We start from the raw sequence: 144,179 nt of genomic DNA, 5'->3' as shown, positions 1-144,179 counted from the left end.
ACTGAATATTTAATGCTTGTCACAGTTGTTCAAAGTACCTGTGCCAGCCATTTATGGTATATTTTTTCATTTATCCTTAATGAAAATACTAGGAATTATAGTACTTATCTCTGCAGATGAATAAAGAAAGACACAAGAAACTTGCATTGTTTCAAGTTCACACATCCAGCTAAAGATAGTGTGGATATGAATATCTACACATATATATATGATATATAATTAAATTTGTACTTTTTCCTAAATGTAATACTATTTAGATTAATCTTTGGGAAATTAAAGAAAGAGTTTAGTAAAATAAGAATTTGAAAGAACTTTGCAATAAATGTTTTAGTTCATTTTATCAGCACTGTTGAGAAATCTGGTTGTAATCATATTCATGATTATCCATCAGTGCTTACTTTGTATCAAGTATTGATTCTAGCCCTTATAATTTATATTTTTATTTACTTTAATTATTTGATGTATACCTTAAATATACACAATAAAATTTACTTTAATCAACAATATATGAGCAGATTGAATGCAGAAGGAGGTGTGATAATCCAACAGTTTTCTACTTACAAATAACTGCACAAACCTAAAATATATCACTGTTCTCTAAATAATGATTTTTTAAATAGTTACTTTCATACTATGTTACTTGTAATAATAATGAAACAATTTAAAGAGTTTCCTCTTATTTCTCATTTTATAGAACAAATTGTTATAAATATTTACATTAATTTTCCCAGAATTGTGAAACATGTCAGTACTTGCATCAATATTTAAGTCAAATCATCTGACTGCAGAGCCTACCATGTTAATCTCCATAGTGTATTACATCAGCCAAATCAGGAGTCAAGTATTGGGCAGAGACTTCAGACTGTACAAATGAGGCAAAATTGGAGTTCAGTCTGATAGATGAGATGGCAAAGAATCCAGATTATTGGTGAAAGAGTGCATCAGATTATTATTTCTACCCATCCAGCTAGTGCATCACTGAGAATTTACTCCATACTAGGTGCACACTGACTACCTTATAGTTATTGTTGTATTTAGCACTCACATGAAGTACATTTTGCAGGTGGTGGTAGCCTGACCCTAGATAGCTTCACGCTCTTAACCATGGTGCTATGCTGCCAATGACAGTTTGATGCTAAATGTGCAGTTTAGAATGAAGACCTTAGTATAAATGCAAAACATAGCTAGCCTGCCCTGTGCAACTTAGACAATATAATAACTATGACCACTCACACTGGAGCAGGCTGCGGAATTGCCCAGGTAAAAAGCACAAGCTGCTTCACAACTTTTCTAAGAGATGGCGTTTTGTTTGTTTGAGCTACTCCTGAGTACTAATGCAAAAGAGTAGATGATAGACCACTGAGCTAAATGTTGAGATATCATCCCAAACAAGCACCAGACATGATAGAAATATTTGTATAAGGCTATATAAAATCATAAACAAAGTCAGGCATGGTGGCTCTTGCCTGAAAATTCCAGCTATTTGAGATGCTTAGGTGGAAGTGTAACTTGAATTGTCTGGGCAACACAGTGAGAACTTATCTCAAAAAAGAAAAAAAAAAACATAAACATATATATTTACGTATATACACACGCACACTCAGAGGTACCAAAAGTAATTTGTTCCGAATTCTGTATGAATATATGCTATTTATGCCTTATTTTTGGATTTTATTTTATTTATTTTTTGTGGTGCTGGGGATTGAACCCAGGGTCTTGCGTTTGGGAGGCAAGTACTCTACCAACTGAGCTACAATCCCAACCCCTATTTTTTAATTTCTGTTACCAGGGATTGAACCCAGGGGTGCTTAATGACTGAGCCACAACCCCAGTCCTTTATATACATCTCTCTCTCTCTCTCTCTCTCTCTCTATATATATATATATATATGTATATAATATTTTTGTAAAGCAGGGTCTTGCTAGTTCGCTGGCTTTGAACTTTCTATCCTCCTGCCTCAGTCTCCGCAGCTGCTGGGATTATAGGCACACACCACTACGCCCAGTTTTTGTGCCTTCTTTGGAAGTACAATATTTTAAGGCAACATATAAAAAAGCATATCACATAGCTGTAAAATAAACACGTAGGGATACTGCATCAAGTTTTAGGTGAACACAGAGTATTCTAGGTTGTAATGGCACTGAAAATACGGGCTGAAATCAGCAAATTTATATGCTATTTAAGGGTTTTTAAGAATCTGATGAAAGGAAATAACTAGCAGACACATTTACCCTGTACACGAAGCTTGAGAAAGCTTCAAAACGCAGTGGCTTTTTAGTAACAAATGTCTGCAGGGATGTAGGCCTTCTGCCTTTGTTGTTCTGATGTGTCACAAACAGGCCGAAGTGTAGTGGCTTAATAGGACTCCAGTTTAAGCATCTGGTGATTCTGTGGGGCAGTTGGCAGTTCTTCTGGTCTGGGCTATCTTGGAAGATCCCTTCTGGACTTTGCTCATCCATCTCAGTTTGCTGGGGGTTAAATGATCGAAAATGACTCCAATCCAGGCTGACATCCAGTCCTTTGGCCAGGATGAAAGGCTCCTGGCACACGTGGTGCTTTGTTTCCCCAGCCCATCCAGTCTTTCACCCTGTGGGGATCCTGAGAGCAGCAAGTCCTTATGAATGTACGATCTGTACAGCCTCCTTCCCTCTAGTCTCAGTAGCCCAGTGTCATGTGGTGGGACATTTCCAAAGGCCATGGAGGCTTAGGGAGTAATTTATAGCCACCTTTTCAGTTGTATCACATCCTTACCCAAAGTTTTGATCGGAGCTGAAATCATCAGTTATCAGTATTAGCTCAACTTAGGAAGAAATATCAATTCCAAGGATGAAAGATTTCACTCTAACACAGCCAATTGCTTATGAAATTCTTAGAGTAATAATGGTGAATAAGTTCATTGATTACTTTGAGGGAGGCAGAATAATTAGCAAAAAGGACATGGAATAGAGACAGACAAAACCAAGTAGGTGTCTCATTCCTGACACTGGCTGAGTGATTCCAATCATTTAAACTCTCTAGGCCTCATTCTCTCTTTATTCTTGGTGGGGAGTGGGTGATAACTGGGGAACTTAGGGCACTTGACCACCGAGCCACATCCCCAGCCCTATTTTGTATTTTCTTTAGACAGGGTCTTGCAGAGTTGTTTAGCACCTCTTTTGCTGAGGCTGGCTTTGAAAATGAAATGCTCCTGCCTCAGCTCCTCCTGAGCTGCTGCAATTACATGTGTGTTCCACCAAGCCCAGCTGCATTCTCAATTTCAAAACCAAGTACAAAAATCGATATTATGAAGCATTTACCTCTTTTCTTGCTTCAATTTCAGCTGTAAGACAAAGAACTAAATAAGTTCTCTTGTAGCATTTTTTTTTTTTTTTTTTTTTTGGTGAGGATAAATGAAGTCATCTACAAGGGTAGCCTTGATCATACACAAAGTAGGAATTTTCATTTTGAGTCATGCTATAGTATAGTGCTCTCTGCTTATCCCTGTACTGAGCTTTATTTGATATCATTTGATGTTTTTAAGCAACCATAAATCTAAAGTTAGGCAGAATGAAGGTAGATGAGAACAATTAAATAGAGATGGTTGAGTCTTTTTTTTTTCACAATTTTTTTTTTATTGTAAACAAATGGGGTACAACTTAGTTCACTGGTTGTACATGAAGTAGAGGCATACCATTTCTGTAATCATACATTTACATAGGGCAATGATGTTTGACTCATTCTGTTATTTTTTCCTTCCCCCACCCCTCCCACCCTTCTTTTCCCTCTATACACTCCCTCCTTCCTCCATTATTGCCCCCCTCCCATTCCCCATTATGTGTCATCATCTGCTTATCAGCAAGATCATTCGTCCTTTAGTTTTTTGAGATTGGCTTATCTCACTTAGCACGATATTCTCCAATTTCATCCATTTGCCTGCAAATGCCATAATTTTATTATTCTTTATGGCTGAGTAATATTCCATTGCATATATATACACCACAGTTTCTTTATCCATTCATCAATTGAAGGGCATCCAGGTTGGTTCCACAGTCTGGCTATTGTGAACTGAGCAGCTATAAACATTGATTGGCTGCATTACTGTAGTATGCTGATTTTAAGTCCTTTGGGTATAGGCCAAGGAGTGGGATAGCTGCGTCAAATGGAGGGTCCATTCCAAGTTTTCTAAGGAATCTCCAAACTGCTTTCCAGAGTGGCTGCACTAATTTGCAACCCCACCAGCAATGTATGAGTGTACCTTTTTCCCCATATCCTCGCCAACACCTGTTGTTGCTTGTATTTTTGCTAATCACCATTCTAATTGGGGTGAGATGGAATCTTAGTGTAGTTTTGATTTGCATTTTTCTTATTACTTGAGTCTTATGTTGGTAAAACCAGTCAAATTGGTAAACTGTTAAATGTATGACAGTGATCGTGTCCACAGAGATAAAATTTGAATAGAAGAGTTGCTTGATGCCTCCATTTGTCCTTCATGGTACTTAACTATTCTCTATTTTTCAAACATGCATACTAATATATATATATCTCTATCTATCTATCTATATATACAATAAATATGTGTTTATATGTCATTCATGATATAAAGTCAACTAATTCCATTCTTACCAGATCCTGTGCCTTTGGATAACCTGCTGCAGTTTTCTAAGCTTTTGTTTCCTCATCTCTCAAAGATATGCTTGATAGTTAATGAGTCATAATCATAGAGTCTATAGGTCTCAGTTGAGGAAAGACATTGACTTTATCTCTTCCCTTCCAGCTTCTCCCCTCACATTTTCCTGGTCAGACCTTGATGCCTTGCCTTTCCAGACTTGAGGCAGTGGTGATGAGAGATCCATGAAGAGTAAGTTAGAAGGGGAAGAGGGTGTGCTTCCTTTGGACTATGCAGAGCTAAAAATGCTGTGTGGATAATTAGTGGAGACCCCAGTGGGCTAGGCCAATCCTACCTCAAAGAATTGAGACCAGGCCTGACTGCCTGCACATCTACCCCTGATTCCTCTGGGAAGCAAAATCACTGTTCTCTTTTTTTGAGTGCTGATTTTATAACATTGTGACATATTTCAACTCTGTTCTGACAATTTATTCAGCCCAATCAGAGATCTGTTCAATGTATGGTGAAATGATGTTGTTAAAAACGCAAAGCTTGACTGGGCTGCTTGGAAAGGATGGCTCTCAGCTTGATTTCTATTGACAGAAGGCAGTTCAGGAAAAGGCATAAATAAAAAGTTACAGTGACTGAGAAAAAACTCAGAGCCTCCAGTTAGACCTCATTACTCTGAGCAATCAGACTGGAAAGGAGCTGTGGAGGAGACAGGATTGACTTCTCATCAGAGGCCACAGTAATGAAGCAAGCCTGGAAGTGATCCCCAGCTCCCTGAAAGATCAGAAACAACAGGTGGACATGTCAGAGGCCTAAGGAGGTCTGCACTCCTACTCTCTACTGGGCTTTACACAATTCATGGCACAAAAAGAGAGGTTTGTGAGCCACACAAACTCCTAGGAAGGTTTGAATTATGCAATTTCCTTTGTGGATATTTTATTTTTAATTAGAGCTTTATAGTTATACATAAAAGTAAAATTCATTGTGAGATATTCACACATGCACATGACAGAGTTTGGTCAGTTTCATTCTGTTCTTCCTCCCCATCTTTCCTCCCTCCCACTCATTCCCCTTCCTCTACTTCTCCCTTTGTGGGTTTTTGACTTCAACATTCTGCCTTCATAGAACAAGGGCTTTGAAAGTAAACTCTCCCTAAGACGTCTTTCAAATCTAACATTATAGAAGAACAATTGTACCTTCTGCACAAAGGATAAGTGGAAAGACCTTTCCTTAAATAGAGGAAGAGACATTATTATGCTCAGTATTAAGAGCTAGAAGTTAGCATGCATTGTCTAAATTTAATCTATGTTAACCTTAAGAGAATACCTACAGTTTTTCCTGTTCTTTTTTTTTTTTTTTTTTTTTTTTTTGGTACATTTTAGGAAATTGAAGCTCTAAGAGATAAGGAGTCTTGTTTCAAATTATATATTATTTAAATTTAATCTATATATTAACTTTACAAAAAAGTTATAATTATGCTTATTTTACAGATGAGGAAATGGAGGTTCAAAGATGATAAGTGACTTACATCAGATCACCCAGGTGGAAAGACACAAAGCAGGGACTTGACTCTATTTTTATCTAGCATCAAATACTGAGCTCATTACAGGGAGACACACTAGCTCTGGGGATGACTACCCTGCAATGACCACCGCAGGCAATCAAAGGGAAAGTTGAATTGACTTCAGCTTTTCAGAATGTAGCTTATGGAATTAAGAAGAGAAGTTTCAGGGAAGAAGGAAGAAATATGTGATAGGTGAAGGATTGAAGGAATAAAAGGCAGGATGGAGACATGGAAGGGGAAGTAAGGAAAACAAATCTAACATCTGTTAGCTTCCTTCTACACAGAGAGACCTGCACTTTTATGAGTTTTATGGAAGCATCATGGATACAATTTGATGAATTTGAAACTAAGAAGTTCCTCACACTTGATGTAATGACCATGTTATCATTAATAAGAATTTCCTTGAAAATGACTTATCCTGGTAGGTGAGAATCTGTTTTCTGTACTCTTCATTTTTGTCCATGTCTTTACACAAAAATCAGGGTATCATGAGTCCCATACTTTAAGATTAGCATTGAAATTGGGTGTTGTTAGTACCTTTTAAAAGTTGTATTGACTATTCAAGGTCTTCTGCATCTCTACGTACATTTTAGAATCACCTATACATTTCTAAGGAATTATTGGAATTTTTATTGAGGCTGCAGAGAGCCCTCAGATCAATTTAAGGGGAACTGATGTCTTAATACTGAATCTTTACACTCACAAACATGCTGTACATCTCCATTAGCTTAAATATTATTTAACTTAGCAAAGTTTTATAGATTTCAATGTAAAGGTATATTATTTTTTGTCATATTTACCCATAAATGCTTATTTATATTTTGTTATTGTAAATAATATTTTAACTTTTTTGAGTTTCTGCAATGAGTTTTATTATTGATCATGTGTTCTGTACTATTTTAAAATTCACTTTTTTAGTATATCAGGTTTCAATAGATGATACTGGATTTTCTAAGTAGATAAATTTGTCCTATGTATCAAAATAATTTTCAATACCCCCTGTTTCACTCTTCCTGCTAAGGATTGCTTTAGCTATTCTGGGTTTCTTATTCTTCCAGATGAATTTCATAATTGCTTGCTCTACTTCTGTAAGGTACGTCATTGGGATTTTAATTGGAATTGCATTGAATTTGTGTAGCACTTAGGTAGTATGGCCATTTTGACAATATTAATTCTTCCTATCCAAGAACATGGAAGATCTTTCCATCTTCTAAGGTGTTCTTTAATTTCTTTCTTTAGTGTTCTGTAGTTCTCATTGTAGAGGTCTTTCACCTCTTTTGTGAGATTGATTCCCAAGTATTTTATTTTTTTTGGTGCTATTGTGAATGGGGTAGTTTTCCTAATTTCTCTTTCTGAAGATTCATCACATACATATAAAAATGCATTGGATTTATGAGCATTGATATTGTAACCTGCTACTTTACTGAATTCACTTATGAGTTCTAAAAGTTTTCTGGTGGAATTTCCAGGTTCCTCTAAATATATAATCATGTCATCAGTGAACAGGGATAGTTTGAGTTCTTCTTTTCCAATTCATATCCCTTTAATTTCTTTGGTTTGTCTAATTGCTCTGCTAGAGTCTCAAGAACGATGTTAAATAGAAGTGGTGAAAGAGGGCATCCCTGCCTTGTTCCAGTTTTTAGGGGGAATGCTTTCAGTTTTTCACCATTTAGAATGATATTAGCCATGGGCTTAGCATAAATGGCCTTTACAATGTTAAGGAATGTTCCCACTATCCCTATTTTTTCTAGTGTTTTGAGCATGAAGGGGTGCTGTATTTTATCAAATGCTTTTTCTGCATCTATTGAAATAATCATGTGATTCTTGACTTTAAGTCTATTGATATGATCTTCAACTCTACTACAAAGCAATAGTAACAAAAACGGCATGGTATTGGTACCAAAATAGAAAGGTAGATCAATGGTACAGAATAGAGGACACAGACACAAACCCAAATAAATAAAATTTTCTCATACTAGACAAAGGTGCCAAAAATATGCAATGGAGAAAAAATAGCCTCTTCAACAAATGGTGCTGGGAGAATTGGAAATCCATATGCAACAGAATGAAACCAAACCCATATCTCTCACCATGCACGAAACTAAACTCAAAATGGATTAAGGACCTCAGAATCAGACCAGAGGCCCTGCAGATTATAGAAGAAAAAGTAGGTCCAAATCTTCACCTTGTTGGTCTAGGATCAGACTTCCTTAACAGGACTTCCATAGCACAAGAAATAAAAGCAAGAATCAACCACTGGGATAGATTCAAACTAAAAAGCTTTCTCTCAGCAAAGGAAACTATCAGCAATGCGAAGAAAGAGCCTACAGAGTGGGAGAATATCTTTGCCAATCATACTTCAGATAGAGCGCGAATCTCCAGAATCTATAAAGAACTCAAAAAACTCTACTCCAAGAATTCAAATAATCCAGTTGACAAATGGGCTAAGGAAATGAATAGACACTTCACAGAAGAAGATCTACAAGCAATCAACAAACATATGGAAAAATGTTCAACATCTCTAGTAATAAGAGAAATGAAAATCAAAACCACCCTAAGATTCCATCTCACCCCAATTAGAATGGCGATTATTAAGAATACGAGCAACAACAGGTGTTGGCAAGGATGTGGGGAGAAAGGTACACTCATACATTGCTGGTGGGGCTGCAAATTAGTGCAGCCACTCTGGAAAGCAGTGTGGAGATTCCTTAGAAAACTTGGAATGGACCCTCCATTTGACCCAGCTGTCCCACTCCTTGGCCTATACCCAAAGGACTTAAAATCAGCATACTACAGAGATACAGCCACATCAATGTTCATAGCTGCTCAATTCACAATAGCCAGACTGTGGAACCAACCTAGATGCCCTTCAATTGATGAGTGGATAAAGAAACTGTGGTATATATATACAATGGAATATTACTCAGCCATAAAGAATGATAAAATTATGGCATTTGCAGGCAAATGGATGAAATTGGAGAATATTATGCTAAGTGAGAGAAGCCAATCTCAGAAAGCCAAAGGACAAATGATATTGCTAATAAGTGGATGATGACACATAATGGGGGGAGGGAAGGGTTAGTGTTAGGGTTAGAGTTAGGGTTAGGGAGGGGGGCAAGTATGGAGGAAGGAAGCACTGTATAGAGGGAAAAGAGGGGTGGGAGGGGTGGGGGGAAGGGAAAAAATAACAGAATGAATCAAACAACATTACTCTATGTAAATTTATGATTACACAAATGGTATGCCTTTAGGCCATGTACAAACAGAGAAGCAACATGTATCCCATTTGTTTACAATAAAATCAAAAAAAGAAAGCAGAAAAAAATAATTTTCATTCTCATATTCAATTTAGATGCCTTTTAATATTACATTATTGTAATGATGACAACTTCCAGTCAATTGTTGAATAGAAGTGGTGAGATCATACATCCTAGTCTTGCTTCTGATCAGGGAAAAATTTCATTTTTTTCCCCATTGTGCTGTCAGCTCTACGTTTTTGAAGTTGACTTTTATCATATTGTTCTACATATTACTATTTAATTTCTAATTAGATAGGAGTTTCAACAGGAATGAAAATCAAATTTTGTCAAATGATGTTCTCTGCATCGATTGTGTTGAGTACATGTTTTTCTATTTCATATTAACATAGTAAATTACATTGTTTTATTTTAAAAGGTTAAACCATCCCTGAGCTCCTGGAATAAACCCACTTTGTCGTTCATTTTTTAACATTCTTATGCATATATTGCTGAAATCAAATTGCCTAGATTTATATTGAACCTATAAATTTATTTTATATCATATCTCCAGTATGGATAGTAGAGTAATTAATATAAGAGTTAGGGAATATTGACACTTTTGAGAAGATTTTACTCCTTTTCAATTTTCAATAGAAGTTTATATAGACTTGTTATCATCTGTTTCTTAAAGCTGTAGTAGAATTCACCAATAGAGCTGACTGGGCCTGGAGTTCCCATTGTAGGAATGATTTTAACTATAAATTTGAGTTAACTTGGATGTATTATATCTTAAGGAACTTGTCTGTATCATTATATATCATTGAAAATATTGGCATAATGTTGACAATTTCCCCTTATTGTGCTATCATGTAGTTCTTTTTCCTTTTTCATCCTGGCTTTAGTAGTTCATGTTTTCTCTTTTTTCCAATCTGGTTACAGGTTAAACACTTTATTTGTCTCTTAAAAATAGAATTATTTGATTTAGCTAACTTTTACTATTATCCACTGTTTTATTGATTATTCTCTGATATTTATTATTCTATTTCTTTTCTTTTTTTTGGGGGGGGGGGTGAGGGTGTACCAGAGATTGAATTCAGGGGCACTTGACCACTGAGCCACATCCTCATACCTACTTTTTGTATTTTATTTAGAGACCGGGTCTCACTGAGTTGCTTAGTGCCTTGCTGTTGCTGAGGTTGGCTTTGAACTCCTCATCCTCCTGCCTCATCCTCCTGCCTCATCCTCCTGCCTCATCCTCCTGAGCCCCTGGGATTACAGGCATGTGCCACACACTGTGCCCAGCTTTATTATCATTTTCTGTTACTTACTTTGTACCGGTTTTCTTAAAAGATTCTTAAACTTGAGGAAATTTGTTGGAGACCATTTTTTTCCTGACATAGTGTGCAGTGTCTCAGCACCTACAGCAAATTGTTAATATTACTTTTAATTTCTATTTCATTCAAAACAAGTCCTCATTTCCCTTTTGATTTCTTCTTTGACCCATGGTTTATGCCAGCATGTTATTCATTTTCCAAATACTGAAGGATTTTTTCTGGAATTTTTTCCCCAATACTAGAGTGGTCCATAATTGAATTTTAGTTTAATTCTGTTGTGGTCAGATAACATACTTTTATGGACATGGAACTTTTAAAATTTATTGAGACTCATTTTATTGCTTAGGATATGACTAATACTGCTAATTGTTCTACATGCCTATGTGCAATTAGAAAGAATGTGTATTCTGTTGCTGTTGAATGTTATCTTCTACTGGTCTCAATCAGAAGAAGTTGGTTGATAATATTCCAATGCTTAATATTCTTACAAACTTCCACTCTGCTTGATAAAAGATTTCTGTCTATAATTGTGGATTTTTCTGTATTGCTTTACAATAGCATTGGTTATTCTTCAGGCATTTTTTCTTTTTTTATTTGTTCTGATTTGTTATACATGACGGTAGAATACATTTTGACACCATATATAAATGAAGTGTAACTTCTCATTTTTCTGGTCATACATGATGTAGATTCACACTGGTTGTGTAATCATATATGCACATAGGGTAATAATGTACAAATCATTCTACTCTTCTTCCTACCTCCATATCCCCTTTCCTCCTTTCACTCTCCTCTGTCTAATCCAACATACCTTTATTCCCTGCACCCTGCTTATTGTGAATCAGCAGTCACATATCAGAAAAAAACATTTGGTCTTTTGTTCTTTGGGATTAACTTATTTCACTTAGCATGATATTCCCCAGCTCTATCCATTTACAGGCAAATGTCATAATTTCATTTTTCTTTAACATTGAATAATGTTCCATTGTGTGTATATACCACATTTTCTTTATCCATTCATCTATTGGGCTATTGTGAATTGAGCTGCTATAAACACTGATTTGGCTGTGTCACTCTAGTATGCTGATTTTAAGTCCTTTGGGTATAAACCCAGGAGTGGGATAACTGGGTCAAATTGTGGTTCCATTCCAAGTTTCCTGAGCAATCTCCCTACTGTCTTCCATAATGGTTGTACCAATTTGCAGTCCCACCAGCAATGTGTGAGTGTACCTTTTCCACCACCTCTCGCCAACATTTATTTTTGCTTCTATTCTTGATAATTGCCATTGCAACTGGAGTGAGATGAAATCTTAGAGTAGTTTTGATCTACATTTCTCTAATCACTAGATATGGTGAACATTTTTTTATGTTTGTCGATCAATTGTGTTTCTTCTTCTGTGAAGTGTATGTTCAGTTCCTCAGTCCATTTATTGATTGGGTTATTTGGTTTTTTGGTGTTGAGTTTGTTGAGTTCTTTGTATATCTTAGAGATTATTACTCTATTTGAGGTGCATTTGGTGAAGATTTTTTCCTATTCTGTAGGCTCTCTCTTCACATTATTGATTGTTACCTTTGCTGAGAAGAAGCTTTGTAGTATGAATCCATCCCATTTATTGATTATTGATTTTACTTCTTGTGCTTTAGGAGTCTTGTTAAGAAAGTCAGTTTCTAAGCCAACATGGTGAAAATTTGGGCCTACTTCTTCAGTTAGGTACAGGGTCTCTGCTTTCACACTTTATCATTTGAGTCTTTACATCTACAAACATTTTTGTTTTTGTACCTTCCTCAGACACTCCAATTACTCTACTCAATGTTGTCCCAGAAATAACTGGTACTTTATTTGTTTTCATTATTATATTTTCTTTATTGCTATATTTTCCAAGTTCACCAAGTTTCATCTGCCATGAGTTCTATCAAAATATTGTCTATTTCAGCCATTATGGTTTTTATTGCATCAACTTAATTTTGTTCATTTGTAACTGTCATGTCTCCTAACTTATTAAACATATAGAAATTAATTTGGTAAATGGGTAGATCTGGAGAGTATCATGCTAAGTGAAATAAGCCAATCCCAAAAAACCAAACATGGAACGTTTTCTCTGATATTTGAAAGCTAATCCACAGTGAGGGAGAGGGGAAGAATGAAGTTCAAAGCTTTAGACAAAGAGGAATGCAGGGAAGGGAGGGAGGAGGGAATAGAAAAAGGAAAGACAGTGGAACGAATCTGACATAACTTTCCTATGTACATGTATGATGAATACACCACAGTGAATCTCAACATTTTGTACTTCCACAAGACTGGGGTCTTAATTAGAATAAGATGTATTCTATGCTGGAAAAATGGATTTTTCTGTAATATATAACTAAAAAGAACTAAAAAAATAAGAAAATCAGACCTCATTGAATGACCTTGGGTCTAATCTCTAATAGCTGTGTTGGTTTTAATTGATTTAGTTACTTGTGAAGGGTTTTATTTTCCTCATTATTTGCATCACTCATTATTTTTAGTTGGATGCCAGACATTATACCTTTGATGTTTGTTATTTTTTATATTCACATAAGTATTCTTGAGCTTTGTCAACAACAGAGTTGGACAACTTGTTCTGGTTTTGTCCCTTCATATCTTGCTATTACTATTTTTAGTTAGGACTGGATTAATAAAAATCCTATGGAGAAGTATTCCCTACTAATCAGTCAAGTTCCTTTTATATTCCACCTGTACCCAGTGAATCATGAGTTCTTCATTCCAGCTGATGGTAACTGGCACCATCCTTTCCTTTCTGTCACTGCCAGGAACTGCCCCTGCTAATCCTTCGGGTGATTTTAGCCCAGTTTGTGTATGTTGCTCACATTCACACATGAATCAGTACTCAAATGAATTATAGAGGGTTCTTAGAAGGTTACCCTCCAAAACATCTGGTTTTCTCTCTGTTCAGCACTCCTTTTCCGTTCTCTACTCTGTGAACCTTGACTTTCATTCCCACTTCCTCAACTCAGACAGTCTTCTGAGCTCTGCCTGAGTGCCCTCTTCTACCACTGAAGTCTGAGAACTACCTTAGGCTATTAAACTGGAGCAATCAGAAGGTGCATCTCGGTTGTTTTCTACTTCTTAGATATCACTTTCCTTTTTGCTTCATATTTAAAGTTATGAAAATATTTTGTTTTTTTTCAAGCCAAAGTGTAAGCCCAGTCTTTTTATCCTATCTAACTAGAAGTAGAAATCTTCCCACGATAGATATTTATATAAGGGGAAATGACCATTGCTACCAAGAACATTTTGTGTGGGAGTATCTACTATATTGTGAAAAGGAAAAACGTCTTAAGTCATACCTCCTCTTTCTGTCAGTAGTCCAAATGCTACTTACAAACATATCTATGCTTTCACACATTAATTCAATTTTTATAGCCAGTTTTTAAAGATGGGTTAAGTTATTCTTTTTTGCTTATGGCTACTTAAAGTACTGAAGAAACTACTGGTAATGCTTTGAAGACTGGAATCTGTGTACAACATTACCACTTCCTCACTGCATGGCCTTGGATGTTACTTGTTATCGGTTTACAAGCCTCATTGCCATCACAGTGAAATGTTGAAAATAGCATCTTCCCTGCCCACCTTACAGGACTAGTATAAAACTACATTAAGAATATGAGTAAGATCTTTTTAATTTTACAGTAATATTAATACTTATATATTGATATATGTCACACTGTTGTTACATTATAATATGTATAATTATAATCATGAAATACTCTAACATTATATATAATACATATTATATATTATATGCTTGCACAATTATAATTCTATATTATATGAATTATATTTTTTGTATTTAATTATAAATATCATATTATATAAATTCATACATAAATATATATGGTTGTGTCTTGTCAGTCCAGATACAAACTCCTGGGTCCAAGGAATCCTCCTGCTCCAGCCTTCAAGGAATAGGGCTTTATAGAGGCATCACTGCGTCCAGTTATGATTATTTTTCATCTTTAAAATTTTTCTTTTGGTGCCCAAAATTGGAACTAAAGGCACTTTACCACTCAGCCACATCCCCAGTCCTTTTATTATTTTTTGTTTTTGAAACAGCCCTTGCTAAGTAACTGAGGCTTGCTTTAAGTTATGATCCTTCTGCCTCAGCCTCCTGAGCTTCTGGGATTACAGGCATGCGCCACCACACCCGGCTCCTTAAAAATATTTTAATGAAATGAGTATTACTATTAATCAAATTTTATAGGTGAATACACAAGGGTTAGAAAAAATAACTTGTTCAGGAGGTATGGACTTGTAAATGTTAGGCTGGGACTTGGACCCATGTCAGCTTGGCATAATTATTAACTGGGAACCTTTAGAAATTGTAGCTCCTTATTTTTTCTAGTGTTTTGAGCATGAAGAGGTGTTGTATTTTGTCGAATGCTTTCTATGCATCTATTGAAATAATCATATGATTCTTAACCTTAAGTCTATTGATGTGAAGAATTACATTTATTGATTTCTGGATGTTGAACCAACTTTGCAATTGTGGGATGAGCCCCACTTGATCGTGGTGCACTATCTTCTTAATATATTTTTGTATGTGATTTGCCAGAATTTTCTTAAGGATTTTTGCATCTATATTCATCAGGTATATTGGTCTGAAATTTTCTTTCCTTGATGTGTCTTTGTCTTGTTTGGTATCAGAGTGATACTAGCTTCATAGAATGAGTTTGGAAGGGTTCCCTCCTTTTCTATTTCATGAAACACTTTGAGGAGTATTGGAAGGCGTTCTTCTTTGAAGGTCTTGTAGAACTGGGCTGAGAATTCATCTGGTCCTGGGCTTTTCTTGGTTGGTAGACTTTTGATGGCTTCTTCTATTTCATTGTTTGATATTGATCTGTTTAATTTGTATATATCCTCCTGGTTCAGTTCGGGAGGATCATATGTCGCTAGACATTTGTCAGTGTCTTTGATATTTTACATTTTGTTAGAGTATAGATTTTCAAAGTAGCTTTTCATTATGGTATGTATTTCAGTGATGTCCATTGTGATATGTCCTTTTTCATCACAAATTTTAGTAATTTGATTTTCTCTCTCCTTCTCTGTTAATGTGGCTAAGGGTTTATCTATTTTGTTTTCTTTTTCAAAGAACCAACTTTTCATTTGTCAATTTTTTGAATTGTTTCTTTTGTTTCAATTTCATCAATTTCAGCTCTGATTTTAATTATTTTCTATCTTCTATTACTTTTGGTGTTGCTCTGTTCTTCTTTTTCTAGGGCTTTGAGATGTAATGTTAGGTCATTTAGTTGTTGACTTTTTATTCTGTTCTTGAATGTGCTCCATGCAATGAATTTTCCTCTTAGTACTGCTTTTGTAGTGTCCTTGAGATTTTGATATGTTGTATCGTCATTCTCATTTACCTCTAAGAATTTTTTTTTTATCTCCTCCCTGATGCTTTCTGTTATTCATTCTTTAATCAATGGCATATTATTTAATCTCCAGGTGTTGGAGTAATTTCTGTTTTTTTTCTTTTTTCATTGATTTCTAATTTCATTCCATTATGATCTGATAGAACACAAGGCAGTATCTCTATTTTTTTTTTTTTTTTTTGCATTTACTAGAGGCTGCTTTATGGGATAACATATGGTCTGTTTTAGAGAAGGATCCATGTGCTACTGAGAAGAAAGTGCATTTGCTAGTTGATAGATGGAATGTTCTATATATTTCCGTTAAGTCTAAGTTGTCTATTGTGTTATTGAGTTTCATGGTTACTTTGTTTAGTTTTTGTTTGGAAGATCTATCAAGTGGTAACAGCAGTGTGTTGCAGTCACCCAGAATTACTGTGCTGTGGTCTATTTGATTCCTGGAATTGAGAAGGATTTGTTTGATGTACATGGATGCACTGTTGTTTGGGGCATAAATATTTACGATTGTTATGTCTTCCTGATTTATGTTTCCCTTAAGCAGTATGAAATGTCCTTCTTTATCCCCTCTAACTAACTTTGGCTTGAAGTCTGCTTTATCTGATATAAGGATGGAAACCCCCACTTTTTTACTGCGTCCATGTGCATGGTAGGTTTTTTCCAATCCTTTCACCTTTAGTCTTTGGATGTCTTTTTCTATGAGATTAGTCTCTTGCAGGCAGCATATTGTTGGGTCTTTCTTTTTAATCCGTTCTGCCAGTCTATGTTTTTTGATTGAGGAGTTTAGGCCATTAACGTTCAGGGGTCTTACTGAGAAATGATTTGTATTCCCAGTCATTCTGGCTTATTTTTAATTTTTAACTTGACTTGGTTTCTCCTTTGATTTGTTTTTCCTTTAAGGTAGTTCCTCCCTTTGATGACCTACATTGTTGTTTTTCATTTCTTCCTCATGGAATATTTCGTTGAGAACATTCTGTAGTGCCAGCTTTCTATTTGTAAAGTCTTTTAACTTTTATTTTTCATGGAAGGATTTTATTTCGTCTTCAAATCTGAAGGTTAGTTTTGCTGGGTATAGGATTCTTGGTTGGAAACCATGTTCTTTCAGAGCTTGAAATATGTTGTTCCAGGCCCTTCTAGCTTTTAAGGTCAGGGTTGAGAAATCTGCTGATATTTGTATTGGTTTCCCCCTGAATGTAATTTGATTTTTTTCTCTCACAGCCTTAAAATTTTGTCTTTATTTTGTATGTTAGGTATTTTCATTCTAATGTGCCTTTGTGCCATTGCGCCATTGTCCCAGCTATCCCACTTCTTGGTTTATATTCAAAGAACTTCAAATTAGCATACTACAGTGACACAGTCACATCAATGTTTACAGCAGATCAATTCACAATAGCTAGATTGTGGAACCAGCCTAGATGCCCTTCAGAGAAACTGTTGTATGTTTACACAATGGAATATTACTTAGCCATAAAGAAGAATAAAATTATGGCATTTGCTGGTAAATGGGTGAAGTTGGAAAATGTCATGCTAAGTGAAATAGGCCAAACCCCAAAAACTAAAGGTCAAATGTTTTCTCTGATAAGTGGATGATGATACATAATGAAGGGGAATCTTGGGGGGAAGAGAAGAATGTAGGAACTTTGGAGGGTGTGGAAGAAAATGGGGTGGGGGAAGGAAAGATAGTAGAATGAGACAGACAGTATTACCCTATATGTGTGATTACATAAATGTTGTGAATCTACATTGTGTACAACCATAGAAATGAAAAGTTGTACCCCGTTTTTGTACAATGAATCAAAATGCAGTCTGTACAAATAAAAAATATTTAAACTTAAAAAAATTGTAGCTCACATTTTGTCTTTAGCTATATCTTTTTAATGCATTCATTCAGACCTATGGAGAATCACTTACCTCTTAAATGTGGCATTCTTCTTCTTTTTTTTTTTTTATTGTTTTGTTTTTGCGGTGCTGGGGATTGAACCCAGGGCCTTGTGCTTGGAAGGCAAGCACTCTACCAACTGAGCTATATCCCCAGCCCACTTTCTTCTTTGAGATGCATAATGAAGCATAGAAAGACTAAGAACAAAAGTCAAGTAATTCTAGATTACGTCCAGTCTTCACTTTTGTGTCTTCTCTAAAAAATAATACTGAACTGTTCAGTTTTTCAATTTCTAAAATGAGAAGAGTAATATGAATTTTGTGTGGTTATTGTAAGGAATAGTTATGATAAACTGGGTAAATACTATAACTAATAACATGTTATGTATTCAATGGAAATTATTCCATAGTGTTATTGTATTAGAAAGGCCATATGACCACAGTTTCATTGTAAAGGAATCTTTTCTTCTGTAAGTAAAACTAAACCTCAATCATCTTTGACTCCTACCTAACTCCAGTTTTTCATATTATATTGGTTCAACAAATATTCCAGTAGGTCTTCCAAGGTTCCTGCTCCCACAGTGATGCCTTTGTTGGTGACTCAGTTTCCTTTATCCTGTGTGTCACTGGAGCAGTGTCCTGATTAATTTCTGTCTGAGTTTTCTCTGTACAAATCTGGCCATTACATTTGACCCCACATTTTGATATTATAGCTCTATTCAGGACACACTACCAGCTAGGAAAATGGAATTATTCACTTCTAAATATAGCATGGAATCCAAATTCTCTTTCTTAACATAAAGATTCTTTCTGAGGTGGTTACTGACTTTTGGTCCACATAATTCCTTGACATATCCCAGTGCCCTCTAGGCTGCAATCACTTTGGGTCATCAAATATGTCGCTTGAATTTATTGTTCAAGCCATACCCTCCTGGAATTGCCTCACTGTCATATGTATCAAATTTCCTCTACCTTTTATTAAGCCTTATTGAATCATAGCTACCTTTTACACAAGACTCATTATGAATCAGCCATTGTTTTTCTATTAATTTTTTTTTAATTTTTACAGACTGCATTTTGATTCATTGTACACAAATGGGGTACAACTTTTCATTTCTGAGGTTGTATATGATGTAGATTCACACCATTCATATAATCATACACATCCATAGGGTAATACTGTCTGTCTCATTCCACCATCTTTCCTTCCCCCACCCCTCCCACCCTATTTTCCTCCACACCATCCAAAGTTCCTTCATTCTTCTCTTCCCCCCTTGCACTCCCCCCATTATGTATCATCATCCACTTATCAGAGAAAACATTCGGCCTTTGGCTTTTTGGGCTTGGCCTATTTCACTTAACGTGATATTTTCCAACTTCATCCATTTACCAGCAAATGCCATAATTTTATTCTTCTTTATGGCTGAGTAATATTCTATTGTGTACCAGCCATTATTTAAAAAACCTTATTTCATCTGCTCTTATACTTAGCATAGAGTACATAAGATATCATGTTACCCATACGCTTTTTAAATAAAATAATCAAAGCACATTTAAATATTGTTTCTAAAGTAAGAAACAAGTGAGGGCTAAAGAGGGCTGTGACTTCAGTTTTGAATTCAAAGCGTGTGCTATGACCACTATACCAATGTCTGATCCTAGGTTTTCCCAGATTCTCTCTTATTTTAATTGTCCATTGCTTACTTTTAATATATTGTGAATTTTACAGTCTCCCACTTTACTATATGTGTCCATCACCTCCTATATAAAGCACTAATATTTTCAGTGGCAAAGCCATATCTTATTTGTGGTGAACACAGATTTTCGTTTTCAAACTGACATGAATTCAAGTTCCAGTCCTTTCATTTACAAGAGGACATGTCCTGAGCAAGTTATCTTTCTAACCTTCAATGCCCTCATCTGTAAAATGTGATTAATAGTAGTACTCATTTCATTAAGTTATTTCAAAGGTGAAGAAGAATTTGGTAGAATGCAGTTGTGCCACGGTGTTCCCTGTTCCTTGGGAGATGGAAGCAGGAGGATCATTTGAACCCAGGAGTTTGTGACAATCCTGGACAACATAGCATAAGATCCTTACACACAACACACACACACACACACACACACACACACACACACATGCATGATCATGTATGTAAAACACTCAGGATATTTTGAGGCATGTAGTAAGAGCCAATGCATTTTAGCAGTTGTTATTACTACTATTGTTGATCACACTGATGCCCGTCTATTTCTCCAGTAGTAGAATACTTTATGTCTTCTTCAATCCACTTTCCTTACAATTGTGCTGTATGGGAACAGTGATTGATCTGAATATAAGGGGGCTGCAATTAGCCCTGACATTTTGACCTTACAAATGTTCTTCCAGATGTTGGATTTCATTCCCATAAGTGGTGATTTACAATAAATGACACATTTATGAATAACCCTCAAGGAAGAAATTCTGATAAGAGGTAAATGATGCTCCTATTGAAATACAAAATGACTCTGCTAAGATTAATGTTCTTCATAGAAATGCCAAAGTAATTAATAACAATTAGCAATTTAATATAAAATGATACCCACCACTTGGAAACAATAGATAAATGTGTGTAAGTGTGTGACTTGCTGTCCTTTAGAAAAGTAATTTCATTACAAACCAACTCTATTTATAAAAACATCTATATTATAAGAAAAACAAGACAACTGAAGACCAAAGAATAAAAAAGTATTAACAAGAACCCTACAAGCCAGAAGCTCAGAGGCTTACCTTGCCAATCCACCTCCCAGTTTTGTTGTTAGTAGTCCCTTTGAGCATGAGCAGCAACAAATACATGGAACAATGGATGTGAAGTGGTGATTGCTAGGTGATTTCCAAGTAACACACACACACACACACACACACACAGTAAAAAAAAAAAAAAAGTGAATGCTCTGAGAACAGAGCCTGGCTCAAAATTTACCCAAATAGATGTCCTTTTAAGGTGACCTATGTTTTTCGACAAAAACTTTTCTAACTTTCCTTACTGTAGCCTGATTCTACATAAGGTTTTAAGCAAAAAGTTATCTACTGCAAATCTAATAGACTTATCTATGTTAAAAATATAAAAATACACAAGACAATAAAAATGTAAACTTGCACTAAAATAAACATTTTGAAGGAAAAAAAAAAGTAACAAGCAACTGGATGATGTCATTGGTAGGGTAGAGGGGAAAGCAACATTTGCTATGCACGCAGAGAAGAATCAACTAATCCATAGAGACGGACTAGCCAGGGAAGTCTATGGAAAGCAATGTGGCTTGAGTTATCTGTGAACTTATAGCCTGTGCTAATTCATCTTACAGAAAACACCAGGTCAAGTGTGAGTTTTAGGGCTGAATTACTCAGATGGGTTTAAGCTGACCAAGTAGTTTTTGGAACTGCTGTAAATGCATTTCTTCTGCAGGTAGCTAGAGAAAGACCTGAAGCCTGGCTCCACCCCTTTCTCCTTGGGTTGCCTTAGGTGAAGCACATTCCATTGCTTGTTGTGTTCCATATGATGCTATTGATAAGCCTTTGCTAGCAGAGTTGTTGCAAATACCAAATAAGATAATATACCCACAGAACAAGGAACTTGATGTGCTAATCGGTGGTTTACCAAATCTTTAACTTGAGATGGATCTGAAACTTGATAAGCAGCAGATCACCAAAAAGAGTACAGCTGGTTGTAGTGAAAATGCTCAGCATCACCCATCTGAAACATTTTAATAGTATATTCTTTTTTCTTATCACTAAAATACCTGTCAATTATTTAAAATTCAGATCTGTATTAAAACTTATGTCTCTTATCTGTATGTTGAGATCATGATCAAAACACTTTTCAAACTTCACACAGTGTAGATGCATTTATATGCACCCTTTACTTCACTCAATCACTAATATGATGGATGAAAAAAATTTTCTTTTTTAAATAGTGCATTATAAATACACAAAACAGAAACATTTTCCATATTGTTTTAAATTGTATTCATTTATTATTAGTGAATTAGATTTTTATATACTTATTGACCTTTTATGATTTTTTTTCTTTCTTTGCCCACTTTATTATTGGGTTTACATTCCTTTGTTGTGTGTGTGGGAGGCATACTTTTATTTGTCTTTGTTTTTAACAGATGCTGAATTTTGCCATGTATTTGGGAACACATTTATGTTTGTTTATATTATTCTTTCACATTTTATTTATAGTAATTTTTGGTTCATGGAAGCTTTTTTTTTGGTAATTTATAGTTCAAATTTTCATTAGGAATATTTTTCTTCTTGAAAGTTTTGAAAGATTTCCCTCTAGAATACATAGTCAAAACACCTAGTATCCTATGAAACCATTAACGTTAATAGTTGTGACCTTGAAGAATCTTTTTGTGCTTTGGTTCCCTCATGCAGAGAACACCATTTAATGAATACTCTATAATTTCTCAAGTGAATTTAAAATTTCCATGTGCTTAGAATCTGTCAGTGTCCCCATATTACAAAGAAGAGAGGAAACTAAGGCAGATAGAATCAGGTACTATGACTAAGTGACATTAACAATGCATTCATTCATTCAAACCTATAACTACAAACATTTCATTGAACCACTCAACTATACTGACAGACTGAGAATGCACTTCACAAAATGTATTTAATTGCAAGGAAATGTCATGTACCAAGATTTGCAAATGGCATCCCAATGAAGACATGGTGGTCATATTTTACTTCAAAAACAACAAATGTTTCTGTGTTTGATAGTTATCTTTTTTTTCCCTAATATATTTGTGGTGCTGGGGATCAAACCCAGTGCCACATGTGTACTAGGCAAACTCTCTACCACTGAGCCACAACCCCAACCAGAGTGATCACCAATTTAAAAACATTTTTACAACTTCCATTATGGATAATAATCTTTTCAGATCACTGGGAAATAAGTGCACTAGGGCTCTTCTAGGGGTAGTGATCAATTCATTGCTCATGACAATTCTTCATATTTATGCTTGGATGTGGATAAGAAAGGGATTTGATATCCTAAGTCTAGGATGGAGTTGTTTGCCAGAGTCACACCCACCTGCCTTCAGGTTAAGCCCTAAATTTATAAGGAAATAGGTCAGTCACTCAAGTGATAGATCAATTGTTGATACTGTAAAAGAAATGAGAAAAGTCTCATGGTAAGGAATATAGATTTGAGGTGATGTTAGAAATCAGGGGAACTTTGAATCCAGCATTCATCAGATACACGGATCCAGGAAAATTTTTTAACTTACATTTATGTCACTGTTGTTTATACATAAAATGAAGCCAATGACCACTATTCCATAGGTTTGCTGTATGTGATATTGAAAATACTAAAGAGAAAATACTTAGATTATATAAGTATTTTATAATAGCTTAAATTAGAAGAGCCCAGGTCAATTTCAAAAAAATTGACCAAGTTATCCTGTGTGCATGTGTATATATATATATATATATATATATACACACATATATGTGTGTGTGTGTTTGTGTGTTGTGTATGGTTATAACAAAGATAAGAGGGATCTTCAAAATTATAATCTGGTTTACAGATTATATCTATCTATCTATCTATATATAAAGCAGCAATTTAAAAAAAAATCAATCAATAAATAAAAGAATGACCAGTAGAATAAAGGAATGGGAAAGGGGAGAAAGAGGAAAATACTGTGGATTGAAATGGAGCAAATTATATTCCCTGGATGTGTGATTATGTCAACATTGACCCACTATTATGTGTAACTACAATGCATTAGTAAAAGCATTAAAAAAGGCATACCCATTTCTCATTTGATTTTTTTAAATGTGACTAAATAGAACATTTGCAATTGCATTTTAGATGTTTTAATAGACATAAAAACAGTAAGTCATCAATCCTTTCTGACTCCTGATATATAAGCAAGAAATTCACTTTCATTCCAAAATATGTTGTGGTTGAACACTAGGTTTATCTGCATTAAAATTATTAACTGAATACCTAAGGATTGGTTAACTAAGCAAATGCTGATAAAAAGCAGCACTAATACAGAAGAATTATTTGAAGATTAACTAATATAGCACATGTAAAATATTTAGTATAGTTCTGTGCACAAAATGAATACCCTGTGGATGTTATCTGATATTATAACTGTTACTATTCTATGCTTCCTCATCTTTTCTCCTGAAAGACTTAATAAATCTAGATGTCTTTGATTATTTAATTATATGGACATAATCATAGAAGGAAAATATTAAAGATAGTAGGGATTTTCAAAATTATAATCTGGTTTACAGATGGAAAACTGAGGTCCAGAAATTCATTTTAACTTGTCATTGTGACCCAACTACTCAGGAGACACATTACAATATTACTTAGAACAACTGAGCCCCAGAGACCTTTCAACAAAGAACTTACTAGCATTTTTAAATACTCGGCTTAAGAAGTCTTTCCATCTTTACTATCATGGACTTGGTGACTAGTAATCTTAGTTCTCAAGAGAGGAATGAAAATTGGTTCTACACAGGATGGAGTAATGAAAGCTATGCCTGGAATCTATAGGATCACTCATACATATTTCATAACTTTCATATTCACAAATAATAAACATGAAGAACTGCAATCCAATAATGAGTATCACATAGGACTACAAGCCTGCGACAAAGTAGTTGCTCCATCAGGTTTAATATTTCTACTACTGAATTCTGTCAGAAGGTAGGAGTTACAGAGAAAAGTGAGTAGAATAATGATCTATGATTATCAACCTAATTCTTGTGACCAGCTGCAAAAGCAGGGACCGCAGCAGGGATCTATTTAATCATTGTCCCCATTCTCAGCACACCCGACATAAATCTTCTCCAGCATTCTTATGTGTATAGCACAGATGGTGGCTAGTTTTACAATTAGATTCCAATATAGTATGAATGAACTGTCTCTATACCGGGGAACACAGATGTGGTATGTGAATGTATGTGTTTCCTACATAAAAGAACAAGAATGAGTGTGGTGTTGTGAAGGATCTGCTGCTCCAGATCATTTTTCAGCATTCTAACTTTGGGTTGCTTCAGGAGCAGCAAAAGGAGAAACGATGGAAGTTGGGAGAAGGGAAGATGCTAGGCTATTTATTTCCTTGCCTGGCCAGGGGAGAGTAGTGACTTTGTAGGAACAGTGGCTATATTCCTTGACTTATGACCATAGATCCTATCAGATGAAAATTCTCCCCAGATCATAGCTTACAGAAAGGCTGCTCTCTTACACTGTGCTTTTGATCATGCAATTGGGTGACAAGAACTCCTGAAGTCAGTTAACTGCTTAACCATTCCTTGCTGATTTCCTTACCTCTCTGCACATCTTTATAAATAGTTCCTTCTTTAAACCTTTTCAATTAATATTTTGATTGTATCATTTGATTTTAATTAGGATACTAATGACTTAACAGGGGTCAATATTTTAGAGAAATGCAAGAAAATTTCCATTGGTATAATCTAATCAGAGCAGACAGCAGAGAAGTCATGCACAGTGTAGTGGAAGAAAAGGTCTTGGTTAGATTTTTGGTTCCCAATATGTATCCCACCTTAACCATTTAAACTGCACTTCTAAACAATTTGTAGTAGAAATTGTTCTATACATATCCTCTGGTTTGATAGACATACATGAGACACTTTCTTTGCCTTGCTGAAATCCAGTATATTGTCCACATTTTAATTTCTTTCAGACTCTTGATAAACTTTACACATAGTAGGGAGTCTTACAATCAAGCAGTGAGGTTCCTGAGTATAATTTGCTAAACATGATTTAACCTCTTCAAATTCTTAAAAGAAAATATACAAAAGGAAATAATGACAAGCCAGGCTCAGAAGGACAAGGGTAATGTTTTCTCTCATATGTGGAAACTACAGATATAGAGGGAAAAAAGGATTAAAAAAAGCAGGATCTCAGGAAAATAGAAGGTAGACCAACAGAGTAGAGGAAGGAGGTAAAGGAGGAAGGGGGCAATTGGGAAATCCTGGGGAATGAAGTTTATCAAGTTATGCTCTGTCCATGTACAAATATACCAAAAGGAATCTAGCCTATATATATATATATTATATATATACATAATTGCATGTACTAATTAAAATAATAAAAATAGAGTAATAATAATAAAAAGGAGATCAGTAGAGTAGACCAAGTAGAGATCATGGAGAGGGAGGAGGTAAGGAAAGATACAGTACTAGGTAATGAGAATGATCAAATTAAGTTATGTGCATGTGTGGATTTGGCAGAATGAATCCCACTTTTATGTTTAATTATAATGTACCAATGAAAAAAGAAAGGGAAGTAATGTTTTGGGAAGAGGCAGAACTTCCCCACATAATATAATATTTCCCAAGTACTCTACAAAGAACTTAGTTATTGTAAAATAATAATTTTTTGAATATTGATAGGTGATCTTTAGAAGCTTATGACTTACCAACTAAGACATCTTTAATTCAATTTTGATAGTGATGTTATTTCACATGAGAATTAAAGAATCTTTGAAATGAATTCTCTTTTCTGATTGAATTGTTTGCTCTTTCAATTTCTCTAGAAAATGTAAATTTTTTCAGAGATATTTAATGCATACCATCAAACAGGAATGAAATGAGTACTTCACATTTTTTTAACATTATTGAAATATTGAAAAGGGCATCTTTACTATTTTTATGCCAACAACTAATTAAAATTTTTGTTTTTCCTTCATAGTAAAATATGATGGAATTATGGACAAATACTCAACTAGTAATAGAAAACTACAGTTGTGTCCCGTAAATTAAAAACAAATGTTTATGTAAATATGCATTTATATAATCCATTTGAACTTGAAATAGACTTTAAGAGTTTTCTTCTTCCCCCCAAAACAAAAAAAGATAGGAATGGTGTAGAAAGACATATTTGAACATTATATTACTTAAAACCTGGGAACTACAGGAAGATTTGGCTTTTTAATTTAATAGGAATCATTTACTACAGAAAAAAGAATTGCATGGTTTTAAGATATGACTCTTCATTATATCATAGAAGCCATTAGTATATTCTAACATTACATGTGTTCATGATATTCATGGTCCTTTTGTTCCCCTTCAAAGTGCAGGGACTTTAAATTACTGCTCAAGAGCCAGGAAGCAAGATGGGGCTATTAGATTTAGCATCATATATTTTCCCAAGCAGTATACACAGCACTTTTTAAATATGTATGCAGCTCGTTTTATACTGTAATCTCTTTTCAGTTATTTATACCACTGACGGGCTTTAGATCCTTATTTCTGACACTATAATTTAATGCCATGACACAAGCCCTAGATTTACAGCTTTCACTGTTGGCCTGAGAGTTCCATTCCACTTCTCTCTGATACACTGAATTCAGGGGATTCACAGAAAGGAATTTCATTAAGGTTTTTTTTTTTTTTTTCTTTAAAATAGATTTTTACAGATTCAATGTTGACTTTTTTTTTTTTTTTTTTCCTTTGGAGAGGTGCTCTGACCCTATCTTTTGAAGCACATTTAATAGTTCTTGATCATTCAAAATTAATATTCAACTGTTTATATACATGTACATATATTGGTCACCAAAGGTTTAACATAACCATGTACGAATCATTTAACCTCTACAAGTATTCATTTTCTCATCTGTAAAATGGATATAAAATAACATACTTCACAATTGTTGTTAGGAATAAATGATTTTTTTGAAAAAATTGGTGCATAATAATTTTATAGAACAGTGGGTTTCATTATTGAATATTCATACACATACATTGCATTAATTGATCAATCCCAATCCCCTGGAATAAATGAGATTTTGCATGAAAATCACCTAAAACAATACCTGCACATATCAAGAGACACTATAACACAGGGTTAAGTGTTGTGGAGGCTATGCACTACACAACATCAGGGGACATACCTATATATGATGACCAGAGTGATTTCTTCTGGAATCACTTAGTGTATTAGCCCTTATTTTGACCTAGAATTTCTAATATTTTATTCCAAAGAAAAAAGTGCAAACAGAACAAATACATGTAGGGAGTTGTGTGCTTCAGTATCATTTGAATACATAAGCACAAACAATTTAAGCATTTACCAAGAAAGCTGCTTAAACAAATCACGTTGGATGCAAATAATGAAATATGTACTACGAAGCTGCTACAAAATGAGAAAAGTCTGTCCAAATATACCATGTTTTATATTGATTAACAAAAGTAAACTGAAAAAGTACACATGCACCAAGATTCCATTTTTTTATATATTAAGTACACAGGGAACTGTTGAATATTGATATAAAATTATTAGTCAGTGGTAATATCTGAAGAGTAAAATCACAAAATTAATCATATGCAAAGTATTGTTTTCTTATTTTTTAAACCAAAGTACAGGTGTAGACAACATTTTGATAAATGTATATATATGATAATATTTTTATTCAAGTATTTATTAATACTTTAATTAATGCTTAGTGCCTATAGAATTAGACTCAGAACTCTCATAATTATATCCTTGCCTGACTGTCCAGTTCTTCTGTCATTATCTATCCTGACACATATTCCCAAGTGATAGGGAATTGCCATAGTTCCTGTTAATCCTATCCTTGGATAACTTGTGTTTTTTCATGCTTGTTTTGTCTGCTTATGACGCATGCCTTTGTGAAAGAGTATATTGCATTTGCCTATTTGTATCTCCATCTCTCTTTATGTACTTTGACCTACCTGATTGGAAAAAAAAAAAAAGACAGGGTAGCTAGCAAATAATACTCACTCAATAATTGCTTATTAAACTAAGCTTATTTACTATATTTATGTTTGGCAGGTTTACAGATCAAAATAAGCTCACAGAAAATTTCAAGCAGTATTATTTTATAAGCTGAATCTTGATCAGAGCAATAGCAGATTGAGAGATTGTTAGTTGCAAACTGTGATCAAAGTATACAATTATGATTATTGTTAAATACATGACATTATAATAATTCATCACTTCTGAGTAACTATTATTACAATAATACATTAAGCAAATACAGTGATACAAAAAGCATGAGTTGCTCTATTAATACAGGAATGAGTAGATAAGATTCTTGAATAAAATTATAGACATTTTTCTGCTGAGGCTGGGGATGAAGGAAGCACCGGAAGATAGAAGACTGGACAGACATAATGCAGCAAAATAACTGGAAATATATAATACAGCTTTAAAAGAAAAAAAAAATGTAGCTAGATTGTGGAACCAACCTAGATGCCCTTCAACAGAGGAGTGGATAAAGAAACTGTGGTGTACTTACACAATGGAATATTACTTAGCCATAAGGAAGAATAAAATAATGGCATTTGCTGGTAAATGGGTGAAGTTGGAAAATGTCATGCTAAGTGAAATAAGCCAAGCCCAAAAAACCAAAGGCCAAATGTTTTATCTGATAAGTGGATGAGATACATAATGAGGGGGTATGTGGGGGGGCAGAGAAGAAAGAAGGAACTTTGGATAGTGTAGAGGAAACTGGGGCAGGAGGGGGTGGAGGAAGGAAAGATAGTAGAATGAGATAGACAGTATTACCCTATGTATATGTGTGATTACGTGAATGGTGTGAATCTACATTGTGAAAAACCATAGAAATGAAAAGTTGTACCCTGTCTGTGTACAATGAATCAAAATGCAGTCAGTGAAAATAAAAACTTAAAAAAAAAGTCAGCAGAATCTTTTAAGAGTATAGCTGCATTTCTTTAAATGGATTCATTTAAATGAATGCCTTAATATTTGGAACTATTTTGATTAGTCCTAACACTGGTTTTATTTATTTGGTGATATCCCTAACTTATTTTTCTGAAAAGAACATCCAGACCAAGAATGAGATCTTTAAATTTAAGATATAAGATTCTGGGGAAGAGATGATTTGACTACTTTGACCAGATTTTCAGTTGTCGTTCATTGTCTTGACCGGAAAGATTCAATTATGTGTTCTGAATGCTCTTTCAGGGAAGTCAGGGTGCTACAATGAAGTTTGAGGTAGGTGCTATTGGATGTGGGAGGGCTGGCACTATACTGAAAGTCACTGATGATCATTAAGACATGCTATTACTGTTTTTCAGTTACTGTTTAGAAACAGACAGAGGGTAAGGGGAAGAGACATTTTGATGCAAGTTAGAAAGAGCTATAATGGTTTCTTCCTACAGGTGTTAAAGCTCTGGGAGCCCAGTGGACAGTTTAACTTTGCCCTAGAAAGTCCACAGGGTGAATTTATTTAAGGTGAGCCTTAAAAGATACATAGAAATTTTTAAAAGGAGAAAAGAGAAAAAACAATTGTATGTGTAAAGTCTTAAAAGGATAAAAGGACTTTATCAGTTTACGACATGGAGACAAACCAAGGATGGTGAGTTTGGAGGCGTAGCAGGAGTCCAGGGTGGGGGATTAGTTGATTGGTTGATGAAAGATTATGCAGGTCTCAGAGTTGCAGGTGAAAGAGTTGGAATTTATCAAGGATTGAAATTCTTTGTTAGAAGGGGAGGTACTTGATTAGATTAGTGCTTTATTAAAAATTAATCTGCTAATTGTGGGGGTGAACTTTAGAAGGATGGAATGACAGCAGAACAACCAAATAGGTGGCCTTATAAAAGCTTAAGTGACAGATGTAAGAGGTTGTCAGAAGGAAAATGCACTAATAAATTTCTCTCAGCATTTAGGCTTTCCAACCAAAACCAAACCAAATAAAAGAGAAAAAAAAAGTCCTGGAAAGGAAGAGAGGTTTGTGACTTATGAGGTGTTTCCTTATAGCTGTGGCCTAATTAATTAATTGTCCTCTGATATTTAATTAAAGAGTTCTGTGTATCTTTGTAAAGGATGTGGAACGACCAATTAAAATTTTCAATATGTCCTTTAAAAATTAATTAACCATTAAATGCCACAGACTAACCTATATCACAGATATTTAAGGATAAGGGGAAAATATTTGGATTTCAGTGAATCATGGTATCCAGCCTACATTCATATCTCTCAGGCAAAAGAAAAGTTCATCTGAGATATATCCTTAGCCACTGTAATTCAATAAAAATTTCAGCGATAAAGAAAATGTTCTATATAGTTGCAGTTCAATTGGGTTCACTTCTAGTCATTTGTGGCTACTGAGGGCTAGAAATGTAACTGGCACAACTGAGGATTTGAAATTTTCATATTTTAAAGTTACACTTCCTATGAATTAATTTAAATTAAAATTTAAGTAATCATGTGTAGCTAGTCACTGTGTTGGAGAGCACTACGGACCAGGACCATAAGAAATACGCAGGTATAGTTGGACAATATTGCAATGGGTAGCTATGAAAAAAGCAGGACTGGGCAGCAGAAGAACAGGGTGGCATTTTACACTCAGGATGCTAATCAGTGAGCTGTGACATCTTAGAGAAAGCTCACACGTGACCTTTAGCTTCCTCACATATTCAGTGAAGCAACTGACTAAATAATCATGGCAACCCATTTAAGCTTCATGCTTCTGTAGAATTATGAGTGATTTGTTATAGTTCACCTGAATAAGATAGCATTAAAGAAAATGGCTTACTTACTTACTTACTTACTTACTTTCCTTGAGTTTCACTATGAAACTGCTCTTTTCTTATGAAATTGCTCTAGGTGTGAATTTTAGGTACAAATGTTAAGGGTTTAAGATTTAGGTCAGCTGACAATGCAAAAGCAGAAGCATCCATTAGGTGAAAACTGTTTATTTTCAACCTGGTAATTTATTTATTCCTTACTTTTAATATTTATTACCTTCATGATAAGCAGCCTTAAGATAATTTCCAAAGGTCCTCACCTCCTTGAGTCCCTACCCTTTTTATCTTCTTCCACAGAAGAAGATATATTTTAGAATATTTGTGAATATTTTAGAAGCCATGTAAAGTCACTTATGAGGTTAGGGTGTAAAAGACTGAGTCATCCTTGTCTTTATCTTGGCCTCTCTCTTATGCATGGCCTTTTGGAAAAGACCCTGTGATGAGGAACTGAGATTTTCCCCCAATAGCTAGTGAAGAAGTAAGAATTCCAGATAAGTCACGTAAAAGATGAGAGAAGTCTATGTTTGTAAATCACTAAACCATTACGATTTGTTAGTCAGCAGTAAACAGATCATGGACCCTTCTTACTATTTTCATGATTAATCATTCATAAGCAGTAGGCATCATATAATTATCCATAGCCCCCAAAATGTTTCCCAATGTTTTAAGCCTCCGTAAGTTTGCAAATAATTTTCTTTTGATGTGGATCAAACTTCTTCTAAGAAATATCTAACACATATTGTCTCTTTAAAACTGACCTGGTGCCTAATACAGGGGACAATTTTATATCATTTATCAGTAATGGCAGGGACTAATACTTCAAGTAGAATTGCTAAACTTAGCTTTTCTGGGTTCTATGAGGTATTGATACTGCCGTTTACCAGTGATGAGTTCTGCTTCTTCTAATGTTGAAGATTGAACACTAGAGAAGCACGCCAAGGCAAGCATATTAAGCAGGTTTTATTTAAAGGTAATAATACAGACTACTCCCGGCAGGAAGAAGGGGGCCACGGCTGATGTTCTAGAAGTCCCAAGAAGTGAGTGTACCCTACATCTTTTATAGGTTAAATTCTTTTTTGTTCTCCAGTTCTCTCCCCCACCCCTTATCTCTCCTTCCTGCCTATGTGACTAGGACTGGTTTTGCATTAAGTGAAAAGCCATGGGCAGGGGGAGGGCCAAGGTGATTCAGGCAGGTAAGGGCCCAGGGGGCATTAATTAGCAGCTCCTTGTTTGCAGTCCTTGATAAAGGCAGGTAAATTTGGTAATCAATGGGCTCCGGAGATCCTTGACATTCCATTCTTCCAGGGGCAGTCTCCAACCTCCAGAGGCAGATGACTTCATGGCTTCATTTCCTCGAATTGACCCGATTCCCTATTTCTACACTAACTACCTGTCCTTAATTCTGGCTTCAGTATGACCAATATAAGGTGTGACTTCACCCATCTGGGTTACCCATGCTCAGCGATATTTTCCTAATTCGAGGCACCAGCATCTCAGCAGGTCACACTGTTGTGTTCATGTTGTTCCTTCACTCTCCATTTCCTAGACTCTGAGTTAATAAGTTTGAAAACTTAGTCTTGTTAATTAATTTGACATTTCAGTGCCTCATATATTGTCTAGCAAAAAGAATTAGTTTAATTGTTATTTTTTAAAAATTAACTATTAAGAGAATGAGTAAAATCCCATTAAATACAGAAGGTCAGATCATATATTTAGGACATGTGAACAGTAGTTTCCTACAATGATTTATATTCTTCAATCTACATGTATAACACTCCCTTCAACCATCCTTGCATACTATCCTAAAAATCAAACAAAAAATAAAACCTTTAAAAACTCTGTTTTCCTTAGGCTCTTATTCTCAATTATAGACATGAGGCTGGTCAAGATCTCTATAAACTTAGTTCAGAAAATCCTTATGAGGTGTTTTCATTTGTTGTGATAAAAAACATATCTATCAGTTATTGATATCTGTTATTCTTTCTGCAAGCAATGGTGATCTGCGTCTTTCATCTCCAGTGTCTGGGATAGTATATATACATATTTATTGATTATTACTAAATGCTTTCAAAAACATGTCTGCCCTATCCAAATATCATTTCCTTGTGACATTGATTTCTTAGAGACTTAGGAAATGTAAATCACCTCCCTGAGAGGGAGGGGGCTGTGAAAAATGGTGGAATGAGACAGACATCTTTACCCGATGTACATGTGTGATAACACAAATGGTCTGAATCTACATCATGCACAACCATAGAAACGAAATGATGTATCCCATTTGTGTACAATAAATCCAAATGTAGTCTGTAAAAAGTAAATCAAATAAATAAAATTGAAGATCATGGAGAATATGGGCAGGAGTTCAAAATAAAGATGAGCAAACCCAACTTGTACTCCAGGGCTTCTCAAAGTGCTCCAGCCAGATAATGCCATGAGAAGAGTGAAAGCATGTCCTTAGGTAGACGTTTATAAGTCTACATTCCCTTCGACATAGTCATCTGGTTTTAATGTGAATATTATTTAAATTAAATACCATTCTAAGAATGGGTCACTAAGAACAAACACTATTTTTATCATATAATTTTTCAGTATTTACACACTTACCAAAAATCTTCCTTTATAAAACAGCTCATTCCATTTCATTAGTACAACTTGCTTTTATTTTAAGCCTTTCTTCTTCATTTTGTATTCTTCAAGATTAATTCCTTTTGATGAAATTTGAGTTATCTTTTATGTTTACGTCTTACATTCTTCAATTGGAGCTTTAGTATAGCAAAACTACTTTGTGTACACACTTAAGCTTCCAGAAATACCACTCGGATTAGATGTTTTTCCTAGCAATTCTGACTGAATTGAGTATTTAGTCACTATCATTCCTAGTAAATGAAATAAAAAAAGGTGCTTTATATTAGTGGGTAATGAAAGAAAAAGGAAAGTGAGAGGAAAACAAAATTCTATTTGATGAAAACTAGCCCACCCTTGACAGAGTTTTACTTAGTTATCAGCATTGGCCATAATACGCAAGGATGTTTAGTGGGTGTTCAAATAGCACACAATGGAACCAAATATCTTTAGTCTAAATTTCTCCTATCAGGAATGAAAATAATAAAAGTCAAAATATACACAGAGTACCCTGTAAATAAAATCACAAGATTATCAATCAGCTTTCAGTGAGCATTGACACACTGCCAGTTATTTGAAAAGGCCCTGCTTGACTGACTTCTCTCACAGAATATCAGTATATATTTCTTGTTTGTAGAAGCTGGTTGGCTTTCTGTCATTTTTTTTGGCACATCTCATTGTTGCTGTAATAATGTGATAATAACTTAAAAGCAGAGTAAGTGTATATTAGAGAGAGGCAGTGACTATTCTATGGTGACAGTTTTACCTTCTGTTCTGAAGAAGGTTTGTAATAGTATTAAGAAAAATTACCCAAGCTTCAGTAGAAGAATGAGGATGGCTTTTCCAACAAGGTTTCAGAGACTACTGTCATTTCTTTCTTAACATTGTTTGTAGAAGGCAACTGGTGTATGGAGAAAGAGGACTGGTTTTAGTGTCAGAAGATGTGGAATTAAATCTTGTAATCTTTGTGACCTGGGGCATAATTGTTGGTTAATTTTAGTCCATTTTTGACCTAATTTTCCTATCTATAAGGCGAAATATACATTAATAAACAGAAAATACATTGCTCTTCCTCATAATGCAGACTATAGTATAGTAGGCGAGATAGGAAGAACTAGTAATTTGCAATATGATATTTTGGGGGAAAGAAGAAGGATAGGATGAAATGGGGTGTTTAGCAGGGAGAATTAATCAGAGGGTCAGGAAGGCCATGGTTGAAGAAGTGATAGGAAAGCTGGATCCTTAAAGATAAATAGGACCAAAATAAACAAGTGCAAGCAGAGAGCAGGTGAGGATAAAATAAGTCTTCACATTCCTGGGGGAAAAAAAAAAGAACAACTCCATGGCCTTTCCTGTAGCCATGATAACAAGCACCCACCAGAAACATGTAAAATCTTTTAATCCAGCAATGGGGATCACTCACCCCAGTACTCCTGTGGGATGAGCTAATGAATCAGTGATAGTTCCTCACATTTAAAAATCTGCCAATCAAGGCTGGATATATATGATAAAATTCTTATAAATGTCAACTAATCAAAAATAGCTCAAACTATTTAAATATTTATAAACAATATCAACAAATGTAATTCCTTGAAAATTAACCAGTCCCTAAACTGTACACGTTCCTAAAGCATAATATCAGCAATCTATTCTTCTCACAGAAACTATGTCTGAGCAGCACAACTCTCCCTGACTGAAAGAAGCAAATGATCAGCGTTTTACTTTCCCAGATCTCAGATCTGGGTCTCATCATCCTTTGCTGGGGTGATGGTGGTGTATTTGAGCAAGTGCATAAAAATCCCACAATGAGAGGTGGTTGGAAATGGAGAGAAAATTTCTAAGGGCTTAGAGAGCACTGTGACTGTGAAGGAGTTTATAAACTATGCAAATAATTTTGGATTTATCTTAGAGCAATGGAAAGTCAATGAAAAAATTTGAACTGTAGGTAATATAATTGTTTTCTTTTTCTGGCAGGATTGTGGAGAATGATATAAAGAAAATGGTCTAAATGTTCTTTTGCAGAAAATCCAAGTAAGAGGAGGTGGTAGTATTTGGGGTGAAAGCCAATGAAAGCTTATACTGGTGGCCAGAAGTGAAACAGAATAAAAGGGGGAAATTAAAGAAACAAAGAAGAACAGAGCAAACTCAACATTTACTGGATGCTTTAGAGTGTCCAGGAAGAGAAAGCAGTCCAGATTTCTGACCTGTGTACCTTTAGGGAGAATGGACAGACTTGTCAGAAAAATATTACTGTGAAGAGTTGATGATTTAAGTTTGGAGCAAGTTGAGCTTGAAATATATGAAAAGAAACTAATTTGAGACACCTAGAAGGGAGTTGGAGCTCTCAGATAGAAGATTTGATTGGAGATACAAACTCAGGTGTAAATAGAATATTTATATATTCTTATATTCAATTCTAAATTTCTGTAACCATTGAAAACTTTGTTGTTCTGGGTAAGCAGTATCTGGAGATCTTTCCTAATAATTTCAAGTAGTTTCTTCCACTGAGTAAATAAGTTCTCCTCCTCCTGTTTGTTCTTTTACAATCACATAGTCTACTGTGGAAGTTGGAGCCCATTTGAACTTGTCTGACTAAAGGTGAGCCTCAAGAAACCTGCAGATGTGTTGGAATGCAGGTTCTCTCCTTGCTGTGGTTGAAGGCCTCAAGACATTCAGAGTGGCTCCCAGCATCTTGTTGGTTGATCCCATAGTACTGAGTAAATACTGTAATTGTCTACACATTCCAACATGGGAAGATATTTGGGGAGAATTGCCAAAGCCCAATGAAAGCTCTTTATTCTTTAGTGTTCATTCCTGATTGGAACACTAATTTGGCAAGGACTTGAACTCCCGGACTAAGTAGAACAGGAAAAGGGTTCCTTTCACTAACTTAGTGGTTAGTGAAGACAAGCTGAAGTAAGAGATAGGAACGGTGATAAGAGAAGAGAGGTCAACATGCCAATAGGACCACAGAAACTGTACAGACTGGATTTGGTCCTTCTTATGACGCTCTCAAATTTGTACGAAATGTAATAAATTTATAATGTGCACGGTATGAATGGATTCCTGGTATAAATTGGTCAATAGGCTTAGTTCTTGCCATGGATGTAATAAAGGAACATGAGCCACACTGCAGATATCCTTCTACAGAGAAGACATGGGGAAGGTCAACATGAGAAATCTGAGGACATTACAGAGTTTTGGGCTTTCATAGATGGGGAAACCAAAAGTTGAATATTAGTTAACCTGTCCTAGACTGCTCTTCTCTTTCTATTTTGTTTGTTTTTGACTTAGTGTTTAGAGTTGAACCCAAAGAAAAAAGCAGAGCTTCATTGTAACAGTTGATTTATCCCCAAATGGTTTAGATTTTTTGGTAATAAGATCTTGATGCCAATATTGTTCCCAGCCACAAGGAGCTGTCTAAGATTAAGAGGCTTGTCTTTTGACATTATAGGATTTTCTTATGAAAGCAAAACCTTTGGGAGGGATTTAAAAGTTCCTCTGTCCAGCTCATTTCAAGCTCATTTGGTGCACCCCAACATTCCCTTTAGAGTGCGTGTCTAGGACATCTTTTCCCTTGGGTGTCAACTATAGAGTGTGAAAAGCCTAATGTCCTTTATCTGCCCAAGGAAAGCCCAAAACACAGCTTTCAAACAACTTTCCAAACAGAATAGAGTATTTTCTCTTGAATTGCAAATAAGAAGGAAAGAAATTAACAATCTGTTTTCTAAATAAAAATCAAAAGAACCCCAAACTCCAAATTAAGTAACAAATATTTTCTCTACTGAAACACAAAGATAAAAGATATCTGAATTTCAAGAGAATTATAGAACAAAACTGATCAAATAAGGACTTCATAAAAACTAGCATAACTTATATTTAGTGTTAAGTATTATTTCTAGGATTATATTTTCCCATTACGGTTTTTGAAGGACTTTTTGCATCATATTAAAATTTTAACATAAAATCAATTTATTGACATGTATAAATCTTTTTTACAATTGCAATTGTAAAATCAAGATGTCTCTTTCTAAAAAGAATTAAAATCATATTAGCTGTTTTATTCATATGACTAAAGAAAATATTTCATCTTTCTTTTCATATAAATTATAGTATTTTAAAAAATGATGGCATTCAAAGACCTTGAAGGAAATAGCAGTACCTTTATTGAAACTTTGCACTATGAAATTCTTACTGAGGTGCTCCTTATTCTCCCTTTATTGACTTTTTCCTTTTAATCTAACCCTGTCCCCAGTTCCTACGATTTGATCAACAGCCTCTTGTGGAAAGGAAGCCACGGCGCTGGTGTTTCTCAGCTCAGACCGTCTGGAGCCTTGTCCCATCAGGCAGTGACTGTGACTTAACACCTTAATGGTCCCCACACAGGGACAGAGAAATGAAGATCTTCTGAGGTGGGAATGATTAAAGACAGACACGCAAATGCATTTGGTGCCAGATTTTATTACCTCAAACAAGTAAAAGTAAAGCAAACATTTTATCATCTCCAATTACACAGCTTCTCCTGAGGATAATTAAGACAAATGAGTAGAACACACTAATGCAAGACCGAATTCTCAAAGCAAACGAACAATGCACAGTCAGAATCACATTAGATCAGTTGAAGTTACCGTTCAGTTAATAGAGGAGGCTAGAACAATCCTTTGTCCTCTTCCCCTTTCTTTCCTGATTATAGACACCACTTAAACCTCCTTTTCTACTTGAAGCCTCCTTTAAATATAAATGCAACTTACATAGAGGTAGCCTGCATTAGCAAGATAAAATTGGATTTTGCACTTCAGATAAGCTGAAATTTATATCTTATTGGCTAGGTGATGTTAAAGCATTAAATTTTCTGATTGTATATCTCTTTGTCTAAACTATAGAAAACAAAAATACACAATAATCTCACAAGATGGTTGTGAGTAGCCAATGTAATAATGTAAGTGACAATGTTCAAAAGTAGTAGAGCATCTTATAGAATTTAATGATCACTGCCAGGCACCATGGCACATGCCTATAATCCCAGCAGCTCAGGAGGCTGAGGCAGGAGGATTACAGCTCAAGCCAGCCTCAGCAAAATGAAGGCACTAAGCAGCTCAATGAGACCCTATTTCTAAATAAATTACAAAATAGGGTTGAGGATGTGGCTCAGTGGTCGAGTGCCTCTGAGTTTAATCAATCCCTGGGATCAAAAAAAAAAAAAAAAAAAAGAATTTAATGATCATAGATATTAACCTCTCATTTTCTGATCTCTAATATTTTATCATATAAGAATCATATAGAAAGTAACTCATCCTTATGATTGTAAAATCATAAGAATGTAAAATCATAACTCATCTAAAAGCATTGACTTACAAGTTATTACATGAACCACATGACTAAAATGTGTGAGCTCTAAATAGGTGTGGTGCCCTGTGCCAGGGCCATTTATTCAGGTAACATAAACATTATTCATTTTCATGTTTCAAATATTTTTCCAGCACATGGCATTTATTTAGTTGTTGTATAAATAGTTAGAAAATGGAAATATTATACAACAATAAATGTTTTCATTGATTTTAGTAATAATCCTAGATATGTAAAATATATTACTAAGAAGAAAGCAAAAGGTATGTAAACAACATACTTGGGGATATAGATAGAACTGTCAGTGATAAAATGTTTATCATGTTAAATAAGTGCAATATATTGCTAAAATATCATTTAAATTGTTTTGACTGGTTATACTTTCTACTTGGAGTAGGATTCTACTTATCAATGTATAACTCAAAGTGAACAAAATGAAATATATATGGAAATATTCTAGTCCTCAGCATGCAAATGAATATCTTGAGTTTACATACAATGCTACACATGATCTATAATATCTAAAATATGGAGACATCTGGCTTTGGACCAGGAGAATTTTCACATTAAAGCAAATCCACAAAATTCATTACCGTTTGCAGAGTTGCTGTACACATTTGTTGAAAACACCGATGTCCTGTGGTCATTTTAACAGAACATTACAGCGTGTAAATGAAGACATCAGTCTGCCTTCATGCTGGCATACTGAATTCTAAATACAAACACCACTTGGTCCGGATGGCTTGGTGAAGATTAGCTAGTATGTAAAGATGCTAAAAGTAGAACATGGTACCTCTGATTATTCTCTTTCTTTTTATAAACTAATTCCCAAGTACCAAGTGCCTTCCCTTTAAAACACAGGCTCTGTCTCTCCAGGATGCCTCACTGTTCACTGTGACACCAACATACCAACAAAACATCGCTGTGATCCTCAGCCCCATTTTTGTATTTTATTTAGAGACAGGGTCTCAGCTGAGTTGCTTAGCGCCTTGCTAAGTTGCTGAGGCTGGCTTTGAACTTGCCATCCTCCTGCCTCAGCCTCCGAAGCTGCTGGGAGGAGCTCTACATTATTCAACCCTGGGTCCTTAGTGCCTGGCACACAGCATATTCTTAATATATGTTGAATAAAAGAATGTGATTAAAGATGTCACTTCTGATACTAGATGTCATATAGCCACCTCAGAGCAGCATCCAAAGATACTTTCCAGTCCCTGGACTTTGTACTTCTCTTCATGCAACATTGAACTCCTAATCATTTCAGATCACTAGGGCTCTTTTACATGAACTGCTGTGTGGGTTAAGGGAAAAAAATGAGAGCCATTGTTTCACAGTGTCTTGCCATTTGGGGTGCAATATTTGGTGATGTATGGCATATGTCTTTTGTTGAAGTGACAGGATAATCACAGGCTGACTTCTCAGCAGCCTCATAAACTCGCTGCAAGGCTGAAGTGTGGCACGAACCTTCCCAGACTGGCATACGTCCCTTCTTCATTCTGCTGAGCTCCTGCACACACATCTCTCTCTCTCTCTCTCTCTCTCTCTCTCTCTCTCTCTCTCTGTCTCTCTTTCTCTCCCTCCCTCTCTTTCTCTCTTTCTCTATCTCTGACACACACACACACACATACACACACACACACACACACACAATTTTCATGTGCTGCCTCAGAAAACAGGGCAAACAATACCAGTGACATCATGTAGCATTTCTAAAACCATTTTGCAGTGCTATTTGTATTCTCCTGAGTCCTGATCTGGGGATTATCTTTATGTACATATAACCATGTTATTATGATATTTTATAACCACTAAATTTTAGCTGGCTTGTTGAAGGAAAATAAGAATTAATCACATTAGTTGTCTAGAAAACGAAAATAAATAGTTGTTTTGGATTAGGATGTAATTAATATTTACTGAATAATAACATACACAGCAGGCAATTTTACATATTGCAATAGTCTCCTGCCTTCTGTCTCAACCCTTTCAATCTATCAACCTTTTTCTAAGGAATACTTCCAAAATGCAAATTCAAATATGTTCTTGGTTTCTGAAAATGTGTTTCATCCTTGCTTAGGTTCTTAGCATAAAGTACTAGTAAGTTAAGATTAAATAAAAGTCCATTACCACCTACATCTAGTCCTTCTCTTCATCTTCCGAACCCCAGAACTTCACACACACACACACACACACACACACACACACACACACACACAGCCCTGAATCTTATTCATTTTCTTCTCACCCAAATAATGTTCACTGATTCTTCACAACTCATTTCAAGTGTCACCTCCTTGGTGATTATTTAGTCACTGGTTTGTGTATCACAGTGTGCTACTTTGTTGGTTCCCCTCCCTTTCTTCAAGATAGAGCATGAGCTGCTTGCTAAGAATGTGAGTTGCATCATTTTTATCTTTTCATTAAACGAATATAGGCCTTAAATCAGGCATTCTGAATTTAAATCCAGATTTTTCCATTATCAGCTATATGATATAAGAATTTCTTTTTAATTTTTAGTGTAAGTCCCTTTATTCATGTACATACCTATACATATATTAGAAATGAAGCTTATTACACTATGCCTTTATTAATTTATTATGAACATTAAATGAGGTACAGTTTAGTGAAGACTAAGTGGTGGTTTTCAGCTGTTTACACATTAGTACATATAAAGTGAATAACACCACATCAGACAGTAGATAAACAGAAAGATGATACAGAGTTCCAAGAATATGTAACTTGCAAAGATCTTTAAGATTCACATGAATTTCTAAAACCACATAACATGTAGTAGACACTATCATATCTTAAAAGTGTCAAGTCATCTATGTTCTGGTAAGTCCATTCCTTACCTGACCTTTCACCAGGAGACTTGAAGAGGTGTGTATGGAATTGTATTTACTACTGTTGAGATTGCCACATCTCCCACATACATGATCTTTGCTCATCAAAGCAAGCTACACTTCGTAGGAGTTCAATCTCCCTCCACGTCTATAATTAGAGCTGATTGCCATCTTCCTGTGAATGATCATTAGTACTGGCTTCATAATGAACTACAATCCTTTTCCTCTGTTACCACACTGAGTCTAAGCCATTCAGGTCAACCCTGACCCTCATTCTTTATCTCTGACTACCTCTTCAGTATTCTGACCTGATAGATCAGCCAGGTGCTACTTGAGGACTGATGCCTTCCATGCAGTCAACTTTCTCAAATGCTGTGATCCTGGAGGGGTGAGTAGGTGTTTCCTTTGATTCTCATTGCCACTTCCTGCCACTTTTCTTTCCTCTTTGTGAAAAGTCTTTCCTAGACTTTTCTACAGAGTCTAGGAAGCAAACGCCATCAAACCATAGCAAATGCTTTTCTTCCTTATTACACCATGCCTCTGGGAGCACAATATATAATATCTTCTGGCTATTGTTGCTTATATTCATCATGGAGAAAAATTCTTCCAACCAGTACCTTAGTGGTGTTAAGGTTAGGGTATTGATGCAGCTACTTTTCCTGGCAGAGAACTCTTCTAATAGAGATGTTGGCTGAGGACCTCCCTATTGGACTTGCCCATACATTTAATAACTTTTCACTTTAAGCTAGCTTTAGCTGATCCTTCTTGTTTGCTTTTATCTTTTCACAGGAGCTATATCTGCATCACAGTCTGAAATTTCTCTTATATGGTTTTGATTCCTTCCTCTTTATTTTAAAAATTCACTTCCTTCGGCATATTTCTTGTGCATATAATTTTGTTTTAGCAAATGCTTATTGGAGGCCAAAGTTGATACAAACCTCCAGTCGTGTAGCATAAAAACCAACATCCTTATCATTGCTTACACAATAAATTATGATATAATCTTATAATGTAATCTGGCTATTGTTTACCCCCCATAAGTCATCTTATCTCAGCTAAATTACTTGGCATCAGCTTTCCTAGAATCCTAATGATTCCTTAAATATGCCAAGTATGTTCCTGCCTCAGGGCCTTTGAGTCTGCAGCTCTGAAAACAGGAAAGTCCTTTTCTCTGTTACAAACTTATTAGGTAATGTCTTCCATTCAAGAGCCACATAAAATTTGTCTCTTGAGAATCTTTTTCTCTGCCAGTTTAAAATATTCATCACTCGGTCTTCTTAACCTTTTATTTTTCTTTTAAGTATCCACTGTCCTAAGATTATGTATCTGTTTTTCTAGAACGTTACCTTCATTAATTGATCTATTTTTAATAGACTAAATTTTTCTATTCTATTGTTCATTGGATACCAAGCACCTAGAACATAAGCTTGCTAGTAAGGATTCCAAAACCCTGGGCTTCTGAAATTATCTCCCTATTGCACATCTTATTAAATAATAGATCTTAAAGTGATAAATTTCTCTAGCAGATTGTAAATTTTTGCTTATGACAGTATGAGGTATAAGTACAAATATGTATTTTGAGTGCTTTTTATTTACCAACTACAAGACATTATGCTTTCATTTTAAGTTGTAAAGACAGTGGAAAATAGTGTATTATTCATTTTACACATAATAAAACTAGCTTACAGAGATTTAATTAAATAGCCCAAGTATGCTCACTTATTAAGAAGGGGACTTAAAGTCAGATTTGACTGATTTTAAACTCTTCACATAATATAGTGCTTAAATACAATGTCTGTAATTAGACTGCAAGAATCTACATGTTTTACTAGTACTGTGACTTTGAACCAGCTCTTAATATCTCTTTGACTCATTCTTTTCTATTGTAAAATGGAAATCATAACATCTATATCAGATGACTATTGTGCCAATTAATAATATTTGTGAACAGCATAGAAGACCACATGGCAAATGTATATATTCAGCAAATGTTAGCTATCAACTCTGTGTTCCTTCCATTAGCCCTCAGTACCTCTCGGAACAGAGAGAAAAGGGAAAAGAGGTTCTCATTGTTCTTTGAGACAGATCTAGTTTTCTCGTATCTGACTACGTATCTTTGGGAACTCAGGATCTTTAGGAATATCACAGAGTAGATATTTTCTGAATTGCTTATTTGGTATATTGATATATATAAGGCATGTGGGGCTGCCTCCAGAAGTGCAGATGACTCCGTGAAGACAGAAGGGAGTTCATGAGTGAGCTCTCCTTTATATCCCACTCTCTACCCTGTCTCCATTGAATCCTCAAATTCCCTACTGGTTTTACAAGAAGAGTGAGGTTAAGTATAGCATAGGGAACTAAAGTTTGACAAGATGGTCTCTCTGAAAGAAAAATACAACAAGCATCTAGCTGGCGATTAATTACTAACTCTACACTCTAATTAAAGGAGTCAGGAATTACCAATGTCAATGACTCTAATAATGTCCCCACATTTTGGAAACTGTCACTATCCTATGTCTGTGACATGTCACTGTCTCTCTCATTGCTTCTAGTGGTAAAAATGGTAAAAGAGGCTGAGGGTGACTGGTAAATAAGCAACACTTTCAAGGTTCCAACATTAGAAAAGATTGTGGGTCTTTATAGGCTTCATTTCTCTTTTCACTCAATAATTATTTTTTGAAATATTATTTTCTTGCCACTATTCTAATTGCAATGGAAAAAATCTGTAAAGCATCATGAATTTTGCATTTTAATTGATGACAGTGATAATAAAATATTCACAGATAAAATGTAATAGTAGTATATAAAATAACTTCATTGAAAGGTGTAGGAGAAAGGTAAAATGGAATGTTGGAAATGACTGAAAATTGTAAGATTAAAGGTAAAAGAAAATTGAAAAAACAAAAAGTTGGACTCCAGTTGGTAAATTGTTTTCTCCCAGGGGTATAGGTTAAAAATGCTGAAACCACTGGAGATAAATATTGTGAGTGAGCAAATATGTAAATGGACAATAAATGGCTGAAGTCAGACTTATTACTGTTGGAATGATAATTTCTAGATAAGAAAGTATGAAGACTAGAAGAATCAAGGTGACCATGGATTAGAATTAAATACAACACTATGAAAGCATATTTAACAGTAGTTATAAACGATGTCTACATAATTCTAAATATATGTATATTTATGGGTTTACATATAAACATGAGCACACATATTTCTTATCTCTACTCACTGAAGGACTAACATGATAATAAGCAAACCTAGTGACCAAATCTTCAATTCTAATACCAATTTAAAAAAAAAAAGAAAGAAAATCAGAGATACTTAATAAATGCCTAATTTTTAATCTTAAAAAGGTAATAAACTAAATTATATTTTAGCATTGTATAGTTACAGAAAGTAGGAAAGATATTTTTTAAACATCCCATAATGGTGGGGACAAAGGTATGGGGAGACAAATGAAAGAGTTCTCAATGGCCGAAATTGCAGCAATTTGTGCAGAAAGGTGAACAGCACAGTTTTGCATTATAAGAAAAAAAAAAAAGAATGAATTCAAACTAATATAAATAAAGTAATAAACAAACCCAATTTGGCCAAAAAGACAAGTCTCCCAAGCAAGTGAATTCCAAATAATTTATGTAGATACTCCATCCTCAAGAAGTGGAGCTTAACTTCCCAGTGGTTACCCATGGGATATGCATAATGACTTTTTTCAAGGAGTATACTATAGGAAGGAAGGAAAAGTTGCTTTTCAAATGGCTAAGTCAGTTTTCTATAGGCAGGGAATCAAGATTAATATCAACTCAGAAAGTTAGTTTGATATTATGTTTATCAGTTAAATCGTAAAAAAAACCAAACCAAACAAAACACCAGAAAACCCTAAAGGTGTTCTGAAAACAGGTCATTCTCTAAAAGACTTAACCTGTGCTCTTTGAAATTTTAAAGTATACTTTCAAAAGCAAAGAAAGACTAAAAACCCAAAGTACTCAACTTGGTTTGCTAAATGGGCCATGGAACAGAAAAAAGAATATTAGAGAAAAAATAATGAGATCCAAATAAATTACGAGTTTAGCAAAGAACAGTGACCCAATATTGGGTCACTAATTGTGAAAAATGCACCATAATAACATAATGTATTAACAAACCGGATGTGGGGGTGTGCAGGAACATTGAACTGTCTTCAACTTTTCTTATAAATCTAATAATATTCTAATGTGTGTGCATTTTATTATATATATTTACATAAAATATTACACAGATTTTAAAAGTGAGGACTTTCTATTTTTAGTTTTTATTTTTTTTACTTGTTCTTTTTTGACACTAGAGTGCATTTTGACATATTATACATACATGGGATGCACCATTCTAATTAGGATACCTTTCTTCTTGTTGTACATGATGTGGAGTTTCATCGGTTGTATATTCATATGTGAACATAGGACAGTTATGTCCAATTCATTCTACTGTCTTTCTTACACCCACCCACTCCCTTTCCTTCATTCCCTTTGTCTAATCCAATGAACTTCCAGTCTTTCCTCTCCTCCCCCGACTTATTGTGTGTTAGCATCCACATATCAGAGAGAACATTCAGCCTTTGGTTTTTTGGCATTGGCTTATTTCACTTAGCATGATAGTCTCCAGTTCCAGCAAATGCCATAATTTCATTCTTCTTTATGGCTAAGTAATATTCTTTTGTGTATATATATTGTATTTTCTTTATCCATTCATCTATTAAAAGGAACCTAGATTGGTTCCATATTTTAGCTATTGTGAATTGAGCTGCTATAAACATTGATGTGGCTGCATCACTGTAGTATACGGCTTTTAGATACTTTGGGTATAAACCTATGAGTGGAATAATTGGATCAAATCATGGTTCCATTCCAGATTTTCTGAGGAATCTTCATATTGCTTTCTAGAGTGGTTGTACCAATTTTCTGTTCCACCAGCAATGTAAGAGTATACATTTTTCAAAAAAATGGGGATTTTCATAGGTGGTTTGTAGAGAGTTAATGGGTCAAGACCAGTGAGTATTGAACAAAGCCTCTACTCAGGATCGGACTTGTCAGTAGCCTCTCCAATCCTACATTCCAAACTTGTAAAATGCCTTTGTGCAGAGGCAAGTGAAAGTAAAATGTCTTGATAAGGAAAATGTTTGCTGTGATTAAAGAACTGAGAGGAGATGAAGCTGTCTTGACCAGTGAGAAGAAGAGATTGGGAAAGAAAAATGATGGAGATTTGTCAAAGGTCACATGATAAAATGTTGAAGGCCATGATGTTTACATTTCGTTATAAGGGGAATAAGAAGGCATTGTGGAATTTTAATCACAAGAGTGAAAAATTGCTTGTTTTCATTCTGCAATTGTGTGGTTAATGAAATAAAGGAAGCCCATGGTAGAGATTTGAATTGCAGTTACTTGAAAATTGTTATAATCTAGACAAAAACTTATGATAGTCTGAGTTAGGGCAGACATGGGAGGCAAAATTTTTAAAGTAAATTTTGTAGATGCAAAGAGAAAGACATAGTAATATAATGATAGGTAAATTTATTATTATTATTATGGTTTCTCATTTTCTATACAAATACAAATGAAACTTCTAAATTTGAAATGTATTTCTGAGTCTTGGCTATTTCCTCATTGTTATTACTGTTTTTAAGAAATTGTGTTTAATTATGTTGCCAAGGCTAGCCTCAGGAATACAAGAGGGGACAGAGATGGGTGCCTCTTCATCTACTGTTATTTAAGTGGTAGAGTCAAAGTTCTTCTTGCCTATTACTCTGTCTAGTCCCCTGAACTGCATACTAAGACTGGGGGAGCAGAACCCTGAAAGTATCTCATGGACCCACCACTATAGTAGTGCTGTACCAGTTCTAAATCCAGCTTATATCTGCACATACCTTCTGAAAGTAATACTTCCCTTTTGGATAAGCCACCATTAAGCATTTATATAGAGTCAAATACAAATTCCTTTTAAAAATATCCTTAAAATTTTTTATTAATTCTTTTTAGTTGTACATGATAGTAGAATTTATTTTGATGAAATTGTACAAGCATGGAATATATCTTATTCTATGTAGGACCACTTTCTTATGGATGTCCATGTGGTGACATTCACAATGCTGCATTCATATATGTACATAGGAAAGTTATTTCAGCTTCATTCCACTGTCTTTCCTTTTCCTATCCCCCCTTCCCTTCATTTCCCTTTATTTAATCTGCTGAATTACTATTCTTCCCTTCTCCCTCCTTATTGTGGGTTAGCTTCCACCCATCAGAGAAAACATTGATCTCTGGAAATTATACCTCACTGGGTGCTGTGGCACATGCCTCTAATCCCAGTGACTCAGGAGGCTGAGACAGAAGGAGCACAAGTTTACACACACCACCCCCCCACACACACACTCACACACATACACACACACACACACACACAAACACACACATACACACACATACACACACGTGGGTGGGTGTGTGTTTGTGCATTATTGGGACCAAGATTACAAGTAAATAAAAATTTTATTTATATGAATTAGAAAGAATGTGGCCAGGTACTCATTAAACAGTCATCAAACCCCTTTTATACAGGAGACACTATTCTTGGAAATAAAAGTACAGCAATAAAACACTTTTATCAGTCAGTGGAAACAGTGTTGCCCATCAATCTTATTTTCTTTTTGACTTCATGAAAAAAGCCGTTTTAAAATTAATTGTTTCCTCATTGGCCATAGCAATATTATACTTTCCATGGCACTTCCATATTTATCTTCATTATTTCCAAGTAAGTCTGTATTTAAGTACTTGGAAGTAAAACTTATTAGCTCTGTGGGCTTGAATTCTTAAAGACTATTTCCTATCAAAGAGTTCCATAAAATTCTCCAACCCCCATACATGTGTGCTTTGTCTGCCTGTAGAATTCTTTCATTTTAAGAGTGTGACACTGGTATCAGCCTGGATTTGGAGTCCTGTTTTTGCACCTGCAAACTTTTAAGGAACAGGTGCTTTGTTAAGCACTTCAAATATGCTGTGTCATTGATTCTTTATTCCTAGCTTATGAGGGAGGTATTATTATTAATTTGATTTTACAGATTAGATAACTAAGAGATGTTCCACTATTTGACCAAGTCACATTTCCTATACATAGCATGCCTTCAAACCTGGGTATTGTGCTCTTTCTGCTTTACATTATATCTTAACTTCCTACCTCAGAGTGAACATCATTCCTTCCAGTTTAACTAAAAGCCATAAAGTAGCTGCAGAATTAGAGTAATGTGGATGAGATGAAGGAGTACAGATTTCTGTTTCATCTTACATAGTTTCATGTTTTTTTTTTTTTTTTTTTTTTTTTTTTTTTTCCCTTGATTTGTCAATCTCTTTTAGAAGAATAGAAGGAGGACCAATGTTGGTCACATAACATGTAGGGTCACCTTCCATTTCCTTGTCTTTGTTAGCTGTGTGATCCAGCAGAGTTATAGGTGGCTTGCTACTGACTTAGTGCTTGAGAGAAATTCTTATTGGAAAGGAATCTGTGATGATTAAGGGAGAGGTATGTAAAGAATCTAATGCCATATCTGGTACACAGAAGGAACTTGGCATGTTGTGACTGTTAGCATATAATCAGATATATATTTCTCTCAAAATAGGTTCCTGAGGTTTAAAATTGTGAAATATTTTTTGGACAGAGATGGATGCCACTTTAGAAATGTAATCTAAATGCTGTGTTCACAAAATAATCTTTATGCTATATATGGATTCTCACTGAGATGCAAATTTCATAATTTATAATGAGATTCTCTAGCTTTCAGCATAATTTCATATGAGAGAATCTATGAGTTTTCTTTTAAACTGGCTATACCTGTTGCAACATGGAGATCTTGATCTAACTGGCTTGCAAAATTGATCAAGTTGTTTACACCTATAAGCCCTCAGTTTCCATGTCTGGAAAATAGTGCAAATGATAATACCTGCATTAAGGTAGCCTTGTGAGGATTAATGATATAAGTGTTGGCATATGCTATTTTTTTTTAATTCCAGAAGCATTTAACTCCCTGAATGAATATTAAAAATCACAAGAAACCATAATTTCCCCTAACAGACTAAACAAGCTGGGTAGTCTATAAAATTATTATTTATTATTTTATTTGTCTCTCCCCCACACATTAGGAGAGAAATGAATCTGCACAAACTAATGAATTAAACTTTGAGAAGAGACAAAACCTTCATAACATATATTGGGTCCATGGCAGCTCTTATCTCTGAATAAAGTGGAAGGAGGAAGAAGAATCTGTTTGGGAGGGTAAAGGGAATCCAGCCTTGCATTTTCACAGCTGAGTGTGGATGGTTATGACAGGAAAGCATCCAAACAATCACAGATAAAAACTAAGTTACCCTTCAAGATTTTTTTCACCAATACTGACCAATTATTGGGGACAAGGATAAAGTCCCGAAAACATCAGTGAGGAGAAAAAGAGAAAATTCACTTGGTATTGGAGCTACAAAATTTGGGGAAGGAGTAGAAAATTGGAGAATAAATCTCTAGGAACTTAAGTTATTCACCTCAGAGTAATTGTGTGAGAAGAAAGAGGACTGAGTTAGCCAAACCCTAATCCCACTGGATATTCAGGCTTTGATTTCCCGTGACTTAGGGCTAGGGGGAAGAGCAGAGAGAAATTCCTCCAAATTAATTACATTCTACTCAGAAAGTGGGGAAGAGGCAGCAAAAGAAAGAAGATAAAAATTGGGGTTAAGAGTGGAGAAGGGGGATGTGGGAGAGAGAGAAAGGACTAGAAGATGTCATCTGCCTTGTAAAGCAAAGAGAGCTCTTCCTTGGATCAGATACAAGGCATTTAGGATCTGAAATCAATGCAGACCCTCTCCAGAAAGGAAATTTCTAACCCTACTTTTGCAATGGAATCTAACTAATTCTGCAACAAGCCCCAAACAGCTCAGCCTTAATTAAAAAAAAAAAAAAAAAAAAAAAATAGCCTATACACTAGAAGACTAACAATCAGATAGACTAACAATCAACCTTTCCTGAACATAGGTAATTTTTTTTTTACCTCAATCTCTACCAAATTATTTTGAAAATACTCAGGATACAATTAAGGTTAATAATAAATAAAAATAATCAGTAACATATGACCCACAATCATGAATAGAAACAGGAACATCCAACTGCAGTGATTAAATGAGTTTAAACCAAACATCTGCATAAAAATCTACTGCAAAAATCCTAGGGGATCTAGCAGTAAAGAAGATAGTAACACACAGGAAGGTATGTGAGAACTTTAGCAGAAACATGGACACTGAATAACAAAAGAGAAAAAAAAGGAAATTCTTAAATAAAATAAGATTTTGAATGATTAAGAACTAAATAGATGGATTAAAAACAGACTGAAAATATAGATGAAATGTCAGTGAAATTGAAGATGGAACTATAGATTGTATGCCACATTAAATACAAAATGAAAGGAGTTTTGAAAGAAAAAGGACACGTCCAAATTCTGCACAATGTGATATATACAATTACAGCTCCAAACATGAAGATAATTAGAATATGAGAAAAAATTGAAAATATTTCAAATCAAGGTAAGTCAAATCAAAGAAAATATAATAATTTGAAGTTCCAAGAAATTTCATCTCTAAAGCAGGATAATTACAAAAATGAGACATAGTAAGAGCACATCATATTGATGAAAATAAAGACAGAAAACAGATGTGAAAGGCATTCAGAAAAAAGACCCATGTATACAGGTGACGATGATTGTGGCCTTCTCCTTAGGAACAATGGAAGACAGAAACTGATAAAATTCAATTATTAAAGCTCTGAAGAAAACAAAAAGCCAACTTAGAGATCAATATCTTTGGAAAACATTCTTTAAAAAGAAAAGTGAACACCCCACAACCAGATTTTGATTTAAAAAAATACTGTTCCCCATTAAAAGAATCCAAAACTCCTCAGAGAAAGAGTTGATTCCAAGAATGACAGAGGTTAAGAAAATTAGGACTGCCTAATTTTTTTAAAAAAGGAACCTTATTATTCCACAATTTCAACACAGTAGTTTTAACTTTTTTAAAATCTTTATTTGTTCTAATTAGTTATGCATGACAGAAGAATGTATTTTGACACATCTACACAAGTGGAATATAACTTCTCATTCTTCTGGTTGTACATGGTGCAGAGTCACACCAGTCGTACAGTCGTACATGCAAATAGGGTGATAATGTCCGATTCATTCCACGGTCCTTTCCTCTTTCATACCTGCCCCACTCCCTTCACTCCCCGTGTATGATCCGAAGTACCTCTGTTCTTTCTTAGTGCCCCACTACTTACTGTGGATTAGCGTCCGCTTATCAGGGAAAACATTTGGCCTTTGGTTCTCCAGGATTGGCTTATTTCACTTAGCATGATCTTCTCAAGCTCCATCCATTTAACTGCAAATGCCATAATTTCATTCTTCTTAAGGCTGAGTAACAGTCCATTGTTTATATACACCACATTTTCTTTATCCAGTTTCTGTTGAAGGACACCTATGTTGGTTCCATAGCTTAGCTATTGTGAATTGAGCTGCTATCAACATTGATGTGGCTGTGTCACTGTAGTATGCTGATTTTAAGTCCTTTGGGTATAAACGGAGGAGTGGCATAAACAGATCAAATGGTAGTTCTATTCCAGGTTTTCTGAGGAATCACCATACTGCTTTCCAGAGTGGTTGCACCAATTTGCAGTCCTACCAGCAATTTATGAGTGTGCCTTTTCCCCCACGTTCTCGCCAACATTATTGTAGCTTGTATTCTTGATAGTGGCCATTCTGACTGGAGTGAGAGGAAATCTCAGTGTAGATTTGATTTGTATTTATCTAATTGCTAGAGGTGTTCAATATTTTTTAAAATTATTTATCATTTTTATTTTTTTACAGACTGCATTTTGATTCATTGTACACAAATGGGGTATATCATTTCATTTTTATGGTTGTGCATGCTGTAGATTCATACCATTCATGTAATCATACATGTGCATAGGGTAATGATGTCTGTCTCATTCCACCCCTTTTCCTGCTCTCCTCCCTCTTATTTACTTCTACATAATCTAAAGTTCTTACATTCTTCTCTCATCCCCCACCCCATTATATATCATCATTCGCTTATCAGGGAAAACATTAGGCCTTCATTTTTTTGGAATTGGCTTATTTCACTTAGCATGATATTCTATAATTGATTCATTGATCTGTAAATGCCACAATATTATTCTTTTCTATGGCTGAATAATATTCCATTGTACATATATACCACAGTTTCTTTATTGAAGAACAGTATCCTGTTGAAGGACATCTAGGTTGGTTCCATAATCTAGCTATTATAAATTGAGCTGTTATAAAAATTGATGGGATTACAACATAAAATATTTTCCACACACACTTCAAAATTTATAAAGAACTTACAAAACTTTACACCAAAAATACAAAGAACCCAATAATAAATGGGCCAAGGAACTGGACAGACACTTTACAGAAGACAAACAGGTGATTAATAAATATATGAAAATGTGTTTTACATTTCTAGTAATTAAAGAAATGCAAATTAAAATAACTCTAAGATTTCATCTTACTCCAATTAGAATGGCTATTATCAAGAACACAAACAATAATAGATGTTGGTGTGGATGTGGGGGAAAAGGTACACTTTTACATTGCTGGTGGAGTTGCAGCCACTCTGGAAAGCAGTGTGGAGAATTCTCAGAAAACTTGGAATGGATCCATCATTTGATCCAGTTATACCACTCTTCAGTTTATACCCAAAGGACTTAAAATTAGCATACTACAATATCGAAGCCACATCAATGTTTATAGCAAATCAATTCACAATAGCTAGTGGTTTTCAATATTTTTTCATGTATTTGTTGATCAATTTTATTTTTTTCTTCTGTTAAATATCTGTTCAGTTCCTTACCCCATTTTTTGATTGGGTTATTTGGTTTATTTGTTTTTTTTTTTTTTTTTTTTTTTTTTGGTGTTAAGTTTTTGGAGTTCTTTTTTTTTTTTTGTTGTTGTTGTTTGATTCATTCTGTTATTTTTTCCCTTCCCCCCACCCCTCCCACCCCTCTTTACCCTCTATACAGTAGTTCCTTCCTCCATACTTGCCCCCCTCCCTAACCCTAACTCTAACCCTTCCCTCCCCCCCATTATGTGTCATCCTCCACTTATTAGTGATATCATTCGTCCTTTGGCTTTTTGAGATTGGCTTATCTCACTTAGCATGATATTCTCCAATTTCATCCATTTGCCTGCAAATGTCATAATTTTATCATTCTTTATGGCTGAGTAATATTCCATAGTATATATATACCACAGTTTCTTTATCCACTCATCAATTGAAGGGCATCTAGGTTGGTTCCACAGTCTGGCTATTGTGAATTGAGCAGCTATGAACATTGATGTGGCTGTATTTCTGTAGTATGCAGATTTTAAGTCCTTTGGGTATAGGCCAAGGAGTGGGATAGCTGGGTCAAATGGTGGTTCCATTCCAAGTTTTCTAAGGAATCTCCACACTGCTTTCCATAGTGGCTGTACTAATTTGCAGCCCCACCAGCAGTGTATGAGTGTACCTTTCTCCCCACATCCTCGCCAACACCTGTTGTTGCTCGTATTCTTGATAATCGCCATTCTAATTGGGGTGAGATGGAATCTTAGGGTGGTTTTGATTTGCATTTCTCTTATTACTAGAGATGTTGAACATTTTTCCATATGTTTGTTGATTGCTTGTAGATCTTCTTCTGTGAAGTGTCTATTCATTTCCTTGGCCCATTTGTTAACTGGATTATTTGAATTCTTGGAGTAGAGTTTTTGAGTTCTTTATAGATTCTGGAGATTAATGCTCTATCTGAAGTATGATTGGCAAAGATATTCTCCCATTCTGTAGGCTCTTTCTTCGCATTGCTGATAGTTTCCTTTGCCGAGAGAAAGCTTTTTAGTTTGAATCTATCCCAGTGGTTGATTCTAGCCTTTATTTCTTGTGCTATGGGAGTCCTGTTAAGGAAGTCTGATCCTAGACCAACAAGGTGAAGATTTGGACCTCCTTTTTCTTCTATAATCTGCAGGATCTCTGGTCTGATTCCGAGGTCCTTAATCCATTTTGAGTTTAGTTTCGTGCATGGTGAGAGATATGGGTTTAGTTTCATTCTGTTGCATATGGATTTCCAATTCTCCCAGCACCATTTGTTGAAGAGGCTATCTTTTCTCCATTGCATATTTTTGGCCCCTTTGTCTAGTATGAGAAAATTGTATTTATTTGGGTTTGTGTCCGTGTCCTCTATTCTGTACCATTGATCTACCTTTCTATTTTGGTACCAATACCATGCCGTTTTTGGTACTATTGCTTTGTAGTAGAGTTGAAGATCTGGTATTGCAATACCCCCTGTTTCACTCTTCCTGCTAAGGATTGCTTTAGCTATTCTGGGTTTCTTATTCTTCCAGATGAATTTCATAATTGCTTGCTCTATTTCTGTAAGGTACACAATTGGGATTTTAATTGGAATTGCATTGAATTTGTATAGCACTTTAGGGAGTATGGCCATTTTGACAATATTAATTCTTCCTATCCAAGAACATGGAAGATCTTTCCATCTTCTAAGGTGTTCTTTAATTTCTTTCTTTAGTGTTGTATAGTTCTCATTGTAGAGGTCTTTCACCTCTTTTGTGAGATTGATTCCCAAGTATTTTATTTTTTTCGAGGCTATTGTGAATGGGGTAGTTTTCCTAATTTCTCTTTCTGAAGATTCATCACTTATGTATAAAAATGCGTTGGATTTATGGGCATTGATCTTGTAACCTGCTACTTTACTGAGTTCTAAGAGTTTTCTGGTGGAATTTCCTGGTTCCTCTAAATATATAATCATGTCATCAGCGAACAGGGATAGTTTGAGTTCTTCTTTTCCAATTCGTATCCCTTTAATTTCTTTGGTTTGTCTAATTGCTCTGGCCAGAGTCTCAAGAACGATGTTGAATAGAAGTGGTGAAAGAGGGCATCCCTGCCTTGTTCCAGTTTTTAGGGGGAATGCTTTCAGTTTTTCACCATTTAGAATGATATTAGCCATGGGCTTAGCATAAATGGCCTTTACAATATTAAGGAATGTTCCCACTATCCCTATTTTTTCTAGTGTTTTGAGCATGAAGGGGTGCTGTATTTTATCAAATGCTTTTTCTGCATCTATTGAAATAATCATGTGATTCTTGACTTTAAGTCTATTAATATGATGAATTACGTTTATTGATTTCCTGATGTTGAACCAACCTTGCATCCCTGGGATGAAACCCACTTGATCATGGTGCACTATCTTTTTAATATGTTTTTGTATGCGATTTGCTAAAATTTTGTTGAGAATTTTTGCGTCGATGTTCATTAAGGATATTGGTCTGAAATTTTCTTTCCTTGATGAGTCTCTGTCTGGTTTAGGTATCAGTGTGATATTGGCTTCATAGAATGAGTTTGGGAGGGTTCCCTCCTCTTCTATTTTATGGAATACTTTGAGAAGTATTGGAATGAGCTCTTCCTTAAAGGTTTTGTAGAACTCGGCTGAGAACCCATCTGGTCCCGGACTTTTCTTTGTTGGTAGGCTTTTGATGACTTCTTCTATTTCAGTACTTGAAATTGGTCTATTTAAATTGTTTATGTCCTCCTCATTCAGTTTAGGCAATTCATATGTCTCTAGAAACCTGTTGATGTCTTCGAAATTTTCTATTTTGTTGGAGTATAGATTTTCAAAATAGCTTCTAATTATGTTTTGTATTTCCATCCTGTCTGTTGTGATATTTCCTTGTTCATTCCGAATTTTAGTGATTTGGGTTTTCTCTCGTCTTCTCTTTGTTAGTGTGGCTAAAGGTTTATCAATTTTGTTTATTTTTTCGAAGAACCAACAATTTATTTTGTCAATTTTTTGTATTGTTTCTTTTGTTTCAATTTCATTGATTTCAGCTCTGAGTTTAACTATTTCCTGTCTTCTACTACTTTTGGTGCTGGTCTGTTCTTCTTTTTCTAAGGCTTTGAGCTGTAGTGTTAGGTTGTTTATTTGTTGAGTTTTACTTCTTTTATTAAATGCGCTCCATGAAATAAATTTCCCTCTAAGTACTGCTTTCATAGTGTCCCAGAGATTTTGATATGATGTTTCTTTGTTCTCATTTACCTCTAAGAAATTTTTAATTTCCTTCCTAATATCTTCTGTTATCCATTCATCATATAATAGCATATTGTTTAATCTCCAGATGTTGGAATAGTTTCTGTGTTTTACTCTTTCATTTATTTCTAACTTCAATCCATTATGATCTGATAGAATACATGCTAGTGTCTCTATCTTCTTGTATTTGCTAACATTAGCTTTGTGGCATAATACATGGTCTATTTTAGAGAAGGATCCATGTGCTGCTGAGAAGAAAGTGTATTCACTCTTGGTTGGATGGAATATTCTATAAATGTCCGTTAAGTCTAAATTATTGATTGTGTTGTTGAGATCTATGGTTTCTTTGTTCAATTTTTGTCTGGAAGATCTGTCCAGTGGTGAGAGCGGCGTGTTAAAATCACCTAGTATTATTGTGTTGTGGTCTATTTGGTTTCTGAAATTGAGAAGGATTTGTTTGACATACATAGATGAGCCACTGTTTGGGGCATAGATGTTTATGATTGTTATATCTTGCTGATTTATGCTTCCCTTAAGCAGTATGAAATGACCTTCTTTATCCCTTCTGACTAACTTTGGCTTGAAGTCCACATTATCGGAAATGAGGATGGATACTCCAGCTTTTTTGCTGAGTCCATGTGCATGGTATGTTTTTCCCCATCCTTTCACCTTTAATCTATGGGTATCTTTTTCTATGAGGTGAGTCTCTTGCAGGCAACATATTGTTGGATCTTTCTTTTTAATCCAGTCTGCCAGTCTATGTCTTTTGATTGATGAATTCAGGCCATTAACATTCAGGGTTATTATAGAGAAATGATTTGGTTTCCCGGTCATTTGGTTCATTTTTAAAATTTTGTTTATTTATTTGTTTGACACAACTTGTTTCCTCCTTTATTTGACAATTCCTTTAGGATAATTCCTCCCTTTGCTGATTTGCTTCTTTGTTTTTCATCTCTTCCTCATGGAATATTTTGTTGAGAATGTTCTGTAATGCTGGCTTTCTTTTTGTAAATTCTTTTAGCTTTTGTTTATCATGGAAGGATTTTATTTCATCGTCAAATTTGAAGGTAAGTTTTGCTGGGTATAAGATTCTTGGTTGGCATCCATTTTCTTTCAGGGCTTGAAAAATGTTGTTCCAGGACCTTCTAGCTTTTAGGATCTGGATTGAAAAATCTGCTGATATGCGTATTGGTTTCCCCCTGAATGTAATTTGGTTCTTTTCTCTCACAGCCTTTAAAATTCTGTCTTTATTTTGTATGTTAGGTATTTTCATTATAATGTGCCTTGGTGTGGGTCTGTTGTAATTTTGTGTATTTGGAGTCCTGTAAGCCTCTTGAACTTGATTTTCCATTTCATTCTTCAGATTTGGGAAATTTTCTGATATTATTTCATTGAATAGGTTGTTCATTCCTTTGGCTTGTTTCTCTAGGCCTTCCTCAATCCCAATAATTCTTAAATTTGGCCTTTTCATGATATCCCATAGTTCTTGTAGATTCTGTTCATGATTTCTTACCATCTTCTCTGTTTGTTCAACTTTGTTTTCAAGGTTAAATATTTTGTCTTCAATGTCTGAGGTTCTGTCTTCCAGGTGTTCTATCCTATTGGATATGCTTTCTATGGAGTTCTTAATTTGGTTTATTGTTTCCTTCATGTCAAGGATTTCTGTTTGGTTTTTTTTCAATATCTCTAACTCTTTATTGAAATGATCTTTTGCTTCCTGTATTTGCTCTTTTAACTGTCGATTGGTGCGATCATTCAATGCTTGCATTTGCTCTTTCATCTCATCGTTTGCTTCTCTGATCATTTTAATTATGTACATTCTGAACTCCTTTTCTGTCATTTCTTCTGCCATGCTGTCATTGGGTTTTATTGATGTAACATCTAGATTTGTTTGCAGCATTTTCTTTCCTTGTTTTCTCATATTGTTCAGATATCAGTGGACCGCTGAGATATTGCAGATTTCCTCTGTTGATTTACAATGTCCCTGAAGATTTCTATATATATCCCCTCTTAGCCTTCAGTAGGCTGAAGTCTTGGAGGAAGTTGATAATGCGGTGCTCCACAAGGAAGCTGCCTCTCTAGGAGTGGTGGCCTTCAGGTGGGGTATATTCCCTGCTAGTGGGCAGAGGTGCCTCCACTTGTTGACCAGGTCATCCAAAGGGGACCTAGGCTGTGGGCTGAGGCAAGGCCTGTTTGGGCCTGTGTCTCTGGTTTTACCGTCCTTGTGGGGAAACCTCACCAGGCAGGGAAGACTCACCCAGTGGGGAGGTCTCGCTGGTCAGTTTCCTCCTAGAGGTTCCCCTCAATTTACAGCTACTGCCTGGGCTGGGCTGCCTTCCTCTGCAAAGTTTCCAGGGGCCCGGCCCTACCTCCTGGGCCTGGGAGCCTCATCTGCGAAGGGTGAGGACATATGGATACAACACAACTCAGGTGGGTGTTTTGCTTAGTCTGACAAGATCCAAAGAAAGCTTTGATACAGTAGTGTTTTGCTTGTTTATGGAAGTTCTGGAGATGAATCTGCTTTCAGGTTTGTTAGGATTCTCATGAACTTGTTTAATGTGGTTGCTGCCTTGGACCCATTTCTGACCTGTGTAAGCTATAGACACGTATTCATACCGGCCATCTTTGGCTTAGCTAAACTGATCATCTACTGTAGTATAGCTCTCCTATGCATCATCGCACTGACCCCAATTCCAACACGTCTCGCAGTTGCTGACCATGAAAAACCTGATGCTTAACACCAAAACTATGTTACATGCTTCCCTTCTTTGTGCTTTTAAACTCAACATCCCACATCCATGATTCTGAGGGTGACCGTTGGGGTAACGCTCAGGGACATTAATAAGAGTGTGTCCCCACTGTCACTCTCTCCTCTTCTGATATTAGGGCACTCTACTGTCTCATGGGCTCTTGTGGACACCACTGTTCTCTGTGAGGAATAAAATACTTCTGTTATTTTACATGTGTTTTCTGTGTCACCTGCTCTGTGTTTCACCTGACATAGCAGCCTGGTCAGGCTGTTCCTGGAGAGTGGCTCTCTTGATAGAAATGAATGGGGAACAGATCATACAACAACCATGAGAAGTTTATCAGTATCAATGGGCTTCCTCACATGAACAAGTTTCCTGTGATAACACCTGGTCACAGTCAGACAGGGCAGACACTGCGGCTGCAGACTGTTTGCCAGGATTAAAAAGGATCCTGTAAGAGGCAACACCCATGATCCCCTTCCCTGGTGCCCAGTCAGGGCAGGGCTAGAACTTAAAACCACTCTCCAGAGACCTCCAGATCCAAGTAGAAAGAAGAAAGTACTGGAGAGAGAGTGCTGCCCATGATCAGTTCCAGAACAAGACAGAACTGTTACTTGCTGTTTATCTGCTAGGGGCAGACTGTGCTCCCAGAGGTGACCCACATTCCTTCTCATGCTTTCCATGTGCCCCGCCTCCAACAGTAGCATTTCTAGTCCACTCAGACCTCAAATGTCTCACTTCTGCTGTACCCTCTCACTCCTGCCACAGAGAGTTCTGTTTTCGAGGGATTGCAAAGGATTAGATTGGACCTGCTTTAGTAAACCAGGATAACATTGCTAAGGAAAGGTCTTTACTCTTATTTTTTTTCTTTTTTTTATTTACTTTAATTAAAAATCATAAATTTACATAGGGCAATGCTCTTTGATTCATTCTGTTATTTTTTCCCTTCCCCCCCACCCCTCCCACCCCTCTTTTCCCTCTATAAAGTCCTTCCTTCCTCAATTCTTACCACCCTCCTTATCCCTGACCCTAAACCTAACCCTAACCCTAACGCTAATCCCTCCTACACCCCCTTATATGTCCTCATCCACTTATGAGCGAGATCATTTGTCCTTTAGTTTTTTGAGATTGGCTTATCTCACTTAGCATGATATCCTCCAATTTCATCCATTTGCCTGCAAATGCCATAATTTTATCATTCTTCATGGCGGGGTAATATTCCATTGTATGTATATGCCACAGTTTCTTTATCCATTCATCAACTGAAGGGCATCTAGGTTGGTTCCACAATCTGGCTATAGTGAATTGAGCAGCTATGAACATTGATGTGGCTGTATCTCTGTAGTATGCTGATTTTAAGTCCTTTGGGTATAGGCCAAGGAATGGGATAGCTGGGTCAAATGATGGTTCCATTCCAAGCTTTCTGAGGAATCACCATAATGCTTTCCAGAGTGACTGCACTAAATTGCAACCCCACAAGCAATGTATGAGTGTACCTTTTTCCCCACATCCTCACCAACACCTATTGTTGCTTGTGTTCTTGATAATCGCCATTCTAATTGGGGTGAGATGAAATCTTAGGGTAGTTCTGATTTGCATTTCTCTTATTACTAGAGATGTTGAACATTTTTTCATATATCTGTTGATTGCTTGTACATCTTCTTCTGTGAAGTGTCTGTTCATTTCCTTAGCCCATTTGTTGATTTGATTATTTGTATTCTTGGTGTAGAGTTTTTTGAGTTCTTTATAGATTCTGGAAATTAGTGCTCTATCTGAAGTATGAGTGGCAAAGATATTCTCCCACTCTGTAGGTTCTCTGTTCACATTACTCATAGTTTCCTTTGCTGAGAGAAAGCTTTTTAGTTTGAATCTATCCCAGTGGTTGATTCTAGCTTTTATTTCTTGTACTATGGGAGTCCTGTTAAGGAAGTCTGATCCTAAGCCAACAAGTTCAAGGTTTGGACCTACATTTTCTTCTATAAGATGCAAGGTCTCTGGTCTGATTCCGAGGTCCTTGATCCATTGTGAGTTGATTTTTGTGCAGGGTGAGAAATAGGGATTTAGTTTCATTCTGTTGCATATGGATTTCCAGTTTTCCCAGCACCATTTGTTGAAGAGGCTATCTGTTCTCCATTGCATATTTTTGGCACCTTTGTCTAGTATGAGAAAATTATATTTATTTGGTTTTGTGTCCATGTCCTCTATTCTGTACCATTGATCTACCTGTCTATTTTGGTACCAATATCATGCCGTTTTTGTTACTATTGCTTTGTAATAGAGTTGAAGATCTGGTATTGCGATACCCCCGGCTTTGCTCTTTCTACTGAGCATTGCTGTAGCTATTCTGGGTTTCTTATTCTTCCAGATGAATTTCATAATTGCTTGCTCTATTTCTGTAAGGTACACCATTGGGATTTTAATTGGAATTGCATTGAATCTGTATAGCACTTTTGGTAGTATGGCCATTTTGACAATATTAATTCTTCCTATCCAAGAACATGGGAGATCTTTCCATCTTCTAAGGTTTTCTTTAATTTCTTTCTTTAGTGTTCTGTAGTTCTCATTGTAGAGGTCTTTCACCTCTTTTGTGAGATTGATTCCCAAGTATTTTTTTTTTTTTTTTTTGATGCTATTGTGAATGGGGTAGTTTTCCTAATTTCTCTTTCTGAAGATTCATCACTTATGTATAAAAATGCATTGGATTTATGATCATTGATCTTGTAACCTGCTACTTTACTGAATTCACTTATGAGTTCTAAGAGTTTTCTGGTGGAATTTCCAGGTTCCTCTAAATATTTAATCATGTCATCAGCGAACAGGGATAGTTTGAGTTCTTCTTTTCCAATTCGTATCCCTTTAATTTCTTTGGTTTGTCTAATTGCTCTGGCTAGAGTCTCAAGAACGATATTGAATAGAAGTGGTGAAAGAGGGCATCCCTGCCTTGTTCCAGTTTTTAGGGGGAATGCTTTCAGTTTTTCACCATTTAGAATGATATTGGCCATGGGCTTAGCGTAGGTGGCCTTTACAATGTTAAGGAATGTTCCCACTACCCCAATTTTTTCTAGTGTTTTGAGCATGAAGGCATGCTATATTTTATCAAATGCTTTTTCTTCATTTCTTGAAATAATCATGTGATTCTTCACTTTAAGTCTGTTGATATGGTGAATTACATTTATTGATTTATGGATGTTGAACCAACCTTACATCCCTGGGATAAAACCCACTTGATCGTGGTGCACTATCTTTTTAATATATTTTTGTATGCGATTTGCTAAAATTTTGTTGAGAATTTTTGCATCAATGTTCATTAAGGATATTGGTCTGAAATTTTCTTTCCTTGGTGTGTCTCTGTCTGGCTTAGGTATCAGGGTGATATTGGCTTCATAGAATGAGTTTGGGAGGGTTCCCTCCTCTTCTATTTTATGGAATACTTTGAGAAGTATTGGAATGAGCTCTTCTTTAAAGGTTTTGTAGAACTCGGCTGAGAACCCATCTGGTTCCAGACTTTTCTTTGTTGGTAGGCTTTTGATGACCTCTTCCATTTCATTGCTTGAAATTGATTTATTTATGTTGTGTATGTCCTCCTCGTTCAGTTTAGGTAATTCATATGTCTCTAGAAACTTGTTGATGTCTTTGAGGTTTTCTGTTTTGTTGGAGTATAGATTTTCAAAATAGCTTCTAATTATGTTTTGTATTTCACTCGTGTGTGTTGTGATATTTCCTTGTTCATTCCGAATTTTAGTAATTTTTGAGTTTTCTCCCTCTTTCTCTTTGTTAGTGTGGCTACGGGTTTATCAATTTTGTTTATTTTTTCAAAGAACCAATTCTTTATTTTGTTAATTTTTCCGATTGTTTCTTTTGTTTCAGTTTCGTTGATTTCAGCTCTGATTTTAACTATTTCCTGTCTTCTACTACTTTTGGTGTTGGTCTGCTCTTCTTTTTCTAGGGCTTTGAGCTGTAATGTTAAGTCGTTTATTTGTTGATTTCTACTTCTTTTGTTGAATGCACCCCATGAAATAAATCTTCCTCTAAGTACTTCTTTCATAGTGTCCCAGAGATTTTGATATGATGGGTCTTTGTTCTTGTTTACTTCTAAGAATTTTTAAATTTCCCTCCTGATGTCTTCTGTTATCCATTCATCATATAATAGTGTATTATTTAATCTCCAGGTATTGGAGAAGTTTCTGTTTTTTATTCTGTCATTTATTTCCAATTTCAATCCATTATGATCTAATAGAATACAAGGTAGTATCTCTATCTTCTTGTATTTGCTAAAAGTAGCTTTGTGGCATAAAATGTGGTCTTTTGGAGAAGGATCCATGTGCTGCTGAGAAGAAAGTGTATTCGTTCTTTGTTGGATGGTATATTCTATATAAGTCAGTTAAGTCTAAATTGTTGATTGTGTTATTGAGATCTATGGTTTCTTTATTCAATTTTTGTTTGGAAGATCTATCCAGTGGTGAGAGAGGTGTGTTAAAATCGCCTAGTATTATTGTGTTGTGGTCTATTTAATTTCTGGAATTGAGAAGGATTTGTTTGACATACATGGATGAGCCAATGTTCGGGGCATAGATGTTTATGATTGTTATGTCTTGCTGATTTATGCTTCCCTTAAGCAGTATGTAATGTCCTTCTTTATCCCTTCTGACTAGTTTTGGCTTGAAGTCCACATTATCTGAAATGAGGATGGATACTCCAGCTTTTTTGCTGTGTCCGTGTGCATGGTATGTTTTTTCCCATCCTTTCACCTTTAGTCTATGGGTATCTCTTTCTATGAGATGAGTCTCTTGCAGGCAGCAAATTTTTGGATTTTTCTTTTTAATCCATTCTGCCAGTCTATGTCTTTTGATTGATGAGTTCAAGCCATTAACATTCAGGGTTATTATTGTGATATGATTTGTATTCCCAGTCATTTGACTCATTTTTGTTTTTTGACATGATTTGGTTTCCACTTTATTTGGCTATTCCTTTAGGCTAGTTCCTCCCATTGCTGATTTGCATCGTTGTTTTTCATCTCTTCCTCATGGAATATTTTGCTGAGAACGTTCTGCAATGCTGTCTTTCTTTTTGTAAATTCCTTTAGCTTTTGTTTATCATGGAAGGATCTTATTTTGTCATCAAATCTGAAAGTAAGTTCTGGGTATAAGATTCTTGGTTGGCATCCATTTTCTTTCAGGGCTTGGGCCCTGGGTTCAATCCCCAGCACCGCAAAAAAAAAAAAAGGTCTTTACTCTTAATCATATTTGTAGAATTCCTGTTTGCCATATAACATATTTACATAGTCCAGAGATTAAAGCATGGAATTCTGTGGGGAGGGGCTGTCTACCTATTACAGTCAATATTACAAGAGAAAAACTGGGCAACTATTCCAGATTAAAGGAAATTAAAGACACATGTCCATTAAATTTAATGACCCACCTGTACTGTAGCCTGTACTAGAGTGAGAAAATATTATTAAGAACATTACTGGTTCAATTAAAATAATCATCATACATGACATAATAGTATTGAATCAAAGTTAAATTTGCTACAACTGACAACTGCAATATGGTTATATTACAACATTCCTTTATTTGGAAATGCAAAGGGAAGTATATAGGGATAAAGGACTATGATGTATGCAACTCAGTTTGTGGTTCATAAAAAATAAACATAGGTAGGTAAGTAGATTGATGACAAATAGCAAGTGATAGAATAATTGGAGCAAAATGTTAACAAGGGTAAATGTGAGTAAAGACTGAAAACATTATTTTGCTCTATTATTTTTGTGATACTTATGAACCCTTAAAACCAGTTTGGAAAATTTATAAATATTCATTTTTTAAATTATGATGAAACAAGGGCATTGCTATTTTTTTATATTTTCAGTTATAGATGGATATGATACTTTTATTTATTATTTGTTTGTTTACTTATTTATGTTTTATGTGGTGCTGAGGATCAAATCCTGCGCCTTACTCATGCTAGGCAAGCACTCTACCACTGAACTACATTGTAATATTTTTTAAAAAGCCCAAATTGTTATATTTTTTAAAAAGTTGAAGTAGGTTATCTCCAGAAAAAAAAAAATCCTATGACATCTTCAAAGTAATTGAATAGGAAAGACCTGGGGATGTAGCTCAGGAGTAAAGTACTTGCCTAACATGCGTTAAGGCACTAAATTCAATCTCCCATACCATAAAACAAAACAAACACCAATAAGTTATGGGAATTGCATAGGCAAAAAAAAAACTAATGCCAGATTGAACCTCAGTTAGCAGAAGGGAAGAGAACTAGAAATGGTAAATATGTGGGTTTAAATAAGGAAGCATTTTTTTAATGTCATAACTAATTTTATATAATTTTCTTGTAAGATTTAATTGTAAAATACTGTCTGCTTAAGACAAATTAACAATGATATTTTTAAAGAATATGTAGAAAGAAAATTGAAAACAAAAGGAACAAAGTGTGGTAGGTGTTCAATGAATTAATTTGTATTAAAATTCTGTTTTTTTGCTAAATCTCTATTATTTGAAGGTATACAGTAATATCAAAAATTCTATAAAGGAAGCATTCACACACAAAGAGAGTTAAAAGAATCTAAAAATCTCTTTTAATTTGTTATTGTGTCCTCGAATTTGCAAATATTTATCCTGTGATGTCTAACTTGCCATTTATTCAAGTAATGTATTTTCCCGGTCATTGTAGTTTTTATATATTTCATATCTCTACATGTAAAATATGTTATACCATTTTAAGCATATTGAAAATAACAATACATTACTCTTTTACATTCAATTTCTTTTTTAATTTTTAAGAATTTTTATTGGTTCCTTTTAGTTATACATGTCAGCAGAATCCATCATGATATGATTATAAAAGCATGGAATAAATCCTATTCTAGTTAGGACTCCACTCTTGTGTGTGCACATGATGGTGGGATATATTTAGGTGTTTTCTCATATGTACATAGGAAAACATGTTAGATTCCTTCTACTATCTTTCTGATTCCTATCCCCCCCCTTCCTTCCCTTCTTTCCCCTTTGTCTAATCTACTAAACTTCGCTTTTCCTCTGTCCCCCTTATTGTGGTTTAGCTTCCACATATCAGCAAAAACATTTGACCTTTGTTTTTTGGGGGTTGTCTTATTACATTACATTTCTAACATCTCTGTTAGTTCTTGTGGATTTTGATTTTTTTTCTCATAATTTGGAATCATAGTTCTCTGTTCTTTTGAATGCCTGATGATTTTTTATGCCAGGCATTACAGATTTTACAATATTTAATGCATGCTACATTTTTGTTCATATAATTTTTAAATATTTTTTCATGGGATACAGTGAAGTTACTTGGAAAACATTTAGTCCTTCTAATCTTGTTTTTACAATTTATTATATGGGACAAGAGCAATAATTAGTCTAGGCATGACTATTTCCTGTTACTGAAAAACTTCTGGAGTTCTCTACTCAATGTCTTATAAATTGCATGTTTTTTTTCCTGTCTGGCTGATGGATGATAATATTCTTGGCTCTGTGTGACTTCTGGGTGCTCTTCCTTATGATTATTTATAATGTTTCCTAGACATTCATTTTGACACATATATTCTGATCACTACTTGGATGAATACTTAGGGGGATGCCTGTGTAGATTTCCAAAATCCTATTTTTTGGGGGGGCACGGGGGTACTGGTGATTGAATTCAGGAGTGCTCTACAACTGAGCTACATCCTCAAGCTTTTTATTTTTTACTTTGTGATGGGCTCTCACTAATTTGCCTAGGCTGACCTTGAACTTGCCACCCTCTTGCCTCAGTCTCCTGAGTCCCTGGGATTATGGGTGTATGTCACTGTGATCTTCCCAAATCCTATTTCTGTTGCAGCACTTTCCTATCTGGTACTCTGTTCTGCAAACTCTGACCACCATCTCTCTGGACTCAGCCCTGTGTCCTTTCCTCAACTAATATGGATTCTCCATTTCAATGCTGCCATTTGGAAATCAAGCAGAAGCAAGTATAGGTTCACCTTGTTTCTATTTCTTAAGTATCATAAACTGGTTTAATATGGTTGCTTCTTCAACTCCAACAAGTTTAGCATGTTTTGTGAAACCCACCACTATCTTCAGCTTAGTCAAATCCTCCTCTCCTTGTGTGGTTGTTTGTTGTATAACTGCCTGTGCCCCATCTCACCCCAAACTCAGCACATCCCGTGGCTGTTGTTCAAGGTAAGGCTTCATGTTAAATATGCAAATCAGTAAATACATTCTCTTTATATGTCTTTAAACTCACTAATGCACAGCTCATGAGACAAACCCCAAGAGTAACACAAGGGATCTTACCAGAGACACACAGACCCTCTGTTCCCTTCTCTCAGCCCCATCTGCTCAGGGAGCTCCCTACTGCACCTCTGAACATTACAGTGGCCACTTGCTGGCACACCTGCCCTCTCTGGCAGTGATAAATTTCTTTTTTAGTATGAATTTTAGTTTCACTCTCTGTGTCCCACCTTTAAACACCTAAATATAACACCCTCCTCCACCAATCAGGGCTCTCCTGAAGAGAGGCTAGGTTGGTATATGACCATTCTTGAGAGAAAGACTCCAAACTCACATTACATTAGAAATTACGGCATAGAGAATCTCTCATCTTCTTGACTCAAGTCCAATATCCTAAATTTTTCCCCATGTATTTTACCTGGTTTTTTTAAATTGTTTTTTTAGTGGTTTCAAGTGAGAAGGTAGGCCTAATCTTATTTACTCTGTGTTGCCTGCAAGCAGAAGTCTGAGCCATTCTATTGTTATGAGACTTATGGATGACAAAACTAATCTATCTGATTTAAATTAGAACAAGTCAGCCTGTGGAGAGAATTGACTTAAGGGACACAAGCAATTACTTCACGGTGATGTGAAAGTCCTGTATCTTCCGTGGATGGTAGTTGTGTGGATATATTACAATTGCCGGAACTCATGGAAATTGACACCAAAGACATGTTTTTTTTTTTTTTTTTTTTATAAAGTGTATAACAAAATGCATATAATTTCAATGCCTGTATTTGATCTTGCCTCATTTATCTCCAGTCTTCATATTGAGTTCATGATGAGCCCAATGTACACGCCTGTAATCCCAGTGGCTCAGGAGGCTGGCGCAGGAGGATCATGAGTTCAAAACCAGCCTCAGGGAACATGAGACACTAAGCAACTCAGTGAGACTCTATGAATAAAATACAAAATAGGTCTGGGGATGTGGTTTAATGGTTGAGTGCCCCTGAGTTCAATTCCTGGTACCCTCCCCTGACACCAAAAAAAAAAAAAAAAAAAAAGTTCATGAAAGAGTTCATGATGGCATTCTAGTCCATGGAGACAAACTTTGTTCTCCATTTATCTAACACCCTCCTGAACACCCTATTCCCCAAACCCAGAAATACTGTTGTTTGGGTTCATTCTTATCACAAAAGATATCCTTATTCTTGAATACCTAGCAGAGATGTAAGCTTTTCCTGTAGAGCCTATGCCAGTGTTACAATGTATGGAATGAAACATTCATTTATGTTGTTTGATAACAGCTAACTCAGTTTGTCTTCTATCTTTAGCGGGACAGGGAAATATATTACTTTCCTTCCCAGTGTTTATTTTAAATATCCTTAGCATTCACTTTCACAAAGTTGTCCTTTTTGAATGCAGTGTTACCTATTTCCTGGTTTTTATGGGACAGATTTATTACTGCATCAGTGTTAATGGTTTCTAAGAGTTGTGATTTTTGTTCCAGGGATACTTGCTCCTCAATTGGGTTTCATAGCTGGCAGTTAGGGCTTCTTAATTTATTTCCATACAAGTTATGGTTTGCAGACTTGTTTTCAATTCATTATTACTCCCCTTAAAATATCTTACAACCTGTCATTTTGATAAACAGGGCATACGTATGACAGAAACTTTGGTTTTTCAGACGAATCCTTGCTTCCTTTATGCATTTTAAAAGATGATATAAAATAATGATAATCATGCACATTGGTTGTGCCTTTTATTTCTATATTAATGGGTGGTTGAAAAATGAAAATAATTGAATTTGAAAACTAATATTATAAGTTCTGTCATTTGAGGCAATAATACTGATGTTATGACCAAAATTTAGAGGTCTAAAGCTGTGTCTCCAACAAGGTAGAAAAGCACAGAAACATCAGGCAGGGAATCTGGGTCTTGGTTCTCTTGCTTCTCATTTTAATCTCCAGTTGGAGCAAAATATAGCCTAGAGTGGCAGTAAAGAGAATGAGGTAGTAAATTCATCCATTACCTGTTACTGCAACAAAATACCCAAGGCTGGGAAATTTGTAAGTGGAAGAAGTTTATTTAACTCTTCAGTTTTGGGGGTTCAAAGGCAGGGTGCCAGCATCATTTCAGCTCTAGTGAAGACTTTTTCATGGTGGTGGCATCAAGATGGGAGCACATATGCAAGTGGCCCCATAAAGAGACAGGAAGTCAGAGGGACAGACAGGGAAGGGTCCACCTTGCTTTTGTAACATAACCGTTGAAAGACCTACTTGGGTTCCCATGAGAATTACTCAGGTCCTTCTTAGGGCATCAACCACTGGGCCCCCATCTGTTTAAGATTCCACACCATCTCCTAACTCCACCTGAGGACCAAGAAACCACAGTCAAACCATAACAGGTATTATGTATATAATTATTCACTAGCTTTGGTTGTGAAATATAAACTTCACCTGTAAAGTCTTTAGACTTTATTTTTTAGTCATTGAGACCTGAGTTGCCTCATATTTAATATGAGATTCATTACTTTCATGAAGCTCAGGGGCTGCACCAAATAGTCATTATGTGATATATTTTACTATATATTACTCCCTGTGACCCAGTCACAGTGCAAAATGCTAAGGATGCAGTTAGAACAAGTAATTTCTCAGAGGTGCTTGCACAGTCAAATTTAATATAGGCTATAGGCTTCCCTCCCTATGATCAATCTTAGGAGAAATGATAAATGGAAATAGGGAATCAAAAAATATTGCCAACAGCAACAGTAGTAGAAGCAAAATAAGCCTGAGAGACCACTGGCAAGACAGAAATCTGTTTGAACTTGTGTGTTTGCAGAGTGGTGAGGGATGGCTACATCCTGAGACAAGAATTTACTGGTTAAGAACTGTTGGGCCCCACTTCTTTTCTATTCCTCTGTATTATCTTTGAACTATCACTATCTTTCTCCCTCAAAGTTAAGATCTTATGTGCACAAAGATAAGAAGAGTGCAGTGAAAAGGTCCTTTGGGATGAATAACTAGGAACATAAGGGTGGTGGAAATGTTGAATAGACCTCCACATTCATTCTTTTACCTTCATTCCTCCAAATATCTAGGCCTGTTGAATTACATTCCAGTGAATTAGCATCTTTGTAGTGGTACTTATAAGTCTCATGCCAACGGTGAAGCCATAACCAGAGTTACTTGCTAATGTAATGCTATTCTTTTGTTGGGCTTGTAATTTCCCACCACAGGATCAATCTCGCTCCCTTTCATTGAACTTATCCAAGTTAAATGCAGAGCAAGTTCTAACCTCCCATGACCCTGTGTAATATGAACACAAACTATGATCTCACAAACCAAAACACAAGGTACTATCATATTGTCAGCTATCTCAACTGAACAAAACAATAATTGGATGACACACCATTTGATTGAGTACTATATGAACAGAAACACCAAGATTTCAATAAGCATAATAAGTGCCCTTAAAATATGAGAAGCTATATTGTTAATAAAAAACAAAATAAATTATTGTAGGAAACAAGTGAAAATATTAGAGATGAATTACAGAGTTTTTTGTTGTTGTTTAAAGATGACAACATCAACAATATAAAATGGATAGAGTTAACATAAAATACTAAATTGTAGGTTTATTTTGAGAAATTCTTCCCCCAATAGCTGGGAAGAATTAGAACTAGAAATAGAATTAGAACTAAAGAATAACTATAATTATACTATAACTAGAAAATGTTAAAGGAATTTAAAGATATAAAATACAGAAAGTATAGCAAGAAAAATAATTTTTAAAGAAAGAGAAAAAGAAAATGTTCAAAGAATTAGTAAAGATATATGTCCAAAAACTGAAGAAAGATAAGTGACCTCAGTTGAAAATCTTGCAAATTCCAAAAGGAAGAGTTAATAAAAAAAACTCACACTGCAAACATTAGTGCTATTTAAAAGCACCAAAGTGAAAAATGATATTTGAAAATCTTGCAAAACGAGAAAACTTCACTATCATAAAAGGTATCATACTGACATTACCTTCTCAAAAACAGTGCTAGGTGTAAAAAAGACAAGAAGGTAATCATTTAATGAAAAATATTTTGCATATAATTTATTAAAAAGTATAATTACCACTCTAATTTTAAAGTTAAATAACATTATTCCCATAAGAAAAATTCCTAAGGAGTTTTTGTGCCTCAATTGCACACACGAAAAACAATACTGAACACAGTGTTGAAATAAGGTCAGAAACAAATCCAGGAGACATTGCAAGAAATAAACACATGAGGGGCAATCAAATATATTATAAAAGTTTGTTGTCAAGCCAAAGGCATTCACATAGAGACATATGTACATGCACACACACAAAAAGAGACTGACTCTAAGTCAAAATTACAGTTTTCTTGTAATATCAAACCTAAGAATATTTTCTTTTATTAATATCTTCAAAATGTCTTTATTATTTTGCCCTATTGAATATTTTGGCAAGTTTTTAACACATATTATTTAGTACTCTAAATTTTCCTTTTATTTTGAGGTAGCTTATAACATATATGCTTACTTATGCACAGTCTGTAATATATATTTATAGACCATAAAATATATATTCTGTATATGTGTTTACAAAACTTCCTTTAAATATTTATGTGATCAAATGTCTTAATGATATTAATCAAACCTAATAAATTCTATCATGTATGTAATCTTGGTTTACATACACACAAATGTTTACTAAAATTATCTCATGATGATAAGCTTTATTTATTTTTATTCTATTTTATTATTTGATTATATGCTTTATTTAGTGCTTCATCTTTGTGAGTTATGTGATTTAATTGGCTAGTGACCTTCTCTTCAAATGAGTTTTGCTTTATATTTGATAAAACATCAGTTTATTTTTTATTATTGTTTGCTTGATATATTTTTCATCCTTTGACATTTGTTTTATTTGTGTTCTTATAATATAGATGTATCCACTTTCTATACCAGAGCTGCTTATTACTCTAAATTTATCTGACTTTCAACTGAGCATCACATTTATGGTTATTATTATACTGGTATATTTAGATGAACTTTTGTCACTTTGCTTTTTTATTTTTAACTGTCCTATTTTCCTTATAATTTTGCTCGTACTTTTTTCCTGTTTTAAAACTCCTGCTTGATATCCTTTCTCCAAATGAGATGATTTCAACATTCTGTTCCTCATCTACACAATCTTCCAAATCTTTATCGTGGAAAAACACATGAAAAATAAATTAGGTAGGGTCAATACCAGATTAGACACAGAAGAATAAAAGAACAGTGAAAATGGAGATATAGACTATTCAAAATGAAATAGAGAAAAGATAGGCTGGAAAGAAAACAAAGTATCAGTGAGATGTGGGATAACCACAAGCATGCAATATTAGTGAATTTAGAGAAATCTAATGTAGAAAAATATTTAAAAAATAATAGCTGACATTTTCTAAAATTGGTGAAATACGATAAGCCCATAAATCAAACAAGAATCAGTAAACAAGCACAAGTAACATGAAGAAAGCTACAGCAAGGAGATTGTAATCATATTTATTAAAAACATTTGATAGAGAGATAATTTTAAATTAAAAAAATGAGATAAATACAAATTAACAAAGATAAGGGGGGGAGGGAAGGGTTAGAGTTAGGGTTAGGGAGGGGGGCAAGTATGGAGGAAGGAAGTACTGTATAGAGGGTAAAGAGGGGTGGGAGGGGTGGGGGGAAGGGAAAAAATAACAGAATGAATCAAACAACATTGCTCTATGTAAATTTATGATTACACAAATGGTATGCCTTTATGCCATGTACAAACAGAGGAACAACATGTATCCCATTTGTTTACAATAAAAAAAAAAAAAAAAAAAGTTGACAAAGAAAAAAAAAAAAAAACAAAGATAGGAATATAAAAATTGTTTATTGGAAGCAAGCTAGAAATACCTAGAAAAACATTTGCAAAGTGCTGAAAACTACACCAAAGATGTAAGGAGGCCATGCCTGGGTCAGAAATGCTCCATAAGACAATATGAGAAATCAGCTGTGCAAATACAATAAATCCACTATGTTAATTGTGAAAAATAAATGAAAGTTCTACACACCTGTGATGATGTAAAACACATTCGAAGTAATTTTTATTTTTAAAAAATTGGCCAGTTCTGAATGGAGGAACTTTGGATTGTGTAGAGGGGAATGGGGCAGAAGGGGTGGGGGAAGGAAAGATAGTGAACTGAGACAGACATTAGTCTATGTGCAGTATGATTACATGAATGGTGTGAATCTACATTGTGTAAAACCATAGAAATGAAAAGTTGTACTGCATTTGTGTACAGTGAATCAAAATGCAGACTGTAAAAATAAAAAAAATAATAATTAAAAACATTAAAAAAATAAAAACAAAAAAATTGGCCGGTTCCAACATAAAGGAAAATGCATTATTATTTCCAAGTGGATTGTGCATTTCCAACACTTTTGGTCAGGTGAATTGCATCTTATTCTCTAAAATAAGGTAACTGCTATACTTTCTATCCATGTTCATTACCAGATCCCATGATCAACAAATTTATAAGCTTATCTCTTTTCTTGAAAACAGCCCTAGAATTTATGGAGGTACTACATTTTGTTATCCATAAACTGAGGCTCAACCTCGTTAACTGAAGCTGGTAAACAACACAACCAGGTGTTGAATCCACATCTTCAAAATGAAAACTGCCTTCTTAGAAATTCTTGCTCATTACTGACTGTCACCACCGTTGCAGATTGTAATGCACACCAGGTCTCTTTTCTCTTCAGTTCTCCTATCTAGATTTCAGTCTTTCTGCTTCTCTTGGACGCCAGCATTTTAACTAATTTCCAAACTATTTGGTTCTTTTTACATTTCCCTGTATCTCTTCCTCTTAGAGGTGGACCTTTGCCAAACTCAGCCTGATGGTTTCAAACATACCACCCATTTACATTGCCTCAAAGAAAATTATGCTTCATCAGTGTTCTCTCAGATGGTTACTTTGCCTTGGTACTTCCTCTAGACTCACTCCCTAAGTGTCCCCTCCCCTTTATCTGGCTCATCTATTTCCAGGTTTTGGCATCATCCTCTTTTATCTGAAATACAAGAAAAAGAACATAGATTTAGGAATTATATCCACTAACTTCCAACTCTTGGTTCTGCTGATAACTATATTAATATTCCTTGAGTTTCAGTTTCCTTACAATTAAACAGATAGTGTCTGCCATTTAGAGCTATTTGAAGTATTACACTCAATGAAATCAATAAATTTTGTATCAGAATGCCAGTAACAGGGTAGGTATCTAAAACATTGGGGCTGATGTTATCATGATTACAATAAAATTTTCTTCATTTGTGGTCCCAAATTCTTTGGGGGAAACTCAGTGTCCCTTGGTTAATCAGTTTTGACTGCCTTCTTTGAGATGTGAATAATATATGAATATTAAAGGTATTGTGATTTTTCTTTGATATTTATATTTTAAGATTATGAGTAGTCACATAACAAAAGAAACTTGGAAAATCTTATCCTCAGAAAAGTCATCAATTGTCTTCCATTTGCTCTTCTGAATATGGAATTCATGCCGCTGGCAATAACATTTTGTTAATTTATAGTGGCACTAGAGTAACCACAAAATAAGTGCTATAGGTCAGGCTAATAAGACATGTATGTGTGTTCAAAGACAAGAACACTGACTAATGATGAAATGCCTAAAGCAAACATATGTAGTTAAAAATCATTTCAATTTTATAACATGACAAGTTTCTCAAATTTCAAACTAGGTATTGCTGGAAGGTGGAAAGCCAAGTTTTATTAGCATTTATTTTTCCACTGGGAAATTTATAGATGCTAACAGTTCTAAGCCAATTGATAGGGATAAAAAATTTTGTTTAGTTTCAGATACAAAGACCAAACTACTAAAATTTCCTTTATCAATGTAACTAAGAATGTCAGAGAAATTTTCCTAAATACAAATTAGATCATGTGTCTCATTTATTTGAAAGCATTCTATAGGTGTTTCAGCTTAGCATAAAAAATCCACCCTATAATTGGTTCCTTACTTTGTCTCAGCCACAAGTCCTTTTGACACTTCATTTCAGTTACTGTGAACAATTAGTATATGCCCAGAAAAATATATTCTGGGAATATAATTATAAATATAAATATCCTTACACAGGATTATTTTTCTTTTAGAGCTTGAAATGCCCTTTTCTCCCTTTATTGCTCATTTATGTTGTTTTTCTTCAAATTCTAGTTCCATTAAACACTTTATAACTATGGAAAGAATCTAGAGTAAACCCAACATTAGAAGAGAGTCTAGAAAAGTGACAAAACAGCAACAAAAAAGCAAAACAAAAAAGGAACCCATTTAGTAGGAGTGGTGTATGGACATGTACAGTAATGATTTACTGGTTCCTTAGCATGGTCCAACAGCTTAGAGTCTCAGCTACAGACCAGCCTCAATGCACATTTAATTAAATCCTAGATTCAATGTGCATCCTAGTATTAGTCAAGTACATATTATTTTTTTTTCAGTTAACATGGTGGCAGGTAGAGGAAAAATTTATTGTGAGCTTAATGTAGATGAAAAAATATTTGAACACAGTACTTCATTGACAAAGTGACATGAGCACAACTTACAAATATATCTAGGATAGATAGATAGAACCTAGATATTTATATATGAACTCAAATATAATCAATATGACATTGCTGTGACCATTGTTGGCACAGTGGCTCAATGAAGCTAAGTTTCTTAGCATGTAATTTAAGAAGTTTGTTCTAAGTGTTTTCATTTCACAAAAGGACAAGTTTTAAATTTCTAACTTTATTTATAAATGCTCTAACTTTATTCTGTGAAAAAGGAAGAATCTATCACTTCTGCAGGTAAATATCATGCTAAAGGGAAACACTCTGTAGTGTTGTGGCCCAATACACCATCCATTTATCTCTAAACTCTTTAATATCTTTCAGCAGTTACATCATTTACCAACAGGAGTGGGGCTTAATACAGTCTTAAAAAGCAAATGGTTTCCAGTCTGTAGTTTTTCTCTTTACTGTGTTGATTGTTTCCTTTTTACAGTGCAGAAGTCTTTTAGTTTGAGGTCGTGCATTTGTCAGTTCTTGCTTTGGTTTCTCGTGGACTCTTATCCAGGATATCATTGTTTATGCAAATATCTTGAAGCCTCTCTCCTGTTTAATTCTAGTAAATTTAAAACTTCAGGTCTTAATTAAGGCCTTTGATGCATTTTAAGTGTATTAAACAGGGTGAGAGATGGGGCTCTAGTTTCAATTTTATCATGTAAATATCAGGTTTTCCTAGCACCATTTGTTGAAGAGGCTGTTCTTTCTCTAGTGTATATTTTGGCAACTCATCAAGGGTCACTTGGCTGGAGATACATAGATTTGTTTCTGGGTCTCCTGTTTCTGGTTTATGGGTTTGTTTTTATGCTAATATCATGCTGTTTCTTACTATGACTCTGTGATATGTTTTGAAATCAGGTATTGTGATGCCTCCAACATTACTCTTTAGTCAGGATTTCTTTGACTTATGAGGTCCCTCTGTGTTTCCATGTGAGTTTTAAAATTGCTTTTTCTAGTTTTGTGAAAAATGTCATTGTTTTTTTCACAGGGATTGTTTTCAATCTGTAAATCATTTGGGTGGCATATCCATTTTAGCAATATTAATTCTGCCTGTCCATGAACATGAGAGTTCTTTCTACCCTCTAGTGTTTCCTTCAATTTTTTCCCTTTAATCCTTTGTAATTTTCATTGTAAATCTCTTTGAAATTGTTAGTTTTGTAATAGGACAAAATCTTAACTAGCTATTTATCTGACAGAAGATTAATATCCAGCATACACAAGTAACTCAAAAAACACTAAAAAAATTACACCAATAAATAGGTAAACTATTCAAATAGACACTTTACAAATCTGAAGTAAAATGACCAATAAATATATTAAAATGCTCTATTTTTAAGCTACCAAGGAAATGCAAATTAAGTCTATAATGAGGTTCAATCCCACCCTACATAGAATGGCTATTATCAAAAAACTACAAATGAAGGTTAACTTGTGCATAAAAGGGAACCCTTATACACTGATGGTGGGAATGCAAATTAATATAGCCATTATGGAAAACATTATGGGGGTTCCTTACCATACTAAAATTAGATCTGTTATGTGATACAACTACACTACTTCTAGGTATATATACAAAAGAAATGAAGTCAACATATGAATGAGATACCTGTATACATTTGCTTATTGTGCCACTATTCACAAGAGACAAAATGTGGAATTAACCTAGGCTCATGTCAATAGATGAATGAATAAAGAAAACATGGTATAGGTATAAGTATAGGTATAGATATGAATCTCTCTCTATATATAAACAATGAAGTTGCATTCAGCCATAAGGAAGAATTAAATTATGTCATTTACAATAACATTTCAGTCACAGTATAGTAATTTTTAAAAAACTAATCTTTTTTTTTTTCTCTATCTTTTATGGCTTAGGTCAAGATTAACTGAGAGCAAAAATCACGCGATTATCTCAAGAGATGCAGAAAAAAACCTTCAGTGAAATTCAATACCTGTTTGTGATAAGAAAAAAAGGAATAAATTAGGATTATAAGAAATTTGCCTCAACAATATAGTGGCTATAATCTCAGAAACAAAGCCAACATCATACTGAGTAGAAAAACTGAAAGCATTTCCTCTAAAATCAAGAGCAAGACAATATCCATTCTCACCACTTTTATTCAATATGTTACTACAAATTTTAACCAGCACAGGTAGGCAAGGAAAAAAAAAATGATACAAATAGTAAAGGAAGAAGTCAAATTATCTCTATTTGCAGATGATATGATCCTATAGTTATTAAGAAACTTAAAGTTCCACCAGAAGAATTCTAGAGAGTTGATAAATTCAGTGAAAGTAGCAGGATATAAAATTAGCATACAAAAACCTACAGCTTTTCTATATACCTACAATGAATTCACTGAGAAAGAAATCAGGGAAACAATACCATCCACGGTAGCCTCAAAAAATAAAATAACCAGAAATAAACCTAACCAAAGAGGTAAAAGACCCCTAAGATAAAAATTGTAACTTGAAGAAAGAAATTGAAGAGAAATTTAGAAGATCAAAAACCTTCCATATTCATGAATAGGCAGAATTATATTTTTAAAATGGAAATATTATGAAAAGTGACTTATAGACTCAGTGCAATACCCATCAAAATACCAATGATGTTCTTCACATAACTATAAAAAATCTTAACGATGAATATGGAGGAGCAATAGACACAGAATAGCTCAATGAATCCTGAACAAAAAAGCAATTGCTAGAGGCATCAGAATACCTGATTTAGAATTATACTATAGAGCCATAGTAACTAAAATCACAGTACTGGCATAAAAACAGACATGTAGACCAATGAAATAGAATGAAAGACAAAGACAAATTCACAAAGCTACAGTCAACTGATTCTGTAAAAAGTTGCCAAAACTTTTGCTGGAGAAAAGATAGCCTCTTTACCAAGTTGTGTTGGAAAACTGGACATTCATGTAACAGAAGAATGAAACCAAATCCTTATCTCAAACCCTGTACAAAAGTAAACTGAAAATGAAACAAAGACCTCAGTAAAAGATCAGAAACTTTGCAATAGTTAGAAGGAAAACTTGGGGAAACACTTCACTATTTGGATGCAGGCAAAGACTTCCAGAATAAGACACCTATAGCTCAGGAAATAAAAGAATGAATGACTCAATAAATTGAAAGGCATCAAATTAAAAATATGTACATCAAAGGAAATAATTACTAGAATGAAGAGACAACTGAGAGAATGGGAAAAATATTTTCCAGCTACTCTTCTGACAGAGGACTAATATCCAGAATATATATGAAATTCAAAACACTAAATATTAAAAAATAACCCAATCAATAAATGGGCAAATGAACTGAACAGATGTCTCAAAAAAAGAAACAAAAATGTACAACAATTATATTCTAAATGTTCAGTATCTCTAACTATCAGGGAATGTAAATTAAAATATACTGAAATTCTAAAATTCTATCTTGTTACAGTTAGGATAGCAAGCATCAAGAATACAAATAATGACCTCAGATAGAGTATTAATCTCCAGGACATACAAAGAACTCCAAAAGCTTAACACCAAAAACAAACAAACAAACAAAAAGAAAAACCCCTCAATCAATAAACAAGCAAAGGAACTGAACAGATACCTCACAGAAAATATACAATTGACAAGCAAAATATGAAAAATGTTCTACATCTCTAGCAATTAAAAAAATGCTAACCAAAACTACTCTAAGATATCATGTCACCCCAGAAAAAATAGCAATTATCAAGAATACAAGCAACAATAAATGTTGGCAAGGATGTGGGGAAAAAGATACACTCATACGTTGCTGGTGGGACTGCAAATTGGTGCAACCATTATGGAAAGCAGTATGGAGAGGCCTCAGAAAATTTGGAATGGAACCACCATTTGACTCAGCTATATCACTCACTTCTTGGTTTATATTCAAAGAACTTAAAATCAGAATACTAAAGTGACACAGTGACGAAAATTCACAATAGCCAAACTACGGAACCATCCTAGATGCTCTTCAAAAGATGAATGGATAAAGAAAAAGTGGAATATATATACAATGGAATATTACTCAGAGTTAAAGAATAATGAAATTATGGCATTTGCAGGTAAATGGATGGAGCTGGAGAATATCAAGCTAAGTGAAATAAGCCAATACCAAAGAACAAAAGGCTGAATGTTTTCTCTGATATGCAGATGCCAATTTATAATAAGGTGGGGAGGGGGGCTAGGGAAAAGTAGAGATATTTTGAATTAGGCAGAGGGGAGTGAAGGGAGGAGAGGGGATTTGGATTTGGAAGGGTAGTAGAATGAATGAGACATTATTACCCTATGTACATATATGATTACATGACAGCTGTGATTCTAAATCATGTACAACCAGAAGAATGAGAAGTTAATACTATTTTATGCATGACATGTCAAAATGCATTCTATTATCATTAATAACTAATAAGAACAAATTAAAAAAAGACATTCTGGTAAAAAAAGAATATAAATAATGATAAATGTTCACAAGAATGTTGGTGGGGAGACGGAATTCTTATATTCTGTAGATGGGAATGTAAATAGTACAGCCAGAATAGAGGTTACACGAAAAGCTAAAAATAGATCTATCAAATAACCCAACTATACCAGTCCTTGGTATTTATTCAAAACAATCAAAGTTAGCATATTTTAGAGATACAAACAAACCTATATTTATTGTAGCACAACCAATAGCCAAATTACGGGACCAATCAAGCTGTCCATCTAGAGATAAATGGATAAAGAAAATGTGGTGCATCTAGACAATAGCATTTTATTCAATCACAAAGAAGAACAAAATTATGACAATTGCAGGAAAACAGATTGCAGGAAAATAAGTCACTCAGAGAATATTATTGTATGTTTTATTTTATATATAGAAGCTAAAAGGGAAAATGCTGAGAAAAAGGGACTCCATTAAATTAAAATGTACAGCAGTAGAGTGGAAGAAGGGAGGAGGAGAGGATGGGGGAGGTATTGGAGTGAATTTGGTCAAATTATGTATGCAAACATATGCCACAATAAAATCCACATTTCTGTGTAATTAATATTTACCAATTTTTTAGAAAAAGTAATATTTTCTTTAGTTGTCAAATTTGCTGTTATTTAGAGGCAATCTTTGGAGCACCTTTTTTAGAGAGTAATTATTTTGGTAATATCTCTAAAGACCTTAACTTGGTTACAGAGGGCTTGCTTTTCAGGAGAGGAATCAAAGTACTATCAAAACTGTACTGAGACAAGGCATGTGAGTGAAAATAAGTCCCTCAGGCATGCTATCTTTCTATTAATGAGGTTAATCTAAACTGTCTTGGTTTACATGAAGTTATATCATCTTAACTCTTTCTATAGTATAATTATCTTCATCTTCATTTACCTATGTTTTAAATTATTGTCTTACTTTTATTAAATTCTACTATAAAAATATCACAGTGACATTCAGTTTTGCTGCAAAACTATCCCTTGAAGACATTCATTGTATCTACCACAAAATTTCTTTGGGAAAATATATCTAGTATACTAGATATATGTTAATTTTATTTCCTCACTCCAGAAAATGACTCTTCTTTCTAATTTTTACAAAAATCACATTACAGTTTCTGTTTTGGACTATCCTAGAGATTTTTTAAAAATCAGTACTACATTAATTCTTAGAGTATGGAGTTGGTGTATTTACTTTCTTTTTTAACCATGGTCTTGAATATTTTCTCACAAACTAAGTGTTTTCTGTGTATATTTTTCTGAAAGCTACTTCAAGTTCTATTTGAATAAAAATGTTGTTTTCATAAAATCACTGAATAAATGAGTCTGTAATTAAATGAAAATAAATGCATGGATAAATGCAAGTGGCATCTTATGCTTTGTTAAATGTAACAACAAAATTGAATCCTTAGTGATTAAAAGATTATGTTACAAAATAGACATTTTATTCCTTATTAAGTACATCTCCAAAATAATAATTGATAGATTTTAGTATGTAGAGGATTGGATTTATATTTGATTAACGTCCTATAATTTTCCACAATGAATTTTCTTTTTAAAAAAATTACCTGTGTGAAGAGTGACTTAAAATAACAAACTTTGAAGAACTGTAATCACAAAAGAGAAGCTACTAGGAACAGGCACAATGTCACCTTCTTACTTGCCTTGCTGAAATCAAAGGAGCTTGCCACTCTAATAAAGACAGCAATGAGAAATAGGCCAGGAACATCACTGTGACTATTTGTATATAATGGGAGTAAACTCTGTATGTAAGTTAAAATATGACATATTACTTTATTTTTCCAACTCTTAGAAGAGACACTGTCAAATACAGTTTGGATTACAAAATGGTGGATTCTATAAGACTGTAGATTTTAGACTTTCTTCTCATGAGAAATTCTTCTTTTCCTGCATATGAATTTTAACCACATAAAACAACACAAAAATGGAAGGAGACAACTGAAAAAACAGTACATATCTTTTCTCTCCTGTTATACAAGCAAAGACTTGACCAGTGATAAATAGATTTGTGTGGGGATACAAGTCCTAGCAAACTGAGTCGGGCTAGAGATCCCCACCATGTGCTGTGCATTACTAACCTGGAGATTATTTTAAAATTATAGAATGCATGGCTATTCTCCTGAACTATTGCCTTATAATGTTTTAAGAAAGGAAGTTAGAAAACTGTTTTATGATTATTATTTTTAGTTAAATCAGACACCTTACATAATTTTGTAGCAGCTGACTTTTAGATACCAGCCAAAAATGCATTTCCACTTTTATCTCAATGGATCCACTATTTTGTGACTTTGGATTTAATCACATACCTTTCTTTTCTATTAATACTTAATATTCCCTTCTGGAACATTGTCCATACTACTTTGTTAACTTTCATGACAACGGATGTTCCTGATTCTCTCAGCTAGTGGGAACTAGATTAAAGCATCAGTCTTAATGTGTCTTTTATTTTCAGGGACTGAAGACCCAGTTAAGAGGGTGAAGGACAAATTTTTGTATTGGTGAGGATATACAGACGCTTCTCCTAGACATGAGATGAGATTACACCCCATTAAACTCATCATACTGTGAAAATATCATTGTCAAAAAGGCATACAGTAGACCTAAGCTATATAACATCATAACTTAGTGAAACATTACGGAGTGTTTATTGTTTCTCTTCACGATCCTGTGATTGAATAGGTGCTCTAACTCACTGCTGTTGCCCGCATTGGAAGAGTACCATATCACATATTGCTAACTTGGGTTAAGATCAAAATTCAAATTTCTAATGAGTGCTTATCACTTTCACACCATCATAAAGTTGAAAACTTGTGATTCAAACTATCATAGGTCAAGAGCCATCTGTATCAAGAAGTTGACTTTAAGAAAGATGCACTATTACCATTTTTCTATATTTGAAGGTCACAGATGTTTGAGGTAATTTTTATATACTGTGTGGAATTAACATGAAATTAAGGGTTTAATTTTGTGAACTTTTATAATAAGCAAATTGTATTTGAAAAAGAAAAAATAAGGACCCATTGTCCTGAAAACCACATTTTTTCTCTTTGTGAAAAAAATCACTTAATCCTATTATTAGAACAAGTTATATTTATTCCCCTCAAATGTAATAAGAGACACAGAATGAGTTCATTTACTATTATCAGTAATAAATTTTTCAAATATGTACAAATATATGTAAAATTTAACTTCCATAGCTATTGAATTTGGTAGATTTCAAAACTAACCAGAATGATTTATTGCTATTTCTATTACCATCATGAAAATACCTGCAATCTGGATTTCTCCTCCTCCTCCTCCTCCTCCTTCTCCTTTCTCTCTCTCTCTCTCTCTCTTTTTTTTTTTTTTTTTTTTTTTTTTTTTTTTTTTTTTTTTTTTGATAGGTTTGACCAGTGGCTTTGTTGGAAGAAGACATTCCAAGCCTATGCCTAGAGATGCTTTCTAACCTCTGCTTTTTCTAATCATACAAATTTTCCACTGTGGAAACAGTTCAAGCCTCCCTTGTTACATGATAAGAAACAATTGGTGCTGTTACTATAATAGTCCAATAGACAGCTGTAGTACATGTGAGAGAGGTCTTGCGGGACCAGTCAGTCAGTCCCATGCCAACTCACGGTCTAGATGTAAGTCTTTCCTGGAGCACCTGAGATTGACCCAGACCAGAGAAACTGCCAAACTGAATATCTATATTCATATAGAATATATTCTATATTATTGGTTTAAGACACTATATTTTAGTGTCCTTTGTTTTACAGCAATATAATAACTCATATAGAAACTTTTCAATCACTGCTTCATATAACTCTAGGTTTTGTAGAAAATATTTACTATTCATAATATTTCAGAGTCAGATTATTTATATAGTTTTGCCTTGATTTAAACTTTTGACTTTTAATATTTTGTGGTAACAACTATTTTGGAAGAAATATAGTATATAAAAATATATACATATTAAGATCAAAATTAAATAGACTAAATTCATTATAGCAAAGTGGTAGAACTGTAGTATCTATCAGCTATGATTGGCAACTACCACTGCCTAATTTAAATATTCCCTTTCTGTAATACAAGCATCTTAATAAAACTACATAGATGAGGTTCCATGCTTCCATGTAGCACATGCAAAACCCTCCACCTCAAATACCATACCTTTCCCATTTGGTTCTATTAGTTCAAATCTCTGATGAAATATTACCTTCCTTCAAAAACCTTTCCTGTCTCTTCTGCTCGTAATATTTCCTGCCACCACATCTCCACATGGAGTTGATTTGTATGTGTAGTGACGTTATAGCACTTTATATTCAATTACAATGTCTTCATTCTATGCCCCAAACTCCCCCAGACATCATGCCAAATGTGGACTTTTGAAAGGCTGGTTAATCTGTCTAGAAACTTTCTCTTGGACCTCAGCAGAGCTATTAATCTTTGGCGCAGTCTCAACCACAGTAGCCACAGAACCTATTCCACACCATCCACTAGTTCATTGTAGGTTTGTGACCCATCCACCTAAATTGTTTAGCTGCTCATGGATACACAGCCGGATTTGTTCTCTTTCTTTTTCTCATTTCCCCCATTCACTAATCAATCATGCCTGGGATCACCACCTGAATCAATCACTTGGATTGAAGAATTTTTTATCCTGATTAAGATTTTGGAGGAACCCAAACTAAGAAAGTGAGCCCTCATATGTTGAATATTAATATCTTCTAATAAAGTATGCTTTCAAGGAATGCAAGGTTTATACCCTACTATCTTTCATTTGTTAATCAGGAATATTAGTGTTCAACAAATTGGGGCTGAATTGAGAAAAAGAGATTTTTAGTTTATTTTAGCCTTATAATTTCTTTTAAAGTTCTTATAGAAATCAGTTATCATTTGTATTATTCTCTTCCCACCCCAATTCACAACTGGATAAGGAATGAATGCATTTAAAAGATTTTCAAATGTCCCAGTGAGAAGGATCATCTGCCTCCTTATATTTCCAGGTAAGTCGCTTTACTTTTATTATTGCAAATGCCAATTTTCAATCTATTGTGTATGTCTTCCCTAGGACAGAGGCTGTTTGCCTTTCATTCAAAAATACAAATTAGGCAACTGCTATAGAAATAGTAAAAACAGACATATATTAAATTGGTTAAGAATCTGATTAAGGGATTGGGATTGTAGCTCAGTGGTAGACCACTTGCAGAATGTGTGAAGCAGTGAATTCAATCCTCAGCACCACATAAAAATAAATAAATAAAATAAAGGTATTGTGTTCATCTATAACCTAAAAATATTTTTTTAAATTTGATTAAACGAATATATACTATTCATTTTTAAACCCTGCTGTTTGCTAAATATAACATTATTTGCGATACCATATCTGAACTTAAACTTTTGCATTAGCCAAATGCAAAATAAAATAGCACTTACCACTTGTAATAGTTAAAATGAAGTGATATAAGGAAGTCAATACAGTGTCTGGTGCACAGTAAGTAATCAATACATATTAACTGTATTAGGGGAACACAAAAATAAAATCAGAAATGAATTTGGCTCTCAAGAAGACCTGTTCCTAATAAATAAGGGTAAACATAAACATCACTTGTAAATGCAAGTCGGAAAATAAGTGTGTAAGAGAGTAAAAAAGTAGATACTACCAAAGTTCATTTGCTTGCATGTAGTAAATTCTAGGACACTTCCTGGAGGAAGAGTCACCAATGCTCAACTTGTTGGACAATTTGGACAGAATGGATGTATGGAAAATGTGCATCCCATTGAGAGGATGTCTCAGCTCTTTTTATGAAATATTCATCTAATAACTGTAAAATGATAAGAAATAATATATTTTTGAGGATAATAAATATATCATCATAGAATATTTATCTGATAAGTATTTCCTATTCTTCTGTGTGTTTTCTGACTTTTGAGGAACATTAAAAATGATGACTTATTCTACCAGGCAAGAGTATACATAATACTGAATAAGATAAGGAGAAAGAAATATTTCTATTATTTACAATGGCCCAATAGTTGATGATCTCAGATTTAGTGTCTTTCAGCTTTGAGGCATCTAACATGTCTTGCCAAAAGACACAGAAAGTTATGCATAAGTTTTTCAGCTATTCTTGCTACCTAATGCTTGATATTATGTATAACTGGCAATGATTCAAGGCACCGACATTTTTTTCAGGTTGTAATTTTTTAAAGGGATTTTTAGAAGAAAAGCATATTAACTAATCAGACAGCCATTCATCTTTTAACATGACAGACTTGAGAAAAAATCCTTTTAAAGAACTAAAAAGTAGTAAAATCCCAAAGAACTGAGATTCCAGCTAAAGATCTTTTTCAATATATCTCAAATGCCTGTCACTATGAATTTCTGTAGCAATTCAGGTTGTTTTGTTGTTGTTGTTGTTTGCATTTTGGTTCTGGGTGTTAAATTCAGGTGTTAAATTTACCTCTGAGATTCCCTCATAGAACTTCTTTATTTTTAAACTTTTAATTATGTTTTGCATATTTTTATTGGTGCATTATAGTTACACATAATGTTGGAATTGGTTGTTACATATTCATACATCACACAGTATAAAAGTGTGATTTGGAAATACCATTTCCCAATATTTCCCCTTTATCTGTTCTCCTACCTCCCCCTGGTCCCTTTTCATAAGATCCCCCACCATCCATCACCTTTTTTTATTTCTTCCTATCTTCCACATACGAGAGAAAACATGACTTGACCTTCTGAGTTTGGCTTATCTCACTGATTATAATGATCTCGATCCATTTTCCTGCAAATGACATAATTTCTTTATGGCTGAATAATACTCCTTTATGTATATACATATTTTCTTTATTCTCTTATCCACTGATGGAAGCAGACTGATTTGCATAGTTTGTCTATTGTGAATTGTGCTGCTGCAAACATGGGTATGTGTATTGCTATAGTATGATGACCTAGTTTTTCAGGATACATACTGAAGAGGGTAAAAGCTGGATCATAGTGTAGGCCCGTGCCTATTCTTTTCAGGAAACTCCATACTTATTTCCATAGTGGTTATACTAATTTACAATTCCACCAACAGTGTAAAAGTGTTCAAAGTGTTCCTTTTTTTCCACATCCTGTCCAGCATTTATTATTATTTGCATTTTTGGTGGCTGCCTTTCAGCACAGTCCAGAATTTTACAGGTGAAGCTCTGGAATAGATTTTTTTAAAATCCTTTGTAAAAAAAACAAGAATGAAAGTATAACAAAGTGTTTGATATATTTTTTTAAAAAAAGAATTACAATTATAATACTAGATAATATTGGATATTATTTTTCTTATTATGCCATTATGAAACACATGAAACTAATGTTTTATAATCATGAAGTGAAATATATAAAGGAACTGTTAAGTTCCTCATTTTAAAAGTAAGAAAACTGAAACTCTGATGAACTAATAAAAAGGCCAGGCCCACATATGACAGCTGGGAATCTGTCTGTAATGTAAAGAGTTCAAAGTCCAAGATTTGGGTTTTTCTAGAGACCTGAATAAGGATTCTGAGACTGCCATTTGCTAGCTGAAAATTTGGTCAATTTTCTTCACTTCTTCATATTTATCATAATGTAATGTAGGAAATACCTACTTGGGTTTATGGTTTCTTTCAAGATTCTTTGGTGATTTGTTGTCATTGTTAAAATAGTTTTATGGAAAGTATAGATAGGTATTCTTTGTAGATATATTTCAATAAAGGAATGAACATAGTAAACTGTTAATAAAGAAATAAAGACTAGCTGAAACAAAAGAACTCATTGGTGTCACCATTAACAGTCACAAAATGTAGCAAGAGTTAGGTGAAGTTGTGAGGAAGAGTTGAGTGTAAGAAGATCTCCTGTTTCCTGACACCTCTCTCCTCTGGACACACCTCTAAATACAGCAACTGTGAAGGTACTGATGAAGGAAGTAGCAAGATGTGGCAGAAAGACCTGCCACCCAGATTTGAGGAGGCAGGATAGGAACTGGATAGGAACTGCTCTAACTCAAGGAAGAAGCAATGCAGAGGGGCTGGGATTTTCTCTGTCTTCCAGTCTTGCTCAGGCTCAAGGTAGATCTAGAGTCCCTTGAGAGGGAAGAGCTGCAAGAAAAATGAAGTGGAAAAAATTTTGTTATTGAGAAAGGTTTTATAGGAAATATCAGATGCCGAAAGAATCTTTCTGACTTATTGTGACCTGGTGTGATCGACTTATTTCCATGGATTACTGAGACTATTAGCTCAACATTAGTTGCCAGGGTTCAAGGTAGAGATGGTTCAACATATTGTAAGAATAATATATTTTAGGTATCTCATACATGGCAAAAAAATCCTTAAATAAAGTTTCTTTAATAATAATTTTTCTCTGAACCCATGATCTAGTTAATACACCTGCTCCCTGCTTGGATGAACCCTATGCTTATAAATCCACATGACATAGCTCTTCACAGACCCCCTACAAGTTAATGCATAAATCTACAGATGCTGCATAGTCTTTCATGAGAAATACAGGACTGGAGAAAGATAGAAAATTAGGTTAAGTTTTAAAGAGAGTTCCTAGTCATGTGACAAAGGGCACGTTAAAAAAACAAAAACAAAAAGAAAAAACAGTAAAAAGGCAATGAAGATTGTTGCTGAATCCTTGTCAAGTGTCTCCTAGGTTCATTCCTGGAGTGGCCTCGCACTCTCCCTGCAATTTTGGTCAAACTATTTGCTATTTCACATCATCAGTCCAAGAATGCCATGTGAGTCCACTGTAAAACGTTGCTTGCCCTTCTTGTGTGCCTTGAAAACCACAAACAAGCAAACTCATGCAAAAACTAGCTGGAATGGATATATGTGAAGCTTCCCATTCCCATGTCCCAAGTAGAAGTAAGGTCACTGTTATTGCACATGGAGGACCTGAATTGAATAGTGAGTCTCTTGAACATCACTGACCTCCATTTCCTTGTTCTGCAGAACGAAGAAATGATGCTTCAAAAATTTGTTGTTGAAATCAAGTTGAAGGAAGATTTCAATATAAGAATCCATAGCACATTTTATGATGAATCAGAGTTCACCCCAGCTTTATTCAGGTTTCAAAGCAAAGTCCCAGGGCCAGAAAGGAAGTGGTTTATTTAGGAAGTCTTCCCATCTCATAGCTCCAAATTCCTCATGATATCTGAGCTGATGGCCCGACACAGAGGACAAATGTCGCCCTTCTGGAGACCTAACCCTCCTTCTACATCTTTGCGCTCTGCCTCTGCCTTCTTACCTGACTCACCTGCTCTTCTGCTCAGACCTCAGCTCAGGTATAACCTCTTCTGGGAAAATCGTATAAAATTTTGACATGAGTTGAGGTGTTTCTTCTATGGGCTCCCAGAACCACATCATCAATTATTTTATAGCATCAGTTATTTATGTGAAATTGAGATTTCTAATTCACCTGCTATTTCTCTAGTCTCCCTCCTTGACACTAGCATTTTTAAACTTTCACCAATTAATCTGCAACTCAAGATGAAAACTTACAGATGTTTTGCAAATTAAAATTAAAGTATTTGATGGCATAAATGAATAAGGAATACAATACACCAAACATCCTATTTCAAGTAATTTACCTCCCACCAGGTTATTGAAATTACTTAACCTCTTACTACCAAATGGGTTCACATTCTATGAAATGGTCAATTCAGTCTCATGGCAGTCTTTATAGACTGGGTGTTTCTGATAAGGTTCATTCCAATATTTCTCTTTGTATTCTAGTTTTCACTAAATGTATGATGTGACACCCTCATTTCTGATTGTTCAAAAATTACACTACTTTTTGTACTGACACTGAAATGCTGTTGTTTCCATCCCACTGCACTGATATTTCTATAAATTTTGTAGTCATGAAATGAATCTTGTATGCTTTAAAGAACACACTTTTACAGGAAAGCATAGGATGAACAACTGAAGAATATTAGCAAATTCAAAATAGTTTCTCACTGTATTTGTTAATGTATTAATTTGTCTTTTAACATATTTAATTTTATGAATGTAAAATTCAACATTTTTAAATGTTATTAATGTGAAATATTGTAAACATAAGCCTAAAAATCATTTCTATTCAATTAAAAGTGAAAATTTTGGAGAAAGAGATCTATAGGACTGATCTACGATCACTTTTCTCTTTATTTTCCTAACATTTCTTTATCATTTGTCACAGCATTTTTTCAAATAAGCAAAAGCAATCAACTGCTTTGGATTTCACTGTCGAGAACTCAAACTTCTCTGGGTCTGTTTTGCGTGCTGCTCTTCCCTCTGGAGACTACTTCTTAGCATCAGCGGCTGAGAAATCAATTGAACAGAGACTGTGACATTCACACTGTCTGTCTCCTCCGTCCTGCTCTTGGAACTTAAAAGAAAGTCATTTATCCTCTTGTGACTCTTCTGCCAGCGCATGATGAAGGCTTTGCAAAGCATCACTTAAGTGGGACATCCATCACTTGCACTCTGGCTCCTTGGTTTTCCAAAGACTCAAACTCCAGTACCTGACATGTAAACAAAAATAATGCATTTGATTTTCATATTGATCTTGTCCATCTTAGAACGTGGGTCACCACGGGGGTACTCTATCCAGATTCAGTGGCCTTCCACTGACCTTCCCTACTTCAGCCCATGACACTTGCTTCCCTGTCCTTCTTCTGTGAATGAAAATGTTCCCACTTAGGCTTTCTCTTCCCTTTTAATATCCCTATCTCCAACAATACAACTAGTATAATTCTTAATTCAAGTGTCATCTAAGGATTTATAAAGGGCTTTTATTGAAAATTAAATGTATATGGAAAGATTATTAGTATCATATAAAGAACTCAGATTTTGAAACCAAAAATCTTAGGGACTTGAAACTTGTTTCTATTATGCATTTCTTTCATGTCTAGAGAAGATTATTTGAAATTTTCTTTACTTATAAAGTGCAAATTCACCTCAAAACTTTTTTAGATATATAGGCAAGTATTTATGCACAAGAAATGTGGAGCTATCAGCAGGATCTGCAGTTGCTCTCCCTTCCTCCTGAGTCTTTCTTTCCAACTGCCTTCCTGTGGACAGCCAGCTAAGACTCAGCCCTTGGTTACTGCTTGTTTATCATCTGCCCCTCCTGCTGTCTTCCTGTGGACTTCAGGTTTGGTTATCTAGCTGGTCCAGTTACATAAGCCAGTTATGCAAGCACTTTACATGTATTCATTTAATCCTCAAAATCACTCAAAGAGTGCTATTATTATCAATTAATTTTATGCATTAATACTTTTAGGTTAAGGTACTTGAGTAATTCTCAAGGGTATATAACTACTAAGGGACGACGGAGCCATGATTTAAACCACTGCTTTTCCCACTACCCCAAAGTGTCCAGTGTTCTGGCATTAAGTGTCTGCTGATTAAATTTGCTTTGTCTCTCTTCCTCGAGCTCCTTCTGTTTCTCTTTTCATTTTCTCTGTCTCCATCTTCACTTGTTTCTCACCCTTGTGATAGGATTTTGTATAATACCTGGACCGTAAATGATTAAAGTGACAATTCTAACACAAAAAGGAAATACGAATCTTGATTTAGATCTATTGTTTAAGCATTTTGTTCTAGTATAGAAAACTCTGGGTCTAGGGAGTGTGCACACTTATTTTTAAATTCATTGCATGCTGGGATTCCTCTCTTAAGGCTTAGATACATGGAAAAAACAGTTTGTTTTTTATTCTTTGTGAGTCATCCCATCAGACTGAAGATGGTTACTGTTAGCCTAGTCAATAGCAATGACGGTTCACAGCCATTTGAATTTCAACCTAATCTGTCTTGACTTCTCACAACAATTACTTCTATTTCTGTGATGGGGCACATGCGAGCGTATCTATTTCATTATCAGCATGTTGTAATACAATGACTGAACAAATATGTTCTCATCCATACATTAAGCTTTTGAAGTAAGCCTTTTATGTGATGTATGTCAAAATATCCTAAATGGGACATTCTCTGCCTAATATCCAGAATAAACCTCTAACAAAACTGCCAGGAATGAATTTATTATATTTTAAAATGTAAATTTCCACCTTATGACACTGTATTTCAATGTCTTGGAATATTTTTTAAAATTAAAATGACCTGCTTTCTACTCAGCTGTAAAGATGCCATTCTGTTCCTTCTTTTGTATTCAGATGGATTGTTTTTGTTAATAACCATTCACACAGTTACTGAAATCTGAATACTGTGGTAGAATCTAAGGATATTTTGAAACCTAAAAGAATCTCCTCCTCTAGAGCTACAGGAGAGGAAACAATAGCTCAGTTGCTCAGCAGGAACATTTCAATAAAAAATTCTATTCCCAGGTGCTGTGGTGCTCAGAGGAAGAAGTAAAGACTTTGAGATGTTGAACTCTGAGCCGAGTCTCGAAGACGAGGCCTCCACACTGAAGAAAAGGAGTTAAGCAATGTGAAGGCAACAGAAACAGCATGAGCTATGAAGAACCATGAAGTGTCCTTGGGATTGAATATGAATTGAAGCCTAGAAAATAAGGAAAGAGTAAAAATCTCAAACTTGAAACTAAAGCAGGGGAGCAAGCAAACCAGGAGTTTGGTATTGAACGTTCAGAAAATAGGAAACAACTTGAGAGATTTAGGAAGGAAACAAAATACAATTTGTGCTTAAGATTATCGAGTTGCGCTTGAATATTGCATTTTATTCTCAATATCTTATACAAGGTCTATTACTTTCTGGAAAGAATGTACCCAACAATCCCGCTCTCCAGAATAAGATTTATACATTGATTCATACACTGCACAAGAAGTTAAGTGTGGTGTAACAATAGAATTCTTTAAATTTAACCTGAAGTATATCAATCCCTGACTTTCCAGGATGAGAAGCAACCAGGGAGGGGTCGCATTGAACCCAGCTTCCCACAGCATCAGCTTCTCTTTAACTGGCATTCTCGAAATCTTCCTACAAAAACTATTACCTAATCCTCAAAGGTAGGAAAAAGGATTGGGGGAGTGTTGAGGAGAAGGATGATTGGAGGAGAAAAGTCTGGCCTGGATTTTGTAGAAAAAAGAATGAGGTGGGTCATTTTAGGCAGAAATGGCATTTCTGTCATTCACAGAGACAGGATTGTGACAATTTGACATGTTTTGAAAGTAGGTTATAAATGGACGCTATTGAGGCCCTGAAATTAAATATGTATGTGCTAATAATAATATATATCTAATACAATTATATGAAATCAGTTTCTCTTGAGATATTTTCTTCTAGTAACTTTTGACACAATGCATATAGAAGCATCTTAGATAAATGTTGCACATGATTATTTTAGTTTTATTTTCATAAAATTATAGTGAATGCCTATTATGCTTTATTCTTTGTGAAAATTAAAAAGATAAATCATAATCTGTACTTTCCCTCAAGATTCATTTGATTAAAACAGTTTACAAGTAAGTGTTTACAAATAATATTATTATAATAATCCAAGCAAGAAAGGCCTAAAAATATTATGAATGCCCAAGTCATTATAGGACAAAAGAGCAGGAAATGATCTGCTGTGTGGAAGGTTGTCAGAAAGAACTTCGTAGAGGAGGTGACTTTTAGGGCAGGTCTAGGAAGATAAGTAGGTAATAAACAGAGTGTCACTGTGGAGAAAAAGAACAATTTTAGTTATGTCTGGAGGATGTTACCTTTAATAATTGCAACTTGTTATGTTCAGTCCCTGTCTCTGTCTTTGTCTGTCTGTCCATCTCTCTCTCCTCTCTCTCTCTCTCTCTCTCTCTCTCTCTCACACACACACACACACACACACACACACACACCACAGTATGATGTTAACATTATAGGGTACACTGAGGTCAATTATAAAAATAGTATGCTGTGAGGAATAAAAGTCCATTATTTCAGTCCAAGCCTAACTATTCTTTAGACATCTTCTAAGACTCCATTTCTTTGGCTGTAAAATGAAGATAGTCATGCCACTTATTATGTCATTGTGAGGACTTAAAGAAAAGATTCAAAGCCTGACACACAGAGGCAGTAAACCTACCTCACACATTCTTGGTCTGTCTCAGCCTCAAAGCAACAATCAATTAAGTATATTTTTCTTTGTTGCCATTACTCGGCTTATCACAGATGTAACTTTATTTTTTCTAACTGACGTAAAAATCATACACATTTGGGATACTATGGAATGTTTTGATACATGCATGAAATTTATCATGTTCAAATTCACATAGGCACAATTGTCTTTCAGACCTCATTTTGTGGTGAAGACATTCAAAACCCTTTCTTCTATGTTATGTGAAATACACTTCACTATTTATTGTGAAACATATATTGCTATAACTATCTGTAGTCATCCTACTACGCAATACAGCACCAGACCAATTTTCTTATCTAACTGACTTATAAATGGAACTAGAAAGGTCCATGAGCAAAATTCTGGAGTAAATTACTGAAAGCTAATCAACACTTATTTTATTTATTCAATCAGTTCCTAATCAAACTTATTGTTCTAGTTTTTGTTTACAATTTGTCTTTTCTACAGGGTGGTCAGAAGTGGCTTCTTTAATGATCTTTCTGAAGTCTGGCTCCTCTATGGTTCTGTGAATTTTTTATCCATTTTACAGAATGTTTGTTCCAGGGAAGAGATTCCTCCCATCTGAATAAGTCACAGCATGCATCCAAAAGAAATGTCATTTTTCTTAATATTTCATTCTCTAATCTGTCATTCTTTCCTGCTGACAGTTTAAAAACTGTGAGATCTACAAATGAAATTCCTTTCAGAAGAAATTCCAGAATTTTAGAGGAAAACTAATAATATACATATTATTTTTCAACTTTTATTAAGCCAAGACATATTCCATTATTACCTTGATATTTTCTAATTCAGACTATTATATTTCATGACATAAAATTCATGAAAAAATCAGAAAGGTATCATTTTGTCTATAATGTAAAAGTAATTTTGTTTACTTTTATGGTCTATAGCAAAACATAAATACCAAATATTATCCCACAGAAATTTAATAGATAGTATTTAATAATACAAATCTATTATCTTTTTCTATGAATTTCTTTTACTTTTCTCTACATAAGATTTAGTGAAGCTCATACAAATAGATGTATTTCTCCCACAAAATCATCAAGTTTACATAACATTTCATACAATAGGAATTGGCACTTATGACTCATGGAAAGAAGTATAGATGAATTATTTACATCTTAAAAAAAATTCAACTGGGGAAATAAAACATTAAAATGATTTGCAATCTGCAGTTATTCTACAGAAGCAAAATCATCGAGTATGAGGAAGATAAGAATGCAAGGAAATAAATAGCTCAATTGATTTAAGGAATGTTTTTGCAGTACCCAAATTTTGAGAAAAGGCCTGGATCGATCAAAAAGTCCCATTAATGTCTTTCATATTGAAGATGCTGAAATTACTTATTTTATTACCATTTTGACTGCTATTATTGAATCATATTTTCCCAGGGGCTAAAATCATTCTCTGATTAAAACTCAGAAGAATTTTTAAAGTTTAATTAACTTTGGGACAACTAAAATGCGGTTTAATAAATTATCTTTTTGACATCCTAAATGGCAGAGAGCTCAATGTCACAAAAGTCAGAATGGGTGTCCAAAATAGCCCAAAGAAAGCAATGAATCACCTGTGAGTGATCATAACATGAAATCAAATGCACATTGCAGAACCTTCCTTCTCTGAAAGAAGGAAATGGCTGAGAGTGACAGAAAGCATTCTGGCCTAGAAAATCAGCAGCCTGATTCTTTGTTCTGGCCATGTTCTTCATCCATGGACAAGATAACAAACCTCACCGAGTCTAACTCAAGAACCTCTGGGGAAAAAAAAAAAAGGTTTTGTTATTGAGCCTTGTGTGGAGCACCTAGAGCTTCTCCTGGAGCAAAGCAGACATATTCAAAATTATGTTCCTTTTTAACCCCTACCTATCACTTAACTTTGAAGTAACTCAACATGATGAGCAGCATTTCATTTCCCTTTTGCATTCCAAGCCCACAGGAATTAAAACATGTATGAGCATCACAGAATTGGACAAAAAGCTGTTTATCTGGAATTCCAAATCAGGTAGCCAGAATACAGTGAGTTTACCTGTTTCAGGACCCTTTAAACTATGAAATGGTGTGAATACAACAGTTATTTCATGTTGACTGAGAGGACAGAGTATTAATTTCATGTAGTGATTGTTAGATTTTTGTAGCTCATTTATGTTAATATTAATATTATAGATCTTATTCATTAGAGTTTTTAATGTTCCAGATAAATTTATTTTATGCATTTTCTTAATTAAACTTCTCAGCAGTCTGAAAGGATAAATTCTACTATTTCCCTTTCTTTAAAAACAGGGAAATTGAAATTTAACAATGATAAGACTAAAAGCAAACATTTAGGGAAATGCACAGTAGGTTCTTGAATTCAGGTCTCTCTCTTTCAAATCTCATTCTATTACTATTAGAAGAAACATCAAAATTTCATAAATAATTCATGTCACACAACTGACAGTGTCATACGTGGAATTTATTCCCCAAAGAGTTGATCTTATAATGGATTATTGAAGAAAGTGATTCCATTTCTGCATTAACAATTTTCATTCTGTGTAAAAATAGTTATTACTTAGCAGACACCTGGTTCAGACAGGAATCAGGAATGAAGTATATTATAGAAAAATCGATGTACGGAGAGCAGGGCAACTTTGACAGCATCATGGATTTAGAAGAAGCAGATTTGATGTTAGAGCAGAGGGAGAAGAGAGAAGAGACAGAAGAAAGGAGAATGAAGAGAGAGTTATCCGGGTACTATGATCATGCAATGTGTGGGATGAACATAGGGGAAGGTCTCCATGATGATTATGATGATAATAATATTCATGGGAATGTTGTGACTACTGATTGAGATAAAGCATGCAAAGTATAATAAACAATGCCTGACACATAAAAGATATTCAGTAAATATCAGGTATTTATAATCAAAGTTGCCGTTATGATTATAGTTAAGACACAATTACATGGAAGATTATGTATACAGCAGGAAGGGAAAAAAGGAGAAAGGGAGGGAGGGAGGGAGGGAGAAAGGGAAGTAGGACTCCAAGGAGAATATTCACCAATTCACTGAAAAGAAAGCAAAGCAAATCCTTTCAAGAAAGTAAGACATTAGGAGAAAGATGCAGTCATGAAGACTTTGCTATTAAAAATAGCCAAGTTTAGTGTACACACAATCACACACACAGAATTGCACATGTTGAATACTATGTTCTTTTCATTTTGTGTTTTACAATTTGCAAATATTCTCAAATGTATTTCTCAGTTTGAGCTCTCATAAAATCTGAAAACTGTTCAATGACTATCCTCATTTAACAGATGAAGAAAAAAATCTGATAATTAGGACAACAAATGTTCTTAAGTTTTCCTAGTAAGGAAATATTAGAGTCTAGACATAAAGTCAGCTTTGAGATTCAACCACTACATTACATTACATCATGCTTACAAATTCCACAGGAGGAAAACGCACAGAGGCTGGGAGAGAAGATTTTCTCAGAAAGGGATAATGTAAAAGTAGAATTAATCTAAAAATGGAGACAGAAAATTGATATTCTATTGAAAACTGCCACCTGCAGAGACGATTCACAGATTTTTAGTTTATGCAATATAACTCCAGATCCGATGTTTATAAATTCTACCATAGTATAGCAGCTTATTCTCAAGTTATCACTTTGGGTTTCAATTTCTAATTAATGAAATTTAATTAGTTCTGGTAGAAAAAGTAGGGTCATTAATTACAAGATTAGTGTCCAGGAAAGCAGAGGTTGCACATGGTCTATTTTAATTTCTATTTCAGTCAATCAAAATGATCAACTCAGGCTGGGTGTGTATTTGTATATGCTATTGTCTATTGAATAACAAGCCAGTAATTTGGGAAGGAATTAACTGGGTATAGTAACTGGATACAATATTACTCATTTAGTGTTTTTACTAATTTTCATAGAATCACCCAACCCTGTCTTTCTTAGATCTCATCTCCAGTATAGAAAAAAATGGAGGTTTCAGATATTGCATACTTTCTGGAAAAAGAAAGGTCTTTGGTGATATTTTATGTATACATATATATATGTATATATATATATATACACTTATGTATGTGTGTATATATATATATTCTAATTCAAAACCAATATCTTACTAGATGTCAACCTGCTACTTAAGTACTAGACACTTTTTTTCATTTATCAATTAAATTACAAATAATATAGAGGGTTAATTTGAAAATTTAGGATACAATATAAAGTACCAACCAAATTCAAATTAATTTTTAAAAAGTATCAAATTCAATAAAATCTCATTTTTTTAAACAGTAGCTAATAAAAGAGGTGAAAATATAGGGTGATTGCTGAATCCTTACTATATACCAGACATTCAACCTTCATGACATCATATCAAACAGTTATTATCCCTGCTCAATATGAGACAAAAAAGAGAATGAGGGGAAATTTAGAAAATCATTATTCAGTTTTACTGCATCTACCAAGATTTTTTCTTATAAATTATTTTCACAATTCTTTGTTTTAATGAATGGTGTCACAGCTGACTGAGAACTTTTAAAAATAGTCTCTTTCTGACAGGTTCTTGGAATCACAGCCCAGTTGTTCTAGGGAGGTGCTATATGTTTCTGAGAGACCCCCAAAAAATAGCCAGAGAAGCATTCATGGTTTATTGAAAAATGTTTATTGGGACAGTCCACTGTTGAAGATGATGGCACCTATGTCCTTCACAGTGCTTTGCTAAATAGCACCTATGTCTCTTGCTACACTACTTCAGAATGTCCAGTGGTGACAAGCATTGTCAAAGAACACCTCCTTCGCACATGGTGCTTTGTCCAGTAGTGACCAGCTGGGCGAGTAGAACTTATCTTCTTCACAGTGGCCTGCCTCAATTCCTTGCTAGTTACCATAAGACAGGGCTGTGTATGTTAGGATACAGGAGCAATGACTTCATCAGTTTGCTTAGTTTTCTTTGTTCCTTGTATTATCAGCATTCCCAGAAGCCATACTGAGAAACATGCAAGAAAGCAGCTCCTAACAGATAAAACTAGCTTGCCCTATTTATTATATGTGATAAAGGGAGAGTCAGTGTCCTCAGGATGGTATTTTTTTCTGGACATTCTGGTCCTGGTCCACTTTTATTCTTTGGAAATGGAAAAGGGTGTTTCAGGGACACGGTGTTTTATTGCCATCCCTTTCTTTAAAGATGACCCACAGGAACTCACAGTATTTTGAGGGGAAGACATTCAAGTAATAGACAATCCCAAAACAGAGTAAGAAGCATCATGATAGACAATAACAGTGGGTAATAACGTGAAACACTGTGAAAAAAATTCTGAAAGAGCAGGCAAATATAAAAAACATAATAGTAGAAAAGTAAATTTTTAAAGCCTGTGATACAGGATGGTTTTCAGTGATTGAAATTAAATGTGTAACCAGAAATTTGATGATGATGAGATTTTTCCTAGGATGGAGATACATATTTTTCCTAGAAAGTCTAGACTTTTAATTAAAATTCCCATAGAACATCTTAGATGCAGATTTCAAAATCATTACCATGTTTTATCCTGTATCATTTTAATTCTTTAAAATAACTGATAATTTTAGCAATAAATTTCATGTCATTTTGATAACAGAACACCACTAATTATAAAAGTACAAGCTGGGTATGATGGTGTATGCCTATAATCCCATTGACTCAGGAGACTGACATTGGAGTATCACAAATTTGAGGCCAGTAAGAGCAACTTAGCAGGACTCTGTGTCAAAAGAAAAAAACAAACAAACAAACAAAAACAAGTGCTGTGAGATGTAGTTCAGTGACTCCTGGGATCAATCCACAGTACCAAAAATGAAAACAAAAGCAAAACCCTAAACAAATTCACCAAAATATCCCTGAAACTGGCATTTTATAGATATGTGGGTGCCAAAGTGTATGTAGTGGTCATACTGTTCAACAAATTTAGTATGCATTTAAAAATACTATAGTAATTTTACATATTTTGCCAATGTCAAACAAACATTGATAGACAATGAAAAAATTGAGTGGACAATGATAAAAGTGATGGTGTGTTGTATAAAATTCTATAAATTTTTTCAAATGATATATGGATATTACTACAATACATAAATACTTCTTAGTTGTGATATTACTACAATATATACTTCTTAGTATTGGTGGTATGTACATTTGTATAATTGCCAAAAGACCACAGGCTTCCTGAGAATAGCTACTGAAAGTGGTGCATCCTCATTGGACTGAAACTGGGTGTGGATTCATGATGCTTGGTTTTGATGGGTGCATAATGAAGCCTTCTTTGCAAGGAAAAAAATTAACAGAAACAAAGGACTGATATTAAAAACTTAGATTTGACTCATCTCTGCCACTTATTTTCTTCAATTTTTATCCAATATTTTGCCAGGATACTTATTTCTCAATTTCTAATCCTAAACTTGGAAAAAATGATGCTTCTTGTTAGTTTGTTATGAGGACTAAGAAATACATGTATATGTATATATGCACACTCATGCACACATACATATTCATACATATATGAATATCTTTTAGAGAGCTAGGCATACTGTAAGTGCTCAATAAATGTTTCCCAAATACATGAATAACAATTAAGGGATAAACCAATACAATCTTTTAAAAACTTAAGAAATTTGGATGTAAGTGTAAAGGGATTATACTTTAGTAATTGAAGACTTGAGGAACAGATAAAAATAAGATACTATAATGGCTAGGAAGTTTTGTTTTAAATATATTGTGAATAATTAAGTTCAATGAATTCAATAGTCTATTTAGCAATATTATGCGTTCAAGTCAACTATGTAAAACAAAACCATTGTTTTTAGAAATAGATAAAAATTCTATAACCCTCAATTTCAGAGAAGGCATATTTGAAGATTCCGTATAACTTCAAGAAGCCAGCAAGACAACAGAGTAATATTCTAGGTAAGTTGCTCTTTCCCAATGCTCTTGTTTCTAAAATACTTTTCCATTAAGTGGCAACACTGCCTTTGCTTCCATGTGGTTGTTTAGAGTTGAGGGACTCTGCTCTTTTCCATAGGAATAGTACTATGCTTTTGGGCAAGTTGGAGAAGCCATTGCCTGAAATATTTCCTTTAGATTATTCTTGGGAAAGTGTATGTCCATGCATAACTATGCAGATATTTTAAGATTCTAGATAGCCTGAGAGAAAGAATCTGTGGATTGTTAGCTAAGAAGTTAAAATCCTGGGATTGGGTGTGGCCACCTGTGCTTTAGCCTGGTGAAAGTGAAACCAACCTGGAGCAACACAGAGAAAAGAAAGAGAATGTTTTTTGTTTTTTTTTTTTTTTATTGTAAACAAATGGGATACATGTTGTTTCTCTGTACATGGCGTAAAGGCATACCATTTGTGTAATCATAAATTTACATAGAGCAATGTTGTTTGATTCATTCTGTTATTTTTTCCCTTCCCCCCACCCCTCTTTACCCTCTATACAGTAGTTCCTTCCTCCATACTTGCCCCACTCCCTAACCCTAACTCAAACCCTTCCCTCCACCCCATTATGTGTCATCCTCCACTTATCAGCGATATCATTCGTCCTTTGGCTTTTTGAGACCGGCCTATCTCTCTTAGCATGATATTCTCCAATTTCATCCATTTGCCTGCAAATGTCATAATTTTATCATTCTTTATGGCTGAGTAATATTCCATTGTATATATATACCACGTTTCTTTATCCACTCATCAATTGAAGGGCATCTAGGTTGGTTCCACAGTCTGGCTATTGTGAATTGAGCAGCTATGAACATTGATGTGGCTGTATCTCTGTAGTATGCAGATTTTAAGTCCTTTGGGTATAGGCCAAGGAGTGGGATAGCTGGGTCAAATGGTGGTTCCATTCCAAGTTTTCTAAGGAATCTCCACACTGCTTTCCAGAGTGGCTGCACTAATTTGCAGCCCCACCAGCAGTGTATGAGTGTACCTTTCTCCCCACATCCTCGCCAACACCTGTTGTTGCTCGTATTCTTGATAATCGCCATTCTAATTGGGGTGAGATGGAATCTTAGGGTGGTTTTGATTTGCATTTCTCTCATTACTAGAGATGTTGAACATTTTTCCATATGTTTGTTGATTGCTTGTAGATCTTCTTCTGTGAAGTGTCTATTCATTTCCTTAGCCCATTTGTTGACTGGACTATTTGAATTCTTGGAGTAGAGTTTTTTGAGTTCTTTATAGATTCTGGAGATTAGTGCTCTATCTGAAGTATGATTGGCAAAGATATTCTCCCACTCTGTAGGCTCTTTCTTCGCATTGCTGATAGTTTCCTTTGCTGAGAGAAAGCTTTTTAGTTTGAATCTATCCCAGTGGTTGATTCTAGCTTTTATTTCTTGTGCTATGGGAGTCCTGTTAAGGAAGTCTGGTCCTAGACCAACAAGGTGAAGATTTGGACCTACTTTTTCTTCTATAATCTGCAGGGTCTCTGGTCTGATTCCGAGGTCCTTAATCCATTTTGAGTTTAGTTTCGTGCATGGTGAGAGATATGGGTTTAGTTTCATTCTGTTGCATATGGATTTCCAATTCTCCCAGCACCATTTGTTGAAGAGGCTATCTTTTCTCCATTGCATATTTTTGGCCCCTTTGTCTAGTATGAGAAAATTGTATTTATTTGGGTTTGTGTCCGTGTCCTCTATTCTGTACCATTGATCTACCTTTCTATTTTGGTACCAATACCATGCCGTTTTTGTTACTATTGCTTTGTAGTAGAGTTGAAGATCTGGTATTGCAATACCCCCTGTTTCACTCTTCCTGCTAAGGATTGCTTTAGCTATTCTGGGTTTCTTATTCTTCCAGATGAATTTCATAATTGCTTGCTCTATTTCTGTAAGGTACACAATTGGGATTTTAATTGGAATTGCATTGAATTTGTATAGCACTTTAGGTAGTATGGCCATTTTGACAATATTAATTCTTCCTATCCAAGAACATGGAAGATCTTTCCATCTTCTAAGGTGTTCTTTAATTTCTTTCTTTAGTGTTGTATAGTTCTCATTGTAGAGGTCTTTCACCTCTTTTGTGAGATTGATTCCCAAGTATTTTATTTTTTTCGAGGCTATTGTGAATGGGGTAGTTTTCCTAATTTCTCTTTCTGAATATTCATCACTTATGTATAAAAATGCGTTGGATTTATGGGCATTGATCTTATAACCTGCTACTTTACTGAAATCACTTATGAGTTCTAAGAGTTTTCTGGTGGAATTTCCAGGTTCCTCTAAATATATAATCATGTCATCAGCGAACAGGGATAGTTTGAGTTCTTCTTTTCCAATTCGTATCCCTTTAATTTCTTTGGTTTGTCTAATTGCTCTGGCCAGAGTCTCAAGAACGATGTTGAATAGAAGTGGTGAAAGAGGGCATCCCTGCCTTGTTCCAGTTTTTAGGAGGAATGCTTTCAGTTTTTCACCATTTAGAATGATATTAGCCATGGGCTTAGCATAAATGGCCTTTACAATGTTAAGGAATGTTCCCACTATCCCTATTTTTTCTAGTGTTTTGAGCATGAAGGGGTGCTGTATTTTATCAAATGCTTTTTCTGCATCTATTGAAATAATCATGTGATTCTTGACTTTAAGTCTATTAATATGGTGAATTACGTTTATTGATTTCCTGATGTTGAACCAACCCTGCATCCCTGGGATGAAACCCACTTGATCATGGTGCACTATCTTTTTAATATGTTTTTGTATGCGATTTGCTAAAATTTTGTTGAGAATTTTTGCGTCGATGTTCATTAAGGATATTGGTCTGAAATTTTCTTTCCTTGATGAGTCTCTGTCTGGTTTAGGTATCAGTGTGATATTGGCTTCATAGAATGAGTTTGGGAGGGTTCCCTCCTCTTCTATTTTATGGAATACTTTGAGAAGTATTGGAATGAGCTCTTCCTTAAAGGTTTTGTAGAACTCGGCTGAGAACCCATCTGGTCCCAGACTTTTCTTTGTTGGTAGGCTTTTGATGACTTCTTCTATTTCAGTACTTGAAATTGGTCTATTTAAATTGTTTATGTCCTCCTCATTCAGTTTAGGCAATTCATATGTCTCTAGAAACCTGTTGATGTCTTCGAAATTTTCTATTTTGTTGGAGTATAGATTTTCAAAATAGCTTCTAATTATGTTTTGTATTTCCATCCTGTCTGTTGTGATATTTCCTTGTTCATTCCGAATTTTAGTGATTTGGGTTTTCTCTCGTCTTCTCTTTGTTAGTGTGGCTAAAGGTTTATCAATTTTGTTTATTTTTTCGAAGAACCAACTATTTATTTTGTCAATTTTTTGTATTGTTTCTTTTGTTTCAATTTCATTGATTTCAGCTCTGAGTTTAACTATTTCCTGTCTTCTACTACTTTTGGTGCTGTTCTGTTCTTCTTTTTGTAGGACTTTGAGCTGTAGTGTTAGGTCGTTTATTTGTTGAGTTTTACTTCTTTTATTAAATGCGCTCCATGAAATAAATTTCCCTCTAAGTACTGCTTTCATTGTGTCCCAGAGATTTTGATATGATGTTTCTTTGTTCTCATTTACCTCTAAGAATTTTTTAATTTCCTTCCTAATATCTTCTGTTATCCATTCATCATATAATAGCATATTGTTTAATCTCCAGATGTTGGAATAGTTTCTGTGTTTTACTCTTTCATTTATTTCTAACTTCAATCCATTATGATCTGATAGAATACATGCTAGTGTCTCTATCTTCTTGTATTTGCTAACATTAGCTTTGTGGCATAATACATGGTCTATTTTAGAGAAGGATCCATGTGCTGCTGAGAAGAAAGTGTATTCACTCTTGGTTGGATGGAATATTCTATAAATGTCCGTTAAGTCTAAATTATTGATTGTGTTGTTGAGATCTATGGTTTCTTTGTTCAATTTTTGTCTGGAAGATCTGTCCAGTGGTGAGAGCGGCGTGTTAAAATCACCTAGTATTATTGTGTTGTGGTCTATTTGGTTTCTGAAATTGAGAAGGATTTGTTTGACATACATAGATGAGCCACTGTTTGGGGCATAGATGTTTATGATTGTTATATCTTGCTGATTTATGCTTCCCTTAAGCAGTATGAAATGACCTTCTTTATCCCTTCTGACTAACTTTGGCTTGAAGTCCACATTATCGGAAATGAGGATGGATACTCCAGCTTTTTTGCTGAGTCCATGTGCATGGTATGTTTTTCCCCATCCTTTCACCTTTAATCTATGGGTATCTTTTTCTATGAGGTGAGTCTCTTGCAGGCAACATATTGTTGGATCTTTCTTTTTAATCCAGTCTGCCAGTCTATGTCTTTTGATTGATGAATTCAGGCCATTAACATTCAGGGTTATTATAGAGAAATGATTTGGTTTCCCGGTCATTTGGTTCATTTTTAAAATTTTGTTTATTTATTTGTTTGACACAACTTGTTTCCTCCTTTATTTGACAATTCCTTTAGGATAATTCCTCCCTTTGCTGATTTGCTTCTTTGTTTTTCATCTCTTCCTCATGGAATATTTTGTTGAGAATGTTCTGTAATGCTGGCTTTCTTTTTGTAAATTCTTTTAGCTTTTGTTTATCATGGAAGGATTTTATTTCATCGTCAAATTTGAAGGTAAGTTTTGCTGGGTATAAGATTCTTGGTTGGCATCCATTTTCTTTCAGGGCTTGAAAAATGTTGTTCCAGGCCCTTCTAGCTTTTAGGGTCTGGATTGAAAAATCTGCTGATATGCGTATTGGTTTCCCCCTGAATGTAATTTGGTTCTTTTCTCTCACAGCCTTTAAAATTCTGTCTTTATTTTGTATGTTAGGTATTTTCATTATAATGTGCCTTGGTGTGGGTCTGTTGTCATTTTGTGTATTTGGAGTCCTATAAGCCTCTTGAACTTGATTTTCCATTTCATTCTTCAGATTTGGGAAATTTTCTGATATTATTTCATTGAATAGGTTGTTCATTCCTTTGGCTTGTTTCTCTAGACCTTCCTCAATCCCAATAATTCTTAAATTTGGCCTTTTCATGATATCCCATAGTTCTTGTAGATTCTGTTCATGATTTCTTACCATCTTCTCTGTTTGTTCAACTTTGTTTTCAAGGTTAAATATTTTGTCTTCAATGTCTGAGGTTCTGTCTTCCAGGTGTTCTATTCTACTGGATATGCTTTCTATGGAGTTCTTAATTTGGTTTATTGTTTCCTTCATGTCAAGGATTTCTGTTTGGTTTTTTTTCAATATCTCTAACTCTTTATTGAAATGATCTTTTGCTTCCTGTATTTGCTCTTTTAACTGTCGATTGGTGTGATCATTCAATGCTTGCATTTGCTCTTTCATCTCATCGTTTGCTTCTCTGATCATTTTAATTATGTACATTCTGAACTCCTTTTCTGTCATTTCTTCTGCCATGCTGTCATTGGGTTTTATTGATGTAACATCTAGATTTGTTTGCAGCATTTTCTTTCCTTGTTTTCTCATATTGTTCAGATATCAGTGGACCGCTGAGATATTGCAGATTTCCTCTGTTGATTTACAATGTCCCTGAAGATTTCTATATATATCCCCTCTTAGCCTTCAGTAGGCTGAAGTCTTGGAGGAAGTTGATAATGCGGTGCTCCACAAGGAAGCTGCCTCTCTAGGAGTGGTGGCCTTCAGGTGGGGTATATTCCCTGCTAGTGGGCAGAGGTGCCTCCACTTGTTGACCAATGGTCATCCAAAGGGGACCTAGGCTGTGGGCTGAGGCAAGGCCTGTTTGGGCCTGTGTCTCTGGCTTTACCGTCCTTGTGGGGAAACCTCACCAGGCAGGGAAGACTCACCCAGTGGGGAGGTCTCGCTGGTCAGTTTCCTCCTAGAGGTTCCCCTCAATTTACAGCTACTGCCTGGGCTGGGCTGCCTTCCTCTGCAAAGTTTCCAGGGGCCCGGCCGTACCTCCTGGGCCTGGGAGCCTCACCCTTCGCAGATGAATCTCCTTAGGCTGCCCCTCCTCAGAGAATTTGCCCACAGGCCTGGAACCTTCGCTCTGCCCTAAGCCTGTCTCTGTGCGGCTCTTCCACCCAGAAGCCTCCTAGATCCTGGGACCCTGCTCTGCACCTAATCGCCTGGCTGCGTGGCCCCTCCTCTGAGCAGCCACCTGTGGCCCCGAACAATCGCTCTGAGTCCCAGAGACCCGCCACAGGCCTCTTCCTCCAGACAGCCGCCCAGTATGCCGGTGCGGTCACTAGGACTCCAAGAAACTCACTTCGTGCCTCCTCCTCCCACCAACCACCCGTAGCCCGGGGCAATCAATCACTCCGAGTCGAAGTGACCCTCCCCGTTCCTCCTCCTTCTCCAGATAACCCCCCGGGTGTTCAGGAGCAGTCCCTCTGAGTGGCTCTGAATCCACGTGACCCGCTGCACGGGTCCTCTGGGCACCGCCCAGAGCTCAGGTGCGGCCACTCAAGACCAAGCGTCCCACCACGCTTCTCCTCCAGGCAGCCCCCCTGTGTTCAGGAGCTGTCACTTTAAAACCAAACAACTCACCACTCGCCTTCTCCTCTGAGCAGCCGCCTGGAGCGCTAATGCAGTCACTGCGAGTCCAAAGGACCCGCCGCGCTCCTCCTCCTCCTTCTCCTACTCCTCCGGGCAGGCCCCGGGGTTCAGAAGTGGTCAGAGTCCAAACAGCTCGCCACGCAGCCCCTTCTCTGGCAACCGCCTGTAGCTCTGGTGTAGTCACCCGAATCCAAGCGGCCGCGCTCCTCTTCCTCCTCCTAGTCCTCAGGGCAGGCCCCGGGGTTCAGAAGCGTCGTTCTGATTCCAAACAGCTCGCCGCGCAGCTTCTCCTCTGGTAACCGCCTGTAGCTCTGGTGCAGTCTCTCCGAATCCAAGTGGCCACGCTCCTCTCCTCCTCCTCAGGGCAGGCCCCGGTGTCCTGAGTCCACACAGTTCTCCTCGCCACTCTTCCCCTGGGCAGCCGCCGGAGCCCCAGTGGCTGCTCCGAGTCCCAGCGCTGTGCGGAGCGGCCTCCTTTATGGCGCTCCCAGCTGTCCGAGTTCACTGCTCCAGCGGGGGGAGGGGCGTCTCGCCGGCAGTTCTACTTCACAAAGTTTCCTGCGTTCCGGGACCCCCGTCCCATCCGGGATGCCCCCCCAGGGGGTGAGAGTCACCCGGCTGCTTTGAGTTGGTCCCAAGCGTCTCAATATCTCCTCTTTTGAATCCTGAGTCCTGGAGCAACATGAAATGCAGCCACCCTCTAGGCCGCCATCTTGAAAACCCCCAAGAAAGAGAATGTTTAAGAGTGCAGGTCACTTAAATTCAACTCAGGTGTGTCTTTTATAGAAGCTGATGAGTTCTCTTTTGCTGTTTCTTTGAGTTGGGTTTCCAAATGTCAGAAATATCAATAAGGTGATTATTTTTCTTATATTTAATATTTGACTAAGTAAGTTACATGAATTCATGGTACATTAAAGGGACCTATGAATGGTAATTTTTATACAGATTAAAGAAACTGATACCTGGTAAGACATAAACTAGGTAGGTGAACATATTAAAAACATTCCCCTTTAGCTCAAGAGCAACGAAGAGTCATAGTGTAAGGTTTTATGAATAATTGCAACATGGTCAGATTAAATACTTTTATTGACACACTAAGGGTCAGAATAGATATTTCTTTCACTAAAAACCTTAGGGGAAACAGAATACCATTGCTCCTGTATTCATGTTCCTAATGCATTGATTGCACAAAAGGCTCATATTCCCTATATGATCACCACCAGTTTGATTGTGATTAACAAAAAGATACCAATGATGCAAAACACAAATGATTTGCTTTGTCTGTAAAATTTTAACAATCTGATTTTAACAATCTGATGGCAACCAGCTAGTGAATGGAGGGATTTTTTTGTAAGTTCTTACAGTCACCTCCTCCTATGCCCTTTCCAGGGATGAGGATGAGTGGTCTTTATGCCTCCCTGGCCTTTCTCAATGGTTAAAGGGAACATACAACAATTGCATTTATCACATTTCCTGGTGATGTGGCACAGATTGGTAGAAAAAGTAAACAAAGGATATCAAGAAATAAGGACAGCATAGCCTAGGATTAATCACATAAAATGTCTATTCAGCATTTATGTGTCAAATATGATCTAAGTTGTACATATATAAGTTTTCTAAAAACTTAAAGAGTCATTGTTATTCCCTAGTTTGCAGTTAAGAAAACTGAGGCGAATAAATGACCTGAGCAGAGTCACACAGACTGAACCCAGGGAATCTGGCTCTAGAGTATGAACTCCTTAATAGCAGGTTTTACTGACCCTATACCTCATCAGATGGAGAGAGAAAACATGAGTCACTATCACAACACTTCTGAACAATTAATGCAGAAGTCTGTACATTAATATCTCAGGTAGAACAGAGCTCCATGCTTATCTGAATTCCTCTCACCACAGGCTGTACAATCACATTACTTAAAATGAGAAGCTTTAAACACAATATAGATTGAATTAGTTCCTTATTATTAATGGATGTATTTCATTTCTATCATTTCTTACAGAAACCAATGCAGTTATTATCATTATACACCAATTTGCAGAAAGGATCATTAAATCTTCTGAAAATACTTTGTCATACTTTATCTTCAGACCCTCCTCAACCTGAATAGGCTTATTATTCTGTGTAATAGGTATTAGCTTGCATATCTATCCTCTCATTAGTGGAATTAAAAATAGTGGAAAATACATTATGTTTCAGCAAGAAGTAAAAGAATGAGAGTGACTGGATCATTTGAAATATATAGGGAATGACAGCTCTCTTTACAGTGATTTCATTTCCAATATTGAAAGAACAGGGGAAATGCCTTGGTAAATAAGGTTTCTCACAATTTCCATCTGTAGATGCAATTGTTTCTCCCAAAGGAATAAAGACAGTTCCTGGTCTCTCTGCGTACTTGATTCCTTTTGCTTTCTAGTAATTTCCATGTCACATTGCTTTACATCATTTGAAATGTGTTAGTTTAGAGCCAACAGCAGTTGTGTGAAAACAGTAAAAAAATTTACGGAGAAAAAAAAAACAACTAAACAAAGGTTTAAAGGAAAACAAAATCTTCCTAAAGATTAAAAACTTAATCTTCCTAACTTTTTCTGAAATAGGCAATTTCTACTTTTGTTCTAGCTTTGTGGTTTTTATTTCTAAATTATATTTTATGAGATGTTCTATTTAGAAAATGAAAATAACTTGACAACTAGAATTAAGTACTGGTATATGTAGAAAGAAACTTATAATTGCTATTTTCCAGTGTTTTTCAAATAGCAATAGAAATTAGACATTAGGGTTCCCATTTTATAGAAGATTGTGAGATTCGAAAATGATGTGGCCATTTATAAAGTTACACAGGCATTAAACCATAGAATATGAAATATACGTCATCTGACCCAATTGTAGAACAACTGATATCAATATGACCCCCTTATAGATGAACGGAAAAGTTAAATTTGTCTAAGACCAATATGTGGAGTATAATACATTTTTATTCTATCTTGCTATTTTGTATTAATAAGTGTATAAATATCTCATATTTCCTCCCACAAATGCAATTCAATATTTGCACAGATTGATTCCTTGATATAAGTTGTGTTTTGAAGATGATTTTTCTTTCTTACAGTTACTCTTTATTCAGTACCTAGTGCAACATGATGATTTCATTACATTCTTGTCTCCCTGGCTAGTTGTTTGTTTGATCTGCAGATATAAAAAAGATTTTTAATTTCATTTTTATTAATCCTGCTGTAAGAAAATATAATTCCGTAGATAAATTGGCATCTAATTGAGTGCAATCTGTAAACAATGTTTTCTGCCCTAGCAGGTAAATAGAATCAAGAGGAGGAAGGAGTCTTTTTTAAACATGCTACTCCATAGTACCTCAAATCCATAATCGCAAAACTTTTGCCATATCCTTTGTTAACAAAGGAGATAATTATGTTGTGATATTGTCTGGAAATAAGTTAATTCAATTGTAGTAGAATATGGGAGAAATTGTATCTTTCTTTCTAAGATGCAGAGATCAGACAATAGAGACAGAAGAGAAAGGAGAAAATCAAGAGATTGGGAGAAAAGAGGAGAGAGAGACAGAGAGAAAAAAAAGATATTAAATCCCAGGCCTCTGTATATTGGAGACAGTGGTCTGAGCTGATTAAGTGATTAAGAAATTTCTTTTTTAGGGCTGGGGATATAGCTCAGTTGATAGATTGCTTGGCTGTCAAGCAAAAGGTTCTGGGTTCAATCCTCCACACCACAAAAAAAGAAAAAGAGAAATTCCTTTTTTATAATGCTTTTTATAGTATGGTCATATTAATTCAGCCTACCCAAGAACATGGGAGATCTTTCCATCTTCTAAGGTCTTCTTCAATTTCTTTCTTTAGTGTGGGAGTTTTCATTGTAGAGGTCTTTCACCTCTTTTGTTAGATTGATTCCCAAGTATTTCATTTTTTTGAGGCTATTGTGAATGGGGCAGATTTTCGAATTTCTCTTTCAGTGGATTCATCACTGATGTATAGAAATGCATTTGGTTTATGGGTATTGATTTTATATACTGCTAATTTGCTGAATTCATCTACTAGCTCTAGAAGTTTTCTGGTGGATTTTTTTAGATCTTCTAAATATATAATCATGTCATCAGCAAATAGTGATAGTTTGAGAGTGCCTCTTTGTTGGTGGGACTGCCAACTGGTGCAGCCACTATGGAAAGCATTATGGAGATTCCTAACAAAACTTGGACTGGAACCACCATTTGACCCAGCTATCCCACTCCTTGGTTTATACCCAAAGGACTTAAAATTAGCATACTACACTAACGCAGCCACATGAATGTTTATAGCAGCTCAACTCACAATAGCTAAACTATGGAACCAACCTAGGTGTTCTTCAGCAGATGAATGGATTTAAAAAAATGTGGTATATATACACAATTAAATATTACTCAGTGTTAAAGAAGAGTGAAATTATGGCATTGCAGTTAAATTAATGGAGCTGGAGGATAGCATACTAAATGAAATAAGCCAAACTCAAAAAACCGAAAATCAAATGTTTTCTCTGATAAGCTGATACTGATTGGGCAGAGGGGAGTGAGGAGAAGGGAGGAAGTGGGGGGGGGAGAACAGTGGAATGAGATGGACATTATTACCCATTATTATACATGTATGATTATACTACCAGTGTGACTCTGCACCATGCACATCCAGAGGAATGAGAAGTTGTGCTCCCTTTGTGTACTATGTGTCAAAATATATTCTACTGTCACATACAACTAATTAGAACAAATTAAAAAATAAAAACAAGGAATTCCTTTTGAAAAATTCTTAAAATGTAGTTTTTGTATGTTTGATTTAAAAACAGGGATAAAATAATATGCAAATTAAAGTTTTATTTCAAAAGAAAGCCCTCTAACTTCCCCAAATCAGGACAAATGTACTTTATACAAGAATCCTTGGCAGCATAATTCTTTCAGGAAATAAATAGAAAGATATGTGTTTGCAATCCTGATTGATATGGTGGGAAACAACAATGGTCTACATATAAATAGTTAGGACTCCCTCAGTGAGATGGCAGAATGGAATCCAAGTAGAGAACCAGGGCTGAGGATGAAAATGAGTATTCCACATGCATGGAAAGAGCTGAATGTTCTGTGCATCAGACTTTCTCAGTATTATAAGTAAAAAAACAAGATGAGTAGAGAATCCATATTGACAGCAAGATAGAAGTCCAGGAAAAGTTGTGAGGAAAACATAGCCAGCACGGAGGTTGATAAAATGCAAGTTAAATCAGCTACTGTCTTCATGAAAAGTAATAATGGCCATTTATAATGGGGAAAAAATGAAAAGAAAAGATTTATGTCACAAGGATGGTAACAAAAGAATGTGTGAAATGAGTAGTTGGAATGGGCAGAAAACTTACATGTTTAATACTGTGATTATGTGTTGACTAGCATGAATTTTTTTAGAAAACCTTATAGGTCAGTTTATATTTTCATAATTCAAAGAAAAATACAATTAAAATATATACCTTCTAACCAGGAAAAAAATAATGCAAAGAAAAGAGGAAGCAAGAACTCGAAAGAAAACAGGTGGGATGAGCAGGAGAGAAGGAACACACAAAGCAACTTAGAAAAAGAGAAACATCCTAATATATAAGCTATTGAAATATAATTAAATGAACTTAATAAGTGGGGAGAGAATTGAGTATACATGTTTAAAATCTAGCGGTATTCAATCTACACTATACAAGCAGAAAAAGTGACAAAGAGAAACTGGATAAATAAATAAATACCAAAAGATAAAGTATTAATAATCAAAAGAAGACATCTGATTTCTGGTTTGGGAATGTAAACATCAAGCAAATAAAATTTGAGACAAAAATCATTAATGGGTAATAAATTACATGAAAAGGAAAACTTAGCACAAACAAAAATAAAAATCATGGTTACAAACTTGAAATAAGGTAATTTGAAAATAGTGGTATGTAAACAAAGAACTAAAGAAAATGGACAAATTCACAATTATAGTAGGAATTTTGATATAATGCAATAAAATGATAAATTACTAAAATACTAGAAATAGTAACTTTGCATTAACTAATTGATTATGCCAATAATTTCACAATATGTGTATATTAAATCATGACCTTGTAAAGCTTAAATTTATACAATCGTATAAATTTGCTAACGCTACCTCAGTAAAACTGATATTTTTAAAAAACTTACAATAATTGAACAAATCTCAATATACCATTTACTCTAATGTTGATAGATGAGACAATGTAAACATATATACATCAACGTCTTTGCATATATAGAAATATATATATATATACACATATACATTTTTGTATACACATAATATCTTTTAAATAACTTTTAGGGCATTAAAAATAATATTGCTTGAACCAAACTATGTAAAACAACTTAACAAATTTCAGAAAACCAGTGTACTACAAGAGTTCTATCAGCCTAAAACAATTAAATTGTAGATTAATAGTAAAAATACAGCATAGAAAAAAAATGAAAACAACATAGAAAAATATTCACCCTGTTTAACAAATGAAAAGACACATTTGAATAAAAATGATTTTATTATAAACTTAACAACAAAATTACTATATATCAGAATATTTGAAACACAACTAAATTAAAATTTTCATTGAAAATAAATGAAATAGATGTGGGGAAAGAAATATAAAGTATCAAGATCAGAAGGGAGGGATTGAAATAATTTCTGCAGATAATATAATACCATGTGTTTAGCCAATTTGTCCAGCACCATTTTTTGTTAAAAAGGCTCTCTTTTCTCCAATATATGTTTTTGGATCTTTTGTCTAGGATCAGATTACTTCAGATGTGTCTTCAGAAGACACTTCTGTATCTTTTATACTATATCATGGTTGGTGTATCTAATTTTTTTGCCAGTACTGTGAACTTTTTATTGTTATAGTTATGTAATATAGTTTGAAATAAGGCACTGTGAAAACTCTAACAACTTCAGAAAAATGTACCATTAGAACTAATCAAAGAATTCCAAAAAAATTACAGACTATAAAATTCACAAACAAAACTCACTTTTATTTCTACACACTAACAATGAACTATCTGCAAAGGACATTAAGAAACAAATCCAACACAGAGACAAACTCACATAAATACAGTCATCTCATACTAGACAAAGGTGCCAAAAACATACAATGAAGAAAAGACAGCCTGTTAAACAAATGGTGCTGGGAAAACTGGAAATCCATATGCAGCAGAATGAAACTAAACCCCTATCTCTCACCCTGCACAAAAATCAACTCACAATGGATCAAGGACCTTGGAATAAAGCCAGAGAACCTGCAACTTATCGAAGAAAAAGTAGGTCCAAATCTTCATCATGTTGGCTTAGGATCAGACTTCCTTAACATGACTACCAAAGTACAAGAAATAAAATCAGGGGTCAATATATGGGATAGATTCAAACTAAATAGCTTTCTCTCAGCAAAGGAAACTATAGCAATGTGAGGAGAGAGCCTACAGAGTGGGAGAATATCTTTGCCACTCATACTTCAGATAGAGCACTAATTTCCAGAATCTATAAAGAACTCAAAAAACTCTATGCCAATAATACAAATAACCCAATCAACAAATGGGCTAAGGAAATGAACAGACACTTCACAGAAGAAGATGTACAAGCAATCAACAGATATATGAAAAAATGTTCAACATCTCTAGTAATAAGAGAAATGCAAATCAAAACTACCATAAGATTCTATCTCACCCCAGTTAGAATGGCAATTTTCAAGAATACAAGAAACAGTAGGTATTGATGAGGATGTGGGGAAAAAGGTATACTCATACATTGCTGGTGGGGTTGTAAATTAGTACTGCCACTCTGGGAAGCAGTGTGGAGATTCCTAACAAAACTTGGAATGGAACCACCATTTGACCCAGCTATCCCACTCCTTGTCCTATACTCAAAGGACTTAAAATCAGCATACCACAGTGACACAGCTACATCAATGTTTATAACAATTCAGTTCACAATAGGTAGATTGTGGAACCAACCTAGATGCCCTTCAATAGATGAATAAATAAAGAAACCATGATATATATATATATATACACAATGGAATATTATTCAGCCATAAAGAAGAATAAAATTATGGCATTTGCAGATAAATGGATAGAGTTGGAGAATATCATGTTAAGTGAAATAATCCAATTCTAAAAAACCAAAGGCCAAATAATGATGATATATAATGGTGGGTTGGGGGTAGCAAGAATGGAGGAAGGATGGATTATATAAAGGAAAATGAGGGTTTGGAAGAGAGTGGGGGGAAGGAAAGGTAATAGAATAAGACAAACATCATTACCCAATGTTTATATATGATCACACAAATGGTGTGAATCTACTTCGTGTACAACCAGAGAAACAAAAGTTGTACCCCATTTATGTACAATGTTCAAAAAAAAGGAAATAATCCAATTTATGATGACATCAAAAATAAAAAATATCTTGGAAATGACCTTAACAAAGCGGGTGAAATACATGTGCTTTGAAAACTAAAAAACACTAATGAAAGAAATTGAAGAAGAGTAAATGGAAAGCTCTCCTGTGTTCACCCGTTGTAGACTAATACTGATAAAATATTCATACTACTCAAAATGATCTACAAATTCAATGCAATCACTATCAGAATCCCAACTACTTACTTAAAAGGAATTGTAAAATATTTCTCAATTCATCTTTGCAACTGCAAAAAATCCGAAGTAGAAAATTTATCTAAGAAAATAGAATATAGCTGAAGACATTGCAGTTTCTGATTTGAAAATGTATTATACAGCAATAGTGATTAAACATACAGCAGTCTTAAAAAGACAGATTCATAGATCCATAAACAGAATAAAATAACCAGAAATAAACATGCAAACATAACAAATAAATGTTTGAACAGGAATATCAGGAATACAGTAAGAAATGAACAGTTTCTTCATCAAATAATGTTGGGAAAAAAATTGGTACACCATGAAAATGAATGAAATTGACCCCTCATCTTATACCACACATTAAAATCAACTCAAAATAAAGACTCAAAGATAAGACCTAAAACTGTAAAACTCTTAGACTAAAATATATGGGAAAAAGTTTGTGTCATTGGTTTTGTCAATTTCATGGCAATGACATTAAAAATATACAAAACAAAACAAAACTAGACAAGTGGGACTATATTGAAGCAAATAATTCTTGTGTCTCAAAGGAAAGAACAAAGGGAAAAGGAAATTGATGAAATGGGAAAAGTATTTGCAAACCATATGCCTTGTGAGGGTTGTTAAAGTAAACTAAATTTGGCCTCAACCTGCCTCCGTATGATGTATATTTTAACAGGTAAACAAACTACGACCTAATCTGGGAGTATATCTTGTAACCTAGTTTTATGATTTAGATACAGTGTCCCCCAAAATCTCACATGTAAGACAATGTGAGAAGGTTGAAAGGACAAATGATTGGAATGTAAGAGTCTTAACCTACTCAGTGAATTAATCTCCTGATAGGGATTAACTGAGTGGCCACTGAAGTGGTAGGGTGTGGCTGGAGGAGAATGGAATTGGAGTGTGACTTTGGGGTATATATTTTGTATCTGGAAAGTGGAGACTCACTCTCTCTCTCTTCCTGATGATGAGAGCTGCTTCCCTCTGCCACGCTCTTCTGCCCTGATTTTCTGCCTCACCTCAAGTTCCAAGAAATAGAGCCAGCCTTCTATGGATTAAGACCTCTGAAACTTTGAGCCCTGAAATAAACTTTTCCTCCTTTAAAATTGTTCTGATCTGATCTTTTAGTCACAGCAGCGAAAAACAGCTGACCAAAACACTAGCCTTGACCAATCCTAGCAGTGGAGTTTGAACCAATCACTGAATATAAACTTCTTAAATATATCAAAATAAGGAAAAATCCAGGTTGAAACCAATCAGGCTACTTTTCTATGTCATTTTTTTTTTTTTTTTTCTGTCTATAAATACTCACTGACCACTTGGCTGCATGGAGTTCTAACAATTACTGTTCTGGGGTTCTAGCCGACTACTGGATCATTTCTTTGCTCAAATTACTCTGCTAAATTTAGTTTGTCTAAAAAAATTTAATAGGGATAGATATCCAATATTTATCAAGAAATTTCTATATCTCAATAATATATAAACAAAAAACCTAATTAAAATAAGGATAAATAACTTAAATAGATATTTCTCTAAAGAAGATATATAAATCTTGAACCGGCATATGAAAAACTGTTCAACATCATTAATCATCGGAAAGTAAAAATCAAAACTATAATAAGATATTCCCTCACATCTGTTAAGATGGCTGTTATTAAAACGCATAACAGATTTTGGCAAGGATCCTTTTTAGGCAGTGGATAGGAATTTCAAATGGTTCAATCACTACGGAAAATTTTGTGGCGCTTCCTCAAAAGATTAAAAAGAGAAATACCTAGTGATCCAGTTTGGATATGATGTGTTGCCCAAAAGCTCATGTGTGAAACAATACAGAAATGTCCTGGGGGTAAGTGATTAGATTAAGAGAATTGTAACCTAACCGGCCATGCTACTTTGACTGAAATAACTGGCAGATGGGGCATGGCTGAGGACATGGGTTACCAGGGGCATACTCTGGGAGAGCCCATCTTCCCTGGGGTCCCTGTCCCTTTCTCCTCCTCCACTTCCTGACTGCCATGAGAAGAGCACTCCCCTTGGTCCCATCCTTCCTCTCTATTGTGCTTCTTCATCAGGCTGAGAGCAATGGAGGAGGCCCACCAGGGACTGCACCTCTAAAACCGTCAGCCCCAAATAAACATTTTCTCCTCTAAGTTGTTCTTGTCAGGTATTTTGATCCTAGCAACAAAAAACTGACTATCACATCTAGCAATTCCTGAATTTTGATAAATTCTAGATATTTATATTTATATTTTGATAAATTCTAGGTATTTATCAAAATAATCTGTAACCAGTATCTCAAAAGGATATTTACACTCTTATATCCATTGAAGCGTTATTCCCAATGGCCAAGATGTGGACACAACCATTTTATCAATGGAAAAATGGATTAAAAAATGTGCTGTGTACACACAATGGACTATTATTCCACATTAAAAAAGAAATCCTGATATTTGCAGCAATATCACATATGATAAAATATGGAGGAGGTTACGCTACTAAGTTAGGCACCAAAGAATAAATATTGCATTATTCCACTTACATGAGGTACCTAAAATAGTCAAATATGTAAAAACAGAGAGTATGATGGCTGTCAGAAGCTATGGAGGGAGAAATGGGTTGTTACTATCCAATGCCTATAAAATTGCAGTGATGGAAGATGATTAAGTTCAAGAGATCTGCTCTACAGCATTGTCCCTCTATCAACCGTGCTGTATCATTGTATCACTTATGGGTAGATCACATGTTATGGGTTTTTACACCAGTTTCGAAAAGGCAGAGAAGACACAGTTAAGTATCCCAACCTGGAGTCTCAGGTCCCCACCATAATCCTTATGGGCTGGTGGGCTGGTGGCAAAACTCAAAAAACCTCAGGCTGTGCAATATTGAACTTGCACTGGCAAAGGCTGTAAGGCCTCAGATAAAGGGGCAGAAACAGCATTTGGGAAACACTGTCCTGCCACAGAAGTGCATGTCCCACATGAATCAGCGGTTTAAGAGTTCCCCATCCCATTTTTTTCTTCAAAGTTTGCACTGACAAAGGGATTCTATTTTGAAAGTGCTTTCTCCCTTTTGAGTTGCTTGGTGAAGATGAAAGAACAGAACGTTTGAGATTGTGGTCAAGTTCAGAGTGCAACATTCATGGTACCCTGCACTGAAATGCTATTTAAGGATCAAATCTTTATCATTGCCCATTTTATTATCCAGAATAAACACTGAAGGTGCTGACAGAGCTGGGGTGATGTGTTGAGTTGAAGGGCTCTCAGGAGAACTAGTTATGATAACTCTTTGGGAATGCTTAGCCCTAAACCCCAAGCTTGATGGCTAGATGAGAAGTGGAGAGCCAGGTTAACATCCAGGGTTGCTGTAGGATTCTCTGCATTCCAGGAAAAGATAAAACCTAGATGAAGAAGTTGTATCATCCCAGGCTTAAGACCTGTTTTTTTGGTCAGCATCCTCTGAGGCTGAGCCTCTGTTATGTGCCACAGTAGGAGAGAGCTGGCTGAGAAAAGATGAGGGGCGATAGGATGTTAAATAGTGATATTTCAGGTTTTCCAAGTGATCCCAGAAGCTGAGCCCTATTGCAAAAGGCTCCCCTCTATATGGTAGCGTTAGATTAAATTCATAGACAGGGTAGCTATTGCTCCAGAGATAGCGTATAAGACCCAAAAAGAGCTGGGATGCTCAATTTGCTCATAAAGCCTTAGGCTCCTTTTGTGTTTCAGTTAACTCTTCCAAGATGTTTTAAGAGACCAACCCTCATAAGGGTATGCTTTCTCCACTTTGCTGTTCTGGAAAAGGACTCTATAGACATTGATCTGTTCTCATAGTGTCACCAAACTTAGATTCTTGGGTCCAGAGTAGGTGGAGAGGAAAACTGGATTCAGAAAGAATTTAAGCACAGTAGTCTTTCTTAGGGCTTCTGTTCAAGCAATACCCACTAGCAAGTTTTGCAAAAGCAAAACGTTGGGCAGTAGACATTTGAGTAAATAAAGGTAAGAAAAAGTGATATAAATTTTAATTAAGAAAATAGATCAAATACAGAAATGTGAAAGAAAAGATTGCAATTTAAAATAAAAAATAACAAAGACAAGACAAAGTAACATTTTCTATTTATTTTAAAAATGTAGTCTAAGAAACAAGAAAAAATAATCATAAGCATTTAAAAGAAAATATTTGTACATTAAAAATGTCATATTTAAAAGAGATTTTAAAATTATAAAACTATAATTTTTTAAACAATTGAATTTTATAATTTCCATAAAATGTAAAATATCATAATTGCTACATAATGAATAGAAATGAACAAATGATCCCTTAAGAAATCTAATAAGTAATGAATCTCTCAAAAGATGACCTCTGCAGTATTTTTAAAAAATCATAAAATTGAACTCTATTCTCCTGATTTTATGAGGCAAGTAAAACTTGGTAGCTGAACCAGAGGAAGAGGACATCAGAAATAGTATTTACAGTTGAAGAAAAAAAATGAAGGTACCCAGGAATAAATTTATTGAATATGTGCAAGGCATTTGTAGACAAAAGGATAAAATATTACAACACATGCCACTGGGTTATTAGTTAAATTCATAGGAATACTGCTTTTTCCCTAAATTTGTGTACAAATTCAATAAAATTATAAAGAATTACCCATAGTATCTTTCATAGAATTTGATAAGGTGATCTAAAATCACCAGAGTAAAGAAGTAAAATTAAGTCAGATGATTTTGAAAGAATTTGTGAAAAGGGAGAGATATACTAACATGATGTTGATGTAGTGCAAATCTAGAACAATTAAAAGAAAATGGAATTGACGCAGGGATTAAAAAAGATGAATGAAATAGAATTGAAATTTTTATAAACTTGTAAATTTTAGCAAATACTTTGTTGAGTAATGGAAGAATCTTTAGAAGTTCAAATACCTATGGAATGAACAAGAAATTCCAATTCTGGGTGCAGAACTAGAGAATATGTACAAAAGGGAAGAGACAGAAAGAACACTCATTATTAACAAATTGTATTCTTCCAGACTATCCACTAGTAACAGAACAAATGCCTAGTGTTTTCTTCATAACTACTGCAGAGCAGTTATAATTATGTTTATCTCTTCACTTACCCAAATTTTGAAAGCATAGAGTAGCAAAAATTTATGGATAGTATTATCTTTTATGTTTAACAAATAAAAATAACTATATTTTTTATGAAACTATACATTAGAAATATAAAACATAGAAAAGAATAAACACAATTTTCAGGAATATTATCACCTCTGAGAACAGATAAAGGTAAGTGATGTTGGACATAGGTAATGAGAAAACTCAATTTGTAATAATTTATTTCTATTTTAAAAAGTATCTAATGGTGATGTGGAAAATGTTTTTCATTCTCTTTTCTTATCAACTACTTAAAGGACTTCATTACAAAAAGCAAATATGTATCCAGAAATTATTTTTATTTATTCATGCATGTATGCATTCATTTATTCATTCTCCAATTCTGCACTTTGTATCCCGCCTAATACCAGGCACAAATGATAAGTAGGAGACCATTTTTCTCTTCAACATGATCTATTCCATATAATTCACAACAACCTAACATCACAAGTTCACATTGGAGTCCAGATGAAAGATGTTTTTAAATTTTTATTGTTTAAAATGATACATAATATCACAAAAGTAGAACATATTTATGGGGTACTGTGGGATGTCTCAACCCACATATTCACTGTGTAATGTTCAAATCAGAGTTAACACAACTATCTTCTCATTTATCATTTCTTTATGGTAAAAACATTCACAATCCTTTCTTCTAGCTTTATGAAATATACAATGCATTGTCATTACCTATAGTTACCTTACTTTGCAGTAGCAGTCCATACTTCCTGAAAATGTTTAAAAGATGTGTCTTATCAGAGATAATTTAGGTAATGAAGGTGATTCTGGGGATGACGTTGAAGAAACTTAACAAGAGAGGATGAAGGAAGAGCATTTGCAGTCATGAAATGCTACTTCTCAAATCTTCTGAAAGAGAGGAATTTTTTTGATGAATGGTGTTTTTCCAGGCCTCTGGTCCCACTATACAGATACACTATCTTATCTATCATTGTAACCCACATATCTAACACAGTCCATGGTTTATGGGAAGCATCTGTGAGTATTCAGTTGGTTGAGCACAGCATTCTATGCTCACCCTTAGACTGTTGCTTCACTGCACAATCACAGCTGGGATATTTTCCCTGTATAGAATCTTCAAGAGACTATCGTTTTCTCATTTTCACTTGAGGTTGCACCAAACATTGACCCTTTGTAATCTCCAAGGCCATTTCAAAAGGTTACAAATTTCCATTCATTTATATTATCTTGCAAAAGTGTACAGTTGACATTATTTCTCTTTTTCATTTAAATGAAAGCAATTTGAACTTCTTAATATAAAACATTCCTACAAAGATGATTCCTACCTATGATGCCTTAAAACTCTGATGCATTTAGAAACTAGGAATGAATATACCTTGGAATTTATAGCTGCACTGGTATATTTCAATCAACGATTTTAAAATATTATACAAAACCCCAAAGGAAAGAGTATACAGGTTATTGAAATAACATAATATAATGAAATAACTATTTCATTATATATGTAATGAACACCAGCTAATTGTTGTATGTATGCTCAAGTAGAGATAAGATGACTAAGATTGGTTCCAGGAGAGCCTAGAATCTAACCAGAATGAAAAGAACAGACAGGAAAACAGGATAAGGACACAGTTGAGAAACACTGATTCTGCTGGAAATCATCTAGAGAATGCTTGATTGTACTTTGCGTCCTCACACAACAATATAAGAGTCCTTGCAAGCCATGTGAAGAATTCAGAATCTATCATGAAGACAATTAAAACCATAATGCAGAGTTTGTTTCAATTAAGTCAAATTAGGAATAGGGCTTTAAGCTTAATTCATAATGACTAAGCTATGGAACAAGTCTAGGTGCCCTTCAAAAAGATGAATAGATAAAGAAAATGTGGTACACATACAGTGGAATGTTACTCAGCCATAAAGAAGAATGAAATTATGGCATTTGCCAGTAAACGAATGGAACTGGGTACTATCATGCTAAGTGAAATAAGTCGATCCCAAAGAACCAAAGACTGAATGTTCTCTCTGACATGTGGATGCTGACTCACAATGGGGGAAGGTGAGGGGGATTCACTGGGTTGCACAGGGCAGAGTTGGGGGAAGGGTGGAAGGATGGGAAAGGAATAGATAGTAGAATGAATTGGACATAACTTTCTTATGTTCATATATGAATACAAGACCAGTATAACTTCAGATCATGTACAACCACAAGAATGTGAAATCGTACTTCATTTATGCGTAATATGTCAAAATACATTCTACTGTCATGTCAAAATAAAAAGAAAAAGTTAAAAAATGAAAGAAAGAAAACCAAGAAACAATAAGTGGAGTGGCATACAATTAAAAGCTTCTGCACAGCAAAGGAAAGAAGAACATGAAGAGAGGGCCTACAGAGTGGAAGAAAATCTTTGCCAGTTACTCTTCTGACAAGGGATTAATGTTCAGAATATATAAAGAACTAAAATCCAAACAAAATTACACCAACAAAAACTAATAAAAAACAGCATAGGGTTTAGCATTTCTTGCCAAAATTTCAAATCTTATTGACAAAGTTATTATGTTGTTGTTATTATAATTTATTATTATTATTTTAGTGCTGATGATTGAACCCAGAGGTTCTTAACCACTGAGCAACATCCCCAGCCCTTTTTATTTTTTATTTTGAAACAAGTTCTAGCTAATTTGCTTAGGACTTTGCTAAGTAGCTATTTTTAGTCTCCAACTTGCAATACTCCTCTGGAGTAGCTGGGATTACAGGCATGCACCACCATGCCCAGTGCAATAGTTATTTAATCACATTCAATTACACAAAATATGAATAAAGCCTTTTTTCATTGTTACCTTTTTTTAAAGCACTCGTTTTCACCCAAATATGCACTCTTTATTGCTTTGACCACAATTATTGATTTACAGAATACTTATTGTATTTCAAAGCTTTAGGAATCTCCCAGAAGCTCTGTCAGAAGAAAACACATCCTTTGTATCCATAGAAATGCACAGGAGCATGTTGTTTCCTTGGTTTTCTGTGAGTGCTGAGCAAGACTTCAGAACATTTGGTGCTCTGTGTTTGAGATATGAATCCATAGAGCAGAACAAGGACAGAGTGCTGCCCTCTGCTGAAAAATGCCCAGCGCACAAGCTGGTCCCTGGAAAGCAAATGAAAGTAAGGGATGGTTTGAAAAGTATCATTTCCTCAATTTGAATAAAAAAATCAAAGGAAAATATGATGAACTTAAATAGTTTTAAAAATAGAACTATCTACATTAAAAATATTTAGCAAAAATACAAATGATAACAACTGTTATGGAAAAATATTTTCGCCACATAGGAGAGATAAACAATTTCTATAATTTATGCAATTTATATAAAGCAATGAAATGCCCAAAAGATAAATATTGGAGATATGTCACACAGGAGGGCATGTGAGTTGTGATATATGTGTGGTAAGATAGTCACACTCCATAACCATTTTAGAGTTAAATGTACATCTAAAAGTGTTTACACTCAATGCTGTTGAGGTAGTTATAAATGTATGCAAATTTTAAAGCTGCACTTTATAAGCTTACAAGGCTCTTTAACAATGTAGTAAAATCTCTAAGAGCACATATTTCTTCACAAATGATGACATTTCTTGATATTTGATTAAAGGAAATAATTTGGCAGCGCTAGGTAAGAAGACACCACTTATAATTCAAAATAAAAAGTTAAAACTAATATATATCCTCAATACATTCCCTAATATTGTGACATGTCAAAATGATTACGTGGTTCAAGGTGATAGGTATTGTGGTACCCACCCCCAATATGTCCACATACTAATCAATGGAATCTCTGGATATGATACCTCACATGGCAAAAGATATTTTATATACTTAAGGTCAAGGACCTGAAGATAAGGCATCATCCTGTATTATCTAATCAGTTAAGCGTTTAAAATCAGAGAACTTTATCTAATAACAGTAAGAGAGATGATGCAGAGTACAAGGTAAAAAACAAATGACAGAAATTATAAAGTGCACATGTACAAATATGTAATAACAAATTCCACCTTTATGTTCAAGTATAAGGCGCCAATAAAATGTGGGGGAAGAAAAAGAAATTAAGTGAGAGAAAAAGTCAGAGATTTTCCATGTATGACAAGGATTTTTGATGTGGCATCCCTAGCTCTAAGCTATAGAAAGCACCATGCAAGACATAAAGAAAAGTCTCTAGAAACAAAGAATGGCATTCCTACTGGCTATCAGCAAAGACCTGCGAGAGCCTCTGGTAGGGAGCACATCCCTACCATCACCTTGATTTCAATCCTCTGAGACCCTGAGCATAGAAACCAGCCCAGCCCTAGCTAGGCTTCTGACCTACAGAACTGTGAAATAATACATTGTCTAAATTTATTTTACACAAATTTGTAAAATTTGTTAAAGAAATAATAGAAGATTAATATGTGTATGAAAATTATGTAGAAAAATGTGAAGCATTTATGATAATATATTTAGATAAAGGACAGTATATTAATAGGCACATGTGCACATAGACACAGGCACACACAGAGAAACAAGGCAGAAAAAATAAGATAGTACACAAGGCTAGACACTGACCATTCTTTATTTCAATAAAATATAAAAAAAAAAAAAACTCGAAAGAAGTAAAATGTGCTCAAGTTCTAGAACAAGGGAAATTTTCAATTATTGTTTGAAATTTAGTTCATATACTATTGTTGCATTATCTCCTCATTATGTGTAAATATTAGTACAAAATACAGAGGACAAAAATAATAATAGTAAAAAAAAGTTTTTCCTAAATCAGTGCCTCTTATGTGTGCTATCTTTCCAAGACTACCGCCCTCCTGTGGGGGAGCACGTGGCAGCTGCCCACAGGCACGTGTGATCCTAAGTCCAGCTTTCTACATTCCAATGCTCCACCGCTGTTGCCATGTGAATCCTAATACAAGTTTTGTCCTATTTCTAGTTCTAAGACCAGATTCTCATTCTATCAATGAATGCAATATTTAATTCAAAACCAGTTTAGCCTGGAGAATGATTATTTCTGATCTTTTTACTCAGTGATCAAGATCTAATCTCCCCTAGCTAGTACAAAAAGTAAAATATCCGTTTTTTAGTTTTTTAACCTGTGTCCCGATATTTGAATTCCCACCCTCTCCCTGTGTAGTTAATTAGGTGGGTATATAAAGGCATCCACCTGTCACAGATAAGAATATGATCCAGCAAGAGTCAGCTATGACAAGTATATAAACTGAGATTCTCCAAGGCAGACAAAGGCAAAGGAAAGTTAAATTCATATCCCCCGAAGGGGACTTGAGTTGAAGAATTAACACAAAGTAGGATAAAGATGAGGGAGAAAGCACATGCAGAAGTATATCTGGAAAGAGTCAATTGAGTCTGGGATGATAGACCTAAACACTGGGTTTTGGAACTGTGTCTTAATTGGCTTGCAAGCACACTGTGTGGGATCGAGCCACATGTCAAGGTGAGCATTTGTCTCAATAACCTGCCGGGGACTCCAGCTCCTCCAGTCCTTTGGCCACGCTTTGTTTTCATCTGTCATTTGTGGTCATGGAGTTCTGTTCTCAGTTGTTGATCCCGTGGTCAAACATCACTGCCTGTTGCGAATGCCTGCGTAAGGCATGTCCCCTAGTGTCCTGGCCAGCTGAAAATAAATGCCAGAAATTTGTTTTTGAATCAAAGCAAGCAAAAGTCAGTAGGGATGCTTAGTAGGAAGGCAGTAGTCTCCACCATGCTGCTGCGTCTCCTCTGATCTATGACTGTGCTGTTTCTTTCAACTTCCTTTAATCTTTACCATTGCAACACAGGCTCTCATCTTCCCCCCGCCTCCTCTGAATCTGTCAGAGTTTAAAAGTAAATGCTTCAGAAATTAGGGTGGGAAAGAGACATAAAAAGACACAAGAACGTCCTTGGGGGACAGGGAGAGAAACCCATCTTCCCTATAGCTGTAAGTGGGTTGAAGAGGATGTGAGGAGGAAATGGACAGAATAAAGACTGCCCAGGGGCCCACCTGTGTCCCTTAGTGCTCAGCATATGAATCAGAAGTTGGCAGCAATTTCTGATGAACTGACTTAGTGCTCAACTTCTCTGTACTCAGAAAAACAAGGGGATAAAAAAAAAAAAGAATGAACAGAAACTTCTGGGATTACAAACAATTATAGCCACTATTACCTTAGTCCAAACCACTATTTTTTCATTTGTATAATATAATGCTAACAGGCTTATCTACTTTTACTTCTCCACCACTCTAGTTTATTTTCTGCATAGTAGTCAGCCAAATTAATGCATTTAAATGCAAATAGGACTGGATGCAGGGGTTCATTCCTGTAATCCCAGTGACCCCAGAGTCTTAGCAGGACAATCACATGTTCAAAGACAGCCCCAGCAATTTAGCAAGATCCTTACTTAAAATAAAAAAATAAAAATGGCTGGAGATTCAACTCTGCTGTAATATGCCCCCAGGTTCAATCCCTGGTACCCAAATAAATAAACAATAAAAAGCCATGTAAATCAGATTATACCATTCTCCTAAGACACCACAGTTGCATTTAGGGAGAAAAAAATATTTTCACAATGACCAGTAAGAACCCGTAGAATGTGGTCCAGGTTAACATTAAGATATCATTTCCAGTCATTCCTATTATACTCATTAAGCTCTAGGTAACTATACACTCATTATTCGACATACTCCATAATTCTTAAAACTATTATGTTTTAAAAGACTGAAAGTACTTATTTATTGTCTATTTATTACTTGCTATTGTCTCTTCATGTTATCCTTCTCCACTCATTGATTCTAAACTAAACTTGCCAAGGACCTGGAATTTTGATAACAAGAAACTAGTACAATGTCTGGCACACAGATGAAGCTCAATAAGTACTTGTTAATTGAAGAAATGGAGAAAGTGAGATCTCAAAAATAACTTTAGAAATCATTTACATGTGATAAAATAAGATGTGGAGTGCCAGGGCTTGGGTCATAATCCCAGCTTCACATCAAGTATGTATAATTTCATAAACCTTTCCATAGGTTGTAAGAGGAAAATGACATTCTAATACTCAAAACTAGTAAAGATGGATAACAAAGCCGAATGTCTCCATGACAACTAGCACTGGCTATTTTTTAAGTGTATTTTTTTTGAGCACATGGTAAATCTGAGGCCATGTTCTACATTCATAGATGTCCCTCAATGAATGTAACTATATTGTCACAGGATCAGTTTCCATAATTTGTGTCAACTTAACTATTTTAAAATTTGTATTTTATCTTGTTAATACTCCAACTGGTTGAACACAGATATAAACAGTGTTTATTTTAGTTCTATTTAAAGTCTAATTGAAGATCTACAAGTGTGTATGGATTCATGTAGACGTGGAGCATATAAAGACTATGAACATGTGCTTGAAGGGGCCAGTGAGCCTCAGAAGGAGGGTTCCTATGACTGCAAACAAGGGCAGAGTGGATAAAATCAAAATGTACCAGGAACTTCTCAGCAGATTACTTTTACTAAGGCCTTAGAGTATTGAGTGATATTACTATTTTGTCAACAGTTTCATTAGTAGTTGTTTTTACTGAATATAGAGCTGAATATTTTGGATTTTTCCAAACGTCTGTCCCAAGCCCATGTGAAACAAGTGCCATCATGGTGAATGTTGCTTCAGAGAGCATCCAGAACACAAGGAAGGGGCTAACATCTTGACACTGGCTTGGGCGCAGATTCTTCATCTATAAAATAAGAAATGAGTACCTGTTTAAACTTCCTTAGTATGAGGATAATGTGTGATCACACATGTGAGAGAGCATGAGATACTGAGAGGTTTTCCGTTTTGCTGTTCATTAAGAACTATAAGGAACTAGGATGGTTTGAACCCCTACCATCAGACACAGCCCTGATGGGATGGGGTGTTCTTTTCTGTTACAACTGCACAGCTTTGGAGTCTACGTGGGTTAAATTAGTTAAGTACAAGTAGACTCAACAAAGTGGAACCCACTGGATGCCTAACAACAGAACAATGGTACTGCCTTAAATATTACATCATTAACAAACTTCTGGGAGAACCCTGTGAGATCTCTTAGCAATGCTGGTATTCTGAAAAGCCTGGGATTCTGCATGGATAAGTGGAAAAGGAGCCAACGGTGTTATGACTGCTGTTGTTAATTATATTCCTTTTGAATCTTTCCTTGTATTATATTTTATTGTTTACCCTAGAGTCCCTTTTCGCACACCTACAACTATTTCACTTAGCACAAAGGTTTTGGGAACAAAGAATGATGCTAGCTCATTTTTTCACCTTCCACTCCTGTCTTTCAACCTATGATAGAAGAAAGGCCACTTTAATGAAGGAATGCTCACTTGACTTCTAAGAGAGCAAATTCCTAGAAATGGATTTGTTTGGACTGTGGACAGTGACTGGTTACACAGGAGCATAAATTGCTCAAATAAGAGAAGCCTTACAAGAACCTCCAAGGAGCTGAAATGTACTAACATTGTGGAAACTCTGGTTAGAAACTTAGCAAGAGAGGAAGTGTACTGTAGTGAGATGTAACAGAAAAGATGGAAACAAGCATCATGCAAATGGCTCACATCCTGAACCTCACGTTATACATTTCTCAGCAAAGGAAAGGCCCTAAATCAGCATCTCCAAGGGGGCTCCATGTAAAATTGTGCCCTAAATAGATGCATTTTAATGATTTTCCTAAACATGTTGTAGAGTCATTCACTAGTTTGTAAAAACATAACTTCCATGAGCAAAGGAAAACCTCTGAGATATTCTATAGTGACTGAAACATTCAAATAGTGTTTCTTTGCTTAATTTGTATAGGATCAGTGATTACCCAGCCTGATTAGGCAGGGTCTTTTAAAAATGTCCTATAAAATTGATGTTGTGACAAACACACTTTGCAAAACTTCATATTAGTAGTTAAATTTTACATGAATTATTGTTTACTATCTACCAATTTCTGTTTTCAATGCCTGGTTGGTCATCTTTTAAAATCGAGAGCCTCATTTTCTTTGATGAAGTTTTAGCTGACACTCTTGGAGGAGTGAGGCATTCTATTTTCTGACTTCTACTATAGGCACTTTAATATTTTTCTACAGTTTCTATAACAAAGTATTACATTTATTTATTTTTGTTTATCAATGATTATGACCTCAGTTAATATAGTTTTGTTTTCCCATCTCCAATCAATTATTATTCTGGCTTAGAATTAAGTGACTGAGATTTTTTGTTGTGTCCATGAGAAGTATGCATGTGTGCATGTGTGAATGTGTGTGCAGCTAGAGGGTTCTGCGGTGGGAAGGGTGGGTTGAAACTGAATCCGGCACATTAGTTCCAGTAAGACAATTAAGAGTACAAAACCCAAACCTATACCATGTGTTTTATTTATTTATTTGTGGTGCTGAGGATTGAACCCAGGGCCTCGTGTTTGATCAGCAAGCACTCTGAGCTAAGCTATATCCCCAGCCCTATACAGTATGTTTTAAAACCCAGTTCTACCCACTCTATGTTGTGAACATTGACCTGGTGACCTCTTTGTACCTCTGTTTCCGTAACTACAAAATAGGGAAAGTAATAGCCAACATCTGATGGGTGTTTCCTATGTGCTAACTAAGGCTTTACTCTATATTGACCCATTTAATCACCATAATTGTGAAATAGGAGCAATTGGCATCTCCTTCCTTATGTTGTTTGTTGTGAACATAAGTAAATATGTTCAAACAATGTGCTTAGCAGTTTCTGACAATTGTAAGTATGGGATGGGTGTGAGTTATGATTATTTGTTGAACTCTATATATGTTGAGTTATATTTGGAAATGAAGATGCAAAGAATAACTCATCCCTATTTTCAAAATACTCAAAGTAGAACTACAATCCAAATGATGAAAAAATTAAAATCTTAACAATAGAAAAATCAGAATAGAACATAGACATTAACTTGATGATTAACCAGGCACCAAAATATAAGAGTTAGATTGTGAAGTTCTAACAACTATAGGAAGAGATTGGAAACAATAAGTTGTTGCCAAGAAAGAAAACCAACTCTCAGACTACAAAATAACTTGAATTTCTGTTCATGGCACCTTTCTTTAGAATGGCATATCAACCTCCCCCACCATTCTTAAAGAACATAGTGCCAGATTGCGTTGGAAAAGATGTGAAGTGCTTTATGTGTCACCAAATGGGAAGGGGCTCATGACCAAGCGAACCATACATACTCTCTGTCGTCTGAGACACATGCTCCTGGGTCAGACGGAAAAACCAAATGGAATACATTAAACCCTTTTCTAAGGCCTCAGTGTTGTGATTCTACTTAAGGGCTCCAATAGAGCATGAGTTGGGCTTTTCTGTATATCTGTACTTGATATTTAACATATATCCTCATATTCCATCCTTTCAACAATCAGGTAAGGTAAATTTAATATTCCCATCATATAAGGAATAGTAGTCTCCAAAAGCTGAGGCTAGAAAAATTACATATTCAAGTAAAAGTCACAAAGTACAGAGCAAACTGGGAACCAGTGCTTATTCCTGTGCTCATTCCTGTGCTCATTCCTGGACCACTGACTGGGTAGAGAGGAAACACACATGAAGGAACTGGAGGAATATATGACGTTGCATGGCCATCCTGTATTTCTATTCCATTTGCTCCAGTTGTTTTTAAACTATTCCTTTCTCCCTCCTAGAAAACACAGATTAGGGCACATTTATTAAAATACTTTTAACTTCATCCTGTCAAAGGTAGAGTGGGTGTTAGCTCTGGAATTAGTTGTAGCCTCACTCTTACATTCTTTCAGGTTGGCTTTTTACCTTTCCTAAGAATAAGTTTCACCTCTGCAAGTGACATATACACTATTATAAAAATTAATCTAAGTATCTTATATAATGTCATTAATTTTATCATTTGCATTGATTATTACAGAGTAATTAGGCACTAATGCATCTTTCCAGTGATTTTGGTCCATATGAATCAAGGAACACAGACTGGTCCTCTAAATGTCTCCCTAGATTAGCAATGATCAATAACACTTCTTTCCTAATCCTGGGTTAGGAATCAATAGTGCCCCTCCCTTCCGTCTCAATTTCATTATATTTAAAACCTTAAAAAGAAGTGATTAGTATTAAACAACACAAACACACTCACATACGGTTTTTGTTTTGTTTTCAAACAGTAGTGCTCTGATTTCTAGAACACATACTCATTTGTTCTTCCTTAAATTCTAGATATGTAGTATGAACCAATGGAGGTGTGTTTGCATTTTTGTTATCTCACTTGTCTTTCTTTAGCTTCCCACATCCAGGTCAATGCACCCTGAAAGCAGAAAACATTTTCCAAATCTCCACACCCAACCCCTGGTTAGTTGGATACATAGGAAGCTCTGCACACATGCTATGCTTTGTAGATTCATTTTGACCATATGTAAGATATTGATAGAATCTTAATTTTTCTTCTAGTTTGAACTCATCAGATGGCTATCATTTCCAGATTCTAGAACCCATATAAACTCAAAGTATTTCTATATATAACTGTGTATTTTTTTCATCTGATAACTCTGTTAGAAAACATTTTGACAGCGTCCCAGTATGAAGAGAAAGGATTTTTGTTTAATTAATGAATCTTCTCTTAGGTTCAGATTTTAGTCCTTTAATGCACTTTCAGCTGTTAGAAAGATACTATTAAAATGTCTTAGCTATTGACTAATGTTTAATTATTCTCTTTCTGGAGTAAATCTCATTTTGAATGTAGATTAATCCTTGGCTTTCTTAGCAGGAAGTCCTTTAGCTTAGTAATATATCAATGATTTGTGTTTGTTTTCCATTTCTCTTTGTCTAATTTTCAGTGGAAGGTTTGCAATGTATTTTGCTTCTAGAAATATATTAGGTAAGCTGAGTTTAACTATAGTACTCAGAAAAAATGTGAACTGAATGTAGCCAGATGACCCACCTCTTTAAAAATTACAAGATTTGTTATAATGTCTGAGGTATACAGTACATTTATTTATATGCATTATATTTTACAAGTATATTTTGTGTACTTACATAGGGTATATTTCTTTCATTTGATGAAGTCAAATAATCTGAGGTTCTCAATAAGGTAAATTTTCATTCAAATATGTTAAGAAATGAATAATCTGATTATTTTAGATACTTGTATTTGTCAAAAGAACAGATATTTGTCCAACAAAAAGTTAAAATTGGGGGGAGTGTAAACATGCAATAGTAACTCAAGATAAATATTCTTCCAGATATTTGTTCGAATACTTCAGGTGGCAAGAACTTTAAGATATATGCACCTAAACTATAAAAAAGGAGATGATTTTTTGATCCAGTTTAGTAGATTTCTAACAATTTCTAATGCAAGTAACAGCAATCTTGCTTTCAGTGAAGTGCTGAAACCAACAATGTGCACCTCTGCCCATATTCATATCCAGTGATATCTAGTCAGCAGCTTGAAATTTGTCATGAGAAAATCATGTGTACCATGCTGGAAATGAGCACTCTGTTGCCTACAAAGATTCAGGTGCAGGGCTGGGGATATAGCTCAGTTGGTAGAGTGCTTCCCTCACAAGCTCAAGGCCCTGGGTTCAAACCCCAGCACCGCACACACACACAAAAGATCCAGGTGCAGAAATGCAACAGCATACTAGACTAAAATGTTCTTAGTTCATCAAGCTTACCTACGTATGAAGGAACTATGCCTCCAATAACTTATCAAAATAATCATTAATTTATGACATAATATATGATGGAAAAACAAATAGCATGATATTGGAAATGATAAAAGATTGATTTATTATTGTTGTTGTTGCAGGATTAGTTTGGGGCGGTTGTATAAGGACAAGTTATTTGGAGGAAATGAAGTTAACACTAAGACTAGATTTATGAAAGAAAGAGATAGTTTGATGAATCCAAGGCTAAGAAAGATCTGTTGGAAGGAAGGGCACACACAAACATACTGGGGTAGGAAATAACACTGATACGCTAAAGGATAGAAGAAAATCAAGGCAAAAGAAAAAGGGTGATAGTAAGATCGTGTTACAGACAGAAGGGAAGACCAATTCAAGCAGGGTAGGTAGGGTAGTTTTTTTTGTTTTTTTGTTTTTTTGGGTTTTTTTTTTTTGAGTAGAAAGTAAGCTTTATTTAAAAAAAATTAAAGTAAAAGCAGACTTCTTTCCAGTGGAAGAAGGGGACCCAAAGGCGGACTCCATCAGATTGAGCAAAACTTGTCCTTTCATAGGATCCTTTAAGACTATTTTAATTGTGATTGCACTTTTTACCTGTTCAGTTTTGCCTTCAGTGGCCCATACTTCAGGGTTTATATCACATTCTAATAGAGGTAAACATAATGATCTTTGTGGTCCCAAATTCATTGTAATGGAAGTCTCAAGTTTTGAAAGTAAGTCCCTTCCCAATAAAGGGGTAGGACATTCTGGGACTATCAGGAATGCATGAGAAAACATCATCCCATCCCACTCACAGTGGGGAAGTAAACGTTCTGGTAATAGGCCGTCCAGACACCCCTTGCACCGTTATAAGTATTTCAGTGCTCTCAAGAGGTGAGCACTGAAAAACTGGCGCCAGTATCTTAAAGTTGACGTCTTGGCTCCCTACGGAGAAGCATACCGGGGGCTCATGTGTAGTGATAGGAGTTATGTGAGACATTAGAATTGGCCCTGGGCCCCCATCAGGCCTGTGTGGAAGAGTCGGGGCTCAAGGACCTACGCCCCTGAGGACAGTCACTTTTCCAATGATTGCCTTGACATTTAGGGCAGGGCTCGGGAGGTGGCCTTTTGGCTCCGGGACATTCCCATTTGAAATGTCCCTCCTCTCCACAACGGAAACAAATCCCTTTTGTGGCCTGAGGTACATTCTGCTTTCCTCCTTTTTCACTGGGAAGCTAACTCCTCTTAGGGCTAAGACCAGCGCTTCAGCCTTTTTCTTGTCTCTACGCTCTCTTTCCTTCTTTTCCTCTACATTTCGATTATAAAAAAACAGAAGTTGCAAGTCAGAGGATATCATCTAAGGATTGATCAGGGCCATATGCCAATTTCTGTAATTTCCTCTGAATGTCTGGGGCTGACTGAATGATAAATTTGTCCTTTAAAAGTAAATGGCCCTCTGTGGATTCAGGATCCACAGTGGTATGTTTTCTCATTTCCTCCCTGAGCTTCTCCATGAAAATAGCCGGGCCTTGCTGGGGACCTTGTATAATTTCAGAAACCTTGGAACAGTTAATAGGCTTCTGTTTGATTCTCTTAAGGGCCTCAAGGACTACCATTTGGAAGCATCTGATCTTCCAAGCACCCTGTTCATTATTCAGATCCCAGTCAGGATCATTTCTGGGAACTGCCTGCTCTCCCAATGGAGAGTTGGGTTTAGATCTAGTTTGGGCTCCTGGGGCATGAGCAAGGTATAGGTCATCCCCAAATTGTTTGGCTGCTTTTAGGGTGACTTCCTTCTCATTGGAGGTTAAAATCTGGTTAAGTAACAGCACAATATCTTTCCAGGTGAGGTCAAACGCCTGGCATAGGTTTTGAAATACCTTAATATATTTACCTGAAAATATATATCTGAAATATATTTTTCTGAAAATTTTCCTAGGTCTGTTTTTATCTGTCCTAGGTCTTGGAGGGAGAAAGGGTTGTATACTTTAATTGATCCAAATTCTCCTCCTGGCATCTCCTGGAGAGGTAGTATATTTGATCTGTCCATCAGGGCAGATGGAGAAAGGCCAGGGTATGGAGGACAGGAGGCCTGCTGATGGATATTAGCAGAAAATGGAACTTTGGGGGGTCCCCATGATTCCTTTCCCTCAGTAGGTGATTCTTTAAGGTGTTCTTCCCTATGGCAGTGGTTATGGCTGAGTCTACTTTACATTGTTGGCATAATTTGTGGTTTTCCCTTAGGGTAAAGAAGGTTGAACATAAGGTACCTCACACCACTTTCCTTCCCTTTTGCAAAATCTGTCAAGATGTAGAACGGTATTAAAATTTATACTTCCCTCTGGCGGTCAGGATTTTCCAACAGAGAGTGTGTACTGAGGCCAGGCCTGACAGCAAAAGAAAGTGAGGCACTTTTTCCTGAGTGTCTGTGGGTCAAATTTGTCCCAGTTTTTCAGTATGCAGGCTAGTGGTGAACCTGGCAATACTGTTGAGAGTGAAGCTCCCTTCTGAGTGAAAGAAAAGAAAAGCAGACCTCAGGCGCCCGTGCTGGAGACCATTTTTAGGTATGTCTCCCTAAGTTTGAGCTTCAATACGGTCCAGAAAACCGTCTCTCACTACCTGGCTTTGCCAAAGTGATTTCTGGCCTTCTTTGGCAAAGTGCTAGGGTCCCAGTTTGCCCTGTGCTAGAGACCCTTGGAGGATTCACACTTAAGGGCATTACTGCTTTCCTCCCTGCCACTATAAATTCCTAAGTAAGAGAGACCCACAACAAAAGAAAAATTGCACATCTTCTTGCCTATTTTGCAGACTAAAGGAATCTCCGGAGGGCAAAGGGACACCTATTGGTTGTTAGGCATACAATACCCTGTTCTCTGAGGGATTCAAGGGAGGGATTGATTTAAATTACATCCTCCTTGCAGCTTAGAACACAGTGAGCACATTTAAGCACAGGAAAATTTTAAACAAACTAGCAAAGGCTAAATATGCAAACAAAGGTAACCTGGGCATTTTATTACTAATTGTACCATGTCTTTCTCTTGATCCTATCATCTGAATGCTTAATGTCTGATCGGGGAGTGAAGGGGAAACATCACATCCAGGAGGGAGTGGATGTGGGGGAGTGCTGTACGGCCCATAGGGAGGCAAAGGTAATTGGCACTTTCCCTCAGTGCCATTCATTAACTGATCACCCTGGATACCCCTTAGGGTGGTTGGGAGGGCGAGTCTGGAGAAGGAACCTCTGGGATTCACCTGAGAGTAGCCCAGGCCAGAGAACCCTGCTGTTGTTCCAACCTTTCCTCAGCCTCCACGCATCCTGGGTAGATCAGGACTAGGGATACTGTGTACTGATGGCAATTGCGCTCCAGGCCTGGAAAGAAAAGTAGGAAATGGCTTCCGCAGAGTCCAACATGCCTGGTCTGTAAAGAGCAGGTGATAGGAAACTGTCTGGGTTGGGAAACCTCTCACCAGAGTCTCGAGAATGGTGGCTGCACTAACTGCATTTAAGTAGCCCATGGGTGCCCATTTTGCCCTCCAGAAAGAAAGAGACAGAAAGATGCACCTCAGACAGATGTGGGGTGCATGGAGAGAGAAGCTCACTTACCTCGGCTTAGATCTCCGTGGAACCTCTAAATCTGATAGCGCCGTTGACCAGTGATGAGTCCTGCTTCCTCAGGTGTTGAAGTATAATGCCAGAGAAGCACGCCTAAGCAAGTGTGGAGTAGAAAGTTGAAAAGTAAAAGCAGACTTCTCCCAGGTGGAAGAAGGGGACCCAAAGGCGGAATCCAAGCAGGGAAGTTTTGATTGATTTTTATTTCCTTAATTATATAAAAACTATTGGATAATTTTTAAGCAAGGTATTAAGAAAATTATATTTGCATTTTCTAGAGATTTCTTTATTCCTGGGATAAGAGCAATGGCAAGAAATCAGGTTCAGAAGGGTACAGTCATGATTCAAGAGGAGACGAGTATGTAAAGTTGGTCATGATGCTAGAGATGACATGATGTTTGTATTTAAGACATAATTTAGAAGTTAAACTGAAGACAGCTCAGTTCAATTGTAGTGATAAAGGATCAGGATCAATACTGCAGTTTCTAATTTGAAAGATTGGGTAAATCACATGTGCTCCAATTTATTAAACTAGGAAGGAATAGAAGATGAACAGATTCGAAGGAGGTATGAAAAGACTTATTATGATCACTTTGGTTAAGACATACCTGTGAGACATGTTTAAGCAGGCAGGTAGGCAAATGGTTATAGTCATTTGAATCAAGAAATAATTTTTGAGTGGTATATATGATATAGATCTTATAATTCCAACTATGTGAATACATCTAATTACCTGAGGAAAGTATAGTAGAAGAGAACTTCTAGGACTGATATCTCAGAATATCTAACACAAGAGGACAGAAAACAAAAAGACAAAAATATTTTGAGGATGAAGGAATGCTCCATAGTCAGATGCTAAGAACTCTATGGGAGTTCTTAAGGGAGATGAGATTGAATGAGTTTATTGAACCAGAAACATAAGACAGGATAAAATAAATATCTGTGCCCACTATCTTTTTCTACTAGAGGACATAAGAATAAACTTCCATAATTTCCATTTTGTTCTACCAAGTACAGTAATGAAACATAAATCAAACGCTCAACAGGGGCATGGACATATAAAAATTTATTACAATTAAATTCAGTCACTTCTGTGATAGGGATGGTATTAACATATACTGAACCTTATTATGTGACTTCAGTCTTGAGAAGGTAATCAAACTCAAATTTTCAATTCATTGGGAATGTTGGCATTATGTCTATTCTGTGTTTGATAATAAAGACATTGAAACACTGAAGTAACTTGACCAAGGTGACATTACTAACAGGGGACTCATAGTTACTTATGTATACTACACACTTATATCCACTACGTGTAAGAGAAAGAAAGAATTCTAGTGATGGATAAAAGGATCTAGAAAGAATTGATGTGTGCAAGTGAACAGAGATATGGAAATAATTGTCATAATCTGGGGAAACCAAGTAGTTCTGTGTGATTGTGGAGTAATGGTGAGAGGGAAGGTGAGAAAGAAACATACCCAGAGAGAGAGAGACAGATTGGAAAACTACAAATTAAACCCACATTCTGATATTTGTGAAAAAGATATTCTGGAGGTGCCTAGAGTCATGATGCCATCTAAGTCTGATCCATTAAGTACTTACCTAAACAACTGTTCTGTGTAGCACATTTTTATATAGGCATATGTTATTTTCATGAGGCTATAAACTGAACAAAAGGAAAGATTATAATTTTCTCAAACATTTTCTGTCACATATCAAATTCACTAAGTTTCTCTGAGGGAATTAATAAAAAGTATTAAATAGTTATGACATTGGTTTTTATGCTGTAGGTCAAGAAGTCAAGTCAGTATGTGTAACTTGAATAATATGTTCATCATAGAGAACATTTCAATGAAATTGTGTATTGTGTGGATATGCATATATATATATATATATATATATATATATATATATATATATATATATATACCTTGTTATGCTTCATTGTGTGATGGAGATTGCATTTGGAAATGTATTTTAGAAAAATTTGAGGCCTAGTGTGATCTCACTTTCCTCCCAAAATGACATTTTTTAAATTTGGCTTTGGTATGCCATATGCCTCAGAGAACGAATGAGCCATTCTCCAATGTGATAAGCTGTGGAGTGATATCATAAGAGGTCTGAAACAAAATAATGATAAGATTCTACTAAGCAGATTCTGGCCCATTCAAGATTAATTAAAATATTTTTGTAAAAAAATGAAGAATTAGGCATCAGCAGATTGATATAAAATAGACACCAAGAGTTTTCTTGGATAGACCAAGAAAACAATATCATGCATAGACTCCGAAATGAGGGAGCGAAGTACTATAAGAGATAAAAAGAATCATTGAATAAGTATAAGCATGAGAGGCTTTAAATGTTTAATGAAACCCAAATATGAAAGTAAATATATAACTATAAAAATCCATTTTAAAAACACACAAAAAATGTTCTTAATGTTTTTTCCTCCTAAAATTTTGTCATTATACTTCTCCAGAATTTAATCCTAGGGTAACACATTTTTATACTTGAATGTCTTTTTCCCTTGTGGGTCATCCTACTTCTACAACAGAAATGTACAACTCATTTGTTTTATTTCCTACAAAATTTTATAATTAAAAAAAAAGACATTTTAGACCACATTATAGTTACAATTCTTAGAAGTATTGTTGAGCCAAGCTACATAGATTATGGTAATTTTTAGCATAAAAATGTTTAATTTTATTGGAAATGTGTCTTATACATTGTCATTTCTGGCCAATGCATGGTGGTAAATTCTAGATGTTTTCAGTGTCATATATTTTTATATTTTATTATGAGAGAAAGATAATTTTAAAAAGGAAGAAGTAAGGTCAGAGAAGAGAACCACAGATATCTCAGGCAAATCAACTGAGGACCTGGAAATAAGGTTTCATAGAATATTTCAATGTAGCTCCATTATGCATGAATCTAAATTGACATTAACACCATAAACAAGTGTCTTTTAAATTAAATCCTCTCCTGTATATCTCTAGTAGATAAATCAGTGGTAACCTTCATGCCCACTCTCCTTCCCATGAGAATTGAAGTCTTATTCATAGCCTGGACACAGGAATAATATTGAGCTGATATACTGAATAAATTCAATATATCAGTTTAATATTGAATTGAATTGGATTAGGATTATATGGTATTTGCAAGAACCCCACATATGGATAGATAACTATAGATACAAATATTAAATCTATGTATCCATATTTCATTAAAAAGGGGTTAGATAATAAAATGCTGAAGTCAATGCATAATGTTCAAACTTCAATTTTTTCTTTTAATTTCAAACAACACTTGGTGTTAACAAGAAGTGAGTCAAGTCTCTGAGCCACCAGGAAGGAGCCAATAAAGGGGAGAGAGGAAACAAAATAAACAGCAGATGGCAATTTAGGCCAGCCGCCCACTCTCTCTATAGGCCCTTTGAAATTTGGAGATCCATCTTGGATCTCCATTCCCCATTCGGAAGTGATTCTGCTACTTTAGGGATGTATCCCTGATTTGGCTAGCCTTTCCAAAGTCATTTTCCAGGACAAGAACAGTGGAAGATATGGTGAGTTAGAAAAATCAGGCATATTTAGTTCGTCTCCTTTGATTTCCTACATCCAAAGTTTGCCTTATCTTTTGGTTTCTTGAGTGTTCTGGTATCCAACTTATTGAGTCTCACATTTCCTTAGACTCTTCAAGTTTGTGTTTACTTCAGAGGCCATGACTTTTCTTTCCTCTGAGAGAATCTTATCTTCCTTTCCTCTATAAAAAGCAGTCATCGCAGGATCCTGCTTTCACATTAGGATGGACCGTACATCTCAAGACCATTCTCCAATGAATTCATTCTAGAAAGCTGGAAAATATAACCAAGGCAAAAGGGCCATGCCAGGGGTGTTAAATGTTTTCTACTGCATTGTTTCATAAACCAAGGGGCCTTTCTGTAAATGTTGTTTTCTAGTGGATTTTAGTTTTATGAACTGCTTGTACTATAAAAGCAAAATGAAAGCTGAGTTCAATGTAGTAGTGTCATTGCAGAAGGATGGCTAATCGTTTATAAAGGACTATTCACTAACTTGCTCTTATTTACCGAGATTATTTAATTCTTTCATGAATACTTATTTGTCTCCATATGTATATATTTTTATTTTCATTGGCTTCAAGGTAAAAGAAGTGACTTGACTCACTTCTTGTTAACACCAAGTGTTGTTTGAAATTAAAATTAAAAATTAATGACTTCTGATTGGATTCAGGGTTAGATATTTTCTTTCTTTCATTTTCCATCATCAAGCAACTAAGATGAAACTCTTCTTTTTTAATAGACTGGTAGATATATATCTTTTGATGGATCCGATAGTGCTGATGCAAGTGGTGACTATTATATCTACTCTCTCTTTCCGTTGTGTCTTCACAATATGAGGTTTTAAATAAGGGACAAATTGTGTTGGGCCCAAAAAGTCTTTTTATTTGAATTTTAACACAAAAACAAAATGGTAAAATAGCTCTGTTTTGTGACCCAATTTCCTATTATGTTGCCAGGAGCATCGTGATATTTATAATAGCCACTATAGTGCTCTAAGTTACATACCATTTTCCCCATCTTACACATAAAGCAACTGAGGTTTATGAAAGTTAAATCCTAAAGTTAAAGAAGTTTCAATGCCTGTTAAGTGTGAGAAACACTCTTACCTGCCCAAACCCAGAGAATGGAACTGGGGACACAGGTGCAGCAGAAGCAGGAGTTTAATGATGGTCTTGCAAGATTGGGTGTCCGGTGGTCAGGTGCACCCAGAGCAGTTATTCCCTTTTATGCAAAGTTCCTCCCCTGGCTCCTTATTGGCTGAGTATTAAGGGG

The sequence above is a fragment of the Sciurus vulgaris genome (assembly GCF_902686455.1).
Source record: "Sciurus vulgaris genome assembly, chromosome: 11".
Lineage (NCBI taxonomy): Eukaryota > Metazoa > Chordata > Mammalia > Rodentia > Sciuridae > Sciurus > Sciurus vulgaris.
The sequence above is the reverse complement of the archived record's forward strand: the minus strand, read 5'-3'. Positions refer to the sequence as shown.